At 43.2% G+C, this 130,000-nt stretch overlaps 5 protein-coding genes across 6 annotated transcripts; all 5 read right to left on the reverse strand.

Moving 5' to 3' along the window:
* Positions 1–14,725: 14,725 nt before the first annotated feature.
* napbb (N-ethylmaleimide-sensitive factor attachment protein, beta b) lies at positions 14,726–24,895 on the reverse strand (the record flags this gene model as incomplete). 2 transcript variants are annotated; one of them, XM_080546013.1, is made up of 11 exons in its annotated part: positions 14,726–16,439; positions 17,800–17,850; positions 17,935–18,003; positions 18,117–18,221; positions 18,358–18,442; positions 18,527–18,582; positions 18,809–18,886; positions 20,497–20,543; positions 22,055–22,171; positions 22,622–22,704; positions 24,798–24,895. In XM_080546013.1, the coding sequence occupies 11 exons, from the start codon at positions 24,893–24,895 to the stop codon at positions 16,338–16,340; spliced, it is 891 nt and encodes a 296-aa protein (XP_080402139.1). In that variant the 3' UTR covers positions 14,726–16,337. The 2 variants fall into 2 exon arrangements, with proteins under 2 accessions (XP_080402139.1, XP_080402140.1); XM_080546014.1 differs by lacking the exon at positions 20,497–20,543 and having other exon boundaries at positions 24,798–24,821.
* A 1,319-nt stretch (positions 24,896–26,214) lies between these two features.
* Positions 26,215–47,103, reverse strand: gpcpd1 (glycerophosphocholine phosphodiesterase 1). Its single transcript, XM_080544498.1, has 21 exons — positions 46,943–47,103; positions 46,697–46,837; positions 46,256–46,340; positions 45,960–46,050; positions 45,731–45,815; positions 44,403–44,478; positions 43,396–43,437; positions 42,819–42,942; positions 42,169–42,415; positions 41,779–41,941; positions 40,262–40,391; positions 39,805–39,859; positions 39,101–39,193; positions 38,761–38,838; positions 38,563–38,602; positions 38,191–38,249; positions 37,861–37,926; positions 36,876–37,012; positions 36,617–36,752; positions 36,196–36,356; positions 26,215–28,171 (listed from the first exon to the last, which is right to left on the reverse strand). The coding sequence occupies exons 3-21, from the start codon at positions 46,302–46,304 to the stop codon at positions 27,979–27,981; spliced, it is 2,025 nt and encodes a 674-aa protein (XP_080400624.1). The 5' UTR covers positions 46,305–46,340; positions 46,697–46,837; positions 46,943–47,103; the 3' UTR covers positions 26,215–27,978.
* A 20,356-nt stretch (positions 47,104–67,459) lies between these two features.
* Positions 67,460–74,704, reverse strand: trmt6 (tRNA methyltransferase 6 non-catalytic subunit). The gene is made up of 12 exons (XM_080535355.1): positions 74,444–74,704; positions 73,787–73,917; positions 73,072–73,181; positions 72,765–72,856; positions 72,448–72,531; positions 72,010–72,134; positions 71,609–71,779; positions 71,185–71,378; positions 69,968–70,053; positions 68,552–68,654; positions 68,247–68,333; positions 67,460–68,047 (listed from the first exon to the last, which is right to left on the reverse strand). The coding sequence occupies exons 1-12, from the start codon at positions 74,554–74,556 to the stop codon at positions 67,886–67,888; spliced, it is 1,458 nt and encodes a 485-aa protein (XP_080391481.1). The 5' UTR covers positions 74,557–74,704; the 3' UTR covers positions 67,460–67,885.
* A 962-nt stretch (positions 74,705–75,666) lies between these two features.
* Positions 75,667–85,314, reverse strand: fermt1 (FERM domain containing kindlin 1; the record flags this gene model as incomplete). Its single annotated transcript, XM_080535609.1, has 14 exons — positions 75,667–75,840; positions 76,564–76,705; positions 76,828–76,952; positions 77,178–77,402; positions 77,558–77,664; positions 77,809–77,933; positions 79,405–79,454; positions 79,641–79,772; positions 80,818–80,925; positions 81,199–81,301; positions 81,682–81,868; positions 83,473–83,610; positions 83,843–84,076; positions 85,164–85,314. The coding sequence occupies 14 exons, from the start codon at positions 85,312–85,314 to the stop codon at positions 75,667–75,669; spliced, it is 2,001 nt and encodes a 666-aa protein (XP_080391735.1).
* Positions 85,315–111,680: 26,366 nt separating this feature from the next.
* bmp2b (bone morphogenetic protein 2b) lies at positions 111,681–117,214 on the reverse strand. The gene is made up of 3 exons (XM_080539848.1): positions 117,130–117,214; positions 115,791–116,158; positions 111,681–112,778 (listed from the first exon to the last, which is right to left on the reverse strand). The coding sequence occupies exons 2-3, from the start codon at positions 116,143–116,145 to the stop codon at positions 111,865–111,867; spliced, it is 1,269 nt and encodes a 422-aa protein (XP_080395974.1). The 5' UTR covers positions 116,146–116,158; positions 117,130–117,214; the 3' UTR covers positions 111,681–111,864.
* Between the last annotated feature and the right edge of the window lie 12,786 nt (positions 117,215–130,000).

The following is a 130,000-nucleotide window of genomic DNA, read 5'->3' on the forward strand; positions in this document are numbered from 1 at the left end:
CACACACACGCACGCACACGCACACACATACACACATACACACACACACACACACACACACTCACACACACACACACACACACACACTCACAACCACACATACACACACACACACACACACACAAGCTTGTTTTAACTCTGGTCACGCACAACCCAACAATGAAGTACACGCTCAGTCAGGGGGGAGAGTGGAGGTCACCCAGAAGGGCATCATATGACTTTGATAACTTCATGAAAGAACCAGCTAATTTGTCATGTTTTTGCAGTTGCACAATAACAGAGGCTAGACCTTTGCAGTGAGTGAATCACATGATACACGTGAGGGCAACTGCCATATTTTTCATGACTCACTGAATAGCTATGATAGATAGGCTGCAGGCCTAGCACCGCTGTTTCCATTGGCCCAGGGTTAGCATTGCTGAAGGCCTGAACTGTAATCCCCCAAGCCCAGCGCCGCAACCCCAGGTTTACTGATGTGGGATGATCTCACCTCAGGATGAATGCTGGATCATTCAGTTATGGAGGCACACAATGAAGCTTTATGCTGTTCTCTGGCAAAACTCTACTGTATCACAGCTCAATTGACATGACCAAAAGAGAAAACCCACCATCATCATCATCATTATCATTATCGCCATAATGTGGGCAAGCAGTGACAGTTGTTGCTAAGAAGACAATCCTGGTTGAATACAATCACATTGTAACATACAGTATATCTGTCATATCTCATATAGTCTGGCACGGCTCACTGAGCAGGCTCTGGAGCTTATGGATAATGTTTACTAATCAGGTTTCCCAAAAATCATTCACTTTAACCCCAAACCAAACCCACAGAACCACTATGAATCATCCACATCCTGGGCAATGTTAATTTATATGAAATTAAAATGTCAGGTTTGTAGATTGATGACACTGCGGTGATGTTAATCTGATGTTAAAATGATGGTTGAAAGCTGGTTGTGGATTTAATCATGGATGAGGTTTGATATGTCCTGGTCACAATGTGGTCATCAATTAGATGATCCAATGGCATTTTCTCAAATTGACACACACACACACACATACACACACATGCACGCACGCACGCATGCATGTGCATGGACAAGCACACACGCACACACGCACGCGCACACATGCTATCGTGCGAGCACACACACTTGTTCCAGGACTGACTGACTGACCCTTAGCTCTCACTGTGAGAGATTCTCCATATTTGGTCATTCTGAAGGAAATCAGGGCGAGCAGGCTTTATTTAACAAAAAAGAAAATGGCGGCTTGGAAAACAAATGACTGTTTCTTTAGTTTTAGTAGGATTTATAGTGGAATCTACAGTGGGTCAGCCCTTTGGGCCACTAATAACCTGAAATGCACTTCGCTGGGCATACCAGAGAGTCTCTCTGCCCTTCTTCAACCCCCTTCAGATTTGAAGAGAATGGAAAGGTGTAAACAATAGCTGTAACTACTTTCCCGGTTGGCAGACTATTGCTTTTTCCAGCCTCACTGTCTGATCTTCAAAGAGAAGTGAGAGACAGCAGAGTGGAGAGTTGGAATGAAGGGCTGACCTGGAGCCCCCTGTGAGAGACTACATATTTGAGAACCGGTCGTGCTTTTGAAAACCACTCCATCTGACCTGTTGTGTCAACAAACAGAACCCAGCAGTACAGTATGCTGTGTCCAAGAAGACAATTTGCGGTGTGTTTCTTCTTTTTTACTTCTTTTCAACAACCCACAAAAAACAAGACGAACGGATGACCAGGGAGAGACACTGTTAATTCAGCCCGGCCCAGTTACACAAGCCCTGGACTCCTGCCATATTATGCAACCCACAGGATGGGTGAAGCGAGTAGAGCAGAATAAACCTAGGCCTGATAAAAGAGCCACCCATGGAGGGATCCAGTTGCTCCTAGACACTGATCACATATCAAGCTCGGTTTTATGATGTTCCTTGTTACAGTTAAGAGTGACTTTTGGAGAGAGCTTGTTGGTGTAGCACACTAAAGCGTCAGCCATGTAATCGCAGGGTCCCCGATTCGATTCCGGCTGTCGACATCCTGCATGTCATCCCTCTTCTCTCTCACCCATCCTTCCTGTCAATCTCTACTGTCTCTATCCCAATAAAGCAGAAAGGCCTGGAAAACATGTTTAAAAAGAGTAACTTTTGGGGGGGATAAGTCCTGGTGAATGTGGCTCCCATCATCCACAACTCAAGTGGCCCAGAGAACACAGAGAACACAGAGAACACAGGAAGAAAGGAATGTGTTTCTGGAGGTGTGCTAGACAGGGGCTCCCGCTTCGCTGATCTCGCTGTGTTATGTCAATGCCTGCTGCTGCTTTGTGTGTGTGTGTGTGTGTGTGTGTGTGTGTGTGTGTGCATGTGTGCATGTTCATGTATGTGTGTGAGTATGTGTGTGTGTGTGTGTGTGTGTGTGTGTGTGTGTGTGTGTGTGTATGTGTGTGAAGGCATATCCGGAGGGATCAGTCCTAAACCACAGGATATTTCTGACCTTGAGGGCAGGAGGGGGGGGGGGGGGGGGAAATAGAGGGCGGGAGGAGGCAAGGAGAGAGAGAGGAAGTTAAAAGAAAGAGGGGGAGGGAAGAGGAGTGGGTAGGGAAGGAAGGAAAGAAAGGGCAAGAGGGAGGAGGGTTTGTCTGTGGTGAGCAGCTGGCTAGCTTCCAGAACCCTGTGCTCTAACCAGGCATGAAATTCCCTCTGCCGCCATACCAGTGCAAGGAGTGAGACTTGTGCCCCACAACTGTGTGTTATGTGTGTGTGTGCGTGTGTGCGTGCGTGTGTGTGTGTGTGTGTGTGTGTGTGTGTGTGTGTGTGTGTGAACGCAGGGGCACTGCGGAGGAGGCCAGGAGACAGTCGAGTGATGCAATCTACGAAAAGCAACGAGAAGACATGAGGGCGGGAAGAAGGAACAGAGGGAGAGAGAGAGAGAGGGAGGGAGGGAGGGAGGGAGGGAGGGAGGGAGGGAGAGAGGGAGGGAGGGAGGGACGGAGGGAGGGAGGGAGGGACGGAGGGAGTCGTGCTCTTGGGGTTCTGACTCTCCAGGAATGTGCTGATGGTCGTGTCCCACTCAGTTAGCGAGAGCGGTGCATGCTGGGAAGTGTTAGGAGGAGACACCACCTGCTGCTGTGTTCACATTAAAACTGGAAGGAAACGTCGGTTGTCGGGGAAGGACTGTAGACGGAAGACGACCTCATGTAAAACAAGTAGAACCACTAGGCCTAAATGTCTGGGGTAGGCCTAAGGCATAAACCAGAAGTAACACATAAAAGACCTCTCAACTATATCCTATTACCAACCAACAGTACAGTATACAGTATATGTTTGGAGTTTGCTCAATTCAATATGTCAAGATTATTTTCACACTTTCTTGAAAGTTATCTTTGTCTTCACAATAGTCATTATCACCCACCTACACACACACAACATCATTGAAAAACAAATCTATTTCTGTCGTCTTAACCACACAATGTCCCCAATCCCCCACACAGGCACAATGGTTAAGGTAATTGGCGTGCATTAACAAGTACTCTATTTATGAGAATCACAAGTGTGGGCAATTGTCCTTGAGCTGGCGAGCTTGTCTTTCTCCTGAAGTGGTAAGTGCTGGATACAGTTACACCATAGAACCACCACAAGGACAACTGAAGGAGAGAGAACAGAGCTCCTGGAAACAGACACGATGAGTCAGAGGCCATTTTGAAAGCAATTTCATCTCTGAATGCTGTGTATCTTTTCATCAATGAAATGAAAGTTATTTCTAGCCCTGGTGGAAAAAAGAAAAAGAAATCCTTTCAGAGAGATGATGATCTATTAATGGAGCAAAGGACAGATATTGTGCACAACTTATCTTCATGATCTTTTTCATTTCAAATGGATGAGGTTGTTTGTCACAATGTGGTCCAGGAAATGGGGTGGCATGTATAATAGTCTGTGCATTTGTAGCTAACGTTTATCTCTCTTACTCATACTTTCCAAACAAACTTTATAATTTCTCATAACCTGGAGCCAGGAAGAAGTCACTTTCATATGAAAGAAAATGTCCACTTCATCGAGTTGAATCATCAAGTTTATATTATCTTGATACTACTCTCTGGTTTGCGGAGTTCCAGCCATATTCTGGACTTCAGCCTGAGTGTGGTATGGCACACCGCCACTGAAAAAGAAGAAGGAGTGAGAGTGAGGTGGTAAGAGAAGCTACCAGTGACAGACCTGGAGCGCTTGTGTGTATCCTGGCCGTGCTTGGGCCTGTCAGAGAGGTCGTACCATGACCTTAACAGAGCTATATAAACCTATGACTCATTCCTGTTCACCTTCCATACTGTACTGTGAGATTTATATTTTTATATTCTTTGACAAAAACAACTACAGGCCTCCCCCACAATCTGCACAAAATGTCAACAAAGACTATCCTAAGAAGAGGGAGGATCACATTTAGGACACATTTAGGACATTTTATTCAATTGCACTATTGAATATAGTGTTTGTGTTTATATAAGTGCCCATGTTTTGCCCCTGAAGCGTAACATGAGAAGACTATTTGCGCAGCATGACAGCAGGGTATTCAGAGTGCAATTAGATAAAAACATGTTTCCTTTTTACAGAGTTCACTTCTCAATGAGATGGAAGTGAGGGTGACCACAGAATGCTGAGTTGGACCGGCTTTTGATTGGTCTGGCATTAGCCTTGTGGTTGGGAGAGCAGAGAGAGAATGATGGGGTTGTGTCGCGCCGAAACTTGCCACAGTCCCATGTAATGTTTTTGAGTTTACCATCACTGGTTCAGTTCATCTGCGTGGATTATGAGTCAACCTAACAAGGAACTGTTGAAAGGTCGTCCGAGGACACAGTCTCACCCCCACCACCGCATCTAAATCAATGTGTTTGCATGACTCCAGTGTAACAACCACGCCAGAATTCCCCCTCAGCCACTGAATATTGTAGTGTTTTTGAGAGTATCTTCCAAAACCCAACAGAAAACATGTATTTTCAAGTTTGTTTTCTCTTCACAGGGAAATGTTTTCTCTTCTCACAAAGACAGTGACTGTTTTGTCACATTGTTGTTTGTGCACCATGGATGGCACAGTACGTCAGCTGTGATATTTTTAAGCACAGAGGAATCTTAACATGGACAAGCGTTAGTGAATCATCTGCTGAGATAATTGCCTTTAATTTACTTTTTGCCAACGTAAAGGTCAGTATGTACTTAAGTGACAAGATGTAAGGATATATCACCATTAAATCAAGTATATACATTTGATTTGAAGTCTGCAATGCTGTGCTCACTCGTGGCTAGTTCAACTTACATCCATTACTCTGTCACAAGTTTCGTATCTGATCACGACTACACTGCAGCCATTGACAAGGGATAGAACAAGGCCTTGAATTGTTCCCTGACATATCATCTCAACTTTTGGCAGTACAGCCTGTGACTCTGTTTCAAACCAAGTACTGCCATGACACCTATACTCAACACTCCACCTTCAACCCAACCTCAAACCAAACCACATCCATTGGTTATGTTGCAATCAGCATGCTCAGGCAGTGAGGGTTAGCATCAGTACTCTTCTCTTACTCTCCACCATAATGGTATGCTACTGCTATTTTCTTTCATCTCCCTCTGTCAAGCTAACCTTAATTTACACATATTGATATCCAATAAAACAATAGGTGTGATCTGCATAGCGATGAATAATGACATGCCAGAAAACAGACACTGATGAATTCCTGATGAATTCAGCAAAATAGAAAATGTATTTGCAAACTTAACCTCTCTTGTTACTTTTTCCACTGGCCAATGTAAAGGTATCGTTGAATTACATATGATTAAGTCCAGCGAAATGTCACTTCTGTCTCGCACCATATCATTAATGCAAAACCATCCCTGAACTGGGTCAGAGAGTGCAGGTTGTCTGTGTGTGTGTGTGTGTGTGTGTGTGTGTGTGTGTGTGTGTGTGTGTGTGAGTGCGTGCGTGCGTGCGTGTGTGTGTGTATTAGAGGGGAGGGGGTGGGGGTAGTCAGGCAGACATGGTGGCTGGGCTCCAGACTTGAGCTGAAAACCACAGCCTCCGGTCCACAGGAGAGCTGTATGAGTCACCGGAAGAGCCTGTGCGCTTGCAGAACTCATTAAGGGAAATGTAAGGTATATGGATTTCCTTTGTCAATAAAAAAGCCTTGGCAACTGCACAGGCCCCTAGTGAATCCTCAAGTAGCTTAGCAGCATACAGCCTTGGTATGACAGCAAACATTCAGAAATCTGCGTGCCTGATTTGTGGGTTGCACTGAATTCAAGTGGAATAACCTCTGAAGGTTTCTGACTTTTTGTTGTTGTTCCTCTCAGACGTCAACATTTGACTCCAAAAATGTCATCCTACATTTGTAAGGGATCTAGGGTAGAAATACTAATACTAAATAGATATTGCCTTGTTATGGGTTTTGGGAAGAAGAAGAAAAAATAAGCATTAAACTGAATTAGATATGAAAATGCTATAGTACAAACTGGTTTCATGTCATGAATCTAATGATCTTATTGTATCTCTCTTGGTTTCCATTGCAGGTTTAGTCATACATAGACAAAGGATTAATTTATATGGGCTTAAAACAGTTTGAGATATCACTTGGTCTAGGTTAGTGTGTAACAGTTAATTTGGGTCTTTAGAGATCAGTTAGGTAGGTATCTGTGATAGCCTACCTGAGCAGATTGCAGAGCTCTGAACCAAGACCAGCATCAAACCTATTTCTGCCAGCACTCCATGATGGCACACCTTGAAATACATTGCAATAGCGCCATCATGTGGTCACAAATACAGTTACGATCAATTCAGTTAGATATTTCTGAATTTCAACCATTGCAAAGTCAACTGAAGCTCTCCCTATAACCTTAGGTAACAAACCTTTTTTCAAAATAAAAAATATTAAAGTGAAATAAAATGAAATTAGATGCAAGGCCTAATGGTAAAACACTGATCTATAAATGATGGTAATAATATCCATAATTGCATTAGTTAACTTTGAACCTTTGAAAAGTAAAGATGTATCTGGGCTTTATTTTACAAACACAGTTCATAGCTCCAAATCGGTAGAAATGTTGTGTTTATTTTCTTGCTGTATTTCATTTAGTTGTTTGTTTAGTGTCGTGTCGCCCATCCAATGGTAACATGTAAGGAGAACTGATCACAAGCTGTCGTGGGGCGCCAGATTTCAGGTGCACATTTTACAGGAAATACTTTCGTGTGTTGCATTTGTGAAGGGCTGCCATTTTACCGAGCTTACGGTAAGACAACCAGAGATGCGTACACGCTCATTGCACATATACCGCTGTCACTGAACACTCCAACCAAAAACATGCCTTCAAATAAAGAGCGTATGTTGTGTTCGCTCTACGAATTTTGGTATATATTCATTATTTGCTTATGTTGTCAAGTTAGCTAGCTAGCTTGCTATGCTAACTCGGTTGCTTGCTATATCAAGCTTGGGACTTAATAGCTAGTTAGAAGCCAAGCTGATGAGCTGGTTGCTGATTGTTTGTAGCTGGACTTGTCACCAGGGCTAGCTTAGCTAGAATATGGAGCTGGACAAAATATTTAGCTAGGAAGTCTGTCAACGTAGCCTGTTCAATTCACAACAATACAAGCACCCGTGTCAGTGACAGTGTGTTAGCACCTGAACACCTAAACAACTTGACAGCTAGCCACATACATAGCTAATGTGACAACAACAACACATCTCACTTTTGGCTTTTGGGTTCTCATGATCATCATCATACCCTAGTCATACAGTTTCCTATCGCTACTGGACCTACATAGGACAACTGGAATGCAAGCTATGGAGTTGTCAGTCATATATATCTGGGCCTACTTCAATTTAATTTGAAAAGTAGCTACACAGCAAAGACCTAGGTTCTAGGCCCTGGACAATCTAGACAATTTGATGGCAGCTACTAGATTGTAATCATAAGTGCAATACTGAAACACAACTGTGAACATTTCAAACCTGCAAACTGCGACACTTTAATGAATGTGCAATAATACTATGTGCAATATGACAACCCTCGGGTACATATGGTTCAGAGATAGGAAATGTTAGGATATTTATAGCATATACAGCACAGTGTTTTATTTGTATAGTATAGTATAGTGTATATAGCCTTTATTTATGAAAACCAGCTCTTTTCCCTTCTTGTTTTTAGTATTTTCTTCCTAGCACCAGGGGAGCCCCCCCTCCCAAATGTCGTTGTATGGTACCTGTACTATATCAATGACCATAAAGACCATTCATTCATTCATTCATTCATAGTCAGTGGCAGCTACCCACACGTTTGATTGATTTTGTCAACCTTTCCCATATTGTTTTGTTTACCAAACAGTGTCAAGGAACCATGAGTGATCAAGTTGTTCTGCTGTCTTCTACATCCCACCATGGTGACCTGCTTGAGTCCATGCATCAGCTGAGGCTCCAGGGACACCTGTGTGACGTCACTGTTCAGGTCGACTTCCACGGGGAGCTGGAGGAGTTTGAGGTTCACCAACTGGTGCTGGCTGCATCCAGTGGCTACTTTAAGGGCATTCTACTCCACCAAGATGCACCAAACAAATTATTCCTGACGAATATGCGAACCACTGATTTTGCCATATTTTTGGAATATGTATACACTGGTAAACTGAAAGTGGCTAAAGACAAGATTGGTGACATTCATGAAATGGCAGTACTGTTAGACTGTAAGGAGCTAACAGAGATTTGCAGTTTGGCTTCGACTGCAGGAGGCTCAAGTGTGCATGGCAAAGAAACATTACAAGATATGGAGGCAGGTTTGGATAGTGTTCAGAACGCACAAACTAACCAATTTAGGAAACTGAAGGGGTTTATCTCTCCAACTAGATCAACAAGGGGGGCGGGAATTCTTAAAAGAGTGAAAGTTAAAGCTACAGATGAAGAAGAAACAGGAGTCAAATCCGAAGTCCTAAGCAGAAGGCTGAGCAACAGACTAGCAGGCCGGAAGGTCTTTGTCGACATTCCCAAAAAGAAGTATATGAGGAAAATGAAAGACCAGGGCGAGGAGGAGTCGCTGGAGAATACCAGCCATCAGGATATACCTGACGACTCACAGGGGAACGAGACTCTGCCAGAGCTACTCAGTGCATACAAGGAGATGGATGTGACTTTGAATTCATCAGACGCTGAGGACCAGGAGGACATACCTGAGGATGACCCTGAAGATGCTGATGACCCATTGTTCCAACTCACAGAGGGGGAGGAAGACGGGGAGGATGGGAGGGCAAGTAGTACAACATCCAAGCGGGGTCACACCCAGTACAAGTGTGACAAATGCCAGCGGACTTTCCTCTACGAGAAGAGCTACCTGAAGCACATTAGGTGGGTGGTGGGATCACGCGTTGGTGGATGAGGAGACTTAACTCCTCACAATGTACATTTTGAGCAGTTGGAAAATAGCAATACAAATGTTATCTATTAGGCTATTATTATTATTATTATTATTATTATTATTATTATTATTATTACTATTATTATTATTATGGTTTCTGGTGGCTCAGATGGTTGGAGCATGTGCTGCTTACAGCATTTCTGGATTTAAGTCAACTGTAAATTGTTATGGATGAAAGTATGCAAATTGACCATGTTAAATAACAGTATTGTCAGTACCACATGTGACCTACCACTGTGACACCATGGAGGACAAAGCAACATACCATATTAATGCGATCTGCTCCTATGATCATTATTACCAGCATGAGTCACGGCGTCCAGGAAGAGGTTACGTACAAATGTGACACCTGCCAGCAGACCTTCGCTAACCGTGGCAACTTGAAGATCCACCAGAAACACGTGCACAGCGACGAGAGGCTCTTCCCCTGCGACGTCTGCATCAAGGCCTTCAAACGCAAGAAGGACGTGATACGCCACCGACGGCAGGTAATGACAGATCTGATCGTTCGGACTGCTATTTGAGCCCTAGGTAGTGGGTCTCTTCTTGGATGATTTGTGTGTATTCTGCGTTATAATATATGTATTATTGGAATATGACTATTTGGTGAATACATTATGTATTCCAATGTCTATTTGTAACAGATTGCCCATAAAGATCTATTCTGTTGTACATCTAGGTGCACGAGGGTGGTGGGCAGCGGCACATCTGTACCATGTGTAACAAGGCACTCAGTTCCAGAACAGCCCTCACTCTGCATGAGAGAATACACACAGGGGACAAGCCCTACAAGTGCACCGACTGTGATGCCAAGTTCTCCCAAAGCTCTGCTCTGACCACACACCGCAGGTAATGTTATCCCTCCCTCGTGTCAAATATAATCCTGAACCTGATCACATTGGATTGAAAGTGCCTTTAAAGCATCTCTGTACACAAGCAAAACAGACCGTTGAAAACCATGCAAGGAAATATTCAGTTAAAGAATACAGTTAAAGGAAATATAGTATGTTTTATGCCTCATGAAATACGTCCTGTCTGAAATGAAGGCTACGGTTTCTATCAATATTTCTATTTATGTCAGGACCCACACTGGAGAGAAGCCTTTTGCCTGTGACCAGTGTGATGCTAGGTTCACCCAGAACCACATGCTGTCCTATCATAAGAGGTGCCACACAGGTAAAGCATCTCGCTACCCAAATCCTACCAAAAAAAGAGCTTGCCAAATGCAGCTTGTCGTGAGAAAACGTACAAGTGTACACTGTATCCATAGATTAAACAACACTTTGTTTTTCGTCTCCTAGGAGAGAAGCCTTTTATGTGTGAGAGCTGTGGGAAGAGCTTTGCGTCCAAAGAATACCTGAAACATCACTCCAGAATCCACACTGGGTCTAAGCCCTACAAGTGTGAACAGTGCGGTCGGGCGTTTGCTCAAAGAAACTCCCTCCACCAGCATCTGAAAATACACACAGGTACTGTTACCACCATAACATGACCTTTTACTGAAACAAGACCTTGCACTAGCAGTTTATTTTCACATTAAATATGTTACGTATGAACACAAGTTATATTATGCCATGCAAGCAAACATATGTGTTGACATGGACACAAACAACAACAATATTGCCAATCTTGGAGGGAACAATCACAAACGTGACTGTTTCACTTGTTTTTATATAGCCATATCGTAGTGGCTGGAGAATTAACCGTCCCTTCCCTCCTGTATGAGCCCTCTTCAGCCCTCCAACATATTTTGTGTCTCAACTGTTGTCCCCTGACTCTTATCTGACCCCCAGTATGTGGTTTGTCCCATGCCTCTGACAGGCGAGCGTCCCTACTGCTGCACAAACTGTGATAAGCAGTTCACCCAACTGAACGCCCTCCAGAGGCACCAGCGGATCCACACAGGAGAGAAGCCCTACATGTGTGGCCTCTGCAACCGCACCTTCACAGACAAGTCCACTGTCCGCAGGCACACCATGGTGAGAGGAACACCGTCAGAGCTCCGTTCACTCTTCCTCTCGTTGTTTCCCAAAATAGAGTGATAAACTCCTCAAAAAAAGTTCGGAAACGTTATTCCGGTCGATTATTCCTCCCCTTTAATAATACCAATTGGTATTGTATTTTATATCTTTGGAAAGCCTGATTAGTCACCTTTACAACGAGTTACAACTTAAAGGATCATGCATTCATGGAATGAGCAGCACAGCTAAACGTGTGGGTAGCGGCCCAAAACAAATTGCCAAAATTCTTCTGTTGGTATTCACTCTCGTTTTGAGTTGCTTGGTGGATTGGATGATTGCACTCTCCCACAGTAATAAGAAAAAAACAACACATATTGTTCATTTTTACACTTTATTCATTTTATATTGTCAGGGACCTCAGTAGCGTGTGGAAGATCCATACGCAGTCACAACAGCTTGGCTCCTCCTCCTCATGCTGGTCACCAGCCTGGTCACACACTGCTGTGGGATGGCATCCCATTCCTCAACCAGGATTTGCCGCAAGTCAGCCAACATGGTTGCGTTGGTCACTCTGGCACGTACAGCACGCCCAAGCTGATACCACAAGTGTTCAATTGGGTTGAGGTCTGGACTCACGGCAGGCCATTCCATCCTCTCCACTCCCAAATTCTGGAGGTACTCTGTGATGATCCTGGCTCTGTGGGGGTGAGCGTTGTCATCCTGGAGGATGGAGTTAGGTCCCAGATTCTGGAGATATGGGATCGCCACTGGCTCCAGAATATCATTCCGATATCTCACTGCATTGAGATTGCCTTCAATGATGACAAGTTCTGTTTTGCCTGTGAGAGAGATACCGCCCCACACCATGACACTGCAGGGGATTTTGGCTAAATTTGGGCCTCTACCCACACGGTTAGCTGTGTTGCTCATTCCACGAATGCATGATCCTTACAATTTGTACCTCGTTGTAAAGGTGACAAATCAGGCTTTCCAACGATAAAAAAATACAATACCAGTTGGTATTATTAAAGGGGAGATCTTTGCATAAATTGGTCATAAAATGTGTTCTGATCTTCATCTAAGTCACAACAATAAACAAACACAGGCTGCTTAAACTAATACCACACATACAATTATATGTTTTAATTTTTTTTATTGAACACACCATGTAAATATTCAGGGTGGCGGGTGGAAAAAGTATGTGAACCCCTAGGCTAATGACTTCTAAAAGAGCTCATTGGAGTCAGGAGTCAGACAGCTTGGAGTCCAATCAATGAGACGAGATTGGAGGTGTTGGTTAAAGCTTGCCCTATAAAAAACACACACCAGTTTTGAGTTTACTATTCTCAAGAAGCATTGCCTGAGGTTTATTTTAACAGTGAGAGACAGAACATAAAAAAATAAAAAAACATTATATAAAAGTTATGAATTGATTTGCATTTTAGGGAAATAAGTATTTGATCCCCTAGCTAAACATGACTTAGTACTTGGTGGAGAAACCCTTGTTGGCAAGCACAGAGGTCAGACGTTTCTTGTAGTTGGTCACCAGGTTTGCGCACATTTCAGGAGAGATTTTGGTCCAGTCCTCTTTACAGATCCTCTCCAAATCCTTAAGGTTTCGAGGCTGGCGCTTAGCAACTCAAAGCTTCAGCTCCCTCACAGATTTTCTATAGGATTGAGGTCCGGAGACTGGCTAGGCCACTCCATGACCTTAATGTGATATTAACTGATATTAGTGTTTCTAACTTCACTTGTGTCCTTGTACTTTATGATATTTTCTTCGTGGGGACATTATTAACACGTCTGACTTAGTCACTGGTAGAAAAAAGAAAAGTGTAATTCTGTAAGACCTACTCTTGTCACCCACAGACTCACGACAAAGACACTCCCTGGAAGAACTACCTGGTGGTTCTCAAGGACAACATGGAGGGTGCCAAGAAGCCCAAATCCTCGCCCAAGGTTAAACAACAGAGGACCGGGGCTGGAGAGCAGAGTGGGGGTGGAGGCAAGGCCCAAGACGGGTCTGTGATGATGCCGGCTGAGCACATCACCCTCCATGGAGACTGGGGCGGCCCCGGCACCATTGCCCTGGTCAGCCACACCTCCCTGGAGGGCTTCACAGTCATCCAAACAGAAGTCTCTGCAGGGACCCAGCTGCAGCCCATTGTCACCACTGACAGTACAGGGTTAAGTGTCATCACCCTGGACGGGTCCACCGTCTCTGTCCCCTTCTCCATCCCTGTTTCTATGGCTCACTCCATCCCTGTCTCCTCCTCCTCCTCTATCTCTGGCCCTGTAACTCTATCTGTCCCTGTCACCGTCTCCGGGGCTATATTGACCCCAGTTTTGGACACCTCCGCTGTTTCAACTGCTTCCGTGTTGGAAACTGCGGTCTCGCAAACCATTTTGGCTCCGGTGTCAGTGGCTGGGCCGGCTTCAGAGACGACCATTGTGGATTCTGATGTTGAGGCATTAGCAGAGAGCGCTTGTGTCTCTGAAGAGGAGTGTGTTACAGCACAGGCATCAGAAATGGGGACAGATGAGGAACAGACACCCACTATCCTCACTGGTGGACACCCCAGCACAGCCGAGGATGCTGCAGTCGTGGAAGTAATGGAAGTCTCCACTGAAGATGTTGTAGTGTAGCAAAGCCTTTTTTAATCCATTTTCGTTTGTCATTCTCTGTCTGTCTTTGACCTGGCTGAGGCAGGTTTTTGACGTTGTACATTGGAAATGAACCGCTATTAGTTATCAATTTCTTTATATCATTTTATCTCAGTAATTTAACTTCTCCTTTTTAGTCTTTTCTTGAATACTTTACTCTTCAAATTAAAGCATACATGGCCATCGAAAGCAACCTGTGCAGTGTTAGCCTACAGCCAGAGCTGTGTGTGCGTTATTGTGTGTAATATGTCCTTTTCTTTGGCGATGCAACCACAGTGACTTAACATTCAAACTCATGACCTGTGGGCAATGTGTGTTTACTCGTCTAGTCCTATACTCTCAGTAGATAACAGCTATGTTGCACATCCTTGAGACACAATGCTTTACACAGTATTAATATAAGAAATGTCTGCTGACTTTCAAATTATCATTATTGAAATGATATTGTAAATTGCAGTTATTTCCTGGAATATTTGCTAATATATAATAAAAAGTCAAACTAACTGTCATTAATTAATTGCACCAACATCCCTCACATCTGAGACATGGCAGAATACACCAGAGACATCATGATAGATATGACTTTATTACAGTCCATTTGCAGACAGAAACCAAAGAAAACAACACTATTCTGTCTGAATGAGATAAGTTTGAAATGCACGTTGATTGCCCCCTGTGACTGGAAGGCCTTGTAAAAACCTTGGTGTAGTCGTATACGCACTAGTAAATGTTGCACGACCCTATGAATTACACACAATGACATGCTCTGATAGTAGCCCTACTATAGTGGAAGGTGCGCCACAGTTCACCTTCACAATGATTAAATTCACAACACGACACATAGCACATCAAGATGGAGCTCACTGACAAAACAGGCTGACGGTTGGAAGTAGAACTGCTCTGACAGAAGAGATGAACTTTTCTTTGCATTCAAAAATGCATTTGTACAGGCAGACTTCGAAGCTCACCTCACACTGGCAGAGAAAACCAAACAACGTTTAAAGATGACATCTGTAGACAGTGTTAGCTCAACTATTAGTTTAACTACATTTTTCAGTAGCTCGGTAGTAGTTAAACTAAATTCAAATCTTAGTAGCGTTATCATTAGCTATTTACTTTTTGCCATGTAGCGGTATACTGAGCTATTGTCAGAATAAAACAAAGGAAATATAATAAATAACAAATGTAACTGTTACGGCCTTTGAACTTCAAATGTTCACACTATTACTTCCCTCACGGCTTCCTGTCTCTGCCCAGTATTTGTACCACCTCACCTGTTCTTTGCAGTAGCCTTTGTTTGACAAACTATATTTCCCTGGCTTTAGTATCATTCTCTCCTTGTAAAGTAATAGGTCATTTAGTTTCATACATTTTCAGAGTAGCTTCACCAACACTGTAGATCACCCCTATAAATAACACAGAATAATAAATAATAGTTAAGATAATTAGGAAATCACAATTCCGATATGCCTTTGAACCATGTCTGAATTATGGTAACAGTCTCAATTTAACATCAATTGCCGTCTTAACAAGAATAGCCTTGCTTTTTTACTGTAGTGCGTATCGGATATGAACAGGCAGAGCATCTCATTGTCATTTCCAGGCTGGAATAACTTTGTATAAGACATATTGTTGATATATAAATCATGGTATGATTGTTTCCCTTTCACCTGAAAATATATTTCCCAGTCGTGAATAGAAATCTCATAATCTGAGTTCATAAATAAAAATGTGTGTAATAATAAATAAAATAAATCTTTAAATATATATTCAAATACTAAATTCTAGATAAAAAGAAGTCACATCTGCTCAGCCTATAGAGTAATTACAACTGTACAAATCATGCAGTTCTGGCTCTCAATACTAACATTGTGGTTATGCCTAGTGGAACACATCTACACCTTTCACTTCTCAGAAATCTCCTGGGTTACTCAGAACTAAAAAGGGAAGAAACACATTCCTCCAAAAAGAGGTGTGTAACTGAGGATCAACAACATCCTAACTCAGTTTGGAGATGTCAATACAAGAGCACAGACACAACTTCATAGGATATAATTCAATTGAACATTGGGAATGACAGAGTTTACTCTTCTACAGATGCTCTATGAACATGGCAGCAGTTCTAACTGGGCGTACTGTTTGGAGAACCTGGGATGAGTCATTGCACAAAAACAATACATGACGAGTGAGGGTGGTGGCGGAGAGGGGAGGCATGCCGGGATGAGTTCCTCCGCTGGGGTGTGTCCCTCCCGGGTGTAGCCTCACTTCAGGTCCCCCTCATCACCTTGGATGGTCTTCTTGATGCGCAACAGCATGGTGGTGTGCCACTGGTCCAAGCGGGAGATGGAGTCAAACTCCTTCACCTGAGAGGGAGGAAGGAAGGAAGGAAGGAAGGAAGGAAGGAAGGGGGGGGGAGAGAGAGAGATATGAGTTATTATTTAAGTCTAATAACCTGTTTATTACTATAATTAAAGACATACAATGAGGTAACTATTAGTAAATATATAATATAAAGCCTTATTTGAAACTTTAAAAAAATAATTACATTCAAATTTCAGATCCAGTTTGAGACCCTAGGCTGCAATAGGGGTATCATAGAGACATACAGTTGCAATCAAAATTATTCAACCCCCATTGCATATTAGGCTTATTAGCTAAATGTAACATTTTTCAGCTGTTTGCAATAAACAAAGTAGACAAGAACAGTTTAAATAAAACTAATATTACCATGGTTTTTATCCAAAACACAAACAAGGACACAAAAAGGAAACAAAAAGATAGCAAAGGTACTGAATGTTCCTACAGAGACAGTTGGAAGCATAGTTTGCATGTTCAAAGTTCAAGGAACAGTGACTACACTACCTAGACGTGGCAGAAAGAGGAAGCTATCAGAGGCTGCCATCAGATTCCTGAGGTGCACAAGAAAAATTGGCTCCAATATGCTCAACCATATAAATAAGACACAGAAGTTTGGGAATTCTGTTCTGTGGAGCGATGAAACAAAACCTGGAACTTTTCAGGCCTATGGATCAGCGGTATGTCTGGAGAAGAAGAATGAAGCAAAGAACACCCTGCTGCCTATAGTGAAGCATGGCGGTGGCTCAGGGATGCTCTGGAGCTGCTTTGCTGCCTCTGGCACTGGCACTGGAAACCTGCAGCGTGTGGAGGGCACATTGTGGAGGGGTCCTTCCAACAGGACAATGATCCCAAGCATACCTCAAAGTCCACCAAGGCTTGGTTTCAGAAGAAGAAATGAAAGAATCTAGAGTGGCCGTCACAGTCGCCTGACTTGAACCCCATAGAAAATCTCTGGTGGGATTTGAAGGCAGTTGCAAAACGCAAACCTAAGAATGTTACTGAACTGGAGGCCATTGCCCATGAGGAATGAGCCAAGATTCCTCAGGAACGCTGTCAGAAGCTGGTGTCTGGCTATGCATCACGTTTGCAGCAGGTCATAACAGCAAAAGGGTGCTCTACGAAGTACTGAAGATGCTTGTCATGAAGGGGTTGAATAATTTTTAGACTGCAGTAGTCTCATTAGCATTTTGTGTTGAATTTGGATAAAAACCCTTGTAGTATTAGTTTAATTGAACTACTCAACAGTTGTTGTGTCAATTGTTTATTGCAAACAACTGAGAAATTGTATATTTTGACAAACCTAATGTGCAATGAGGGTTGAATAATTTTGATTGCAACTGTACATAGGTAGACATGGAGACTCACCGCCTCTGTGAAAGCTTCACAGCTCTGTTCCTCATGAGCCTCCAGGAGTTTCTGCGAAACAGAGGCAGTAACGGTCGGTGACGGTAACAAGACATTTAACAAACAGAAGATTCATTCGGCGACCATTAACCGTACCTTCAACAGCTTGCACTCTCTGGAGTCCGAGAAGGCGGGGAACATCTCTTCGTACTTCTCGACCGCCAGCTGCAGACATGGCCGGAGTGAACATCGTTTAACTACACGTCAAAACTACCGCACGGTTGTCATCACAAACAACTGGGACTGCATTGTTTGGTTTAGAGATGTGTGGAACTCACCTTAGCGTTCAGCTCGTCCACGATAAAGTGGCATAGGGAGGCTTTGAAGAAGTACTCTTTGGCGCTGTATTTCAGCAAGGGGTTGTCCATGGTGCTAGCGCCAACCTGGACAACACCCAAACAAGGACACGTTTTAGAGCATTGTCCGTTGACTGTACAACGATGTCAGTGAGATATCTTGGACAAATACAAAACGCAAGATAGCATGCGCACACAGGTGCACGCACACACACACACACACCTGCTCGTAGATCTCGATGGCCTTCTGGTACTGCTCCAGCTGAGCACTGTAGGATCCCACCTTCAGCAGACATTTGTTCGCAGAGCTGTGTCAGAGGACGAGAATGTCAGATATGTGTGTGTGTAGAGTTCAGCACCAAATCACGATGACCATAGTTAATAACACCAACCTGTTAGACTCCTCTCCTTTGTAGTAGTCTGCTGCCTGCTCATAGTGGGCGATCGCCTAATAGAACACAGACACAGGATGTTATAACTGATTAAAAAGTTCAAAATCATAGTATTCTATTTCTGTAACTTTTACCTAAGTCACATTAGTACCGGGTGCATTTACAATAAAAATCGAAATGATAGTATTGCAATAATTTAACCAATGAAGAGATGAAACTTACAAACCCACGCAGGCACACACACGCGAGCGCACACACACACACACACACACACACACACACCTTTTCAATATCCACCATCTCTGACTCGTAGATCTCTGCGATGGTGATGTGGTGTTTGGCTGCGATGGTGAACCTTCCCTGGAGGAGGTCAAAACAGAAGAAGAATCATTACTAATTGGGTTTAAACAAGAGGAGCCAATCCAGTTAATAATGGATTAATCTACGGGCCAGATGGTGGAGTACAGTAGCGGCTACATACACTCTATATCCTGAGTTTCACTGCTGGTGAACACATTATCAGAAGAGATTCAGTTCTCACCCACTGGTAGAATTATCCTGACCATGTAAACAAACTGCCATTTAGGGCTGGGACGACGCGTCGACGTAATCGACTACGTCAATACGTCGACTTGCGTAATGTGCGTCGCAAATAAACAACATGGCTGCGACCAGTTACGAGCGGCGTGTCATTGATTTTCAACAACGCTTAACTCGCGCTTTTATTTTGAAGACGCGAAAACGAAACCGAAAGTCTATAATATCAGAATGTGCCTCTTGTTGTCTTTCAGAGTCAGAGAACAGATACCAAACTGCCGGCATGTTTGCTATAATTATATTACTTGGCAGTAGGTAGTCATCACTCAATGCTCGTCTCATTTACAGAACAGCATGGGTTGCTTGCACTGTTTGATCGCGTCATAAAAAATTATCGTCTCACATTGGCGAACATTCACACGGAACACGGAATGGCCGAACTCCGACTGTGCTTTAAAGTGGGTGGAGTATGGACTCCGCACATGCGATAGTATGTATACTAGTATACTAGATAGTAGTATAATCATGCGAGCTTTTATCGACCGGAGATCTCCGACACAGTCGCACATCAATGGCGCGGTTAAGGCTTATCCCTCTGAACCTGGCCGATCATTCGGTGCATCCCTACTCTCAAGTATTGTGATTTTCTGTCGTTTTTCTTTAGACATGCCATCATTATGAACAGCTAAGATACTGTAACTTGTTGACCTCCTAACTGTCTCTCGCGACGCGCCCGCCCCACACTGACCTATAATAATAATAATAACCAGGAGGCAGGCGGGGGGAGAGAGGAGGGGGGGAGAGAGAGGAGCGTGGGAGGGGGAGAATGTTATATTGTTATTGAGATCGTTATTGTTACTGAGAGGTATAGTATTCCGGTTAGAATTTTACTCGAATTGCACTAATTAGAGGATTTTATGTTGGTATTTATTTTTGTATTCCTCCTGAAAATGACTTGAACTTGCCTACTGCATTACTTGCACTTTTCCTTTTATTTGAAGTTAACTTTTATATTTTATAATATTATATTTTATGTTGGACTGTAAGAAAGAGAGGATATTTTTTGTTGTGGAATATTGCCCTGCAGTGCAGAAGCCTAATTTATATATTTGAATATATAAGAATAATTGAATAAAATACGGAAATGTTAATAAGAGAAGTTTTTGACATTTATTTGGGGAAAATTAAGTGACACATTAATCGAACAGCAAAAAAAAATAATCGGTAGACTAATCGTTTATTTAGTCGTTAGAGTAATCGACTAACCGAAAAAATAATCGCTAGAATTAATCGTTAGAAAAATAGTCGTTAGGGACAGCCCTACTTTGAGATGACATGACAAACACAGAAGATGATGCCCATGGACCGTACAGTTATGACTACTGAAGAACACTGCATAGATGATAGAAGCTGCCGGTCTATGAGCGTCTTACCATGTCTGTGTATATATCGATGGCTGCGTTTAAGCACTTGATAGCCTCTATCGGCAGCAGTAAGGGAAGAGGAGGAAAGCGTTAGACTGACAGGATGATGACGATGATAGACGTGTTAGGTACAGACTTCTCATCTCCAGATACAGTATGGTTAGTTATAGTTATAGTTAATGGTATAGTTATAGTATCAAACCCTGATACATCTTAGTATAATTGTAAAGACAATTTGAGTAAATGTGCTTTAGGGTTAAGACAAAAGTTCCATTATCCTATGTAATTTTCCCTTGTGATCTACAGTATAATCTGAGTATACAGTATAATCTGGGTATACAGTATTACCTATCTAACCCATACTACCCTACAGGTCCCCACTGCTCAAGAGTTGATAACCACAGCAGAGAGGAGAGAGCGCCTGAGAGCAACTCGACACAATTTAATTAATATTGCAGGTCAATTTGTCAACAACAACTTTCATCACCACCAGCATGCTAGCACATAATCGAGGATAGGCCTAAAAGCTAGTTGGCCCACATGTTGTATGCTAAAGATTAGGGCTGGGTTCAAAAAATCGATTTCCCGATTCTGAATCGATCTTCATTAAATTAGCGATTATCGATTCATAAATCCCGAGATCGTTTTTTTTTCTTTCTTTTTTTTTTTTTGCTTGCAGATTCAACCCGCAACGAGATCTCGTGGCCAGATCTCGCGCTACAAGAATGTATCATATCTCACGCAACGTGAGGTCTCAACACTAAAATCTAAAAACATGGCGATGGCAGGGACACTCAAGTCACCACCAGGCTTAAAGTCAGATGTCTGGGATTTAAAAAATGTGACGATAGAGATGAGCTGGACAAAAGCAAAGTCATATGTAAATAAAAAGTACATTCATGTAACTGCTTTGGAGTCAATTCATTGATATGTTTAACAATGCTACATGTTATAGGGTTCCTTGAACCATTTATAGCATTAGTTCGGAGAATCTCTTTCATATTCAAGCAAAAAATGTATATTGTAACTAGATCGAATCGGAATCGAATCGAATCGAATCGTGAATCGGGAGCTGTGAATCGGAATCGAATCGTTTTGGGAAATCAGTGGTCGATACCCAGCCCTGCTAAAGATGTCAGTGTGGCCTGATATCTGCAATACCAGCAGGCAGGAGAGGTGTGGTTCTGAGGGAAATCACTGGAACTGGAACTCATCACAGTGAGCTGAAAAAGTGTCCCTGTAGAGCTACCACCACTTCCAGAGCCTCCGTTCACGACTGGATGTGTGAACCTTACATTTACATTTTAACCATTTATCCAAAGCGACTTACAACTGAGATTCCGGGGACAGTCTCCCTGGAGTCACTTAGGGCTAAGTGCCTTACTCAAGTGCACACTAGTGGTGGTGTTCCCAGGAGGGATTTGAACTCATGACCTTCTGATCACCAGTCCAACTCACTATCCCCCAAGGCCACCACTACCCTATGAATCCTCTGACTACTGACTACTAGAGACTATGAGTCCTGGGAACCAAACAATACAGACTAAACAATACCGGCCCGTCTCACCGTTGGGGTCGGCCTTCTTGAAAGCGTTTCCAGCGTCGATAAAGCTGGTGGCCGAGTCGTGTTTGTTCTGGAGCTGCATATGGAGACGGGCCGCCTGACAGAACGCATTACCAGCAGCTAGAGAGAGAGAGAGAGAGAGAGAGAGAGAGAGAGAGAGAGAGAGAGAGAGAGAGAGAGAGAGAGAGAGAGAGAGAGAGAGAGAGAGAGAGAGAGAGAGAGAGAGAGAGAGAGAGAGAGAGAGAGAGAGAGAGAGAGAGAGAGAGAGAGAGAGAGAGAGAGAGAGAGAGAGAGAGAGAGAGAGAGAGAGAGAGAGAGAGAGAGAGAGACACACACACACACACACACACACACACACACACACCTAAATTCAACCTCAACATATAAAGCATATTCATTGCACTCTCATGGCACACTCTAATAGTTCAATTAGTTCACACAGCTAGAAAAACGCAAACCACAATGACTCCCGCCAGAAGAGGGCAGCACACCCTACTTGCACAGTCTTTCAAGTGGGAAGTAAATGACATGCGTTTATCCTCGACGGTGTGAGAGTAAGCAGGAACGCACCGCCCCAGTTCTTGGCCATCTTAAACATGTTGGCTGCCCTGGCGTACATCTCACAGGCCTCCTCCACTTTACCAGGTCCACCGCTGGAAGACAAAAAAACATGGTTGTCAATAAATGATTAAGTAAACGTCATCGTTCTGTTTTTCACACCAAATGAACAGAGAGCAAAAACACCGGTGTATCATGTTTTTTTTATCGAGGCATCAAGGTATAACGTTCAAAACTTCTAAACGTGGAGTCTAAAAAAAGAACAGTGAGTGCTTTGCATTCATCTAACGAAGCTCACGGAAGTAACATCACTCACATCAACGTATCTGACAGACACTCTGATCTACAACGAGGGGTGACCCCCCCCTCCCATTTTCCAGAGACATTGCCTACCAGGGCTCAATTTGGGACAGGATGCTGCGAAATCACTCACATAAATAGGACACACTGTACACTGCTGTTAATTAGCTATTCAGAAATCTCTCTGACGGTGCTTCTAGGATGAATATACCAGAGCAAAAGCCACATGGCTGCTCTGATAAAGCAGGGTTTTTGTTTTCGCGAAAGCTTACTCCATCATCAATTAACAGTTAACATGAAAGTGTCATAATAGCATACAAGAGATATTAAGCCTCCCGTCTAGAAAGAAAAATCAAGATTCTCTGTCTGTTAAAAGGGCTGCTTCTATTTATCCATCAAAAACATACCTGCCAGCTTTGGCATGAACGCCATGATCACGGTGACTAAAGCTGTAGACCTGAGTGTAGCTTAGAGGTCAAGCAGATCCTTATTAGGCTAGATACTAGGAAATCTGGCTTCCTGCAGCTGCCTGACAGATGTTTCAGTTGACTGTCTTTCTAGGTTTTTATGTGGCCTAGTAGTTGTTGTCAAAGCAGGGAGAGTGTCTCTCTCATACACACACAGGTCTACTGTATCTCAAACCTTCACAATCTATTTCACATACAACACTTTAATGGCTTTGGCACTGGTGCGGCACAGTTGACAGGCTTTGCCCCGAGGCCATATATAAATGAAGGCACACTTACACCTAGACCTACCTCTCCACAGCTTTCCCCTCAGGGGAGTTGTCACTGTGCCTAGAAGACACCCTGAAACCCAGGACTGAATGCGTATGATCAGTGCATCCACCCTATGAAATGTAGCCTACTGTCCATGACATACATGGGGACATTGAAGCTCAAGTGGTCACAGAGTTCATATTTTCAGCAATCTGTGTATGTAGTGTATGGGGGACTCTTCATTCACTGACAGTGGTGTACAGTATATGAGACAAGGCACTGCAGGGAGCCAATTGAGGGTTGCCTTGCCTCCTGGCAGATACGCCAAGGGGCTGTAACCTGACTGACCTGCATTGCAGTGGACTACAATTTGCAGTTACACTAACTCCACTGACATATGTTGGTCATACTTGCATAACCAATTGCTTGGCTTCAATGATGTCACTAACTATAATAATAAAATAAAAAAAATAAAAAAAAGCCTTTTTAGGGTTAGGGTTAGGTGCATACACGCACATGGCTATAATGGAGGTGCATCCCCAGGGCTTTACACAGAAATGTTGACTGGGTTCAATCTTGCTCGTTTTTTGCTATAAAGATGCCTAAAGCTTCCTCTTACAGGTGAAACTAATGCAATACATAGTGCTTCATTGCCCCTAACCCCATTGCAACAATTTCATGAATGAATAAATCTGACTGTCCCGTTGACAAACTGCCTGGGCGTGCATAGAAGATGTATGAGGTCGCTAGCTCGTACCATCTCTATATACGATAAGGCATATGGACCCAGGCCAGGACAAGACAGTCTATCTATATACGATAAGGCATATGGACCTAGGCCAGGACAAGACAGTCGTGACCTACAGTAGCTAGTTGTTTACATCCATGTTCGCTACCAGCCACAATGGAGGAGGCTAGCTAGTAGTATCTGATGCTGCTGTCAATGACAGTGTCATACACTGATCTCAAAGAATAAGCGGGAAAAAAAGATTGTGAGATTCAATACATTGCTCCCCAAATCAAAAATGATTGTCCTGGCTTGTGGATTAGTTGACTTGTTAGCCCTGTGTCCTATGCGTGTGCATGCTGACGACGAGCTACAGCCAGGTAGTGTAGCTAGTCGGCTAGTACTGGACCGTGTGTTCTCGTTCTCGCTGCAGTATTCTTACCCAAACATCCCTCCCAAGAACGAGCCGGAAGACTTCACTTTCTTGTCAGCATCAGCCATGAGCTGGATCGCTTCCTTTTCTTTGCCAGAGTTGTCCATGTTCTTTGTATAATAGTGCAAATGCGGGCTAAGAGTCGGATGAGACTAACCGCATAGGATCTTGGTAATGACGGATTCGCTAGTCGGTGGTTTTCTCCAGTGTAGGCGTGCTCTCTCTCACCCGTCGCTTTGATCATGGGACTTGGAGTGCCTCTGTAGACAAAGTACCTTGTATTAGGAGCCTGTAAACTACAAATCCCAGAAAAACAACAAATAATTTAAAGGCCCTATTACGTAATATTTCATACCTTCACAAATACATGATTTAATTGCCAAATGTCATGTCCTAATGACATCTCCTCATGAAATCGTGAAATGTGACTGCGAGTTAATTGAAGCTATACAATTATGTATTTTAAAATGTATATATTAATATCAGAAATTATAGATGGCTCGATCCATCAACATCCATAAATCCTTCCATCACCACACGAAATAATCAATAAATATTTTTATACTTAATGACTGATCTTTGGCCGCACTATATACATAGAGATTGGTTTAATACAAACCATACAAAATGGATTAATAATTATACAAAAATAATAACAAAATTAGTTACTTGTTATCAAAGCCTCAACATACACGATTCTGTTTTTATATCCTCAGTGTGCTCCATCATTGAGTAGCAGCAGGTGGCACTAACACACAGAGAATAATCAGACCATGAACACACCTCTCTGTGCATAGTCGGTCCTCCTCATTCTCTCGCCTGTATCTTGCTTCTGTACTCAGACCTGCTGTTCCTACATACCGTTAGCCCACTTGTTCAACGTTAGTTCCATTGTTTGGTTTTAAGTTGATTACATGGAACAGAGTTACTATTCCCATATCTAAAGTATAGAAGGCTTTGATAGATACTGTAATTCTCTACCCTGTCTGGAGCCATGCCCATGTTGACCCACTGCACAGTGCACAGGGATCACACATGTACCTTATCTTACTGTACCTGCAGGGGAGGCTGGTGGCGGTAGAAATCGGCGTGTGTGTGTCAAGTTGATATTGACAGTTAATACTAATTACTAACTTAACTTACAGCATAGTATAGTGTGTACATAGTACAACAGCTACTCTATCCATGCAGGCATTTTGTTATCTGCAAGAAACTCGCAGTGCCAACAGAGCATGACAATGTAAAGTAAAATGAGTGATAATGATACTGTACTGTACACTTTAAAATGTAATACAATACTTTGTGAAAGAAAGCTATGATACACACCCATAGAACAACTAAAGGGAGTTTCGGTGACACACCCTGTGCTTGCGCATGAGATAAGGAGCCAAAGACAAACAGAATCAACTTTTTTGTTATACTTGTATTTCAGTTAACTTTAATTTGTCCATATTGAGTAGATGACAGCATTAACCAGTGACAGTGAATGAATAAATCCCAGTCATTCAGTTATTTCTTATCTGTGAGGCATGCATGACTCCAACAGTAGTCCATGCAGTACGAGTCTCAAACTCATGAAACTCTACAGACAGCTGTACATACAGTACATCTCTACAACAAGCTGAGCTGTATTTGCTCCTGTGTCCTGTGTATAATCTTGGTATACCATTTCAAAATAGACCGATAATCTTCAGTGCAAAGAATACTTCATAAACAACAAATGAAAGTGTTCTAATGCTGAAAGAAAACTGGGATGTGCATTTAGAGCAAAGCACCTTTAATTCGGTTGAGGCCATGGCCAAATCTTATTGTCTATTGCATTTAAGTGGTCAGAGTGAGGTATGGTGTGATTCAAACAATCAACAGACAAGTGAGAAAAGAAAAACTTGAATGCTTCTTTAAGGCTTTTAGAGAAAGCACAGCTACAACGACAATCGTCATCATCAAATGAGCTTGATAATAACTCATTATGTATGTAGAAAGGCTTACCCTCTTAATGGTATGGAAAAGACTCACATTCACTCAGAAGTTCGTAGGTGCTGCCTGTAACCATAATAATAATAATAATAATAATAATAATAATAATAATAATAATAATAATTCATTGAATTTATATAGCGCTTTTCCGAGGCTCAAAGACGCTGAAATAATAATAATCCTTTTTAAACAGGTAATTCAATAATAATGACCCATTATTAATGGATCATGACCGACAATAATGGGTCATGAATGAGACATACAAATACATAGATTTAGGCACTGTAGAAGTGCTATAAAATCTGTCAAAAATCTATATGTCATTAATGGCATAGCACAAGGCAGTCCTAATACAAATGAGATTGCATTGAGTAAAATTCACCATCAAATTCAATATTATCACTGTAACAGAGAGTATTGGTCATTGTCCTGAATTAACCCGTCCTTAAAATCACCATTTAAATTGTAGCCACTGCTGTTCTGAAATATAAGTCAAATGAAATAATAACAATGCTATAGTAACATTTTGTTGATATTATACACATAAATAATATGTTTTGCCATCATCTACTTTAACCCTCATTATGTCCCAGTGCTCCAACATTTGCATCAAATGAAATGGAGGACACTCCCAATATGAAAATCTACACCTGGACAAGCTAATACACAGTAAATTGTAGCACTTTGAATTTGAATTGATACAGCAACTGGGCAAGCTAAAGATACACCTGAAAATGAATTCCTTGAGTAGGCATTAGTTTACAAGTAAAAAATAAGTTAACAACTTGTAAACGCATGTCCTTTTTGTTGTTGCAGTGACTAAGGTGCTGACTGTCAGACACCCTCAAGTCATAACACTTAAACAGCACACACTCTTTTGGCAAAATAAACACTCCGATCTCCAGTCAAAACAAACAGGTGAACTGGGTTCCTTGGGTTGCCTTAACTGGGTTCAACTTGTGTATTGCGTCAAGTAGACGGAGAGTCGGAGGTGTAGTGGAGAGTGGAGGCGGTTCAGGAGGGTTAATCATAAAGTAAATATGCTTTAAAAAGATAAAAGAATGGCATTTTCTAATGATTATCATTACTACCCCTAAACAGGTAGCTGAACTACTTCCATATAGTTTATGATGTTGTCACTTCTGTCCTTTCTAGCATGTTGTAGAGACTACTCTTCAGGAGGTGGTGGTGGTAGTCGTGGTGGTGAGGTATTTCAGGAGGAGCTGAGGCCAGAGTCGGACTCAATGCTGCTGATGCGGTCCTTGGAGGAGGCGCAGGGCGCAGAGGTGCACGGAATGGCGTAGCAGCTGCAGCTTTTCAGGGTCTCCTCAGACACCATCTCCTGCAGAGAGTGCAGCTCCTCTACTTTAAAAATGTTGGGCTGCTCCCCTTGGTCCTCGCAGATTCTGGAGCAAAGAAGGAAAATCCAAAGTCAGTCATAGGATCTAGTTTGGTTATGCTGGACATTGGACATGCGGTTATAGCCTAGATAACACAATGTACACCTCTACATCAGTTATAAGTAACACAGTACAAACTAGAGGAGATGGGATTAGCTTCATCATTGAAGATAACACAATCTCAACAGAACTAGTCCAACAAACGCATCATCTTTCAGTAGTAGGGCTATTCGCTATCTTATACAATTCAAGGGGTAAGTTCTATGGCTGCACTACACATTTTCTATGAGTACAGTTAAGATACTGAAATAAATATATTAAAAGTATGCTGGTTCACTCATCTTTTCCAAAGAAAAGAAAGGCCCACATCATCAGAGATGATCTGTAAATCAATGGCCTGAATCCAATGTGCAACTCTGTGTGCCGCAGTGTGTTAATTGTCTTAAAACTAGCTAAACCGCATGCAACCTCACAAAGACACTTGGCTAAGAGAAGCATGCAAATCCATTACTCAATGTTGATACTGCGATCTCTGGTTCATATTATCAAGTTTTTGGTTTTCATTGAGCATTATAAAAGAGGACCGCAAACACCCAAACTTAACACAGAGGTCAGCTCATTTCAAAAGCATGTTATAACAGCCATACATGCTCCCGCCATTCCAGTTAAAAAGCCATTCAACTCAATGTGCTTTCTTTTGCTTTGATAGTGAGATTAAGGATATGCCATGCTTTAACAAATGGCTTCACAGCTCAATGGGAGTTGTAAGCATACCAAACAATAAGCATGAACAGGAGGGGGACCTTTATCAACTGGAGCTAGTCTCTAAATGATAGACAAAGCAGTTGACAACTCAATCATTGCTTCTCTTAACTTTTCAACAGATCTATTGTTTTTAAGGACCAACAAATAACACCCCAACAGTAAGGTGATTTCAGGGAGAATGTTACAGTATGTAGTTCACTGAGCAGTAAAAGCAGCAAACAGAAAAGTCAACCGTCTTGCATCATTGTCATGGAACGCGACATTGTTCCAGTCCAGCTGTACAGTATGTTGACACACGACACAGGCTTTGAGTCAAAGAGGGGGAGGGGATCAAAATTAACAGGCGGGGGTGAGAAAATCAAGTCAACACAACCAGGAACCAGAGAGACATTACAGGCGTCTGGAGAACTTGAGTCAATTGAATTTGGCATCAAGCATTCACATATTCTGAAAGAAAGAGGCACAGTTATCACGACAAAAACCTGGAGACTTGAGAAGCTGCTTGACCACACTAGTGATTGAAGGAGTAGGTTGAACTTTTCCCTAGACACTGATCGAAGATCAGTTTTGTGTTTTTACCCCAAATAGTTAAAGCTTATGACTTGGTGAGGGTGTGTTGACCCTAGATCTGTGCCTGGGTCTGTTCACATTAGTGGGGGCAGGTGAAACATGTACAGTGCATCTAGAAAGTATTCACACCCCTTCACTTTTTCCACATTTAGTTATGTTACAGCCTTATTCCAAAATGGATTAAATAAAATAAAAATCTCAAACTTATACACGCAATACCCCAAATTGACAAATGAATGAATGAATGATGGACTTTATTGTCATTGCTACAGTACAGGTACCAAACAACGAAATTTAGGAGGGGTGGCTCCCCTGGTGTTAGGAAAGAAAAAAAAAAGAAAAAAAAAAACTTAAAAAAAAAAAAATCACAAGAAGGGAAGGAGCTGGTTTACATAAATAAAGGCTATGTACACAATCCACTGTACTATACTGTACAGATAGACAACTAGGGTTGTCATATTGCACAATAGTATTGTTTCACGTTATTTAAAGGTGTCACAGTTTGCAGGCTTGAAATGTACATGTTTGTGCCTCAGCACTACACCTGATTTTTTCAGTCCAGCAGCTGCCATACAATCCGTCCAGACTGTCCAGGGGCCCAGAACTTAGTTCTTTGCTGTGTTCAGGGCCTGGACGGCCCTGTGGTAGAAGCTGTTCTTCAGTCTGTTTGTCTTAGCGGCCAGGGTCCTGAACCGCCTTTTCGAGGGCAGCCTGGTAAAGTGTACGTACCCAGGGTGGGTCGGGTCCCTGGAGATCTTGGAGGCCTTCCTGAGACAGCGTGTGTTGTACAGCTCTTCCAGAGAGGGGAGGGGGGCGCCGGTGATCTTCTGTGCTGTTCTCACGACTCTCTGTAGCGCATTTCTCTCCGCTGTTGTGCAGCTGGAGAACCAGTTGCAGATGCCGTAGGTGAGGATGCTCTCCACTGCGCCGCGGTAAAAGGTCACCAGTATCTCCTGCTTGCTGTGTTCCTTCCTGAGGCATCTCAGGGTGTATAGCCGCTGTTGTGCCCTCTTGATGGTGCCTTTTGTGTTGTCCTTCCAGGTCAGGTCATCCCGCATGTGCGTCCCCAGGAATCGGATGGTTGAGACTCTCTCCACGCTCTCTCCGTCGATGAGCAGGGGCTGGATCTCAGACTTTTTCCTCCTGAAGTCTACGATGTACATAAGTACAAATATAACATGTACATAAGTATTCACACCCTTTGCTCAATACTTTGTTGAAGCACCATTGGCAGCAATTACAGCCTCAAGTATTCTTGAGTATGATGCTACAAGCTTGGCACACATAGTTTTGGGCAGTTTCTCCTATTCTTCCTCTCAAGCTCCATCAGGTTGGATGGGGAGCGTCGGTGCAGAGACATTTTCAGATCTCTCCGGAGATGTTCAATCAGGTTCAAGTCTGGGCTCTGGCTGGGCCACTCAAGGACATTCACAGACTTGTCCTGAAGCCACTCCTTTGTTATCTTGGCTGTGTGCTTAGGGTCGTGGTCCTGTTGGAAGGTGAACCTTCGCCCCAGTGCGCTCTGGAGGAGGTTTTCATCAAGGATCTCTCTGTACATTGTTGCATTCATCTTTCCCTCGATCCTGACTAGTCTCCCAGTTCCTGCCGCTGAAAAACATCCCCACTGCATGATGCTGCCACCACCATGCTTCACTGTAGGGATGGTATTGGCCAGGTGATGAGCAGTGCCTGGTTTCCTCCAGACATGACGCTTGGCATTCAGGCCAGAGTTCAATCTTGGTTTCATCAGACCAGAGAATTTAGTTTCTCATGATCTGAGAGTCCTTTAGGTGCCTTTTGGCAAACTCCAAGGGGGCTGTCATGTGCCTTTTACTGAGGAGTGGCTTCCGTCTGGCCACTCTACTATAAAGGCCTGGTGGAGTGCTGCAGAGATGGTTGTACTTCTGGAAGGTTCTCCCATCTCCACAGAGGAACGCTGGAGCTCTGTCAGAGGCCCTTCTCCCCCGATTGCTCAGTTTGGAGCTCTGTCAAAGGCCCTTCTCCCCCGATTGGTCAGTTTGGCCGGGCGGCCAACTCTAGGAAGAGTCCTGGTGGTTCCAAACTTCTTCCATTTACGAATGATGGAGACCACTGTGCTCATTGGGACCTTCAATGCTGCAGACATTTTTTTGTACCCTTCCCCAGATCTGTGCCTTGATACAATATTGTCTCTGAGGTCTACAGACAATTCCTTTGACTTCATGGCTTGGTTTGTGCTCTGACATGCACTGTCAACTGTGGGACCTTATATAGACAGATGTGTGCCTTTCCAAATCATGTCCAATCAATTGAATTTACCACAGGTGGGCTCCAATCAAGTTGTAGAAACATCTCAAGGATGATCAGTGGAAGCAGGATGCACCTGAGCTCAATTTTGAGTGTCATAGCAAAGGGAGTGAATACTTATATACATGTGATATTTGATTTTTTTTTGATTTTTTGATTTTTATACATTTGCAAACATTAAAATATATATATATATATATATATATATATATATATTTGTATCCATTTTGGAATAAGGCTGTAACATAACAACATGTGGAAAAAGTGAACGGGTGTGAATACTTTCCGGATGCACTGTAAGCCATAGTTCAAGTACAAGTGTCCCCTACTGTATGTTGAAATGGGCAACATAGTGCTGAGCTTGTTGAGAAAACAAGCTCCTGCTGAGGTCAGATATGTCTGTTCCTTTGAGGAAGTGTCTCTGACCGGGCTCCCTCAACTTAACATAACTTATGTATCTTCAGTAACCAATGTAGCTCAAGCCAAGTGTTACAAATATTTATTATTAAATGTAATTATTCAACGGCCATTGCATATTAGGCAAAATGTAAACATGTTCAGCTGTTTGCAATAAACAAAGTAGACAATAACAGTTTAAATACGGTTCAATAAAACTAATATTACCATGGTTTTTATCCAAATTCAACACAAAATGCTACTTTAAACTACTGCAGTCTCAAAGTTATTCATCTCCCTGTCTCAAGCACGCCCAATGCAACTAATCAAGGGCTTCATTAGTTCAGGTGTGCTTGAGATAGAACGCATAAATACCTGGACTGGCTAGGGGTTTGTTGAAAGTGACGTTTGATTGTTTGATTGCATGTCAGAAATATGGCTAAGTCAAAAGAATAGTCCAAAAAGTTCAGAGAAGAGATCATTGCCTTGCACAAACAAGGAAAAGAATACAAAAAGATAGCAAAAGCACTGAATGTTCCTAGAGATACAGTTGGACACATAGTTCGCAAGTGGGACAATGACGAATAAAGCTTCTAAAAAGTTTTTATTTTTTTTACTTTGTTCAAAATACATAACATTTATATTTTTTGAGTATGTGACAATGTGCTTAAACATGCCGCATTTGTTAATTTGTTTAAATATATTTTTTTACTGTATTTTTAACTTAATTGCTCAAAAACTGTCAGGTGGCTCAACCAATTATTTGTAAAAGTATTTATATTTTCCTATTATTTATTTATTAAGTGAAATCTTTGTCATGTATCTATTATCTATATCTATTAGACAAAAAAAATTGTTTTTGGGCTGCTTTTTCCTTCACTGACAGTGGCATCTAAAATGATTAAAATGAAAGACATTATAATCGTGAAATGTTTAAAAGTGTTAATATATATTTAAGTAGACACAAATACACATTTAGAGCATCTTGGAGCTTTAAATAACATTATTTATTCCATATAGTGGCATTAACGGTGCGGCCGTACCACCTTGTCAAGCCTGATCTCGTCAGATCTCAGAAGCTAAGCAGGGCTGGGCCTGGTTAGTAACCTGGATGGGAGTCCAAAAAAGGGTGAAAGCCTGGTTGCCGTGGCACATATATGTGGCTTGGGGTTGGCATGTTCCCCCCATGTCCACTAGGGGTCTCCTTCACCCCACATGGAAAGACATGCCAAAGTGAACACCCGTCCCTGACCACGACGGTGAAGAACGCTACTTGGTCCATGGGGCGCCGGGCGTCGGTTCAAGCCGCGCCAAAAGGGCGACCGCTGCCCCTGGCTGCCAGTGGAGGAATGGCAGCCCGGATGGGTTACAAAGGCAGAGGACAATTTCCACCTGGCGACCCGCCAAAGATAGTGCATGTGCTTGTGTGTGTGTTCACCTAAAAACTTGCATGTGTGTGATCAGAGTGTAAAACTGCCGTGTGTGGCCATTAAAAGACCATCAAGGTCCGATTTCTTTCTTTTCTTCTAATTGTGGTTGCGCCAACTGACATACCGGTTGCACCACCTGACTTTTGCCACTGATTTCAAATTAAACAGGCTTCTACTTGGACACCTGCATTAGCTTTGACCTATGCTCGCAATATCATACAAATCATTTTAAAACAGAATAGTAGTTTTATGATAAAATAACATTTTCCTAGTTTTACATTGGTTGTACCACCTGACATGGAAAATATACCCTCCTACCTCTGAGGTGAAACTATCTATTTTTATCAATATTTGAGAGCACTCTACAAATCTTTTCACTCAGCCACAGATGTCAGACAAGGTCCTCTGGATGATGAAACATTTGGCTGATGCAATAGTCTCTTGATTTCAAAATAAAAGTCCCATGTTTACGGTTGTGCCACCCTGACATTTGAGGGGGGAAAATTAAGGGACAAAAGTTCCTCAATTATCTCAATAGCTTTAAAACTATTGTTATTTGTAAATGTGTGTTTATTTGAAAGGTTTCAAACATAAAATCATGCCACAGTATTTTATATTGAATATATCATTATTAAAATACCACTTTTAACAGTGTTCTTAATCTGTTCCTTTGTTGAGACGGTTGCGCCACCTGACATTTTGGGGGTTTGAGATGCTAAAACACAAAGTAATCCATATTATTAGAATGTACTGACAATACATTCAAACTAACCATGTTGTATAGAATAAAATCATATATGACTTGAATTGATTAATCTGGAAATTAAATGGAAATAATATACATGACCCAAAAATATGCACGTCACGTCATTGACCCAAGTTCAAAGTTAAAGGAACAGTGGCTACACTACCTGGACGTGGCAGAAAGAGGAAGCTATCACCGGCCGCCACCAGATTCCTGAGGAGGCAAGTGGTCAAAAACCCTGGAGTGACTGCAAAACACCTGCAGCAAGACTTGGTGGCAGCAGGCACTGAGGTTTCAGTTTGCACAGTAAGGCGCATACTACACACTAAAGGGCTCCATGCCCAGACTCCAAGACGTACACCACTACTGACCCAAAAGCACAAGAAAAGTCGGCTCCAATATGCTCAAAACCATATAAATATGCCACAGAAGTTTTGGAATTCTGTTCCTTGGAGCGATGAAACAAAACTTTTCGGGCCTATGGATCAGCTGGAGGAAGAAGAATGAAGCTGAAATGTACATCCTGCCTACAGTGAATAGCAGTGGCTCCGTGATGCTCTGCTCTGCTTTGCTGCCTCTAGCACTGGAAACCTGCAGCATGTGGGCACAATGGACTCAGTCAAGTATCAGGAAATCTTCATGCAAAAAAACGTCATGCCGTCTGTGAGGAAGCTGAAGCTTGGGTGTCATTGGACCTTCCAACAGGACAATGATCCCAAGCATACCTGAAAGTCCACCAAGGCTTGGTTTCAGAAGAAGAAATGAAAGATTCTAGAGTGGCCGTCACAGTCACTTGACTTGAACCCCAAAGAAAATCTGGTGGGATTTGAAGAAGGCAGTTGCTAAACACAAACCCAATAATGTTACTGAACTGAGGCCATTGCCCATGAGGAATGGGCTAAGATTCCTCAGGAACGCTGTCAGAAGCTGGTGTCTGGCTATGCATCACGTTTGCAGCAGGTCATAACAGCAGGTCATAACAGCAAAGTACTACTAAGTACTGAAAATGCTTGTCATGAAGGGGTTGAATAATTTTGAGACTGCAGTAGTCATTAAATTAGCATTTTGTGTTGAATTTGGATAAAACTCCTTGTAATATTAGTTTCATTTAACTACTTAAACAGTTCTTGTGTACAGTAATTTGTTTATTGCAAAAAGTTGATAAATTGTATATTTTGCCAATAAACCTAATGTGCAATGGGGGTTGAATAATTTGTATTGCAACTATCATATAATGTGCTTAACTATCAAATGTATGTACTTTACACACACACATATATATATATAGAATATAAAAGGCCTTGTGCATTCACACACAACAGATACTGCTGATGCGAGTACAATTCAAATCATGTTCATGACCAACCAAGCAGCCCTACTCTGATCTGCAGCAGCTGCAAGCCCAATCCTCTATCACAGCTATCTATGTATTAGTGTAGTTCCTATAGTAGCTGAAAGTGAAAGACACTTATTAAGACATGTACATCATTACATAAACAGGGGACAGTAAGCTGTACCTGCCTGCGCGATAAAACTGTTGATCCTAAACAAACGATAACCATTTGACATTCTGTACGGCTTCTATATTTCACAGCTACTGAAGTGCATACACATTCCAGAATTTACGGTCACACCTTTTAACCAACACCCTTGTTGACTATGTCTACCTGACAGTTGAAATCATTCATGTGAAAGACAAGACTGTAGGATAGAAACGGTGAGATTGCGAGCATGGAATGAGAGTTCAAGGCATCAGAATGGAAGGCTGCTACTACCACTGTTTGAACGGTATCCGTACCCCGGCCAAACGGGAGGACACGGGAGGGTAGGGGTCTTACCTGTCGTAGATGAGGCCGTCAATACCCCGCGCTCGTAGCTTTTCCCTGTTCTCGTGGTCGTTGTTGTGGTCTCCCCAGCAGAACATCACCAGGCCTTTAGACTGGGCCTCTCGGATGTGGTCCAGGTTGTTCAGCAGCTCCTCTGTGTTGGCACTGATACCCTGGGAGGAAGAGAGGGCAGGAGGAGGGCAGAGACTTAGGTTACAAGGTGTTACAATATAAGCGGCGCATTGGGATACCTTAGTTTTAATCCTATGATTGGCTTTGTATTTTTAACCAGCGAGGTCAATGTAATTAAAAGTTGGGCTTTCGACAGTTCCAGCATCACTTGAACCGGGACGCACTCGCGCATCGAGTGCAAAACCATGTCGGAAAATAAAACGCGTCTCAAAGCGCAGCGTTCAGTTCCCGCCACACCCACCAGGATGTTCTCGCTCTGGGCAAAGCTCATGGCGAACTGGGTGGTCTGGCAGCGGACGTCTATCATTTCAGGGTAGATCTCCGAGACACCCTGGGTCAGGAACAGGATGGGATACTTGTTCTGCTTCTGACGCACCCTATGGGGGTGAAATACACATGTGCAAAGTTCAGGGAGCTTTCTCTGAAACACGCATTACCAGCCTGACTTGTTCTACCTTATCTTCTGGCAGGCTATAACCACACTGGTAGGTAGTGCTTACATAGAGCAGACGTCTGGGTCGAAGCAGGAGAAGACAATGCGTCTCTTGCCGGCTTGCTGCATTACACAGGACAGGATGATGTCCAAGAACAGGTTCATGTCGAAGTAGGACGACAGGTTTCCATCCCACGAGCCATCCTGTCAACAAAGAATACAATGAATGTCTGACATGTCTGTTTTTGCACATTGTACATACCAGGGTTCCCACACCTTCTGAAACATCAAATTCAAGCACCTTTCATGACTCAATTCCCTCAAATTCAAGGACCCAACACGGCATAGTTTGAGACAGACCTAGATGAGAATTTATATAATAGGAACTATCCGCTCACAGACAACAATTAAAAAGAGAGGCTTGAATGTGTGAACACTAGATGGTCTCTTGCCTTCTCTACCACAGCACAGCAAAACAATATATTGTGAAATATGTGTAAAGTTAAGCAATACAGAGAGGAGGAGCTAAGGAAAACCTTTTTTTTTTTTTTAGATAGGCTTGAATGTGTGAACACTAGATGGTCTCTTGCCTTCTCTACCACAGCACAGCAAAACAATATATTGTGAAATATGTGTACAGTTAAGCAATACAGAGAGGAGAAGCTAAGGAAAAACATTTTTTATATATATATTTTTTTAGAGAGAGAGAGAGAGAGACAGGAATTCAAGCACTTTCAATGACCCATGTCTATTTTCAAAAAAGACATTGATTTTTTTTTCTTCTAATTCACAAACTTTCAAGGATTTCAAGGACCCGTGGGAACCCTGACATACTGTACTGATAACCATTACCCTTGTCTGTACATATATCTGTACACATATCTTTATGGCTTTTACACTATTGCACTGGCATGGAATGCATTTCGTTGTCTCTGTACTTGTACTCTGCCAATGACAATTCAATTAAATCTGAAACTGAATCTGATCTGAATCTGACATGACAAAGAGTCAGACATAGAGGATCATCAGTGGCTGGCTGCCCTTCAACCCACCTTCAGTTGGCAGATCCACTTCAGCTCAATGTTGAAGCCCACATGTTCAGGAACAGCGTGAAAGATCTGGAGAATGGAAACAGAGGAAGTTGATATAGACAAAATGGTACTTGGACTAAGCAACTTATAGGGTTTGCGTTTCAAGGATCTATAGATCTATGGATTTATAATTTGGATTGTTCAACCAAATTATAGATCCATCCCATCTTTAGGAAACTAAAAGTAGTGTATTTTAGTCAGCAACCCAACATTAGTGATTGTTTAACAAAGGGAGAGATTACCAGATGGGTTTCTAACAGTGCAGTAAACATCGACTATCATGTTAGTTACCTGTGTCAGTGAGGGGAAAGGCTGATGCTCGTCAACTTCCTCCTCTTCATCAAGTAAATCTGAGTAACAAAATGTGAATTAAATGTTAAACTCCCTCGTAGATACACTAGCTGCTTTGTTTTTACATTTTGATGTGACAAATCTTTGATCTTTACAACAGGGATTTGCTTTGGACTCTTGCCATTCTTTTGATCAATTTCAGAACTAACACAATAGGTCTGGTTTTGCAAGAAGTGTAGGAGGAAGTGTAAGCTCCCATCCCATCGAAACAAGGATAGAATCGAACCTCTAGCGTATGTGGAAGTCAATGTTTGCAAACTAATTAGACCGTTGACGGATTTGCTAAATACACAAGCAGGTGTGGTACTGTACCTTTGTGGTCATTCACCTTCAGGGCAGTAGCGTGGGCCAACTATGAAACAAACACAAAACAGCCATGTCATCTGTCACATCATCATCTAAGAATAAACACTCAAAGACAAACACTCGCTGTGCATCTGCTTAAAAAAAAAAAAGGTTAAAGAAAGGTTAAAGCTTAAAATAGTAAGGCCACATCATGATCGGTTTTACCTTCAGCAGCTGCAGCTGATCATATGTGAGATCTTTGACTGGCACCTCAAACAGCTCCACAGAGTGCTTATCAATTTTCTGTCAGGAACAAAAGAAAGGACACTAAGAGCCAGGAGGTGATTCAGATGCTAGTACATCAATAGCAACGGATTCTTCGGTGATAAAACTGTCATTTAAATATTAACGTTTGTGTTCATTAATACATTACTCATTATTATACATTACGCATTCAAGGCTAAACCCTAACTTGACCATGTGTATGAATGTATGATTTCATTCAATCAATATATAGACCCAAGAACAGACAATAACTGGCAAGTGTGATGTGTTGTTAACTGACCTTCTTGGTGGAGATACAGCAGGTCAGGTCATGATAAACGATGGGAACTGAGTCCTTGGAGAGATGGACATCAAACTCCACATAGGCAGCACCCTACAAACACAATAACATCAAACTCCACATAGGCAGCACCCTACAAACACAACAACATCAAACTCCACATAGGCAGCACCCTACACACACAATAACAACATCAAACTCCACATAGGCAGCACCCTACAAACACAATAACATCAAACTCCACATAGGCAGCACCCTACAAACACAATAACATCAAACTCCACATAGGCAGCACCCTACAAACACAATAACATCAAACTCCACATAGGCAGCACCCTACAAACACAATAACAACGTCACATAGGCAGCACCCTACAAACACAATAACAACGTCATCAAACTCCACATAGGCAGCACCCTACAAACACAATAACAACGTCATCAAACTCCACATAGGCAGCACCCTACAAACACAATAACAACGTCATCAAACTCCACATAGGCAGCACCCTACAAACACAATAACAACCTCAAATAAAAACTATTGCTGAACTTCAATGACAACAGACAACTGACGCCACAAAAGAAAAAAACATACAGACCATATCTCTCAATAACAAAAGGTCAGTCAAGTCAATAAACACACATCATGTTCTTCTATTTTCTGTTATTTTTTTCCACGCATTGTACTGTGGGTTACTTACATGATTGGCAGCACTTTTGAAAGAAGCAATGGTGTTCTCCCTGACTCTGTGGTGCCTGAAAAACAAAACAAAAATGATTTAAGATTAGCTAAACCAAAGTCATCTAATCCTAATCCATAACACATGACAGCTCTAGTCTCCCTCACACAATAGAGAATCCAAAGATAATCTCTTTGTTCAAAGTTTCACACAATCTTTCAACCCCCCCAGCACCCATACAGGAAAAGGAAAGAGCACAGTGCACGTACAGTAAACAAGATATGAAAGGGACTTTGTGTTCAAATGTACGAGGTCGTTTCTTGATTCCTGCTTCACGACAAAACAATTCCACCTAGGTGGATACATAGAATCACTAAGGAATCAACTATCATCTATGGAATGTTCCATTCAGGCCTTCCAGCTCTGTGTGTGTGTGTGTGTGTGTGTGTGTGTGTGTGTGTGTGTGTGTGAGACTCACTTCGCTGCATGTGTGCTGCCAGCCCCTCTATGGCCCACATCCAGAGCACCCCTCTTCCTCCAGTACTTAGTAAAGGAGGAGCTCATGTCACACTGCAGGCCCTGGACAGGCCTGATCACCATGTAATCCACTACAAGAGAACAGCAAATATGAGTAAGAGACGCACGCACCATGATTTTGGTATTATTTGCCATTACTTGCAGCCTTCATCGTAACGTAACACATTCTAATGCTTCGGTCCTCATATCGGGATCTGATGTAATGATCTGACTTTTCTTTCGAAAAATTTGAATACATTTCCGCGTTGTTGAAAATTAATGACACATCGCTAACCTAACTCTAACCTAATATTCCTTGGAAATGCAATTTTTGTGCCTTCAAATCATCAAATTGATTTCATATTGGTATATAATTAATTATGCTCATACTGTACATCTCTCTTTTTTTATTTTAGTTTTTTAACTAAACACATTTTTATGAACTGCCTGAACCCCCCCACCCCCACTGGGGAACACATCAGAAATCATAGATTCTGTTTTTCATTGAAAATAGAAACTATTTACAGTAGAGATAGAAACATATCCATCAGATGAAGGGAATAATTAAAAATTCCAATGATGCTACATTAGCGTTTCTTGATGTGTTAACTTTACTGCAGTTCGCTAGGGAAACATGGATTACAACTACAACAGTAGTTCCATAACAATAATACATTAACTTTTTTTATTTTGCCTGTTTTTTTTCCCCTACTGAATTACGTTTGGATAGACTGCAAACCAACTGAACCCCACCAACACCACCCCTAAACTAGCTGCTGGGTACTGACCAGTCAGTTTGAATTAGGAAAATGAACTTTATAAAAAGTTCATCAAAACTGTCTTTTAAACATTTTGGCACTGAGCTGTTTTTGTAAGGCTATACCTCACAAATCACTTGTTTCTGTCTGTTTAAATAACCATGAAATATTTAGTAGGGTGCTAGTGGACGCTACATCACAATACCATGAAACCTATGTCTGATACATACAGCATGTTACATGCTTCATTTTGATGTATAGGTTGCGGGAGTTTCAAAGAAAGGCTTTTATCTCGCTTGCTCCCACACGTGACACCTCTTGCTCGATGCGAAACTCTCGCAGCTCTCTTGTGCTGACTCGGTGGAGGCGACTACAGAATATAGCGATCCCTTTTCAATAATGTGTAGTAATTGAAACGACTAGTTTGTGAAAGTAGTCCTAGTAGTCCTAGTCCTATGTTGCAAACAGAATGGGCATTTTTATCTTGTGGCCGTCCACAATATTAATTGTTTTGAAGAAACATAATGGCTGAAGCACAGACATGTCAATCATGGCTTTTTTTCTGAATAATAACAAACAACTTCGGGTAGAATCTGTATCTGTTTCATCGCATTATTTGTGCTTTCCCGAATAACATGTTCTTATTCGGGTACATCACAGTATAAGGTACTAGTATTAAATACACATTGGAAATAGGCCTGTAAGACGGACAGCTGCTCACCACGGACTTTCCCGAGGGTCTGTCTGGAGTTGCGTCCCATGATGGGGAGGGTGACCACTCCTGTGTCCCTGCCATTCTCCTTGAAGAAGGAGGAGAGGAGACATGCCGTGCCCACGTGCCCTGGGTGGGGATCCCCCGGAGCCACATGGTCCCCTAGGTCCTCCTGAGGACAGAGGTGGTGGGATCAAACAAAACTGACCAAGTCAGTGTGCTGAAGTGTTGGTTAATGTGTTAATATGTTATCTTATACAGTATCTGGGAGGATTACAGAGATCAATGAAGAAAGGTATTGCTATGGGACCGTGACCGTTTCCATGACAGCTAAACAGAGTATGATAAGCATCGGGTAATAAATGACACGTCAAAGAGGGAAACTTGAATCTGTTTTACCTCAAAGAAGTCGAAGGTGAGTTCCAGGTTGTCTGGGTCCATGGTGTGGATTATGTACTCAGTCCAAATAGTGGGCTCCAGGGCGTAGCCACACTCTGGCTGGGAGTGACGTGACTTGTAGCCATCCTTGCTAATCATGCTGATCTCTAGGGTGGGGGTCATCTTGTGCAAGGATGATGACGGGCTCTGCCCTTCCTCATCCTCATCCTCCTCATCTTCCTCAAAGCCCTCCAGTGTCAGTTTAAGCCTGGTAGAAAAGGTCACAAACCAGATGTTGGTTTAATAAAAATTTAAAAAGGTAAATGGACTGCACTTATCTAGCGCCTCATTCCAAAGCGCTTTAAAATGACCTCTCATTCACCCGTTCACACAGATTCACACACCAATGGCGGCAAGCTACCATGCAAGGCGCAGGCACGCTCATTGGGAGCAATTTTGGGTTCTGTGGCTTGCCCAAAGACACCTCAACATGTGGCCACCCGGGGATTGAACCGCCGACCTTGCGATCATTAGACGCCGGCTCTACCACCTTTTTTTAAATTTATTTTTTTACTTTTTTAGTTTCTCAGCAGAAAAAAAGGAGTATGCTGACATCGCAGATCCTGTTTGGCTTGAGTGACTTGCTAGACTTGAAGAGAACAGTGCTTTACCTGAAACGAGACTTCTTGTATTTCTTCTTTGTGATGGACACTGGAATCTTCTTGGAATAATGCAGTCGCAGGCGAACCTCTGTCTGGCACGTCAGCCACCCAGAGTCCACACACTCGGAGTCATCTGTAAGTAACAGAGTATGAGACACGAATGTTGAGCAATGTTGGCACAAATGGATGGAATGAGCTCAGCTGCCTCTATACATGTAATGAATGAGCTGCAAATAATCCATTATTCAAACACGCTACATCGCCCTAAGGGAGGAGTAAAGCACCACTTTACATGTAATCTGACATTCACGCCGCCCCAAAGGATTCAGTCATGTTTACGGTGCTTATTCAGTATTTATCATCTTTTGACCTAGGAGTTAATCTGGTAGTGCATAAGTAAGGACCACCTTGAAGTATATGCATCTGTGCATTATTATTGATAACTTAACATCCCACAAATGGTAATAGACATTACCTATACATGTCAGATGCATGTTTCTTATAAAGCAATGATAAGAAATACTACAATAATAATCTCACAGAAGGAAAAGTATTATTTACTCTCTGATATATTCAATGTACTTACTGTGAAACCCAAATTGGCCATCTTCAATGTCAAGGTGTGCCCCTGTAACAGATACCAAATTGTTAAAAACGTGATATATACATACTTGATACAACCACTACAACTGAGGATAGGTCGCAATAGAGCAATACAAACACAACTATGTATTTTCATTTCAATATCAATGGAGGTTTCAGGTGGTTTTAAGAGTATTGTTTGTCGATAAGAGTTATCAAATACTACAAGCATGTAGTGGACAAGTCTTCAGATTTACTATACATGAAACTATTCAGATGACACTGTACACTGGGGGCAAGGTGACCATAAAGATGTATCAATTCATGCATCTCTCTCTCATCTTAAACAGGCATCAACCAGAAAAGTTCTTCTCGTTATTCTGCTATAGTACACCAAATATTTTTTGCTTTTTTAATAAGGGGAAAAAATAACTCCTAAATAAATAAAAAAAGAAAGACAAAGCCATGCAGAAAGAGTTGAACGTTTTAAGTGGAGTTCACTATCAAAAAGGGTCACGGCTGTTGAGAGGACTGAGGGGGCGAGGGCAGCTGCATTGGCTTTTTCCTGTCAGGCTCGTTTTGAACGAGCTTTGTCTGAGGTTCTCTAACACAATGCTGTTGGAGCTAGAGGCATCTATCTAGTGGTCACATCCTCTAGTGTTTCCTCTGCTCTAGAACATTCAAGGCTAAAACAGCAACCCCCTGCCTCAGCAAAATCCTGCATAGAAACATTCCCAGTTACTAAGACCGCCGTATGCTAATAGTAGTCCACTTAGGATCCTTGTTTAGAGAGGAAACACTGTGACGAGGGTGAAGGAGGGCGAGGGTCTAGAAGTTGCCCCTGGCCACAGATCTAGGATCAGATTAGCCTAACCCCTGAATACCTAAACTAAGGGGATGATCACATATCTGACCCTGGACCAGTGGTGAGGGGTAGCAACAGGGGGGGGTCTCTGAAGGTTGTCGGACACTTAACCAAACCAAACGGCGCGCTGTTCTGGAGTTTGATACCTGTGGGGCTCATCACGCGTGGGTGCTGATGGGTCTCCCACTTATTGACTATGACTTGACATGGACCACCTGCACTCTGCAATGTTTAGTACAGTGTTAAGATGTGAAATAAAATACAGTCAGATTTTCACTTTGGTCTCGAATCTGCTTTAGGGATCAAAGTGCTGGAAAGTAATTTGAACTGGTACTATTCACCAATCCCTGGGCCAGCCAGTCATGAATGGTTGACATCTGAAAAGTGGAGGGAAGGACTTGGCATCATTGCATCAACAATTCTTGCATCTTTTTCCACTGTCTCTTAAATTCTGTCTTTAAATTCTTCTTCAGTCAATAACAAATTGTTACAAGGAGGTATGATGTTAGCTTCAATAAACATGCTCCCTGACAAGTCTGCTTCTAGTAATAGTTTACAACTGCCAGACGTTCTCCCTGGCGAGGAGACCCAAAAAGTGTTACTGGAGACATCAACATTCAAACTATGTGTGTGTGTATGTGCATGTGCGTGTGTGTGTGTGTGTGTGTGTGTGTGTGTGTGTATGTGCGTGTGTGTGTGTGTGTGTGTGTGTGTGCGAGTGAGGGCGTGTGTATGTGTGTGTGTGTGTGTGTATGTGCGTGTGTGTGTGTGTGTGTGTGTGTGCGTGTGTGTGTGTTCCAGTGCGCAGGTCACATTGAGCCGTCTAGCACAGCATGAAATGGGAGCAGCCCACATGGTCAGATTAGAGGAAGCCAGCTGGCAGCATTCCGAGGCCGGCCAGTTCCTAGAATCACAGAGGTTATGGTGAACTCTTTTGGGGTCATCTCTAGAAAAAACACATCAGTGAGGAAACCAAGCCACACACTCCATGAGTGAGTTTAAATTTGCTGTATCTAATCTAATAGCCTACACTCCATAACACACAAATCGACTCATTGGTCACACTTCAGTCTCACTAGGATTACAGTGGCCCTATAGAGGATTTACTATGATTAAAAGACCTATGGTTATTATAACCTGTGGCAGGTTAGATCATCTGAAACATTAAAACGGCTCTGATTATGTTACACCAAACAGAACGGTTGTTAGACAAGAACATCAGCAGCCTCCCCCAACTGAAAATAAATATGGGAATGTATCGACATCTCACTCAATTGCTCAATATTATGTCTCACTGTCATTACAAGGGAAGGTTTGACAGTACAATACCACCACCACTTCGAATCAAGCTCTAGCTTATCTGTAAAGTCTCCCAAAATACAATAAAAATGTCTACATCTTCTAAAAGGTCTACATTTATATTCATTTGACTGATTTACATCTATTATGGCTGGAAATAAAAGGTGCAGCTCACCTTTGACTGCAGGAAGAGGCCTTTGAAATATCGATAGTATAATGCAGCTCCGCTGGGCACGCTGATGGTCGTTTTCCACAAAGTGCTGGCCAGGGGCAAACACATTTTATTACATATACATACACTAAACTATGCATGCAATAATTACCAATACTTACACACTGACAAACATATCCAGATCATATTTCAGAGAGCAACGTGACGTTAGTCATGAAAGGTATATATTTACCCATCATTTCCGTCGGGTTGGAGAGTCACAGCTCTCTGATGGCACCAGCTTCCGAGAGCCGTACAGCTACCAACCACTGCTATCAACTCACCTATTCATATAAATATATGATTATGTTATACATTGCATTATTACATTCCGAAACAAAGCCCCACATGATGCATGTTGATTTCACACACATGTCTAAATTACTCCAATGACTACACTAAGGGTTGACACTCGTGAAGCTTTCTTTTAACATCGCATTCTTTTTGTTCTTTGTTTTTGGTCTGGTTAGTCTGTTCAGTTGGGCTTACCTGGGGACGTTGCTCCCCTTATAGCCAAAGTCACTTGAGTTGTCTCCATAGTTGACACAGGCACTGATATAACGGCGCAAACAAGCTAGAAAACCAGGACCTTCACTGTTAAACAGAACATCTCAATGGCATTTAACTGATTAACACATTATCCAACAATTGAGTTGAAGTGAAAGTGAAATTGGAGGTGCAAACAAATTAGCAAAAACAGGAACTTAAGGCTAGAAGAACTGGAACGTCATAGATCAACAGAACATATCAAAGGCATTAATTAAACTAATACATGCATAATATGAAAATATAAAGCAATACTACTAGTCACAGAGATGGAGTTATGAGCTGGCAAGAGCAATCAACAATCAAAAGAGCTACCTTCACAGCATCAACAAATTGTTTTCTGTTTACATAACTCTCTAGCTACCACTTTAAAATGTTTCCTACCTTGCTTTTGGATCAATTTCACACCGACCAGGGCTAGTTAGTTATGTCGATGAGGAATTCAAAAAGCCGTGTTGGTTTTACCACGTTAAGACGCATCGGTCTCGGACGCATCAGGTCCAATGCAGTGGCATTGTGCGGAGTCTGACGACGACAATGACATTCACAAAGCACAACACATTGGTTACTTCATGTGTTAGCGAAGTCTTAGATAAAACAGACACATTACGCGTTACACATGATCGTTACCTAGCGAACATCGTTGAACTTGCCAATCTATACAAAGTAACTACGCATCAGCTCAAACTGCCATGTTCCGGATTGGAAAAAACAACAACTACAGCAAAAACGGGTGGAACCAGCTAGCACGCTACTGTACTAGCTAGCTATGCTAACCAGCGAGGTCGTTCACTGCCAAGCCACTGTACCAGCTAGCTATGTTAGCTATGTTCCCCTGGGCGTGTGTTTACTTCCGTTGCGCCAGAACATGCCAGCTGGTCAACTATGGGCAGCTAGCCAGAAGCATCTAGCTGCGATAGCTATCCACTGTTTTAACATTCTTCTCAAAGCTTGAGTGTCGGTATAGCTAAGTAATAACATGCGCTAAACAAATACGCTAAGAAAACCGTTACCTTCATCGACGTGTACGAAATAAATGATGGCGCATTAATACACACGTTGTCGTTGTGATCTGTTGTGGCTCTGCTGCTGCTGTTTTCACCGCAGTGGGGTGCCCGGAAGGAAGGTACACTATGTACGAGATTCATAAACTCTTTGTCTCAGCCGATAGTTCAACATTTGTCTCACATTTTTTGTCTCAATTTATGTTATACATTGTTTAAATTGAAGAGGATATAATACCAATTTCCTAACCTATTTCCACACTGAGTTTCCTAAGCTATTTCCACACTATTTTCGACACTGAGTTTTTTTTTTAAATGTCTTAAGACGGAAATAGTGTGAAATGTTTTTTTTTTTTTATGCACACGTTGAGATGTATATTTATATATTCTCAAACGTTATACCTGCATGTTTTGTTTAAGGTCATACGCCATTTATAATATTTTTCATCTGTAAAAAAAAAAAAAAAACGAAGAAAAAAGATTCTCACTTTCATGTCTTGAGTGAAAGTGTGCTTGTCTCTAAACGAGGGAGTGTGTTTCATTGTGCTTTAGGTGAGGCTTAAGTATCCTAATAGGCTTACCCCTCCTCTAACCTGACTGAGTTACTGCACACAGCATTAATTATACAGGGGACTTCATTCCTTGACCCGTTTGAATTTCTGGAAAGAATTTGGTCCAGGACTGATTGCACGTTAAGTATTTAGTTACACTACCAACAACACATTTATTATTATTATCATGTATTAACCTATACTGCACATTTATATGTTTATGTTCTCCTATGACAAGTCATTTTAGTAATCAACATACAGTACAGAAAATATGAACAGATCAGATTAGTTTACGGCACCAATCTATATACCTATAGGTATATAATAATAATAATAATAATAATAATAATAATAATAACAACTTTTTGTTTGTATAGCACTTTTCCTGCAAACGTTGCTATATATAGATCATTGGTTTGCTGCAAATTTTATTTTGAACATACATACATGTTTCTTGATTGTGTTTTATAATGTTGTAATTTTGTATTATGTATTATTGTAAACTGTGTGTATGCGGCGAGTTAAATAAGATACACCAGTATGGCTGTAGCTCCCTCCAGGGTACACAAAGTGTATTACAGAGAGGAGGGGACGGAGATGAGAGGAAGGGAAGGAAATGAAAGAAGAGGATAGGAGAGGAGAGGGGAGATGGGGAAGAGACAAGTTATGGAATGAATTCAGTGACTGAAGCACCAGCTACTTCATATTCATAGATTTACATTCCCATTCTCTCTATGTGATGACGTTAGGAAGTCCTGTCTGGAGGGAAATATATTCTGAAAACTGCAGCACACAGGTCAAAGATCCCTCCTATGTGATATTAATCTAATGAGGAGGAATCATTCCGAGCTGCTGTTATTGAGTTCTCCAGCGGGCTCTGTTTATCCTTGCCTGTATAATGAACACCAGTGGGACACCACTGAGCCAGTGTCAGGTCCTGGGGAGAGAGAGGATATTCTTTTTCAGGACAAAGTGAATCTGCTCTGGTATTGTGTCAAATAATGTATGCTGCTATTGTTTATTGTTTCTATTGTTTTTTCTGGTATACTGTAGATATAAGAGTATGGAGGAGAAAGCTCTTGATTCCACTGTGCACGTGTTGTTGTGATGTGAGACGTGGTATTGAGGTCTGGGCAGATTGTAACATTAGATCAATGTCTGGCCGTGGTTGTAACTGCAGGGGGCTGAGAGAGAGAGAGCCATAGAGAGAGAGAGAGAGAGAGAGAGAGAGCCATAGAGAGAGAGAGAGAGAGAGAGACGAGAGCTATAGAGAGCCACAGAGAGAGAGAGAACGAGCGAGAGAGTGAGCTATAGAGAGAGAGAGAGATACATATAGAGCCATAAAGCCACAGAGAGAGAGAGTGATAGAGAGAGAGTTTGAAAGAGAAAGAGAGAGAGACTGCAGCATTATGAATATTTAACACTTTCCCAGTGCAGAGTTCCTCTCCTCCTCACAGCTTTGCTGTTTCTCCTTCAAGGTCTCAGGCAACTCACTGTCACACATGAAAACAATACAATAGAAATATAGTAGAAACCTTCTGTGGAGGATATGATGAAGATTGATTGTATCTAAATGTTTGAAATACACTGTTTCTGTATAATGGTGTCCACTGTAGGGCAGTTTGTAGCCGAGTATCAGTAACATATAGTGGTGTATATCAGATCTCAGTTCAACAAACATGATAACAAACTCAAACGCAAGGAGCATGATGTCAGTTATTTCATTCATAATGGGGTGTCTGCATCTGGGTTTGAAGTCAATATTTACATAGAGAACATCAATCAGCCATTTGCTTTTGTCAATTTAGATTCAGCCTGAATCATTTTCTAATTGTGTTAGAATGTTCTGTTCTGCTGCTTTTCTTGGATGAACAGTTTTATGTAGGGAACATCTTCTAAAAGGGGAGCAACATTTTTGGATTAAAATCTATTTAATAGCATCCGGTTGATTTGAGGCCAAATTCTAATGGTAAATGCCTTATTCCAAAGTGCTTTACAAGGCCGACCTACCTCCTGCGCCACAGCCACCCCTTAAAAACAAGATAAAAACAAGATGAAAGCAGTTGTTGATGAAACAGTTAATGCAGGGGGACAATTTCCACTTGATACTGTCAGAGAGGTTTTGCTGATCAGGTTAGCCAAATCAACGTACCCTTTCAAGCCTATGATCTGGGAGGACTGCTCAAGGCACATACAAGCTGCAACAAAGTGAAATTGCTTCAAAACTTATAGATAGACGGATCAACTTATGTGAAGAGAATTTAAGTGGACATGCATAGACTAGAAGAGGAAATGATATTATGCATGTTAAAGAACTAGCACATTGTAGATGGTAAGCCTTTAGGGTGCTCGTTAAAGTTTCGTCCACCAGAACTAATTCCACTCTATCCTTAAATAAATATGCTGTGCTTTTGGGAGTCTACAGCCACTAATGAATGAAATTCAGCCCTCAAGGCAAAGAAGTGATTATAGTGAGATCTCTATAGTGTTGCTAGTTCATCAGAAAATCTAATATGGGGCAGCTAAACGAATGCATGGTCCACAAAACATAAAAATGGCTTTAAATCGCTTATCATAAAACCTACAGTATACTATGTAATTTCTTTCATTTTTGAACCATTTAAGTGTTCACTACTGGCTCTACGGTACCGGTCTCCTCTGGTGTTATGCCTGCAGTCACACCCCCATCTGGTGGCCTGAGATGCAGGTATGTACACACACGCACACACACATGCACACACACACACACACACACACACACACACACACACACACACTCTTTGAGGCAGAAATAAATGGCTAAGAGCCCCCCATGGTCCTTGACTAATGAAGATATCTACAGCACTAACACATGTGCACACACTCTCTCTCTCTCTCTCTCTCTTCCCTCTCTCTCACACACACACACACACACACACACACACACACACACACACATCTTGCCCTGTGACAGTGTGATGGTAGTTGAAGGGACAATAACAGCTCCCACTGTGATAAGCGTTGCTTCTGTTCTGAAGCTTATGAGGAGTGTTCTTGGATCATTTCAGCGATAGTAGTGTGATGATTAATTCAACCAAGAGCCCTCTTCAATTTCCTTTGAAAGCAGACAGGAGAGAGACACTGTAACTGATTCCCATCCTCCATCTCCACCCAAGCCCTGATGGTTCCACTGGACCACTCGTTTGATCACAAACAAAATGTCTGCCTTTCAAAATCTCACAATCTTTAAAATTGGTCTGAAGGAGGAGGGTTAACAGATAAAGAGATAAGCTTAATCTAAAAAGAAGACATTTTAATCTTTGAGTGGGAACTCACAAAATCTAGCTGAGCAATAGTGTTGTTATTAGCTAATATGTAGTGGAACCAAGGTTCTGGGAAAATGAACCAACATATGAAACCTCAGAAATCAATATACAAAGAATCTAGAATTTGTATAGTTATGTCACATTCAAAAGGTGCAAAACAGTACAAATGTATGTACAATATATTTTACTGAAAGATTAAATGTCGGGTTGATTTGTCTTTTACGTTACAGGCCCTAAAAAACTGGTAAACGGATCACTCACAAAAAGTAATCTGTTTATTGTGCAATAAACAAATGACAGCAGAGCTCTGTCCATTTTCACCCATATCTCTTGAGTCTCAGTGTGTTTGACTGCTGGTCGCTGTGACCCAGACCTATTGAGTATCCGCCAGTCACTCCCCATCTCCACTTCATCGCTAGAAAAAAAACCAGTAACTACAAGGTAAAGTGTGCCGTATCTACCCTGTTATTACTGCCTAATGACACCTTGAGGAAAACCACAACACCTGGTCAGTGTGACTCAGGAAAACCTGTGAAACATCTGCCCCTCTCTCTCTCTGAAGTCTGAGAGAGCAGGAAATCACTGGGAAGGTGGAAAGAAATTATCTTTGATGAACCAAATATACAATTTGTATTCAGACAAGATTTGAATCAAAGATGGTTTCTGTCTTTATGATCATGCTAATTTGTTTGGACCTGTCTGAAAGCACAACCCTGGTATTGCAGGCACTTAGGTGTGATTTTGTATTCTAGAAAGTATGCTCTTTACGAGAACATTATAACAGTAATGTTAGATGTTGAGAACAAGAAAGCCATCAGCTCCCGAAAACATTAGAAACAGATTAGGCAAATGTATTGTTTTGAAGATGCAACAAGACAGTATTGTTATTCTTAGTCTGAGGGAAGAATTAGATGGTGTTATTCTGTTCGAAACCACCCATCTAAATCTATAGTCGGCTTATTGCTCGTCATGATGATGGTGCTTACCTTTGGAGAGTTATGCCGTAAGCAATTACAGTGCCAATTCAAAGTGATGAACAACCACAACATGTGAAACCACCTGTAAAGACGTACCATTATAACCCTTGGTGCAGTGGCTAATCCACCACAACATAAAAAAAATCATGCATCGCTCTGGATATTAGGAGTGTCATGGAGGTTTTAACACACAGCCTCCTTCCAACATACAGCATACTCTATGGCTGTTACAGCTAGCTTTGGAGGATGATTCACCCAAATAATAACTGCACCAAAGGAGTGTACATTATCTCAAATCATGTGGCAATTCAACATTGCAGCAACACAGTAATCACTTTGAGGCAACTCCTGGTTCATTTGCAATACAATGTAGTTTGGTCTGCATGGTTAAGTAACTGGCACGTCAAAGTCTTTCTCTGCAACACGGACTTTTATGATCCATTCTCATTAGCTACTGTAGATGAAGGGAAGCATGCAAGATAACTGTTCAAATCATATCTGCTCACAGGAGGAATAAAGAGCACTGTGGAACAGGATTAACTTTTATACATTTACAACACTAATTTGAAGCATTTTCTCATCATTTAATTTCTAAAACTTCCATCTTTACCTAATGGAGCTAGGAGAAATAACAGATGGGAAATAATAAAATAATGAGCTTTCTAAAAAACCCTCAGTACATATATATTCCCATTCTTAAGATATCACATGACGAAACTAATGCTCCATCAAACATCAGACATCAACCTCCATCCAACCTGAATCCTGCCTCAAGTCCTCAGAGAAAACCAGATTACCTGTGATGAATGTGCCCATTTCTGGGGGAGGAGAGAAGCTGACGTCCCTGAAAAACAAACAGACATCCACTCCAATCCACCTAGAGGTTTAGTGATTTTGTTTTTGAAATTGCCATTTACCCTGGTAATAGTGTTTAACGTCAATCTTTTAGCACCGAGACAATGCTCAAGGCGATGCTATTGAATGAGACATGATTCAACTTTTGAACGATCATATGGAAGCATCATCAATTAGCAATAAATAATTGTGTCTGCTGTCCATTATCATACCAGTTATGGATTAAATATTTATTCTATGAATCATTGTTTATTCTTTGTTAATCAGAATCATATAACCATTCACATTCGTTGATAAGAATTTGCCTCACTGTTGGCAAATTCTTATCAAGAATTGACGGCAAAAATTCACTATACATACTGTAGCTATAGATATACTTAACATACTTCTTTGTGTTCCCCTTATAATATCCTGCTTCATTTTCACATCACATCAACGCCTCAGCTCAACGTCTCACCTGTCATTCAAGCACCTCACCTCACTGCCACTAATATCTGCTGTGATAATGCCTTTGAGGACAATCTGATCAGTCTGGTGAGACCTGTCTAACAACAAATCAAAGGCCATTGGTCCATGGTTTACTAGACAATAAGATCTCCAGTCATGGGATCAAATTCAGCAGTGTTCCAGTGTCCTCATATCCCCTCTGTTTTGGGATATGGGCATCAGAGATAAATCGCCGGACTAGGCTTAATCTAGGTCCAGTAAACCAACTCCTGGAGTCTCAGAGCAGTAATACTCATGACCCATCCAAATTGCCAATTGCAATTTTTAAACAAAACATTTACAATGATATGTACAATTCACATGATTTCCAAGCTGTTACAATACTAACATACTTTGCTACAGCAAAAAAATATTATGTAAGGCATATCAAAACAATCCTGCATTACAGTACATTCACAAGCATAAAAGTGCATGAGCTGTTGAGGTTGTAAATTGGTTCAGGTCAACCGTTGAAACTACAGCTATTCTAATTGCTTGCCATTACATGTATTATCAGTAGTATAGAACAATGACGTTTCCAGTAAGGGCTGGTTTGAGGTCAGTTTTTCCTCTTGATGGTGGAGAGGTCAGCTCTGTGCTTAGTGGCAGCTGCTACCTCCAGAAACATTCATCCTTGGAGCCTGGAGGGGAGATACCAAGCAATACAATCTAATTTCACCCCCTGTCTGTTTCATTACTGTCTCCAGGTCACAGCTCGGTCCACTAGATACTCTATCCCCCCTACTGCGTCTCCTGTCTCACCTCCTCACCAGACAACACTTAAGAATCAGTGTCAATCTAAGCCAATGTGCTGAAAGGTTACTCGGCCCCCTTAAAGGTTTTCCGTAGACGGAGAAAGGACAACAACAGCATCCATATCGATCAACGTGATCAATTCCAATGTGTTGCTTCAGGTGAATGTGTTTTGTGTCCCAACAATGACATGGACGCCAGCAATAATATCTAATCAATCTTCCAACACACAGCTATGTAGTGTCTACATGTATGTAACGTACATGTGATACTCATCTCATATCATACAAACATACACATAAAAAAGCATACTCTTTATGGAAAAACCTGCATGTAATATTTTGACACTTGACACACATTTGTTTTCCTCAAGGTGTCATTTGATACTTACACACTTTTTTTTTCTGAGTGGGGCAGTCCCACTCATATTTTTAATTTGTATTTGACAGATACAGTGAAGATTTAGACAGGAAGGATGGGTGTGAGAGAGAGGAGGGATGACATGCAGGATATGTCCCCGGCCGGAATCAAACCGGGGACCCTGCGGTTACATGGTCAGCGCTTAACCCGCTACGCCACCTAAGTGCCCCTGACACGTACACTCTTAAGAGTACTGTGGTTCTAGCTTCTGTTTTATTATAGGCTAAGAAAACTGTATCTCTCATTCAAGTCCTAATTAAGTAACACGTTTTGCTATGATATTCCCTTGCTCAGGGCCAAACAAAACAAAGACCATTGCAATAATTAATAGTATAAGGTGGGTGTCTTTTTTCCGCTTGCATTTGGTAAAGCAAATTTCCATTAACAGTTCTTATATGAAAATACTGTATGTCTCGCAATTACGATGAGGAATGTTCCTGTCTGAAAATGATTTCTGCCTTTGTTTTATTTGAGATCTCAAACGTTTGTGTTTTGTATGTAAGTACCGGTATAGAAAAACTCTCTGAATCAGATTAACAGGCTCTGACCAACACCAAACACTATTTTATCAAATGTTTTCTCTTCATGTGTTCAAAAGTGAACCATAGAACTAGATTCTTGTACAGGATATCCTCACTTGTCAGTAAAAACACACTGAGGACCCTATCAGGAGCTCTCATTCAATGTCACTTCGACTATGCCGTAACATCATGGTACTATAGAACCACAAAGGCCCATAAAACAAGACTCCAGACAGCCCAAAATAAACTGGTTAGGCTTCTGCTAGGCCTCAACCCTAGGACACATCTAACCGCTGCTCATTTTTTGAGCCTTGATTGGCTACGAGTAGTTGACAGAGTGCAGCAGCTTGCACTGGGCCTGGTCTTCAAGATACGCTACACCACAAAGACACCCAAGTACCTGTCAACATACTTCCAAAAAGTGAACAACGTCCACACATACAACACCAGAGGAAGCTCCACGAACCACGTTCAACCGCGTTGCACCACAAACAAGGGGTTAAACTCGTTTGCAAACTATGCAGTAAAAATGTGGAACGCCCTTCCTATAATCTTAAAGGAGTGCAAAACACTGCCCACCTTCAAAACCACTCTCAAAAAACATTTACAGGAGGCTGCAATCCGTAACTGGACCCTCTAAATCAAAAATCAGATTAAAAGACCCGAACTACCCACTGTACATACTTTGTGTTTTGTCCCCCGCCCCCACCTGTGGTGTATGTCCCCACCTGTCCTACCCGCTGTACATACCTTATGTTTTGTTGTATTGTTCTTCCCATGATGGATGTGTGTTTATCTTGTAGATAGTAATAGTTATTTGTCTGTATTATCTTGTAGATAGTACTAGTTTTTTTGTCTGTCTTACATGTAACGATGAATTGAGAATCAAGGACCCCAATTGAAATAAGCCAGTGGCTTTCTTGGGTTTTTATCCTGTTAGTTGACCTTGTATGTAATATGTACTTTCATGTACCTACTTCTGCAAATCTTCTAATAAAGTTTTCAATCAATCAATCAATCAATCATCATGTGTGTTATAGTAACCCCCACGGAGTACCGGCTATTGACACCAGCACAGCGGCCATTCCACCGGCAGGGCAGAGTGATGGTGGGAAGACACCATAATGACACACGGCTGCCCTGCGTCCTGCATCCTGCAATCAGGCGGATGGCCTCGTTAGCCCGACAGGCCACACCTAGGTCCCCTTACGGGAGGCACATATATGGAGCAGTGGACGACATATCGACTGGGTGAGAGCTGGTCTCCGGCCATAGGCCATAGGAGCCAACGGACCCACAGGTGGATCCGAAGTGATATAAAGAGCTTACCTCGATCAATTCTCTTGATCGATATCACATTTTTTTCACAACTTTGCATGCTATACGATGCCACCATTTTTTTCCCGAGACAGTAAACACGGCCTAAGTCACATCCAGTTTTCTCCAACTGGAGAATGTGTCATGTCCGGTTTCAACGCCGAATTTCCATACCATTTGGCCAACCCAAAAAAATCCCCCAAAAAGAAAAACAAAAGAAATCTGATACATGAGAAAGGTCAAAGGTCAAAGATGGTGCCAAAATATCTCCAAATGGCCTAAACATATAGGTGTCCGCCTAAACATACCTGTACTAAAACAGGTACAAAGTTGCATTTTCTCACATTACTAGCATCGACTTTGGCACAAGTACTAATAAGACCCTGGAGTACTGATTCCTAGATGATTTGGGCTTGGTCATCAGGTTTCCAAGGTGATATTCACTGTAAAAGCTGTTGTTTTTTTAGGCGGAGACTGAACTTGAGATGTTTTATAATGTTCTAGCTCTATTTGCTGACACAGTAACATAGATTTTGATTCTGACACTTCTACAGCCACCCCACAGGTGTTAGCTTTCATTTGATAACAAGATCATTATGAAGGCCCTTGTGATTGTGGAGATATTCTATATTCACTGTGGGCATGTCATTTCGAGCAGAAAACCAGAAAAATGAGGTGGATAAGATCTGGTTAAAGAAACGGAGAGAGAGCCCGGCAGCCACCTTCTACCCACGCCCACAGACCCAACCTGTCGGCTCTCCTACCCTCCAGCCTACAACGAGCCGGAGCCTCGGAATATATATTCCCTGGAAACCTTAGTGAACAGACTAAGAGCCTAAATTGGACTTTAATTCCTTTGTTGAGACATTCTTTTTATTAAATACACCTGGTGAGGCTGGACTGACCCTGTTGTCTGTGTGGTTCTCTACCTTGGGTGTGCTCAGTATACCCGGTCCTACGTAGTGGTCACTACTGTATGTGATGCATGGTTGTTGTTGTTCCAAAAACAAAAAGGACATGAGCAGATAGAATTCAAACATATTAGGCTAATAACGAAGCGAATTGGAGGCTTGCCTCTCAGGCAAATAAACCAATCAAGGGACAGTTAATTGTGCTGCAGATACAGCATGCATTCCTCACAGCCAGCTGTGTTGTCTCCAGGGGCCAGTGTTGTGTTATACGGGGGTGATATTGCGTTAACTGCTTTTGATCAATATTCATGCAAGTGTTATGATAGGAGGAGAGCTGTAACACTGCTACACTGTCCCCTATTAATGTTTAATAGGGTTTCATACCACAGAGGAACAGTGCAGACTAGAAGCCATGTGAATATAAACTACTGGTTAATGAACCCCACTAGTAACCCATGTTGCTCTGGAGGTGCTAACATGGCTACCCTGGGTGCTAAACAATGATTTGATGCTGCTACAGTATTTTGATTGAAACTACAATAGCTAAACTCTCCGCACAGCTCTGAAAACCATGACTATATACAGTAATTCTGTTTCTCAGCTGTAGTATCAACAGATCAACACAGACCATAAGAAGAACACTTTGTTGTACTGAGTCAAATGATATAAGGCAGCTGTGGCTCAGGAGGTTGTGCCGCCATGCCGGCGTCTAATGATCGCAAGGTCGGCGGTTCGATTGCGGACTGGCCACATGTCGAGGTGTCCTTGGGCAAGACACTGAACCCCAAATTGCTCCCAATGAGCAGGCATGGTAGTTTGCCGCCGTTGGTGCGTGAATGTGTGTGTGAATGGGTGAATGAGAGGTGATTGTAAAGCACTTTGGAATAAGGTGCTTTATAAGTGCAGTCCATTTACCATTCACCTTTTATTGGAACACATTCCCATAATGATAAAGAACCCAGTATAGTAGAGAGCACACACCTTTCAATTAACAAGAGTAGGATAACTGACTAGACTTTAGGCTCCTTAGGCTTCTTTATTTGATGCCATTATGAAGAATAACAAAGTCCCACACACTAATAGAATAATAACAGAACAATACAGACTTGGAATGCATCAGCTCTTCCTTTCATCTTTGTCCTGGTTATGTCACTGTGTTGCCATTAATGTGTGTTCTGTTTCAACTAGATATCAATAATTAGAAACCACTTCTACCAAGTCCCAAATCGAATGTGTACACTAATCAAATGTGTATGACTGTACGTACATGGTACAATGTTTTCTGAATTGTAATTCAATGTTCACCCATAAAAGGATTTAGTGAGCTCTTTTCTGTTCTGTGCTTTTGATATTCTGATTTTTCTTCCCTATGTTTTACCCTTGATCCTCAGTTCCCCAAAGAACTTGTTAGGAGCTTTTCATATTTTGCCTCTCGTGGTTTCTGCCCTGAATGCAGCTTTTTCACTAAGCTGTTGAGTATTCGTCTCAACATCTGTCTTCACATTATGATTCAGCGCAAAACATCAGCAATCACCATAGGTTTTTTTGCTGTACAGTGCCCTTGTTCATCAGCAATCACCATAGGTTTTTTTGCTGTACAGTGCCCTTGTTTTTTGAAAGACACTTTTAAATCCAATGTATTATTATTATTATTACTATTATTACTATTATTACTATTATTATTATTATTAGTAGTAGTAGTAGTAGTATAGTAGTAGTAGTAGTAGTAGTAGTAGTAGTAGTAGTAGTAGTAGTATAGTAGTAGTAGTAGTAGTAGTAGTAGTAGTAGTAGTAGTAGTAGTAGTAGTAGTAGTAGTAGTAGTAGTAGTAGTAGTAGTAGTAGTAGTAGTAGTAGTAGTAGTAGTAGTAGTAGTAGTAGTAGTAGTAGTAGTAGTAGTAGTAGTAGTAGTAGTAGTAGTAGTAGTAGTAGTAGTAGTAGTAGTAGTAGTAGTAGTAGTAGTAGTAGTAGTAGTAGTAGTAGTAGTAGTAGTAGTAGTAGTAGTAGTAGTAGTAGTAGTAGTAGTAGTAGTAGTAGTAGTAGTAGTAGTAGTAGTAGTAGTAGTAGTAGTAGTAGTAGTAGTAGTAGTAGTAGTAGTAGTAGTAGTAGTTCTCTGATTAACACCAGTCTAGGACTGTGTGACACAGCACACTGGTTATTCAAAAACAAAAGAAAGCACCATTTTCTGCTGTTTCATTTCTATGAGTCTTTGAAATCTGTATCTGTAATATATTCAATTGAAATTAGAGTGATGCAAATTCCCCATGAAGAGAACTGAACAGTGGAGAGGGCCTTGTAATTAAAAGACAATATTCTATTCAAGCATCACTAAGTCTATCCATACCTGTACCAACCTGTCTGAGGTAACTGTAGACCATTCCATAGTCCTATACAGTATAGTGTATCTGTCACTATGGGCCTTTGGATGAAGGACAACCTGGTGAGGTTTGCATTGACAGGGCATCCTGCTACAATGGTAGCTTTGTAGGCGTAGGGATTCGAGCCAACCAGTGTGGCAGCAGAGAGACAAGACAATAGCATAGAACATTACTAAGACACAGCTACAAAGGAGGCTGCTCTGATCGCTTGTTTCCTGCATGTATAAGTAAGCAGAGAGCTTTGAAATCACACCTGCGCAAGCTGCATGCTTCAATTAGTCAGTGCTCAAGTGGTCACCTCTCTCACAGGCAAAATGGTGTGCACCTACCGCACAGTCTGCTTGTTTTGATCAGGTGTCTATGGGTGATATGTTTGTTTAGGAGGCTGACAGGCCTGCAGGAGTTTGACAACGTTTGACAAAGATTGAAAAAAAAGGTCAAGTAACTCAGTTAACTTCAATCAAGGTTGAAGGAGAAGGACCAAAGTCCAGAACATCATCTCCCATTATGAGAAGCTCCCACAGGCAACAAACAGATGAATTAATCTTTGACCCCAGACAACTCGACACACAGACCCCTGTATTGTTGTCAGAGCATCATGAAAGTCTGTCCCCCTTGAGATGGAGCTAAAAGCGTAATGTGTCGTCCTCACTGAGATCAAAGCTCCAAAAGCTTTCATGCTCTGTGTTGATACTGTGTTTGTCGTGTGCCTTTTGCTTTTTGTTCCTGCATGTAAATGCTTGTGATGAAAGGCCAGTGTACCTGTATACGAGGACAGTTCTGAGGCTTGTGCACAGAGCTTTTCTGAATGTATTGGGCTCCCCTTTTAATCCTCCTCCACTGGCTTTAAAAACCTTAGCTCAATTAAATATTAATGTAGAGTGTTGGGATTATATATGCATGTACACACGCACGCACGCACGCACGCACACACGCACACACACAATCTCTCACACACACAAACACACACACACACATATACACACACACATATATACACACGCACGCACGCACGCACACACGCACACACGCACACACACAATCTCTCACACACAAACATACACACACACATATACACACGCACGCACACACACAATCTCTCACACACAAACATACACACACACACATTATACACACACACACACAGAGCAACAATCCCTGTATAATTCATTGCCTGGGAAACTCCAGGGGTAGAACATTAGCTCAGTCACAAAGATACTGGTCTATTTCTCTGTCTGTCTCTTTCTGTCTGTCTGTCTGCAAGCAGTACAGTTCAGTATTCAACACCATAGTCCTCTCCAAGCACATCAGCTCGACATGGCAAAGACGTTTTTAGCCAGGGCTGCAGTATGTTTACATCAGGAGATGTGAACAACCAACAAGCCTGAGAGACAACCACACAGATCAGAATCAGAATCAGAATCAGAATCAGAATCAGATCAGATATTCTTCCCAGCCTTCCTCTTGCACCTCTCAGAGTAAATGTCCTGAATATCCATCTGGCATGAAAATCTTTGGCTTGCATTGCATAACTATATTTCAAATAACCAAGATATCTTGTGAAGACTCGTGACCTCAACTCAATGACCCACTGAGTGCAAAACTGCCTGATGTTATTTGATGAGACAAAATTATGTAGAGCATGAGTAAAAACAGTAGCTGCTAGGCATTTACATTAATGCCATTTCAATTTGAACCATGATTATATGTGTGTGCAACAGTGCCATGCCTATACGCATAGATACTGTAGGTTTAAATGCCATATTCTTGCCATCAATTATTCAAGCAAGTGGAATACATCCTTTTAATGAGCAGAACAAAAATGGTACAGTAGCCTACATACATTTCTGCGAGCTGAACACACATGGGCTTAACTTGTTATGTTGAAATATTGAAACAAATTCCAATAAAAGCACCGTTTCATATCATACAAGCAAGCTAATGCAAACAGCGCAGAGCTTGATGGAAAATATTGTAACGGACTCAATGGAGAAAAAATATCATATATGATATATATATTGCACTCAATACTTTAAACACATTGGCATAAGCCTCAACCTAGTCTCCAAATGCTCTCGGGGATCGTTTCTGCAGACAAAGTAATACGATCTGTGTGGTTCTCTCTAGCTGTTGTAGGTAAATACGAAAGGTAGAACGTGGTATAGCAGGTGGCGGAGGCAGAAACCACCCGAACGTACCTAATGCCTTCCCCCGACAACTTGCCCTAACCTTAACCAGTCGAAGTTAATGCATAACCAGTCAAAGTTAATAAACAAACAATTAATACTAAAATAAAATAGTTTTCTCCACATTCGTTGGATTCAACCTATAGCCTACATAGGCTACCACTTTCCAAAACCTTTATTGACTGAAAGTTGTCTATCTCGATTATGTAACTTTCTTAGGTTCTAATGACGCACGTGTAATCGAGTGTGCAGCCCATATTCCACCTCCGCCTCTTCTAGCCAGCTCTTTATCTGGTGTGCCACTGCCTCCCCCCTCCAGTTCAGAGCTGAAGCGTCCAAGAAGCGCAGCTCGCCCAAGACGCGAGCTCCTCTACCCACAGAGCAACTACAGTTGGTTTAGCGGTGTTTTCAGTTAGGATGTGAAGTTGCTTTCTCTTTTTGATAACATTTTTAAGGAGGTAATCTCATTCTGCCACGATGAAACTTGTGTTTGTTATTGCCCTGGTTGCATCCTTCTTTGCAGGTAAGCTATTAGTATTCTGTTTGTTTCAAGGTGCTCGGACTCAGCATATTTCAGCACCATGGATAGCGGCTCTGTGTATCCTGCGCTGCATGCAGTAAAATGTGCATGCATTAGGAATTGTGTTGTTTTCTTTTCTTTTTAAAAAAAAAAAAAAAGAAGAAAGAAAGAAGAAAGATACATCTCCATAGTTACTTCTCTAGGCTAGATGAAACACTTATTATTTATTTTTTACAAAACAATTTTAAGAAAATTAATCATGAGGCTTAAAAAGACATATTTTCCCACGGTAGAACGCTTTCCTATATTTTTCTGATTAGAAGCTGACGCATTTTAGACCAAATTCCTACACGTTCAACAGCAAAACATGCTCTTTATCTACAGAACATCTAGCGCTTCCAATCGGGAAAGATCGACAGAGAGAAGATGTGGTATGAAAAATGTCTCTTCATTTGGACTAGAATAAATTCCAGTTATCCGAAAACTAACTATCATCGTTTATGGCTCATGCAAGGTTATGTCTTTTCAGGTAACACGGTGTTTGGTTGAAGTCCTGTCCAAGGCTCTCACCAAACCAGACTCTCACCCATTAGATCAGGAATGCAAAGACATTCTCAAAGCAGGCAAGTCGTACCCTAGTTATTTGTTGCAACAGTGTGGATTGTCCTCAGTTGCAATGTTGATGATAAAGAATGCCCATTCTATAATACTAATTAGTTATTTGTTGTAAACACAATTAAAGTCAAAGGATCAACGTGCATTCAAGTCAAACTGGCATTCCGTAATAATAATTCTTGGTGGTATAATATTGTTAAACCAATACCTGCCAATAGAGTTCTTGTTTATGAGTAGAAACTATGGTAAAGTCAAAACTGTTTATTATTTATGGGAATTCTGAGGTTGAAGCCAACATCACATGAATGGTATGGAATGGTCTATATCAATGCACTATTGAATGCCAATTGAGTAGCCGTCACCAGCCTTTGAGTACCAAAGATCTGGATAAGTATCTACCGTAATTAGTCGATTCAAAAGATGATTGTTTAAATACAGGGCTGCCTGGAGTTCTCTGAGTCATTGAGTGTTCCTTCTTATCCTCTCTTCTTCCTCAGGCTCCAAACATGCTCTTCTGGAGAAGAGAAGTGATGAGGAGGTTATGACACACCAAGAGGAGGTCAAAGGTCATGAGGAAGAGCCTGAGGTCCGGCGGGCAGACGTGAAAGACATTGAGGCACTCCTGAAGTCTGTGGAGGAGAAACGAGAGAATCCCGAGGATGAACGCAGTCAGGAGTCATGGGACCTGGGTGAGGAGAAGGAGAAAAGACATGAGAATGAGGAGGAGGAGGAGAAAGAGGAAGACAGAGAGAAACGATGGAAGCCCACCCATCGTTATCACCATAAGAAGAAACACCAGAAACGAGATGAGCAGCCCTCGGAGGAGGAGGCAGACAACGAACGCAGCCAGGAGTCCTGGGATCTAGGTGAAGAGAAGGAAAAGAGATCAGAGGATGAGGAGGAGAGCGAGGCGAGAGAGAAGAGAATCTGGAAGCCCACCCACCGATATCACCACAAGTTAAGACACCAGAAACGGGACGAAGAGCCATCGGAGGAACAGAGAGAAGAGGCCGACAACTATCGCAGCCAAGAGTCCTGGGGCCTGGACGAGGAGAAGGAGAAGAGACATGAGAAAGAGGAAGAAGAGGAGGAGGAAGATGAGAAAGAGAAGAGAATCTGGAAGCCCACCCACCGATATCACCACAAGCGAAAACACCAGAAACGAGATGGTGAATCATCAGAGGAGGGATCTGAGGAGGCAACGTCCCATGAAAAGAGATCAGAAGAGTCAGAAGAAGAGGAGGAGGAGGAGGAGAGAGAGAAAAGAATCTGGAAGCCGACACATAGATATCACCACAAGAAAAAATACCAAGCACACAAACGCAGTGAAGGAGAATCAGAAGAACGCAGCCAGGAGTCCTGGGATCTAGGTGAAGAGAAGGAAAAGAGATCAGAGGATGAGAAGGAGAGCGAGGAGAGAGAGAAGAGAATCTGGAAGCCCACCCACCGATACCATCACAAGTTAAGACACCAGAAACGGGACGAAGAGCCATCGGAGGAACAGAGAGAAGAGGCCGACAACGATCGCAGCCAAGAGTCCTGGGGCCTGGACGAGGAGAAGGAGAAGAGACATGAGAAAGAGGAAGAAGAGGAGGAGGAAGATGAGAGAGAGAAGAGAATCTGGAAGCCCACCCACCGATATCACCACAAGAAAAAACACCAGAAACGCACTGGAGGTTATTCAGAGGAGGATGAGGAAGAACGAAGCAGTGAGCCAAATGAGTATGAGGAAGAAAAGAGACATCTGGAAGACCACATGGAGAGGGAGCAGGAGAAGAGGTACAGAGATGAAGAAGAGGAGAGAGAGAGGCAGGAGGCTCTGAGGTATCCAACTAATTCTATCTGCCCCCCCGGATAACCGTCAGAATCTATTGTCGCTATTTTTCAGGGAGTTAAATGATCTGTCAAATATACACTGACAATGATTCCCATGGGTTATTGTAGCACTGAAAAAAAGGAGATAGAATAGACATTTTAACAGGTTCTGTTTGACAGGTACCTAGAGGAGAAGAGGAGTGAGGTGGAGAGGCACCTCCTTGGCAAGGAGGAGGCGTATGACAAGCGTTCACCCTGGGCGTACAGAGGCTACTACCACCCTGCCTGGTGGAAGAGAAGCCTAGAGGGGCAACACACAGCCACCGCACACAAGGTTTATGAATTATGTTTATTTTTCACTTTTAGGCATTACAGCCTTCATTATGACACAGTGTATCATCTGTAACAATATTGTAAGCTTAGCCTATGGTTTATTTCGATTCTAAAGTGTATATATATACAGTATATATATTTTAATGTACTGTGAAAATTGACATAATTTATCATGTTAATCGAGCTGGAGGAACTGGCCAAGCTTCTGAGCTATAAGAGGAACCACCTGGCCAGCCAGGTAGAGCCGGAGGGGGTGCAGAAGAGGAGTCCACATCAGCGACCACTGACCCCAGAGGAGGTAACATTTACACAATAACCTTTAGGAAACATGTAGCCTCTTCTCCCAGGTGATGAGCTGAGCTGAGTCTGTCGTGAAGAGACTAGGAAACATGGTACTTTCACCAACAGTGTAGAATATCCACTGTATTATGCCCACATTATGCTCATACAAATGATGCTAAAGTAGAGAGATAAACAGTAAAAGCCCACATACGTAATAGGGTAATCAAGCGTCATTTCACTATGACTAGTTAAGTGATTAACCTAGTAAATATCAAAAAGCCATGAAAATAACAAATGGTTCCAATATCGGCCATTTAATTGCTTGTCGTGACACATATAACCAATCCATATATATATATATATATATATATATATATATACTGTATATATATATATATATATATATATAATATTCTAGGAGCTCTGGCTCAGACAGAGACAGTGGGACTCAATATGAGCCTGCGGAATCAACGAGACCATCTGTACAAATGCACACAGAAAAATGCCCCCGAGAGCATGTTCTAGTTCGAGGTGGTGCGCGGTAAGCAAATAAATAATGCAAAGTATACATTCAGATGTAACACAGACGTTGTTCATCAGAACATGTCAGTTTGAAAGGGATAAGCAGATGTAAACAAGAGAAAGACGGTCGACCCTGTTCAAAAATGGTCCGTGCTCTGCTGTGTGGTATTCATCTGAGCAATAAAAGCATGATGTGCTATGATGTACAGTATAGATCTATCCGCATAGTGTGATTCCCTATTGCTCTATAAATCTCTCTATTACTCTTTTTCTCCTCTTGCCTCTCCCTCGTTTTATTTCTTTGCCTGCTGCAGTGATTGCACCAAAACCCTTGTAATTATATCCTCCCTGAGCGACCCAAGGTGTCAAAATACCCCTATTATAGAGAACGGTGCTGTTGCCCGTGAAGAACTCTCCCATCATGCAATATGCTTCGGAGCAGTGTAGAACAATGGGGAGAGGGGGGGGGGGGGGGGGGGGGTGGTGGTGGTGCAGAGTTGTTTTTCTTCATCTTGTCTACACTACACTATACTGCTGCATCCTCCTTCCACTGAGAGCACCGCAGTGAGAACAGAGCCATTCATGCAGAGACATGTACAGTATTAATGACTTTGAGTGTGAATATTGATCCTCTTGTACCCGGAACTCATTTCCAGACAAAGTTTTGGCTAACAAGCAAGAATCCAGGGATGTCACATTTTACAATACTGGAGAGAAACTGAAAACATTGCAGGCATCGGGAGGCAGATATTGAATGAACTGTACTTGGTTCACAAGTTGTGTAACTGAACTTAACCCAATAGTCTACTGTGTGTGTGTCTGTGTGTGTGTTTCAGGAGAAAGAGCTGGAGAACCTTGCAACGATGGACATTGAGCTTCAGCAGATCGCTGAGAAGATGCATGTGAAAAAGGGTGAATGAGACAGAGGTACACAGACAGACAGACAGACGGACACACTAGTGGTGGACATCGACTCATCTCCAGCTACCAGCTCAGTGTGCTTGCCTTGTTTACTAAGACAAAAAAAAATATCCAAGCCTACTGATTCTGTTGTGTTAACCTTTGTACCTGTGACATTTTGATGTTATCAAAACAATCAGCATGGAAAATGTCTAGATGTTTATAGATATGACTAAATCAATGCTTTGCTGATTTGTTCAAAAGATTTCTATGAATTTCAAGTATGCTTCGCCAATCAGTTCCAACTTTAGAATGGTTGTTTGTGTTCTTCTTTACCGTTTTTTTTCATTAGTCTGCATTTAATAAAATGACGTTTTCTGGGACCAAACCGAAACATCTCTCAGGCTGTTTTACTGTTCAAAAGCATGAAGAGAGAGCACCATCAAATGGAAACTCAAATAAATAAATAAATGAACAGTATTGCAGCACTGTGTTTTATTTAAATATGTATACACAGTTGCAATCCTTTGTGTGAGGCTGCAATCACACATGGCTTGTTTACTACATGGCACTTGGTGCTAAAAACAATGCTAAAATAAAAAACGTTGCTCCGCTGCATATTAGCAGCTTGAAGCCTCTGAGAGCAGCAGGGCAGAGAAATAGCCTTGTTTCTTTTTAACACGTCTCAAGAGGACAGACATATTTTTTTATTACTTCTTCTTCTGTATCACCCACAGAAGAGCTGTTAAGTCATAATCACAATGACAAACAGCTTACTCTGCTCCTCTCCCCTCCTCCAACTAAACTCAGCTGAAAACGTGGGACAGGTGAAAGCAACAGAGGAGGAATTTAGTCTCGCTTCGATGCCGAAGGAAAGGAGACCAGAGAAAGAGGCAACATTAAACTTGAGGGTCGTTAAGTGCATTATCCTTCAGTCTCTGACATTTTTTGTCTCTTTGGCACGGGCTCCTCTGCTTTTTGTGAGTCTTTTGCTCTCGTGGTGTCCATGGCAACGGTTATCCCACTGAGAAGGTAGCCGCCACCCCCGCTCATCAGCAGTAGAGGGTGTGTCCTGTTAGGCAACACCTACAGAAACCAAACACAGAGAGAAGAAGAGGGTTTGGAAGAGGAAGAATTCTCTGCTATACATGAGGATATTTTGGCCTCTTTTGGATTTTTTTATTTTAGAGCATGACACTTGGAACATGGTAGGGTCATTTCGCTGTCGTTAGACACTGATCGGGGAAGATAACTGGATACCATCCATGTTGAGTGCATGGCTCACCTGGTAACTTCTGATCCAGGAATCAGTGAGTCTGAGGTTGATTGCACCACCTTGTTCTCTGAGCTTTGAGAAGCATTCAATCAGAGGCTGAGAGAGAGAAAGAGAAACAGAGAGAGAAAGAGAAACAGAGAGAGAGAGGGGGAGAGTTTTAATATCAACAAGAGCACAAAAAAAGGCGACACCAGCATGAACATGATAGCTCCTTGACAGTGACAGATGTATCAACTACTGTAATGTGAATTGTTGAAACGGGGTGGGGGTGGGGGGGGGTTCTGCAATGGAGTACAGCAATATGCTGAGCTTACCTCTTTATATTGGCTGTACACGACAAAAGGTCTAGAGGGGGCCAGGAACTTGATCAGGCCCATTAGAACTGGCAATGGGTGGAACCGACTGGCTATGACCAACCTGGGGAGGGCAAGCAGAGAGATGACCAACACTTGTCTGAAACACAACTACAGCCTCCACCCACTGCAAAGCAAGCAATATGAAACTAACGCCATGCACTGTGTAGCCTGTTAGACAGCTGTCACCATATTGCTCGCTGCTTACACCGACGCCATCCTCAGACATCTCGTAGAGGCAGGGGTGCAAACTGGTGATGGCCCAAAAAGGTTAAAAACATTTTGCGCAGGGGGAGAGGGGTTAACGCTAGCCCTAGTGGTGCTAAATAGCACTAACTGTAGTCTAACGATGATGGACGTGTAAGTTGCGGCAGCCCTGACCTTAACCTGAAACAGTTTACCGTGACTGTTCTCCACGCTGTCTGGAATTGTTGCTAGCTGCCTGAAGCTAAAGGTTATTTCAACAGCAGCGAAGTTTAGCAGACAGGAAGTATAGTTAACTTGCGCAATCTGTGACTTGGATGAGACTTAGACCCCCCCGTCGTCACTGCCGCCCCCCTCCGCAAAAAAAAAGATCTACACATTTCATATGATGACCTATTTTGAGGTAAAAACGGCTACTTTCACAGAAAGGTGACAAGTTTGCACCCCTATAGCGATGTGGATGGTTTGGGGCTAGGGGTTGATTTATCAGGGGGGTATGATTGAGTGTGACACACTGAGGGTGTAGTTCGGACAGAAATGGAGGGGGGGAGGGGGGTGGAGGGTGTCGTTGTTGTGAGGTGACCTGAGGAGAGCTTCATAAACAAACACATCAATGCACACACGGGAGGAGATGTCAACAAAATCGGTCAAAATAACAACCGTCTCGCTTGGTACGAAAAGCAAGAGCGATGTTTTAAAGTTCACCGTGAGACGCTGACATGGATGTGACCGAGTACGTTTAGACTTCTTTTGGACAAGAGACCTGCAAACCCGGCTGCAGGGAGAATATAAACGATGGGTGTTTTTTTTACGTGGTCGTGTATAAGCATTACAAGGGACTGTTTACTTAAGGCATATTAGTGTTTATTGGTCGCTTATGAACCAGATGTATTCTGCATCATCACAGAGAGTGGTGAGGGAGAAAAGAGCGATGATAAGTAGAGAGAGGAGAGGACGAAAGGAGGAGGTAAGGGATGAAGGGGAGCGTGATGATGAAAGAAGACATACAAAAACAAGAGAGTGATGAGGGAAAGAAGAGTGATAGTAGAGGAGAAAAGGGAGAGACGGTTGGTGGAGGACAGACTGTGTGTGGTGAAGAGGAGAGAGCAATGAAGGAGAGAGTAAAGAGAGAATGATGAAAAAGAGAAAAGAGAGGCACAATTAGAGACTAACCCGTCTGCGTTCTTCCCGTTGAGCACTGCCGCTGCAGCTGCTAGTTTCTTCCTCTTCTCCTCCATCTTTACCTTCTTCTCCTGGGCCTGTCAATCAATAACAAACCATACCCTTCTTATTTAATTCATGCACCTTGCTGAGAGTGTAAAGGCCAATGCACACGGCGTGCGATTTTGTTGCACGACAACATTCGATTCTCAATTCACACCACCGAAGTGTGTGGGTGTGAATTGAGAATCAAATGTTGTCGTGCGACAATATCGTGAATATTGATAAGTGATCACAGAACTTTTTTAAAACAATGTCATTTGTCAAATAAATAACCTGTCAAAACAGTCTTCCCTCTTCCCATTTCCTCTTCCATTTATACGTGACTTCCACTCAGACTATATCGTGCAGGTTTCCAACTGTCAAAAAACATTTTAAACTTAACGTTCTAGTTACCTTAACGTTCTGTACGCTGTAATTCTCGCCGATCTACAAGTGACATTGGATTACTATTTTGTCCTATTGTTTGAACTATACCAAACTTGAAGCAATGAGGACGGAAACGAGGACTATGTGACATAATATATGTGTGCTATATGATATAACACGTGTGTGAGCTGTTAGAACAACAGGAGTGCAGCTAAGAACTTTCTAATGATAATGACCGAGGCAACCAACAAGAGACATTACCGTGCGTGCCCAGACCATTGTCAGAATGTGCCCTGCTGAAGTAAATGCTTGTTTGTCTGGCGAAAAACCCAGAATAGGCTTGAAGAATAGCCTAACCTTGTAGGATACACTTTTATGCCCATATTCGTTAGTGCCATTTTTGTTATTGTTTGATAAGCCTACTGGATTAAATAGGCTGTGCTTTTTAAATGTATTTGTACTGGATTATAGCCCATAGATTTGTTGTTAATTTCATTCCCTTTGTTTGACAGACAAAGGAGAGAATTAGTGTCATGTCTTTGCACTATTTGTTTTTACCCTCTGTATCTGCACTGAAGCTTTATTTGTAGCTTTATAGATGTTGTTAATGTTGCTAACGTTTGCTATTCTGTTTCTGATGTTGTTCAGAGAACAAAACTGGAACATTTTCATCGTTGTGTGAAAATAATAATGAGTCATGATACCGTAAACCTCCGTTAAACCGTAAACAGCGGTTTAATTTAGGTGACGGTTTAATGGTTTCAAAAACTCAATACTGCCCAACCCTAGTGTTGACGTACTTTGATCTCTTTTGCTTCTCTTAGTTTCTCTTTCTCCTCCTCAGCGGGGTCTGCTGTGGTACTGGTCTCCATGCTCTGGGCCTCAGGACCGGTCTCCATGCTCTGGGCCTCAGGACCGCCCTCCTGCTCGGGGCACGCCTGGGCCGGTTTGGCCTGCTCCTGCTGCTGCTTGCTCTCATCGCCCTGCCCGGCATCTAGGTGTGGCGTGAGAAACGTGACGCCTATAGAGTTTTTCCATTTCGCTTAAGTGTTTCCATCCACATTATTAGCAGCTAGCTGCCCTAACAGACACTTTGCAAGGTGATGCTGTCGGACTAAAACGGAAAGGTTGACTGCCTGATAAGTCATAATAAAACACCCCAAAAATAATAATAACAGTTCTAGTGATTCTATTATCATATATTCCCCCCCCCCCCTACCCTACCAGTGTCGGGGACCCTGGGCTCCGTATTCAGGTTCCCCGCCAGCAGAGCGTTTACATGACAGATAGGGAACTCGTGGAGGGTGTCATGGAAATGGGCAGGGAAGCCGAAGTTATCCACTCCTGCCCTGGTAGGACCCCCTCCTGGGTACATTTGGACCACTGAACCATAGCCTGGGATAGAACAAGAGGAAGAAACACACCGCAATCATACTGAGAAGGTGAAAAAAAGTAAACGCTGGGCTTCATTCAGACAGGCACGATGTTCAAGTATATGCAGACTGCTTCAGCGACTCTGAATATGGACAGTGGACACAAGGAGAGAATGCTAACGGACGGTAAAAACCGACAGGTCGGGTGCTGACAGAAATAAACGTGACACACGAGTAGTAAACATTCAGTACCTCCCATCCTCTCCATGACAGCACCCAGCACCAGGCCAGCGCAGGTCTCAAACACCAGCACCTTACTACCAGCATGAATGTTCCCCAGAGTCAACATCTGGGCCAGGGTGTCGTACCGCAGGTGACTGGGACATAGGACAGAGGTTAGAACAGGCTTCACGTGCACCCACCCACACACGCGTGCGTGCGTACGTACACACACACACACCCACCCACCCCCACCCCCACCCCACACACACACACACACACACACACACACAAACACACACACGTTTTAAAATCTGTGTAGCGGAGTGCACAAGTGAGTGGACACTTCAGGGAAAAGTTATGGACAATTGGGACATCACAGACAATGGGACTGGCCTGAAATGTTATCATTTCGCTGTCATGGCAACGTTACAGTGTTGAAGTTAGGAGATGTCCGTCTGGTTTGCTCACCATATTTTCCCCGGTTCTCTGCCATGGTACATCAAAGCCAGGTTACGACAGGAAGGTCTCAGAACCGCCATGCTGCTGTCATACCTGTGGGCACACAAGCCATTAGAGACACACAACGCCTTCTCCTCATCATATTCTGACCTCCGTATGGATTCTATACATGCAAAGGGGCAGTTTAACAGACCCAGATTGAGCCTGAACTAAAAAAGCCATGAAGACTCTGTCCTGCACATAGCTGCTTTGTAGTCCAGGATGAATACGATTTAATCAGGGTCCATGTAACCAAACTGAAATCGGCTTCTTTCTTTCTGACTCACTTTTTCTTCTTCTTCTTGATGTACTTCGCCTGTGCAAACTCCGTCTTATCCCTGAACGTAGTGCTGTTATCTATCAGATGCTGAACGATTTCCTGTGGAGAGGAAAGGACGTGAATGAGTAGTCTGTAATGCGTCTTCAACATAGTGTGACGAGATGTTGACAACACATTCTATAACCTAGCTTTATTCCTATTATGGTTTTACAGTGGTGTGGTATTTAATTTCAGTCAAATAAAGCAATACTGCCATAATCATTCCTTTATCATTCTGTGCAGCCCTTTCAGTGTGCTGTGTTCATGTACGGTACCTGTCCCTTCAGGCCCTTCTCTTTGAGCGTCTCAATGTCGTCTCTGGTGAGTTTCTGTGATTTCCCGTCGTCCAAAATATTCCTGTTGTCTGTCCCTGCCTGTTTGGCATCTGGAGAGAGGTACAGGAAAAGACATACTACTAGACACGGGACCCTTCCACGTCTGAGACACTTTATCATCAACAAATGTACTGTAATGAGTCCCATTCTCAACTTTGGTTACTGTGCCTCTAAAAGGCAAGGCAAGTTTATTTGTATAGCACATGATGAAATTATTAGCTGATTAGTCTCAGCTGACCTTAGGGGCCTTGCGGGAATATAGGGTGGGAGGAGATCTGATATGTATTTTGGTCCAAGGCCATTTTGTGATTTGTATGGAATTAGGAGTAGGCTACTTTGAATCCAATTCTCTGTCAGACTGGTAGCCAGTGTAGGGATCTCAGGATTGGTGTAATGTGTTCAAACATCTTAGTTTTTGTTAGAACCCTAGCAGTGGCGTTTTGGATGAGCTGCAGCTTACGAACAGCCCCTTAAGATAGATAACACACCAGGAACATAAACCATCAGATCACATTTCAACCTCCTGGATGATTTGATGCAACATAAGTAGGTACACTACACTGGAAGGGATTAAAAGGGCTTGTAGATGTCACCGAGCCGTCTCATTCATACCGTTATGATTAGGATGAGATGTGGCAAGGAAAGTGTACTGTACCTGCAGAGCTCTCAACCAACTTAGGTTTTCGTGGCTGTAGAATCCCACCCGGGGCAACCTCAAACGAGGTTCCGTACAACTCCCCCACAGCATTGTCCAAGAAGAACCACTGCTTCTCAAAGACCATCTTCCTGGAGTTGGAGTGATGAATTCGTTACTAGATCACATCCACAAACATGTACAATGATATATTGGGACAAGTCCAATAGGCAATAACCAAGGCACATTATTGAACGTGGCCACAGACAAACACTTCTTCTACAGTCAACCAGATAGGCTTTTGATATAAGGACAAGAGGACTCCTGTTCAGGAGACCCTCCTCAATCAGGATTGGTTCGCTAGCTACCTTTATGAATGAATGAATGGTCTTTATTGTCATTAATATGGTACCATACAACGACATTTGGGAGGGGGGGCTCCCCTGGGAGGTCATTGAGGTCCCAGTGACATAGCAAGCAGCTTTGTGTTTGCATCATGCCATTCTGCTGGCTAACCATGGCATGGGTCACATGTGTAGGTAAAGCACTGACTGCGCATCGACACCACAAGCTAGAGCAGCATGCTAGATAGACCTTACCAGCTGCTAACGTCACTTCAGGAAAAACAAACTATGTTGCCGGTGGAATGCTCGATTAACGGTTGTGAAAAGTACTCACTTTTTCTTACGGATTTGCACAGCTTTGTAGATATCTCCTCGTTTCAATACGATGGAGTCTCCCTCTTTGATTCTGTACGAGGAGTCATCATCTCCCTTCGCATTGTCCGCCATAGCTAAATGAAGGTGGTTTGTTGGTTTGAAAACCAGCTGACAATGTAACGCTACTCTTAACCTACTAGAATTTAGTTTTTTTAATAATGAAAAGGCGCGATGCAATAGAAATAGAAAGAGAATCAGCTATTTGAACTCCCACGTGCTAACTTGCGTGCAGATGTAGTAGCTATTTCCTTAGCAGGGCTACTAGTCGATCACAGATGGCGCAGAAAGTAGATGATATCTGTGTGCGTGTGCGTGTGCGTGTTCTACAAGGAACATAATACTATAGTTTATTGAACAGTGAACACCTATCCTATTGCCAATATTTTCGTGAGTTTTTCACATCTTTAAAAGTGGACACACTTTTGTGTGTGTGTGTGTTACAACACAGCCTGCAGTCATCTGTAGCCAAATCACTATTTCTCTTTGATCTGTTATCAATGACAACAATACACGAAAACATGTATTTATCAGATTTATTTGTGGTTCAATGGAGCCATTTCCTGGAAATGCTAGTGTTTTCTGTGTAAACAAATGTCTCTGTATAATAATTAACCCACCACCAGTAGTTTTTTTTACAATTCTATTGGACTTGTAAAAACATTGTAACACTAAATAAAAACGCTATAAATGTATCAAAAATACGAAACCGAACAACCCTTTCACATGATTGTAAGGATACAAAATGTAATTCAACGTCTCAAGAAAACTTATCACTTTAGTCTTTCAGGAACATAATTTATGGTCCTGATGAAGCTGTCCAAATCTCTGTCAACTGCAGTGACAGTCTGCTGGTTTTCATCATCACAAACCAGGAGAAGCTGGTGACGTTTCACTTCAGTTCAGAGTCCAGTTCATGAAGCAATCATTATCAGACAAAGGCTTTCAAGGGCAGAGGTTGCCCACCCTTGGTCAAGGGGTAATATTGTGAGACACAGTGACTGTCAGACATAGGCTACAGTATGTTTTTTTTTTGACATTTACATTACAATGTGACATTGATAATGAATTTGCTGCTCTCTTATGGAAATTCAGTGTCATCATTTTAGACTGGATGAATAGTCTCATATTGTAAGATCCCATGGTATGAGGAGGGCACTAAATGGAGCTGATGCCCCAGACAGTTCATTCCTGCCCCCCTGTTAGTTTGTGGAACAGTTCCTCGTCCAGAGTCTCATTCTGGTCTTTGGATCGTGTGGAGAGGAAAATGTAGCCTCCAATGTACTCATGGACCACCTTACAGTCACAGCTCACACAAGAGAAGGCTATCGACACATTCTGGTCAAACTCTATGGCCACCTAGAAATATGAAAACAAGTGAATGATTACTTTCTGTATCCAGCAAATAGACAACTTATCAACACTATATGGGGCAAAATATCAGAATCAGAATTATTTTATTTGGCCCAGTATATAGTATATTTGCACATACAGGAAATTTACTTGGTGAGGTTGGTGCATAGGACTAAAAAACTACAATATATAAGCAAAAATAAAAATCAACAAAACATAAGAACAAGAAATTAAGAAGGCTATGTCCCTAAATATGTTCTCAACTTAGACAACATATGTGACACTGTCTGGTCATTTGGGCCGCAAGTTGTCAACCAATCAAAATGTTCAGACTTTTATTTTGAAACACAGAAATACATTTCAACGTTGTTGAAAATCACAACACAAACTCACTAGTCAAGCCAAAATACTGCAATGCAATGGATTTGGTGAGTAATCCCCACTACTAAAACCCTACCTAATTAACTATAACCCTACTTTACATTGTTAGCAGGCTCACAAAACAAGCTGTGTTAGCTGACTAGCGATGTGTCATTGATTTTCAACAACGCTGAAATATTTTTACATTTTTCTAAAGAAAAGTCCAAACATTAAATCAGCTGCCGACTTGCGGACCAATTGACCAGACCGTGTCACACATGACTTTATCTAAGGATTACATGGTGTGCTATGACTGTCAAACCCTCAACCCTGGCAGGAGCAAAACAGTGGAATAAGAGGTGTCTTCACCTGTCTGATCTCCCAGTTGACGTTCCACTGTTTCATGTTGGCGAACCTCCATGTGGTGACTGGCAGTCCCGTCGACATGTCAATACGGATCAGACGGTTGTAGGAGATGCCCAGGAGCTCATCCTTCTTGCTCCCTCTGAATCTGTACACATATATGCACAAGGAAACGTTATCACTGTCTCACATACCAGCTTATGTGCCTTAAGTTGAAATTCAGTTAATACTGTCTCTAAATTTAAGTATGTACTATATGTAGCTGAATACCTGACAATGTAGTACTTGATGCCAAACTCAGGCAGTGATTGCCAGGCCTGGAAGAAGCGCATCTTAGCCTCAGTGAGGGAGAGCCGGCTGATGTTCTGATGGGCCTCCAGGATACGAGCTGTCAACTGGACACAACCAGTAGGGAATGGTTTAGCCATTGTGTAGCTTCAATATAAAGTAAGTAGCCTTGAGAACCGATGGTTCTCCCGAGCCTAATGGTCCATAGGGCAGGATCTCCTGTTTCCATAGCGTGAGGCGGCTTTATGTACAAGTACACCCCTGGACATGACGCTGGTAGCTTCAATATAGTGTACCATTAAGTCCAGTTATTACAGCATACACACACACACCTGTTTGTTCTTGTACTTCTTGACGTATCGAGGGGACACAAAGCACTCTGCATTCATCTCCATGGAGTCGAGGTCTGGCGCCGCCTGGCCAGGAGGGGGCGCCAGACTCTTCATCTGCAGGAAGGACTGGATGTTCCTGACCTCTGACCTGTAGGAACTATACGCCATCGTCTTCCCCTTCGAGGCCAGGATACAAGCAGCCTTCCACTTGGCGTATTGTGTCTCCTTTATTCCCAGGAGCATCAGAAGGGAAAGGACAAATATTATAGAGCGATTACATGGGGAAAGTGGTACCACAAACAAACTAGCCAAGATGCTAGACTGATCATTAATCACAGCAATGACTGATATGGAAACGAGACAGGGGAGGTATAACTCACGTTGTCACAGCGGATGTACACCTCGTTCATCCCATCAGCCACTGGGAGCAGGAGCTTGATGCCGAACTTCTTATCCGTCACGTTGACGTCAGGGACGACCTCACATCCTGTTGTGTGAACAGGAAACAGCAAATCCACAGCGGTATTAGGAAAGACTGCGAGACACTTGCTTTCTACAAGTCCTGTTACTGTAATGTTTTCTCATGTAAAGAAATTAGGAGTTAGGAGAGGGTTATGTGTGTAGAGTTCACCTCTGAGATGGAACTGTTCTATGGGCTCTCCAGCAGCAGCTTCCTGGTTCTTGTAGTAGGAAATGGTGGTGTCCTTAAACACGAACCAGTACTCCTTATACGGCCGCAGCGTCAGCCGTTTAGGCCTGATGTGGGAAACAAAACAAAAACAGCTCTGTGAAGACAAAATGTTGTGTCCTCCCCACAATTGTCACACTGTCTGTCGGTCTGTGTGATCGACATAACAGACTTTTGAGGCAGAATATAGAGTTCCACCTTTTATTTGAAATGGCATTATGCTTCTAGTACTCATCTTGGAAGGTCTCTGTCTACTATGCTTCCATGTGGTACCGGTAGCAAACTGTAGGAGTGTCAAATCAGAAATCTTTCCCCAATCAGTGATTGCAGCAGTGTTTAGAGAGCAACAGACAGAGGGCGCTGTGTGACCCTTAGCGACATGGATTTTGTACTTCTCTGGTCGGCTATATCTCAATAGTTTGGAAGTGGCATCCTCTACAAGTCTTCTCCCACCAGTTCCACCCATACAGATGGGACGGTTGATAGCAAACACCTGGTGAGCGCCCCTCACTGTTGGTTTAATCTACACAGTCTTTTTTAGATCAGTGCAGACCAGTGATGCCGGTTACTCTAATCTGAATACTTTTTTCAGTAACGAGTATTCTAACGCGATACTATTTCCAAATCAGTAATCGGATTAAAGTTACTTATTCAAGTGACTGTGCGTTACTATTGCGTTACTACCTCATAACTTAGGCTAAATGCAGTATTTCTTTGTAATGTTCGATAGTAAACAAACATTTGTTTGCTTTTCTCGCGTCTTGGGGAGTGACGTCAGTGCTCACGTTTTCAACACGAGGTTGCAGCAGAATCGCTCACGTGTATCACCACGCTGATTGCACAGTGTAAACAGAAGCGTAGCCTACACAATGGAGCGAGAACAGAGATATGCGTTAAATAGCTGGAAATATAAGGATTATTTTGAGTTTGTGTCAGCAAAGGATGACAAGAACATAAATGTTCGTTGTACACTCTGTGCTGGCAAGAAAATATTGTCCTGTGGTAAAAGCCTGAATGGTCAGGGTAGGTTTTAGGTTTTGTGAAACCACTCCTTGCTAGTTACTGTTAAATAAAGATTATATTTATTTTATTGTTTAAAAACAAGTATTTATGTTGGGTGAGGCAAAGAAAGACTCTTTATTTTGTTGTTTTAAGTTATTGTTTAAAGTTTAATTATGTAATTTAAGTTACTGTTAAAATAAAGTGAGTTTTGGCAAAACCAGTTTTCATTTTTATGTTGCGGGGGGGGGGGGGGGGGTCGGGTGCCTAGGCAGCTGCCAATAGTAACTAAAAAAGTAACTAGTAATCTAACTTAGTTACTTTTAAAATCAAGTAATCAGTAAAGTAACTAGATTACTTTTTAAAGGAGTAATCAGTAATCAGAATACTTTTTCAAAGTAACTGTGGCAACACTGGTGCAGACACGACAGAAGAGACCAGCAGAGGGAGCCATGCTAGACTATTGAGACACATCCTGGTTGTGCAGCAGAGACAGTATGAGGGCTGTATGTGCTGTATGTGGTGGTCGTCAGGAGTTACCTGAACAGCTTCAGGGAGTCCGCCAGCTTAGGAATGTCTGTGATGTCTTCCTGGGGGAGGGAACAAGAGAAGGGTGAATTATCCTGGGACTTTCAGTGACATCATCATGCTAAGACATGCAATTGGAGAAACCAACAAGACACACATCAACCCCTGCTTAAAACAAACAGGTGTTGTCCCATGGCTCTGAAACTGTGGTAAACAAAGGGGTTAGGGTTCTTTAAAACTAAACTCACCAGAATTCTGTCTGTGTTGGCTCCTTCAAGTGTCACCTCCAGGTTGGATAGTGCAGCTTCTACTTCATCGATCTCCGGTTCATTGGAGAAGTCCAGCGGTTCAGTCGACATGGTCAATTTGCATATGTGATACTGAAACAACAGTAACACATAATTAATCACCACTGTCTGATGGGGAGTGAATCATACTGAAAATATTACGCCACCTCTCACACCCCAAAAATTGGATATGAAGTTTACATGACTAAAAGGCAACGCAGGTATGAACCAGACTTTACACTTGATATGAGGCCAAATGATGGTGCAACAGTTGCAGAGCAGAGACGCTTTCATACCATCCTCTGATAGCCCAGCAGTAAGAGTGTAGCGGAGTACAATACTTTCAGTGATTTCACAATCATTGTGAAATATCACAACAGTTTTCAGAAATCTGCTCAGGGCTAGTCTAAGTTGGAAGAGCAAACAGCTGAAAAATAGATCATTTTGAGATGTTTTCCTGAAATGTTGTTTTGGCGTTTTATCTTGCACCAGAAAAGCTCAGGCTGGTAACCAGACTGCCTCTTTCGCCCTATTTCCCTCCCTCCTACTCCCTCTCTCTGTCTCCCTCCCTCCTCCTCTCCTGTGGGATTCTCCTGTACCAACACGCCTTCCCTGGGAATGGGATAAACCGGTTCTCCCAGCAGGATAATAGTCTTAGCCCCCAGCCACACACACACACACGCACACGCACACGCACACGCACACACACACACACACACACACACACACACACACACACACACACACACACACACACACACACACACTATAATACCAAGTTACCCATGAGAAAATACATAGCTCAGAGCTATTTATTACAGCTGGTTTATTTAAATCAAGTTTCTGCAATCTGTATTGGCACATGTTAATACATGAGTTTATTACCACCAGTTTGTTCATATCAGGCAGATAGCTACAGTATGATTGATCATCAATCATACACATGCAATGCAGCAGCTCTTGCTGTGTCAACCTACAAACAAATACAATCTACAAACCAATTCAATTCCAAGTATCCAATATGAAGTGGGGGGGGGGGGGGGTTGAGGTATTGGGTTGAGGGTTGTATTCAGCATGTGTCAAGGGGAAAGGTGTACAATAGAGAGATGAGGTTGGGTAAGGTGTACAGAAACGTTACCTGTAAGGAGGCGAACATCAGCATTTCCTCCTCTGTACAGTCAATCTCCTCCAGCAAGATAGCCCAGCGAGCCTGCTCATACAGCTGAGTTATCCTCACAGCGTCGTACTGCCACACACACCCACACACACACACACACACACACACACACACCCGCACGCACACACGCACGCACACACGCACGCACACACACACACACACACACACACACACACACACACACACACACACACACACACACAACCTCACTTTAATCCATCATACTTGACAATAATGAGCTCTCCCAATTCAGCACAGGGATGTCAATCAATGCCACCAACATCGAAAACCTTCCATGTTGTAGGATCCCTAACAACAGTAACATACAGGCAGGCTTCTCACCTTTGGATTAAGATCAAAGAAGCAGTGGTATTTGAATCGTAGCTGCAGCCTGTCATCATCCTGGATACCCTGCTCCATCAGAGAACGTGACGAGTCCAGCCACCTGTCAATCACCGCAACCACCAATCACAGTCACACTTGACTTTTGAAAACTGACCCTGACCAAACTTTGTATATTTATACAGTAGGTCTGTATATTTGTATATCTATACTGTAGATCTGTATATTTGTATATTATTATAGTAGGTCTGTATATTTGTATATCTATACTGTAGGTCCAGGTCAATGTTAGTGGAGATGTGCAGGAAACAGTCACTGCCTTCTAAAACACCAATGTTAACAACCAAAACCTCAGAGCGTAATGTTGATGATTATGTAACATAATCGATCATGTAAAAGAACAGGACTGCCTTGAGGCAGCAGAGAATTACACAGCAGATGTTCTCTGAGGACCACTAAGACAGGGTTGATGACGGCTCTCACCCTGCGTTGATGATGGCCTTGTCCACCATGGTGAGCTGCTGGTACATCTTGGCCAGCTCTGCAGCGGGCAGGTTGGGCTGGCTCGAGGACAGGGGGTTTTCCCCGAACCACAGGCTGGTGGCAGAGGCTGGCGTCCCGTTCTCTGGGTCGTAGGTCGCGGTCATGGTTCTACTGTATAGGGGGCTGCCTGGAGGGATGGGGTGGATCAGATGGTAGATTTAAAGGGCTATTCCGCACCAAAAATATCCACAACTCACTTCAAGTGAAGAGATTATAACATTAGTCCTCTTACTCTAAAGGGTGGGAGGTCAAATTAAAAGAATAACATAAAAGAAACCGCACTCAATACAGTCCGTTGAAAAGCATGGGGAAGAATTGGAAAATACTAAGAAACTGAAAACCTTATAGTTTACACAGCATGCAAAGTAGAAAGGCCTCATACAATAGACAGTGAAAGGTTCCTTACCTTTCACTGAAAGTACCTAAGAAAGAACTATTTTGAGCAGTTTGAAGCTACCATAGTCTTATGAGGGGTGGTTTTAATGAGTTGGTATGGAGAGAGAGAGAGAGAGAGAGAGAGATTGACTGACAGACCATGAAAGAGAGAGCGAGAGAGAGACAGAAAGAGAGAGAGGAGAGAGAGAGAGATATGAAAGACTGGCAAATATGGCAGCGTACTGTGCTATTCTTTCAGATCAATATTTCATGATAACAGTATTCTTTCAGATCTTCAGCAGGACATTCATGTAGAGTTACGTAGCACTTCTTTGATAGTTTCAGAAGTCCACAGTGCCATGTAAGCTGCTTCTGGGAGGTTGACTCATAAAAGTCACAAGTGTTCCACTTTCAACTAGCCAGAGGTTTTAAAACGTCATACGTTGCCATAGAGATGAACAAAAACCTTCATAACCTGGATTGCAACTTAACATATACCGTATTTTCCGGACTCGAAAAAGTCACGCTTTTTTTCATAGTTTGGCTGGTCCTGCTACTTATAGTCAGGTGCGACTTATATATCAATATATATATACTGACTGACATGAACCAAGGAGTAAACATTACCGTCTACAGCCGACAGAGGGCGCTCTGGGCCGCTCTGGGCTTGTGACAACTATATGCTGCTCCTATACCCCTGAAGAAATGATCTAAAACATTAGCTTGTTGAAGCTAAGCAAACGGTAGCTTGGTGAACTTGCTTACTGGTAACTTGCTTGTTGGACTCGCTGGCTTGTTATGTTCATTTAGCCTATTCAGCCTCCCAGGTATGTTCTTTATGCTATTGTGTTGCTGAATAACTGTTAATGTGTTATGTTAACATACCGGACTTCTATTCAGCCTGTTGTTCTGTGTGCTATTGTGTAGTTGAATAAACTTGCCTTTCCAGATTAAATGTCTGTTCTTGGTCTTGGATTTTGTGAAATATATTTCTAAATAAATGCGACTTATAGTCCAGTGCGACTTATATATGGTTTTTTCCTCTTAGTGTCGCATTTTTTGACTGATGCGACTTATACTCCGGAGCGACTTATAGTCCGGAAAATACGGTACTGTACATTAGATATGACTGGGGTTCACTTTGAGGCTAACGGCTAACTTTGTGAAATATGTATAAAACATGTTCCTTTGCCAGAAAGAGATGAATTTAAGGTCATAAAACAAGATTAAAGTGAATACTAACATGATCAAATTTGAATAATCCATTAGTAACATGCGTATAATGCCCGATTAACATCCTTATATAATATGACTGTACTTATAACATGCTTATGGTTACAGAGTGGTGTTTCTTACCTGTGCCTCCTGAACTTCCACCAAGGGTGTCCATGTCTAAAATGTCATCCAGCGCTGGGTTCTTCTCTTTCTTCTTCTTCTTCTTGGACCCGTCGTCTGGTGGCTTTATCAGAGACAGCTCCTCCGGTCTCCTGATGTCTACAATGAGAAGAGCATCAGGCGAGCGTGAAGAAACACGAGGACCACACATGGAACAGGAGAAAAGAAAAATAAATATTCTCTTTACACTGAAGTCTGTTTTGTAACGTGTATTGTAATAAAGATTGATTGATTGAATTACAACAACAACAACAATAACAACAACAAAAAGAACAACATTGAAAGGAGCCCCCACCCCCCATCTCAAAGCAGAACAGGTCGGCGTACTCACTGAGTACTCTGCAGATCTCGGCGACCGCCTTGAAGACCACAGAAGAGTAGCTGACGGTCAGTTTGATGGTCTTCCTGCTGGGCAGCTGTATACACAGGGGCTTGTGCTGGGGCGTGTAGCGCAGGTCGGCGTCGGCCTGGACCCCGTACTTGTCCAACGTCCAGTGGGTCTTCAGCAGCCAGCAACCCCTCTGCTCCCACCACAGGGCATGGTCTGACCAGTCCTGGGGGGCCTCTGGAAAAGAGATGGGGTGCATTTGTAAATACGCTCTGGAAATCTGCTCTGTTTCAGAGTGCTCTGGTTTAAAGTGAAATAAGTTAATTTCGGAATGGTCAGAGAGCACCCCGGGTGCACTCCGGCGCTCTCAGAGCGTATTTACAAACGCACCCAAGGAGAGAGTGAGAATGGGGGGGTAACACCTAATTGAACTATTATTCAATTTAAAGGGATAATTCACAGCGCAGGATCATTGTTTGATCATTGTTGATCATTGTTCATCATCAATGTTTGTGGGTTGACTGTCCATTCAACACTGTCTTAATAATCTACCATGATCTTTCCATGTTTCTGCGAAACATATACACCACTTTATGTCTGTGCTGTTAAACCCTACACACAGGTCACTGTCATACACACAGGTGTAGAATGAAGCAACCTTTATCTGAGAATGTATCCTAAGTATTTGAAGTGTTCCATTCGGCGACTCCAGCCTGCGAAATGTTCAGGCCTTACCGCCCTGGAGCTACTGTACTGCCCACCCATTCACTCCCAACCAACCACTTGGGCCAGACTTGCCTACAGACCCACCCACCGGGAGCAGCGGGGTGTGGCTTGATGTCTGGGTGTGACGTGTGACATCCTGTTATGGTGCTTGGCTAAACCCAGACCAATGCTAGTCCAGCCTAGATGACAGGTCGGTTAGTCATATTGTACAGTCATGTATCCTAACTCGATGGGTAACTCACAAACACAGCACACCTAGTTTAGTCTGGGAAAGACAAGAGGCCAAAGACCTCATTTCCATGTGGTCTTCCTCTGGGGAATTCCCTCCGTAGTGGCTGAGTATCAGATAAGTGCTGAACTTCAGCCCCTGTGGAGATGGTGCCAAAGCATTGTGGGAAAACAACAATGCCACTGCAATGTAGAAGAATGCATGGCAAACAAGGGTGTGCCACTCTCAGCACCATGGTTGACAGAGGGAGAGAGAGGGAGAGAGAGAGAGAGAGAGAGGGAGAAAGAGATGGAGGAGGAGGAGAGAAAGGGAGGAAGAGAGGGAGATAGAGACAGTATCTGTAACACACACACACACACACACACTCACTGATCTTCTCCACCAGTTTGAGCATGAGTCCTCCGATGTGCAGGTCTCCCTTCACTCTCAGTTTGAACTTCATGGACTCGTCTCCATCTCGTTGGTCCACCTGAACAGACAGTTCCCACGATGTGTTCCCATACTCCGCTGCTGTGATCATGGCCCTGCCTGGAGAGAGAGAGAGGGGGCGGGGGGGTTAGTTAGGGCAGTATACTTCTACCATAGGCCCTATTGCATTCGTCTGTCCTGTGCTTGTTGATCTGTGAGAATAGGCCATCCAGCTCTGACCACTGGCTGAGAATAGCACCTCCCTCTCCTGTGGCCAATCTCTGAGCTGCTACATTCATGAATAACATATCAATCATCACCTATGGGTGCATGAGCTGTAACAGTTGGGCTTATGCCAGAGGTGAGGCTGCAAACAGTACACACAAACACAGCTGGTCTGAGACAGGAAATCACCTCACTAATTAGAGTTTTGAACAGAGAGAGAGGGGGGGGGCAGAGAGTGTGAAATACAGTTTCTGGACAATTAGAGAGAGAGAGAGAGAGAGAGAGAGAGAGAGAGAGAGAGAGAGAGAGAGAGAGAGAGAGAGAGAGAGAGAGAGAGAGAGGGGGGAAGGAAAACAGCAAAATGCGGGTGAGAGAAAGAGAGAGAGAACGATGACATGCAAGACATAGAGAGAATGTATTACACATAGAGGGGGAGGAGAGGAGAGAGAGAGAGGAGTGGAATGTGTTACGAGCAGGGACACGCTCCTACTAGTGCAGGAGAGACCATGCAGCAAAACAACTGCAGGACCCAAATCTCCCTTCATCACAGCTCTACAACAGTCAACAATGGCACACACACACACACACACACACACACACACACACACACACACACAAGGAGAACAATAGCACCCTGAGACGCTCTATTCAGAGAGTCAGATTCTGTGGCCTGAGGCTATAGAAATACCTGTCCCATGGTATCTCTAAATACTGGGAATACCTGAAGCGGGGTTGGCATAGCAACAGCATGTGGTCTAAAATATGTTATTTAATGAACCAGTTTTGAGAAGGTGCAAAACTTTTACTATAGGGTATTAGAATATTGATCAGATCAATCTTTGGATATGAAGATTGCACAGTCTGCACAGTCTACAGACCTATTGTCCTTGCTCAAGCCATAGATGCAGGGTTCCGTTGAAGTTTGAGCTTGTCAAATACTATCTGCAGAGTTCACACCCTCACCGAATACTGTGCAGAAGGCATTAATAAGCAACACATAACCAAAATGAAACATGGAACCAAAATAAAAGAACAAGACGTGATGATAACATTGTTTGTATTTAGAGGCCTTGGAATATTCTGGCGCTTTTCCATTGACCGGCTCGGCTCGGCTCGGCTCGGCTCGGCATATGGATGTTACGTGCCTGTTACCTGCCGCTTTCAGTTCTAGTAGTTTAGATCTCGCAACCAGGGAAACGCCGACATGTGTTAAAGGGAGCAAGACGCGAATCTACCGGCATTTGACTCATGAGTGAACGGCGAAAATGGCTGGACGGCACAGCTTGGGATTCCATTGAAGTTACAGGGAACTATGTGTGAAAGAGGCTTAAATGTTGAAATAACAGTAATGCAATGTTCATTGATAAAATGACATACGGGATGGAAAGGGGTTTTAGAAGGGGGATGATGAAGCGCGCTGGACTGAGGAACAGCATAGGCACCGGACATCGCCATAATAGCGATTTTTTTGTTATGCTTGTTGTAAATAAAAGTTCTATGATGCATTGAAATGACATTAAACTAAGATAATACGATGGTTATCATAATTTTTCTAATCTTTATTAATAAGTTATTACAGAAACAGTAAGTGACATTTTCCGAGAGCGAAATCTGTTGTGGTATTTAAAAATGGCGGTTAGCGAAGAAATCTATGAACATGGGATGACGATTTCCATTGACCAATCAACGGTGTGCAGCGTCACACGTCACATGCAGCCTGGCAAAAAAGTACCTTTGGTACCTTTCGCTACCCATCCCGAACAAGAACTAAAACCGGCACGGGTACCAGAAATGGCACGGGTACTTTTGGCAGTGGAGAAAGGCTTAAGACCAGGGGGCCCTGTAGTGGAAAAGCGCCATTAGAGTTTCTATAAGGGAAAATTACAATAGAAACCATAGCCAATGGAGTATGCTAAATGTAGTACATGAGTGGTAGGAGTCAGTTGAAAGTGTGTACAGTTGTGAATACATTTTTAAACATTTGCAGAGGAAAATATATAATTAGACTGTATGGTGGTGTGTATCTATCAAGCCCAGAGAATGAATGCAGATCATGATGTTTTCTTTACATAGCCTCTGTTGTATATGGTGAATAATTTCTATACAAAATGTTGGTCCTTTCTACTATGACTAAGAAAATTATGGAAATACAAATAGGACAATAGCATTTCAAACCTGAAGGCCTAGCGCAGCCTAAAGTGGTTCAAAGTACTAACAGCGATTGAACGGACACAATCACACAAGGACACAATCACTAATCCAACATATCTCTCCACTGGACAGTCGCCCTCTAATCTCAGGTTAAAAGACATGGAAAAGACTGAAACACAAATACAAATCTCTAGACAAATCGAATGTGTTCAATGCCTATCAAACAGGTAAACGGTTGATTCAACTAAATTCATTTTGGAACCGGTTAAAAGGCCTGGCGAAATGTATCTTTAGAAAGCTGTAACCAAATGTAAAACATGTTGACAGTTATTATTTGAAACTCACCTTGATTATAGTCTTATCGATATTCGGTCTCTGATTTTCTTTTCCCAGTGGAAAGATCCCAGTTGCTGATCGAATAGAACCCGCCCTGTTCACTCAGGTAAGGAAGTAGTCCACGTTGTAAATACACAGTAACTAACTAGTGCATAGTCATTCAATTACCATGTTAGTATCGGAATTGTATGATTTTGTTTACTTCTACCGCTTCCTTCACCATACAGTTTGGAATAGGTGTGAGCGGAGCAGGTAGGCCCACACCGTATTTAACTTCTCTGTTATCATTGATGAATCAGCGCACGATCCCTCCACCGTCATACATGGGCTACATCCTAAGACATTAGTAGACTACACTGGGATGAATCATAAAAGGGTTGTAAATGTGTCATCTGTATCTCGTTCTTTTCAAGGCTTATGAGAGAATTAACCCACTGACTAATAACAATAATACATAAAACAGGAAGTCTGTTCCCTGAGTTACAACATGTGAAACTATTCTGTCTCTTGGGAATCGTTCCCGTGAGAATGCAGCACACGGCAGAAAGGTGTTGGTCAAGCCTGCCATCCTCAGGATGCTGCATGGTGGTGGAACTACTAACTGTATTATTATCCAATACTGATGGTATGAGTTCAGGTCTGTTTTGAATGAATCCATTGCTTTGGGTCAATGTCAGCTCATACAAATTGAATGATGAGTTGGGATGATGCTTCAATGTCTTGAACTATTCCTGTCGATGATTAGTAGATACGTTTAGCTTTAAATGTAATGCTTTTACCGTGTGTGTGTGTGTGTGTGTGTGTGTGTGTGTGTGTGTGTGTGTGTGTGTGTGTGTGTGTGTGTGTGTGTGTGTGCGTGCGTGCGTGCGTGTGTGTGTGTGTGCATTTTGTCGCGTCTTTCACAAGCACTGCACCCTTCCAACAGTAGTCGAGGAGCTTGTCAGTTCTCTCTGTTGGCCACATGGTGGCAGCATTAGACCACAGTCATCAGTAAGAAGCTGAGGGCACACGAACAGACTATCGTTGCTCTTGAAGCCGCATGCAGACCATTTCAGACCAGTGTGGTTGCCAACACAACTGAGAAGCAGCTACATTTTGTATCACTGTCAGATGTGTACTGTATGTACTGAATGTACTGTACCTCTGCTTTTCACACCCTAACACCTGTGTGCACATGGAAATGAGTTGAGGTGGTAGGAAAACTCACTCCTCAAATTGAAATACCCACACCGCACGCACGCTGTCAAATTGCATAGAGTCAGTGTACATCAGGTATTTGAGGAGACAGACAGGTGTGTTGGCAGGTCAGAGGCAAGTTTGAGACTCGATCAGAGCAACTTGAATTGCGGGGCTACTGTTTGAAACTATTTTGACGTCTGCTTCATTGGTGCCGTGACCCAGATACGCAGTTGGGCACAGCTTGACAGCTGGGCTGCCTGTGGTGTCGTGAGTTTAGATGGGTGAGTGTAACCAAGTTGAGATGGTAAAAAACTTAAAATACCCCCACCCTTGTTGTCAAATTGCTAACTTTTCGATAGCGTAGCCGCTTTATGTTGACGTGGAAAGGATGAGACATAAGAGTGTGTGAACTGAACACATTTTGCAGTGAGAGAATATGTCTCTCTGCTCCTCCAGCTGAGACTTTAATGCTGGCATATGAACTAGTCCTGAGTCGCTGTTCAGTCCCTGAGCAGGAGAGGGGATGTAATTCCATGACAAACACAAACAAACCAACCCACAGTCTCATAAATTGTGTCATCGGTGGATAATAACATGGAAAATAACATCATCTCAACCTGCCAGACCTGGACATGAGGGAGTGCACTCAAAGTAAGGCCGAGTACATGTCTTCTTGACACCTGTGGCTTAAAAGGCAACATCGCCATAGCCATCATAGGCTTACAGACAAGACAACTGTATCAGCTCAGTTCTATAACAGAGAATGACTGAAGAAAGATAGAATGTGCTGGAGCTGGAGGGGAAGAGGAGAAAAAATTTGGACGGCAGTCTTAGACACAATAAATTACATATACTGCCTAAAGCTCGTCTGAACCTACTTGGAAGCTGGTGGGAAACAACATCTGTAGAAGCCCTCTCTGTATTTATGGAAGGAGAAACCTCTTGGTGACCTGGGAACACGCTTACCCAATTAGCAGGCTCGCCGACGGATCAAATGGAAGTGAAAACATTCACCGGCGTGACGGAGACGCATCACAATGCCCCATTCATGGCCGCCGAGCCCCACGCTTTGGGGTTTTTCGTTTTAGGGGAGGGGGAGTAATGAATGCAACAAGAAACTGACTTACCTCACCGGCTTTGACGTGTCAGTGTAGGCCTCAGATTCATGACTTAATACAGGCCCAGAGGTAAACACTGTTCAAAGGCCATGTTTTTATAACGTTACAAACCACTGCTCACCTCAACCCCCACTTCCCCCTCACCTCAGCCCCCACATCCCCTCCGACTCTCCCACCTTTCACAGCCCAACACAACCACCCGTCTTATCCAGTGGCCAGGCTCTGGGGATGGGGCTGAGGAGCTGTGGGGGCTGGGAGCCTGAGGAACTGCACAGGGGGAAGAGGTCCCTGACAGCTCTGGGCTCAGGGGGACACCTGAGCAAATCTGAACTGCCCTCTGGCCTACTGAGGCACTCAGGCTTTCCTCCCTCCCTCCCTCCCTCTTTCTCTCTCTCTCTCTCTCTCTCTCTCTCTCTCTCTCTCCCTCCCTCCCTCCCTTCCTCCCTCCCTCCCTCCCACCCTCCCTCTCTCTCTCTCTCTCTCTCTCTCTCTCGCTCTCTCTCTCTCTCTCTCTCTCTCTCGCTCACTCTCTTTCATGGTATGTCAGTCAATCTGGTCTGTCTGTCCGTCTGTCTCCCCCCCCCTCTCTCTCTTTCATTGATAAAATGACCTCATCCAGACCAAATTTAAATCCAAATTGAACTCCAAGGTCAAATTAGACAGTGATACGCATACATTTTTTCAAAGTAGAATAGCAGAATATGTGAAAATACAGTCTCGGAAAGTCTTAAACAAACCCAGCTGTGATGGTCAAGAGAGGATCTCTGTCTTATAGCAGAATGATTGACTAAATATATGCTCTATATGTTGATAAAAGTCCCTGTATTTACATCAGTGTGACAGACAGTCCTTCAAATAGACGGTTCAGTCCATGCACTGCAGTATAGGCCCTGCATAAAGACTCCTCTATTTCTAAAATTAATTGTTTATTTATATGGGTGGAACCATAGGTGCTTCGTTAAAAAGGCGGCCCACGTCTTTGCTTGTGGATGTTTCCATCTAAGCTTATAAAAATGTTACCGTGCTGAGGTCTGTGCTATAAAAATGTTGAAAATGAACACAAAAAAAAGTGTTTTGAAAAAAAAAAGTGTGAAAGAAATAGACAGCGAGGGGCATGCATTTTCAATTATCTCTCTGTTCACCCGTAGATCTTAACTTTCCGACTGAAACGGCCAAGTCCGATATCCCTTCCTTTACTCCTTCTCCTCGCATGGAAACATCTGATAGAAATAAAACTTTTCATGGTGTCAGGTCAGATAGCCATAAATACACCCTGTCAGACCGGCGAGGCCCGGACAACTCTCAAATCCAGTCTGGAGGCCGAGGAGCGGCGGTTTGGAACGGGATATCACATGTTTAAATATTGCACGTCTTTTTGAAAAGTGGCTACTGTAAAACAACTTCCATTACAGAGTATCGCTTTACCTGTCACCGGCAGTATTTCATCCTCTTACGGCCCAGAGGCATAAAAGATATGGATGAACAGAGCCATATGGTTAGATGGTGATCATTCACCCTGGCTTTTCTCCTGGAAGGAAATGCACATTCTCTGCACACTAAAAATAGAGAGAGAGAGAGAGAGAGAGAGAGAGAGAGAGAGAGAGAGAGAGAGAGAGAGAGAGAGAGAGAGAGAGAAAGAAAGAGAAAGAGAGACAGGGATAAATTGTATTTGTTCACAGGTTAGACAAGATGTGTTCTGGGTCGTTGCTGGGCGGATGTCAATACATCTCTGTAACAACTTCGACTAACTTCATCGGTGCCAGCAGGTGTGGAAGCCTCTAACCTTGCCTTGGGAATATCAAAACCAACTACTGTATGTTGTTGGAACAGAATGTGGAAGTGTGCATGACTGTTTGGAAGAAAAACACACAGCAGTGACTTTTATTGAGTGTGTCAGAGCACACAGACATCACAGACACACATCTACCATGTCTGCAGGTAGCATTGAGTGATGATCTGACCTGCAGGTAAGGTTGAATGGTGATATAACCTCCAGGTAGGGTTGAGGTTTGAGTAGTGATCTGTGAATGGTGATCTGTCCTGTAGGTACAGTAGGGTTGAGTGGTGATCTAACCCTCAGGTACAGTAGGGTTGAGTGGTGATCTAAAGGGCTCTGCACACAGCGTGCGATTCTGTTGCGCGTCAACATTCCATTTTGAAGTTTGAATGGAAGTCTATGAAACATCGCATTTACCCACACACGGCCCCGATTTTCATCGCACGGCGAACATTCGATTCCATTCATTTTGAATGGGACAAAGCACACGGCGTGCGAGTTTTGTCGCACTGCTTTGTCCCATTCAAAATGAATGGAATCGAATGTTCGCCGTGCGATGAAAATCGGGGCCGTGTGTGGGTAAATGCGATGTTCTCATAGACTTCCATTCAAACTTCAAAATGGAATGTTGACGCGCAACAGAAATCGCACGCTGTGTGCAGAGCCCTTAACTCTCAGGTGCAGTAGGGTTGAGTGGTGATCTAACACGCAAGTAGGGTTGAGTAGCGATCTGAGATGTAGTGCGACTTGGAGGGGAACACCTCTGACACAGAGGCTGAATTTAGTGCGACTGAGTTACAGGTAGAAGGAGGAAGGAGGTGTTGTGTTATAGTTTCCTCCTCACATCAATTTGCCAACAGACTGTGAATGGGAGCCATTTTGAAACATGCAAATGTGCACGGCTTCTGCCTGTATCAGCTGATGCAGGTCAGTGTTGTTGTTGGCCAGGCCTTAAAGGCTCGAGGGGAGAAAGACGTACTGAAAGTTTGAAAAGGTCGCGTAAACTCTTGTGGGATTACTTTACCAACACTTTCCATGGCTGAGATCCTGTGAATAGATCCATTGTGGGGTTGGTCTCAACTCGGGGAAAGCAAACTCTGTCAGGATCCAGTTCATTAGCACCTAGTTTAGTGTTTGAAGCTTGTTATTTATCCGGTGCCTAAAGGGGAACCCCGTTCAGACGTATGCGCGCGCGTGTCTGTGTGTGTGTGTGTGTGTGTGTGTGTGTGTGTGTGTGTGTGTGTGTGTGTGTGTGTACAGTACTCTCAGTAGCCACAGGGGGTTTCCAGAGCAAATTGCTCAAGAGCAAATAAAACTTTCCATGGTGCAATAAATGTATAGGGAAAGAACAGGGGAGACATTGGTTGGGGTTTTTAAGGTAGGAAACTACCTTGAGAATTTATGCTGAAAAAATATAGACATAAAACATATACATATGGGTCTGAAATAAAAGTTCTGACAGCCAGTGACGTTGGAGTCTGTCCTGAAGTATAATAACGTTAACAGGTGGGGATATTAATTCATGAAAACGTTTGAGAAATAGACAACTGATTCCATACATTTGTTGGAGTCTACTGGGTTTTATAGAGTTATGTTGTCTTATAAACAGTTCATTACACTCACATGAAGTACATTTATTGTACTTCTTCAACTGCTTACTTACAAAATACAAGAGATAGACTGTTCCTGTCCATGTTCTACTAAACTACTCAACATTACTGATGAAAATATCTGACACCAAAAAAAGTGCACCAAAGGACCAACATCTAATGGTTATGTACAGTATATTCACAACACTGCTTTTAGATATTGTATTGCCATATCCTACTGTACTTGGCTCCAAGTAATATTTTTTCCTTTGGAAAGTTCTACTGTGCAGTCTAAAGAGATTATGTGTGTGTCTGTGTTTAGGTGTGTGTTTTCTTCCTCTTCTTATTGTGATCTGTTTGTTCTTTGGAAGACATCCCTCTCTCTCTGGTCAGACAAAAGTGCCGCGTTGAGCAAAACCTCCACTCACTTTTATGGCCCGTGTGGGTCGTCCTATTTGTACATGCTTAGAACAAATTAGACCAGCAGCTGTGCGAGGCAGGCCATTCCATGTTGGCTTTTCGCGATAAAAATACGTTTCGGTAAACCTCTCAGCTTGACTCCAGAAATACACAGCCCGTTTTTTCTGGCACTGGGGCTTCTCCATATTTACAATCAGCATAGACAGAGAGAGGGAGAGAGGAGAGAGAGAGAGAGAGAGAGAGAGAGAGAGAGAGAGAGAGAGAGAGAGAGAGAGAGAGAGAGAGAGAGAGAGAGAGAGAGAGAGAGAGAGAGAGAGAGAGAGAGAGAGAGAGAGAGAGAGGGAATGAGAGAGATGGAAAGAGGAGAGAGAGAGATGGATAGAGAGGGGGAAGGAGCGAGAGAAAGAAAAAGATCGAGACCACCTATGCTGATGTTTTCCACATGCAGAGTAGAAAACAAGCTGGGCCGTGCCAGAGAGGAGAGGAACGGAACCACTCGCACCTGCCGTGTGGTGGGATGGATCCTCATTATGGCTGACATCCATTTTGATGTGTCAGAACGGCTGATTCATTAACCTGTTAACAGCCAGGGAAGACTGCTTCTGCCATTGGTTCTCAGTTAGATTTGGTCTGAGGAACTGCAGAAACAAAATACACAGTGACGCATACTTCATTTCTGCCAATGACAGTTGCTGTTGTAGATGTTGCAGATTTCTCACAGACAGATTGAAGAGAAGACTTCTGAATTTATTTGGTTATTATGGGCTCTCAAAAGACGTATGGAATTGCTTTACAATTTCATCATTTCAATATCACGCTTGCCTCCGCTCAGTCTGGAGAACGACAAACGGTGTTTTGCTATTGAAATCAGCATGACGAACATTTGCTGATTTACATCCATCAATCCACCCTAATTTCATGTCTCTGGACAGAGTGAGAAAGTGGTAGGTAAATATAATGTCTAACAGTGTGACAGGAATATGGAATATGTTCAGAAATGAGTTCTTAGGCTAATCTTCCATGATTATACCCCTCTCAGCCAAAACACGCTCCATGTGAAAGAGGCTGTTTTCATCTCAGTGCTCCAGCACGGCTGCTTGGCAGCGTACACTATTCTCCAGAGGGCTCCCGCTCTCCCTCTTCCCCCCGACAGGTACTTTAGCAGCAGGCCTTGGGCCCCTAGGGGACAGTCCTGGAAGACTCCAACAGCATTGGCCGCAGCAAGCTTGGTGGTGTTAATTTTGCGTCGTGTTAAGCTATGGACAAAAGCATCTCTTGTTTTATAGCTGTTTGCACCGCTGGTTTCCCAACACTGTGGAAAGGAAAGGAAAGGAAAGGAAAGGACAGCCAGTGAGCAATGCCAAACAAATCCCGCTCCAACTCACCTGTGCAATTGACGGAGAACTGAGTGACCTAGATTATCACAAATATTTCCCAGCAATGGAATTATTTTGTATTTAACATACCACTCACAAGGGGAGTTAATTTACTGTAAATGACCACCAGTCCTTACAGTTTATATCATCGATGCATAGGCAGTTAGTTCTTGTTTTAACCAAACAAAGCCAACTGCAGTTCCGACATGATAAAATAACATTTTGTCTTATAATTATGAGACTCAAGACACTAATATAGATCTTTGGACTAGTGTAGCTTTCTCCTGACTGTAACATAATGCACAATATGAGACTCATGGTGAACATCCAGTAAAAATGAATGTGGTTGGGGCATCACCTACTGTATGATGAGTGCTGTTGGTGAGCAGTGCATGAGTGTGTTTGCTGTCTAGTCTGTAGTAGAGCAACAGTGGTGGCACTGGGACCTCTTCAGCCCAACAGCAGCTCAGTTTAGAAGTGTAGGCCACGCTGCAAATATTTGGCTTGGCCACAGAAATTGAATTATATTGGCGCAGAAAGTCTGGAAATAAAAAACAACAACCTTGGGAACAATTATGCAAAGTGAAAGGCGGTTAAACCAAGTGCTACTGGTTTTCATTTCCACAAAAAAAAAAAAAAATCTTACAGTAGCAAAACCAATCTGCCTAAATAAATATGTTCTAAGCATTTATGCTTGCCTTGGCAGCTAGCTCTCTTTCCCAAAAACATTTTTGCAGTGTGTTTTACGGCTTATTGGCATTTTACGCTCCTGAGAAATTTAATTTTAGTTGCTGTAGAGTCCATATACATTGCATTGTTTGGTGTCAGCAGCCCATGTCTCATGCTGCTTTGGGACCCAAGCAAGCGTCAGTCTGTGGTGACTTGATGGTCCATTACTGCTGAAGATAAACCCTCAGAACGAATAATTTTATAATTGGCATTTTTGTGTTCCGGATATATATGCTCCCACTGCACAATAAATATATTTTAGATTGTCAGCCTCTGTTGTGAAATCAATAAAGGAGAATTTATTCATCTGCTAGAGTAATCATTCCTTTCCCTGTACTTAAAATTATTGTGGGGCAATAAACACAATTTTATTTTACTTTCATTTCGCTTTCGAATTCCAGGAAATCTAAACTGTGGTTGAGAGCACTATTATTTCTGGTAGCCCTACTCCCTGCTTTGAACGTGTAAACTAATAATCATAAAGAACATTTAGGCTAAGCCTTGCTGTTTGACTTATAACACACAAAGACTTATGGATCCTTAAATTAGCTCTTTCCCTCCCAGCCATGTAAACTGGGGATTGTTGGTTTTACGAGACCCTTATCAGTGGGGCATTGACAGTGACTTCTCTCATTAGCCTATTGAGGCCCCACCTGCAGAACGCAGGAAACACAAACTCCATTGCTCTCATTGACATCGGCGCTAATGTGGCTAGCCAGCTAGCTAGCTAACGCGCCATGCAAAACTTCAAGCCAGCTTTGTTTGCTCACAGCTGAGGCTCAAAAGAAAGGGAGGACCCGTGGAGAAAAGGGCCAGCTTTGACAATTTCACACAAAGGGAGCACTGTTGGCTAACAGTGAGCGGCCTGTTTCAGGGAGGTTCGCACTGTTCCTGGGGCTCATTTCATGGAACAGTTAGCAAAGCCAAAAGCAGCCTGTGGACTGGAGTGATGGTAAGGCCTGTGGGGCCAAACCTGGGTCTGGCCCCTTGTCCTCATCCCCCTTTCTATCCCAGTTCAGAGTCTTTTCTTGTTAGAGCGGGGCCTTTGTGTTCTGCAGGTGTCCCCACACACAGAGTCCCTCATCACATGGACTGAGAGTGACTGAAGGAGGGGCAGGAAGGTGTTAGAGAATTTGATTGCCTGTGATTTGTTTTGCACTACAGATGTTGCTGATTGGTCTATAGGCTACTCTGGATCTATACAATACTTGACACAATGTTGTACTGATACTTATGTAGTAGGCTAACATTGTTATTACTTAAGTAACACAATTGTATTAACATAGTAGTCCTTATTTGAGACATCTTCTGCCCCTCAGCACTACGTCTCCTAAAGACGTCCGCTTTCCCCTCTACTGTGTCCCTAAGAACTTCTATCGCCCCCTTTGTACGGCTTCTCTGTTCCTCCAGTATTAAAAATAAAATAAAAAATAAAATAAAAGGTTTTAGAAAAAGGTGGTAGAAGAAGGTTTCTCCTTCTATCAGTGGCCCCAAGCCTGAGCTAGATTACTCTTCCTGCCCCGAATGGTGGACTGATGATTCACATGCTTAGCATTCAAATGTATTGATTGTAAGTCGCTTTGGAATAAGGCGTCTGCTAAATGCCAAAAATGTAAATGTAAATGTTATTTCACTAAAACGCTAAACTCCATTACAATACAATTCTAAAGCAACATTTTACTGTGTTATTGCAAAGATATAAGACCACCATGATGTAAAGTGTTTAACTTTCACTCCTCAGTTGCTTATGACTAAGGAGTCATGTCTCCTTGCTTGCAGTGTTTAATTTTGAATCAAATGCCTTTAATGTGTAGAGAATGTAGCCATATATTTCTTCAATCAATCTGAGAAGATTGAACTTGATTTCACAGGGCTTGACAGAATAATTGTCAAGGTGAGGCTGACTTAATACAGGTTTAGCAAAACATTACAGACCATCATTAATGGAAAGAATTAACATTAAAAACAACGTGGACCTCAGCTTGAACCGCAGGTACTATCCATCACCCTAAACCGGGCTTGGACCGGATAATTCATTTCCTTTAACCTCCTGTCCAAAAAGCCAGTGTGAGAACATATTTCCTCCAATGGCGTGGCTACCAAAGAGAACAGTCTCTGCCTGCATTTGATTTAACTGTTTTAGGAAAGAGAACCCAGAAATATGGCCTCTATAAGAGAGAGAGACAGAGAGAGAGAGAGAGAGAGAGAGAGATTAATATCCAGCCCTCTGCTCCTCCCGACCACAGAGTGGGCATAAAGAGGCTGAGCGGGTCGGTGATGTCAACCCCAGCCCGGCCCGTCCTGTAGTTTGGAGTTTGGTTTGGAGCAAGCAGCCAGGTTCTGCCAGGGTTGGGAGGACAGGGCCCCGGGTTTCCCACATCACTCACAGGCCTCTGATAGGGCGGTCGCAGTGCCCCGGTAATGACAGGGGGAGAGATTTAGTATTAAAGTCTCCTCTGATGCCTCCTCTGCTCCTGGCTGACGTCAGACTGTTAAATATGGGGATGAGAGCATGGCATGGGTGATGGGGGAGAACAAGCCCTGTCTTAAATATATGGCTCTCCTAGAGCTGGTTGGCTTCCTTTAGGGGTTGCTATGGGGACCAGATGCATACAACAGGAATAACCAGGGATTAATTTCAATCGTTAAAGGGATCATATCTGTCGTGTTTGTAAATGGAGCCTGGGTAAACTATGATAAGATTGATGGTGCTGTAGGAGGATACATACTGACTCATCGGCCAAAGTTTGTAGTTCAGTGGGCAGACTAGGAATCTTAGCCATTTAATAATGATCGTTGGCTTCATGGCATGGTCTTCCATGCTATTTGATAGAGGTCGTGTAGATCCTGTGGTTTTCCCCTTGAGACTCTGTGGTCACTGGAGCTGTTCTCTAACCACTGCTCCAGTCAGTCTAGTATTAATGGGGGGATCCCCCTGGTTATTTTGAGCCAAATGTCGTAGCGTGTAATATAAGCTCATTATTTCGAGTGTCTTTCGAGGGCACAGAGACACGGACAGGTAGCTAGATAGACGAGGACGGGAACATCCGTTTCAAAATGTCACGCTGTCATGACAATAAGAGCCCCTTGTCTCTCCCGGTTTGCAACTCCACTGCACAGCCGAATCCTGACACGGTCTAGCAAGTCCAAACCAGCCGGGTCCCGCACCTGCATCCGCAGATCATCACACCATCCTGGCGTTTAAAGCGAAGGCCTCAGCATTGCGCGCCCCCCTGACCTTCTCCAGCTAACGTAAACTAATTACGCCGGCTCTGAAAGGAGAGGCCCGCCAATGGCTTAATCAGCCTCCACAGATCTGGAGCATGTAATTCTGCTCTGCATGGCCCACCCCAATAGAAACTCATTATCTCACGTTTTCAAAGGAGTGCTGTGGCAAAGAGGAGAAGGCGGGGGGGGTGAAGGGAGGGGCGGAGAGAGAGGGCGGGGGTGGCAGTACAGGAAGAGGGGAAGTGAGCCTGTTCCTCAGTTATACGGTTCCACAGTTCCTCTCCTGTCACACCAGACTGTGTAGGGGAAACGTCAGCCGTGAAGCTCGGAGAGAGAGCGGTCAGTACCGCCCGGTCCGGCGGGCCGCACAGAGGGGGCCTTTGTCCGTCGTCACTTAGCGCCAATTACAGGCCGTCAAAATAGTTTTTCTGCCGCGGGGCGACGTGTTAATGGGCCCAGGGTTGGGTGTGAGGAGCGACCCTGTCCACACACACCGACCAGGGGTCAGGGGTTAATAGGGCCCCTCTGATGTGGCGGATGAGATTTCGGCAGCCTTTCGCTGGCGAGGGAAAGCCAGGACAAAGCCCAGAGAATGTGATACAATTAGGCGGACAGCTAGCGGCTCTGAAGCGAGTTTTCCCAGAAGCGAGGCCGACGCATCAGCCCGAACCAGGCAGCCGGACACTGGCCAAACAGGTGCTCGGAAGGTCAAAGCCCCTCCTACCGAGAGAGAGAGAGAGAGAGAGAGAGAGAGAGAGAGAGAGAGAGAGAGAGAGAGAGAGAGAGAAGAAAGAGAGAGGGGGGGGGGAGCCAGGTGAGGACACGCCAGCCAAACTCAATCTGGGTTTTATTTGGAGTGAGCAGCAATTAAAAATCCTGTTGAACAAACGACTGTTCCTTTTGCTCACAAAGAAGGTCCTTTTGTAGACGTGAAAATGTCAGTGGCCAATCAGAGTCCTTGTGGCATTCCCCATCTCCTCTCTCTCGGACCGGGAGAGAGCAGCTCGTAAAGACCACTGGCCTAGCGGGGTTGCAGAGCCTCTTCACGCAGCCAAACCTGGAAGCCCTCTCACACATAAAGAAGGGGGAACTTGGCAAGGCCGGCGTCTGACCTATACCTCATATTTCCTGCGTTTAAATAATCAGCGATTATCTGATGCGGGATGAAGAAACACCCTAAAGATTATATGTTCATTAGATTGAATCATGCTACAGTATGTGTGCCTGGTTGGAGCTTGTGAGCAGGAAGCCAGTGCTCTGTTTGCACCGTAAGTGTGGGAAAAGAACCAGCCAAAAAACTACCCATGAGCCCTTAGAAGACCCAGAATGCTCTGCCTGGGAGCACTGGAGATGTTTAAAAAAAAAACACGCCACCACCGCGAGTAAATCCAACCACATGCAAGCCTGTGGGACAGAGCGGATGACTTCTATCCACATATAAATGCTCTAAAAATAATTCGGGGAGTTATTGGTGTACAGATCCCTCCCATTCCCCCTACACCCCTAACCCAGGTCTTTGGGGGGGAACGGGTGGGGGGAACTCATCTTACTTGGAAAAGGGCAGCCAAAATCTGGCCCCCAGATTCATGTTGAAATAAGGGGAGGTGATTGAACTCAGCATTCAGATTGGATTTGTTTAATCTGCCCCGAGTTTGAACATCCTGAGTAAACACCAGCGTGTGCAGATGCCGGAAACACGGCGGCTGGGAACGTAAAATGCCCGCGGTTGACTTTGGCAGAGAATCAGAAGAGCAGACGGTCAGAACGCGGTCTAACAGGGGGCTGGAGGACTTCCATTGTTACTGAGAGGTTAAAGGTCACTTCCTACTCCACAGACGAGTTGATCAAGTGGAAGGGGGCGGGGTGGAGGGTGACACAGAGGGTCAAAAGAGGAGAGGAATGTCAGCCTTTTAGATCAAGGATGGATAAGATGAGGTATTACAACGTTAATCACTATGATATAAAAGCTCAACGTGACTAGTCATAATTACCTCGATATATGATACACACCCAGGCCATGAGGGATAGTTTGGCGTTCATCCGGTAACACTCAAACGTCTGGTGTGAAAGAAAACAGAACCTCTGATAACCTACAGCTCCATCTCGCCCTTTACGACCACACATTCTTTAACAAACATTGTGGAGGAGAAATAAAGTCAACAAAAAACATCATTAAAAGTTCACATCTGTAAGTGATCCGACTAAGGAACATCCCCTCGGTTAGACTTTGATTTACACGCTGGCTCTCCGGCAGCACAGTAGTTCAATTCAATGTCAAGTCGCAAATCAATTGCATCACACAACAACCGCACGTTGTTGTGTTCTGTTTTTTTTCTCTACGAGAGATGTAAGTGAGAATATGACTTTGTGTCCTGATGAGTTTTATTCCCCTCTGTCTCAGCAGCAGGGAAGGGCACCCTGCGCCCCCTCACAGCCCACCTCATTAGGGAGTGTGTTTTGGGGAGGGGGTGGAGGAGCATTGGGGGTCACTGGGGGTTAATTCCAATCCTCCCGCCTCCGTCGAGCGGCATGACAACCTGTCTCCCCTCGTTGGAGATTGGATGAGTCTTCAGTGATCAAGCAGACCGGATGACAATGTGTGGCAGATTGATTCTTACACACACACACGCACGCGCATGTACGCACACACACACACACACACACAAACATACACATTGTGTGACTGATTGATTTTGCTCCCTGTAAGACCATTAGAGGTTCACCCCTCACACAGAGATGAAATCCCTGCTCTCCTTAGAAGTGAGGAAGTGAGTGGGTATCTCAAAGTGTGTGTGTGTGTGTGTGTTTGGGTGTGTGTGTGTGTTTATGTGTGTGTGTGTGTGTGTGTGTGTGTGTGTGTGTGTGTGTGTTTGGGTGTGTGTGTGTGTTTATGTGTGTGTGTGTGTGTGTGTGTGTGTGTGTGTGTGTGTGTGTGTGTGTGTGAATTAAGTTTACTGCCTCATTTCTGAACTCTTAACTGTGAGGTGAATAGAGATTATGTACAAGGAGACGTTTTATTATTGTCTACAAAGGCAATTTCAGCCTAATTCTGGTGACTTGACAGTTCTGCCATTGGTGTTGATTTATCGTCTGATGTCTGGCATTATTGACTTGCGGTCGTGTTGCCCTTGTTCTTGTTGCTATGTTTTATTGTTTTCATTGAAGTCTGCAACTGGTTTTACAGATTACTTATCAATGTTGTACATTTTTGAACTTGAGAGAGGGAAAAGAGCGCAAATATTACAGACAGAAAAGAAAATATCAAAGACAGAATGAGATGAAGGAGAAACACTAAGATGAAGACATAACAGCAAAGAAAGGACCACAAAAGAATGTGAAAAATAAAGAGAGAGAATGGAGGAAAGAAGGAATGGGGGGGGGGGGGGGGAGCAAGCAGAAGGGAAGGGAAAAGAAAACAAAGAAAGAAAGAAAGAAAGACAAAGACACAGAGAGAGAGAGAGAGAGAGAGAGAGAGAGAGAGAGAGAGAGAGAGAGAGATGTGGGCCATTCATAAGCAGCCTTCTCCTAGGGACCGTGGGCCAGCACACCTGCTACTATTCACTTCAGAGGAAATAGACACTCTGTGGAAGAGAGAGGCGCTTGGCCCCGGGACAAACCAGCCGCAGCGCCAAATTAGAAACAGGAAAGGCTGTGGGTAAGGCTCCGATTAAAAACGCACTCCCCACATGGACTCAATATACTGCAGCCCTGATCCCACTCTGGAAACCGAAAACCCAAGAGCACTATTTTATGTCCCAGTCAACAGAACGCCCGCTGTATGCACAGTGACAGCTCACAGAGTTACTCCAGTCCAAAGTCAACCCCCCGATTGTTGGTAAACTCTGTCTCTTGAATGCTTCTCTTCTTAATGAGGAAGGGGTTAAGAGAATATTGTGTTTATTTGTACTGCGGTCTGGGCTGGGGAACGATTCGTCGTTTCAAAAAAAGATCAGAAATATCGCTGACATGCGCTGTATTCAGTTGGGACTGTGAATGATGGAAGAGATGCTCTAGCATCTGTGGTTTCAAAGGCTGTGTACTGTATGTGTATTGTGCACAATAATATTTGGGTGTGCGTGCGTGTTTGTATGTGGGTGTGTTTGTGTGTGAGTGTGTGTGTGTATGTATTTGTGTGTGTGTGTATGCATGCACTTGGTTATCTGTCCTGTTGTTTATCTGTCCAGTGTCTGTCTGTGATCAGTGGACAATCCCTCATTAGCAGAGTAGACATGCTGGGGTCAACAAACTCAGTTGATATGAAACCCCCATGCTGATGTACTCAACAGACGTGAGTATAACCAAGCTTGAGCTAACTGTACATTCATTGGATATACACTATGTATTGTATATTTCTGCTTTAAGAGGAAGAAAACACATCTCTCCTCTCCTCTCCTCTCCTCTACTTTCCTCTCCTCTCCTCTTCTCTCCTCCCGCCTCCTCTCCTCTCCTCTCCGATTCTCTCTCTCAGGCCTGTCACTGGACTATTCCATCTCTCAGCACCAATGGCGGATGGATGGGGAGAGCACTGCTCTTTGACGCAGTGTATGACACACACACACACACACACATGCGGCGCTAACTTTCCCACAGAAGACCGTTAACGCTGTCAACAGGCGGCTAGCAAGAAACTAATGATCCGGAACCAAGTAAAGGAGGAGGACTGAACCAGTGAAACTACCAAGAGGTCGGTGAACGTACCAGAAAAGGAAATTAGCATTGATATATGCCCGCTGCCTTCCTCCGTTGACCTTTCACCTCTAACGGTTTTCTCTTCTGCTGACGGGAGCGGTCAGGCATTTCCTGCCAGCTTATGAACATACTCGCTCAATTTGGAGAAGAGAGAGGAGGAGGAGGAGGAGGAGAAAAAAAAGGCTGGTTGTGAGGAAAAACAACATTACCTCTCACAGTCCAGGATCAGGGGAAAAAGTATGCACTCATTCTCATACGATATTTCCATTGCTCATGGGTCCGTCCAAGTAGTGCGTTTCCCTCAATCTATCATTTTCACTGCGGTCACAAGTTGTAGAAAGCCTACAGTAATTATTCCTACAGATATTGAGGACATCTAGTGAGGTCTTATCCTGTATGCCTGAACCTGAAAGCAGAAGACCTGCTCCCTATGGTCAAGTTGTGGACAGGTGAATCAACAGAGTGATTACCTTCCTTTCTCTCTCATAATTGAAAACACAGACATGGCATACATCTACATCAGGTTATATCCTATTTGCATGGTATATTTGAGAGAGAGAGAGAGAGAGAGAGAGAGAGAGAGAGAGAGAGAGAGAGAGAGAGAGAGAGAGAGAGAGAGAGAAAGACAGAGAAAGATAGAGAGTAAGAAACACAGAGAGAGGTAGAGAGAGGTAACTGACCCTGGAACAGCCCTCATGTTCCTCCCACACTGCACTCCACCTTTCTATCCTTCTGTCCTGTTTGATCTGCCTCTTTCTCTTCCTCAGCCTTGCCTCATGGAAGAGGTCATCACTGTAGCCATGAAGGGCTGCATTCACCCTGGGCCTACCGACTGATCTCTGGGCCAGACACACTGATGCGCGCACACACACGCACGCACACACACACTCACACAAAAAACACACACACACACACACACAATTACACTTGCCAGATGGGGGAGTGTGCTCAGTGCGACTCCAGGAGGAAAACCTGCCATGACATCACCCAGGGGACCGCAGGTGCAGGGCCGGGACAGGAAGTGAGTCACAGGAAGTGCAGTGAGGCAGACTTTGCCGCGCCACTGACAGACAGGCTTTGGGAGAGCGGGGTGAAGAAGTGTGTGTTACACCTCAAAGCAGAGTAGCCAGGGGCCCCCAGGTCTGGAACCTGCTCCTTATATAAACAAGGCTCTCTCATCTCGTTCCACGGGCAGGTTTACGACTTAGAACCTGCTTTGAGAAAGAGGTGTTAAAGCTACTTCTTATGTGTTTTTTAGAAACACAAAGTAGAATTTGTCAGATGATGTACTTGTCTTATGCTGTGCTAGTCACCTCAACGCATGGTCGTATTTGAACTCATTCCGGATAGGCATCTGCTAAGTGTATAAGCCAAGCTACTTGCAGACTGTTTGTGTTTTTTGACCGGTGAAATTAATTCATGATACAGTAGGTGCCATAGGCGTACGTGCCGGATGAACAAAACACACGTTAAACATTTGAATCCCGTGGCATCTCTCCAGCCCCCTGCGCGAGGTGTGACAAAATCCCCCCACCCCCCCGTAATGAATCCCAGAGACTCACACAGACCTGGATGGATGGAACGGCGTGTCCTTGACCGCGGCGGCCTGGTGGTTTATACAAAGCTTATTACGCTAATGAGAAAAGTGTGGGGAGTGGATTTCACCAATACCACCCAGGGAAACAGAACCCGTTCGCCCTTGTTCCCCCTGCGCTCAGCATCTGGATGGAGCCTCCTGGTAATCTGCTCTAAGCACTGAGGTTCAGGACCAGATTTTTCTCGTAGACCACCGGCTGCGGGGCCCAGCAAACCTCCACAACAGGTCCCTTTCAAGTTAGTCAAACTCTGTTTGAGAGGTTTGGAATTTCAACGGGTGGGCATGACCGTTTGGCTGCGTTCTGGTTCGATTGGAAGTTCGAATGTTGTTTAATATTGAACATATGATGCCCACTGGGCGGATGGTTCAGGGGGTGAGATTGGGGTGAGTTACGAAGAGAAGTTGAGAAGTAGCTATTTGAATGCAGACTACTGCATCTGTTCCTGTCTGTGGATGAGGGCTCACACATGACGAGATCAGAGATCAGCTTTGTTGTAGGAGACGGGTTGTTGCCATCTACTGGCTGAACCCAGATGATAAAGGCCACATACTCATCAAAAGATATAACCAGCTCACACACCTCTATGGGAAATAAATGAGGACTCCAAGTAATGTGTTTGTGCTAAAAGTTGGTTATGGTTTTGCAATGGCATGTACAGTAACGAAAGTACAATCATGATCAGAGCAATCATCTCTGGTGATGAGCCTTAGACAACTACAGGCCATCAAATCCCTCAGCCAAGTTCTCTCAGAGTGGTTTTTGACCTGTGCTACCGAATAAGAACATCAGTGATATATGGGGTTGATGTGTGGAGTATATGTGTGGTACGGTGAGATTTACAGTGCTTCGGATTGACATTTATCAACCTGGCATGCTGGGGGATGTCATGTACTCTCTCTAAGTGATCTCTCCACTTCCTGTTACAAAGATGGAGGACGCACCCATAACCACATTCCCCTTTCAAGCTCTGGGTAGGATTTTCCCAATAGGCACAGATCTAGGATCAGCTTATCTTCCACACATCCTAACCTAAACCAATCAGACGGGGAAACACACAACTGACCTTAGATCAGTGTGTAGGGGCAACTTTGTCCTACTCTCTGCTAAAGAAGCCCATATGTGGTCCATATGGATCTCCTTCCTGCCAACCCCCCCTTCTCTCTATCTCTCTCTCTCTCTCTCTCTGGAAAAAAGGCTGGTCAAAGAGAGATCCTCAAATCCATACCAGTCCTTGACAATGTTTATTTGTGACAGTCTTTTGTACATGTATTTCCTTTAGTGTACCTACCTCAAGGGAATCTTCTTGAACACACTTGTCAACAGCAAGAGACAAAGCCTGAATGCACAGTTCATTAAGCCTGAATTAACATGTAATAATATGTCACTTGTTAATAAGTTACTTACCATAAATATGTTGTATTTCATTATGTGTTACTGTCCATGTCTTTGGTCACATTGCAAAGGATTTACACACTAGAAAGAAACGCACAAATAGTGCATAAACGTGTCAGTGTCAGAGCTGTTTGTGTAACAACGTTCTGCTTTCAGACATCAAATCCATGAGGAGCCTGGAGCAGGACGTCTAGGTTCACACCATGAGCCACTTCACAAGTGAGCAGATTGATGACCAATGATGCAATAAACCCCTTTTTAAGTTGTGTGTGGATGTGAATATCCCGAAAATGTGTCACAAACCCACATCCCCCCCCCCCCATTAAACAGTCACAGAGCAATTATCATGAGACACTTCTCTTATTCATCATTTCCTGGTCCATCGTGGCCTCACGTCCATCCTCCTGGATACAGTACTTAACCAGTATCGTTATAATGAAGGCCATTTTATTTATTACTATGAACTGAGGCACACAGGACCATATATCATATTGTATTGTCTCTACTGTGTCTACTTGATTGTCCCTTGTGTAACGTCTGTATTGTCTGTGCTGTACCTTGGGAGGGGTAATGGTTTTCTTTCTGTGTGTATACGGGAGACTGTGGAAAAGAATTGTCTTTGTGGACAAAATAAGCTCTTCTATTCTATTGTCCCCCTTGTTCTCAGCAGTAACATACTGTAAGAGAGAGGGCCCATATAACAGTGTGGTGGAGCTTCACTGCTGCCCTACCATGAGAAGGCCACAACGCCCTTCTCTCCCTCCCCTCCACCCTAAGCCAGAGGTAATGACTCCAGCATGTCACTCCAGGCTAGCTCCACTGTGATTGCATGGATGATTAGCTCTTACAGTAATGGCAGTAGCAGAGGATATTTCAGGAACAAGTTAGCGATAGCTGTTAATAACACAACTCAGAGTAATTTCCTACAAACCCCATAATACACACAGACACATTCATGACTGTGGATACTAGCACCCACACAAACACACGCACACCCACACACATATACACACACACACACACACACACACACATATACACTCAGATATACACACACACACATACACGCACGCACGCACGCACACACACATACACGCACGCACACACACAAACACACCCACACACACAAACATACACATACACGCACAGACAAACACACACCCACTCGAGCAAGCGCACTCGTGCAGACAGACACAAATAATGGAATAAGAGACTGTATAAGATTGAGTACTATCATCTCTCTGTCATTCTGGAAAAGTAATTTCCATAGTTTTCTGCTCCTGAAACTGTGGACAGGGGTCTGTTTGATGTGTTTAGAGCTGCAGCACAGATGCTACAGTTTCAGCTATGCTGAACGTCATCTCACTGACGGTTCTCGGAAAACAGAAAAAACACGATGTGCACCACCTCTAAAATTAGTGTGTGCGGCACATGAGAAAAAAAAAAGAATGAAAAAAAAGGACTCACAAGTCACCGCTGTTCCTTCCCGCATCTCTGCGTTTTTGCGTCCCGCCCTGGCACGGGGCCGGCCTAGATCTCCCATAGCGACGGGGCTCTTCGCTTCGATCAAAGGTGCACGGCACGCCGCATACTTTCCAAATACGGACTGCCAGAAATCTGGAAATCTGATTTTATAACCCTTATGATTTTGGTTGTTGGAGCTCCAGATACTTCTGGTGTGGTTTGCACAGAGCAAAACGAATGGGGCCTGCCACGCTAGTGAGGGCCGCCTCGAACCCTCTCGATGTTATGCTCATCAGTACTGCGGCTGCTCTGTTGTGTGTTTGTGTGTAAACAAAGAGAGTGGAGCACACCTTTAACTTGTTTACCAGATGCTCGGCGAAGGAAGGGGAAAAAGTCGGCTAGGAACTTGGAAAATGATTTTGTTGTTGTAGTCTGTTTGGCAGGTGGAAATGTAAAGGAACACTGTAAACCAAGCATATCTCACACTTGTTTCGCTGTTTTAACAAAACCACATGGAAAAGGGGGGCAACATCTCAGCTCACATTGTAGGACATTGTAGACCGGACATTGGCTCATCATGTCATATCCTGACAGCTTATCTTGACGGGATGTGCCTGATAGTCAGTCCGCAGTGGTACTGTGATAATAGGTCCTTATGACTTTAACCCCTGACCTTGGCCTCTGAGTGAAATGTTTACAATTGGTCCCTGAGGAGCTGTCTGATACTAACCTGCCCCTAAAGTGAGACCCCCTGAGGGGTGAGAAACACTGGCTAACTCAGAGTACCGGAACCAAGTTCAGTTGGATAACGGGGGCAGGGGGGGGGGGGGGGGCAACATTCAGGAGCACTACCCACGTGTAACCCACCCTGGGAGCAGTATTTCCACACAACCCAATGAAAGGTTTATGGACTTTAGCTATAAAGGCAAACCACTAAATCTAACACTTTTTTAACACATGCATTCTCCCCCCCCCCCCCCTCTCTTTCCCCAACCTAATACTCTTGGCAGAGACTTTTTTTGGTAAAGTTTTTACGGTTCGACATTTAGTTGATTTTTATCAAATGTTCATTAACTTCTGCCAGGGAAGTGACTTCCTCCTGAAGTCCATTAAACTGGGGTTGGGTGTGTAGACAGACGGTGCTACTGGCACTGCAATAGGAGACCATGTGCTGGGCTGTGGTATGGTAGGGACTACGCTGAGGGAATGGACACCAGATGGGAACTGCGGGGGGAGCGGATGCAAGGTAAAATAAAATAACACGTGCATGGGGGTTGAATCTGATGTGGTGGGGGATTGTTCTGGCACAAAATGGCGGCTCGCATTGCATCACCCAGGTGGGTGCTACGTGGTTGGTGGATGAGATTAGCTATTAGGTCTCCTGCCATTACGCAACCAGGTCTATCTCAACACACAACAATGGTAACACAGTGCCAAATGAATGAGGCGCATTATCTTTTAGAGACATATTGATTCGTTTCAATGTTTCTACTGTCAGTGATTGGATATATACGCTTTCAGCTGCTGCTCAATAATTGATTTACTGTACATGAGTAAAAAGCATATCTTTGCTCAATGAATCCTGATTTTCTGAGAGAGAGAGAAAGAGAGGGAGAGAGAGAGACAAAAGCCCACCAGACAATCTTTGTATAGCTGATTGAAAAAACAACTATGTTGGTTTTCTCTGCAAGCGTATGCATGTGTCGGAGATTGAAACCAACATTCCATGGTTCAAATGTGCACTCGTATAAAAAAAAATAAAAAAAACACATTCTATTTAGGGCATTCTGAGCTGCCTCGTGTTCCCTCCAAACCCTTTCTAATGCTAACACAGCAGAAAACCAGTCAGTCAAACTCTCCCTCTTTTTCTCTCCCCCTCTCATTATCTTATCCGCCATTGTGGCTACAGTATATATTTCATCTGTCTCTTTTTGGACTTTTCTGAGTCACTGCATTTAATGATGATGATTGTGTTATTTCCCCCGAGAACAATACCGTAATAAGGTGTTCATTCAGAAGTACATGCCTGGACTGTATCAGCAGACATACAATATGTTCTGTTTTTGACAGTCATCTAGTGCCTCTGCCACTTTGAATAAAACATGAGCAATAATCTCGGCTGCTTGTCAGTGTGTGGTATTGTTTGTGTCATTTGTTCGTTCTCTCCTCACACATATCTTCTCTGACCCCCCCCCCCCCCCCCCCCTATAACGATTACCATGAGGGTTTTCCCTCGGGGGCCAGAGACACAACAGAAGATCATGACTCAGAGATGACAAAGGAAGGCAGCCAAACACAGACGCGAGATCAGGATATGTCTGAGCATGTGCAGTATAGGGCAGGTACAGGTGTTTTTGTTTGTCTTTATTAATTAAAGCGGCTCGTAGACCTCATCTCACGCTGAGGGCCTGTTGGTGTGTCTGACTGCTCGCAGCCTGTCCCGTCTCAGATCGCACAGTAAACAAACTCGGAGCACTCGGAGTACCTTCAGTTCCCCGCGACGCTGAAGCAACTCACAGGTTTTTTGTGTGTTTTTTTCTCTTTTTTCTCTCTCTCTCTATATACCTTGAGAAAGAAGCGACATTCCCATGGGGTTAACTTTTAAAGGAGACTTCCCAGGGATCCTTGCAACGACATGCCATGGAGGAAAACATCATGGTGTTTTCCTAAATGTCCCAGGGGACGCTGTAACATCTATACTCATGTAGCTGGCCAGTACCCTCCAGTGACCTAACACCCTACTCAATCCATTACACCACTCGTACACTGCCCCAGTGGTGTGGGGTTCTTTTACAAACACAGCCATCTCAAGGTCTCAAGTTATGTTTATCGTAGGTATAAATTGTTTCTATTTGCAATCAATGTTAGACCGTTAGTTTCAAGCAATGTGGTTTTTTTCTCAAGCTGATATATGCTGGAGTCTGTGTATGCAAACTAAGAATCAGTTGTACTTTTTGACCAGCTTAGCCTGCATAAACACTCACTGCTCAATCGGCTATAGGTGATTTTGGACAATTGGAGGAACCATGTGTTTTCTCACGATAAATACACATTATTTATTTACAAATAAAGTGGTTATAATAGAAATAAATACAAAATAAAAATCTGAGCATTATACTTCATGTGGTATTGCACCCATTTCGAAATGTACATCAGGAATACATTTTCAAAACCAGTAAAGGAATATTCCTCTGATTAAAATATTTATTTTTCCCAACTTTACGTAGACATAAATATATTCATATATAGTTTTTTTTTCTTCTTTCAAAATAGCTCTGTGTGTGTGTCTTTCTTTCATATAAATAAACGTCTTCATTGGGAAACCGGGTGTCCATAACCTCTTTCTCTCAGTCTCTCTTTCCCCCCCCCTCTCTCTCTCCCCATCTCTCTCTCACCGGCAGCCACAGCCCTCCACCACCATGTCCTGGTAGTTTTTCAGGATGACCTTTTCGTATTCGTCCAGGTATAGCAGAGAGATGGGGCTGAGCTCTGTGGGTACGCAGCAGGCCCGGGGGATGTTGGAGTTGACCGAGTTGACCAGCGTCTGGACGATGGCGTGATTGGTGGAGTTGAGGTGGTCAGCCAGGGGGAAGGGACACTCCCCGTGGCAGTAGAAGGCGTTGTAGCCAGGGGGCGCCACTATCCACTCGTTCCAACCCACGTCGCTAAAGTCCACGTAAAGGTGGTGTCTCTTACAGCTGGCCTTGTGCTGGTGCTTCCTGCGCTGTTTGCGGGGGGCGGCCTGGCGTTTCTCCCGCGTGTGTAAGACTGCGTCCCCCCGCCCGTCGTGACCGTACGTCACCAGCAGGGGGCGAGCCTGGGGCCATGAGTCCTGGTCCTCGTGCAAGGACCGGCTCACCCTAACGTGCCGGCTATTTCTCCGGGCCTCACCCCTCTCACCCTGCTCCACCTCCTCTGGGTGGAGCACCTCCACCTGGAAACCGTGGTTGTGGCGCCCCCCCGAGGCCCACTGGGACACTGCGGGGCTGACATCGAAGCTCTCCCAGCGACTAAGGGAGTCCTGCACCAGCCGTGTGTCCAGGAGGCGAGTCAGGGGTTCCTCGTGGGGCAACGCAGGGGATCCAAACACCTCGTAAACGTTGATGCGATGGACACCACCACTACCACCACTGTTACTGGTGCTGCTGGAGTTATTGGGGGGGGGCGCGGCAGCCCCCATGACCTGGTCCCTGAAGATCCTGAGCTCTGCAGAGGTGATGAGCTCTTCTCCAGGGATGGAGGTGAGGTTGAAGAAGAACTGCTGTGTGGTTTTACCCTTCAGACTGGCCAGGGCCTCCATGGATTCTACAGGAGACAGCATACAGAAGAGACATGGTAAGTGGGTGATGTGGTTATAAAACGACTAAAGCTAAGAGCGGAATATTTGGACATATGGGGGGAAAGGCAGAAACATATGATCATTGACTGGCGAGATTTATTGGTGATGTTGTCGCTAACGAGGATGTTCTTTCGGCAGCTCACTACAAGTTACTGCTCACTACAAGTTATCCCCCCCCCACACACACACCCCACCCACTAGAGCCAGTCATAAACCATGGCTACTGTGAGTGAATGTTAGTCATTGCCACACATATGCTAATGATCAATGGCTTCATTAGTGGTGCCACATTTATAAATTCCACCCGATGAAATGTCATGGGATCAAAGCAGTGTGTTTCCATATATCGATAAGATCAAGCAGACAAACACTGATAGCGTCACCCCATGGTGCATGCCATAGTCCACTAAATGCCATGGAGAGTATTTGCCCTTTACGGTTCGGCTTTACCAGCCAGTTCCACTGTTATTTTATGTGTGGAAAAAGACATCGATCAAAGCTTAGCTGTGTGACACGCAGCCAATGGGGAAGTAGCTTTTGTAGCTGTCTTAAAGCAAACCAGTTTATACCTCTTTGCATAACTGGCATGTACAACTCTATTAGCGTGGAAAACAAATGTCAATCATATCTATCAAAACTGCTTCTTTTTTTTTTTTCGTAGTCAAACTTTGAACTTTTACCTTTATGTATTTCATAGATTATACAAACACATGATTTTTATCTGTTGGTGTGGTAAAATAAACACCCAACTTTGAACTCAGAAGCTTTTTCAAAGGAGCCATTTAGGAAATTCCATCCTCTCATCCTAAATCTCCCTCTAGAAGCACAAAGACCTCAATTAGGCCTATCACTCCTTATTTGATGTGGGAAAACCCCTTCTCTCTCGTTCCCTATCCTCAGTCCTGAATCTCTCTCTCTACTCAGTCCCAAATCCCCTCCCTGTCTCTTTCTCTCTCTCCTCTGTCCCAAATCCCTTTCTCATCTCCCCTTCTCCGTCTTTCTTTCCTCAGCTCCAAATCCCTTCCCTCTCTCTCTCTCCCCCTCTCTCTGTCCCAGTCTCTCTCTCTCTCTGTCCCAGTCTCTCTGTCCCAGTCTCTCTCTCTCTAGATCCAAATCCCTTTGCGAGGGAACTGCTGTGTGAACATGTCGAGGCTTGTCTAAAACTTGTGAACCACAGATATGAGTGTATCAACATTCCTAATTTCTTTTCGTGCCGTGTGCCAAAACAAAAGATAACGGCTAATGTTAGGTCATTCATCTTAGCCCCCGTCTCTGGTAGCCTGTCCCTCTGTTATGGTGGAAATGTTCTGTTTGGCAATGGAAATTTGTTATTTTTGAAAAGCGATATCAGAGAGACTAATTATCCCACTGAAATTAATGTCTGCCAACAGATGTGACGAAAGGATTGGGGCTTCAGGCTTTGGCATGCAGGTTAACATGTGTAGTTACATGCTTAGAACATGTCCATGTACATGTACCCCATACCCATGTCCCCTCTGTCCTAGGAGGTATCATAGCCATGCTACTTTGGACCAGAGGAGATAGGGTAAACACAAACAGAAACACAGAAATCTGAACAAATCCCTAAAAAATAGCTGAGTGTGTGTGTGTGTGTGTGTGTGTGTTTTTATACCGGTGTTTTACAGAAATGGACTCCAGAGTAGTCACCCTGCCTGTGTTGTTTGTAATGTGTCAGTGTATCCACTGGGTGTCATCCACTCTAAGCCCTCTGGAGAACACCCAACCACCCCAGTGAGTCACTCTGTGGAAACTTCCCCAGTGAAACACTTAAGGGTCTGTGTGTAAAAGCCAATGGACCCAGCGGGCCTATATAGTAAGCTACAGGAGCTAGCACAAACTAATATGCGGGCTGTAGAAGTTCCAAAGACACGAACAATCAAATACATATGAGTGTAGGAACTGTATGAAGGGTTATTGGTTTCCATATTAGTTCTAAATTGCATATTGGTTTTGTGAAATGTAGGTTGTGTTCCTCGTCACACATTAGAGGATTCAACATAATTGGGCCACTGTGCACCTCCCTGTCCTTTACACTCACTACAACACAATCAATCATATTGCCATTTGACATTAGATTAAGCATAATGTAGGCTTCATGTTATTTTGGATAATCCTCTGACAATACCCAGTATATGAGTGTCATATAATCTCATCAGCTCATTCTATTTAGTGCTGTAGGCTTTTACTGAAACCATCATCTGGACTACATGTGTTTGTTGGATATGAAAGGCTGGGGGACATTTCACAGCCAGCGCATATGTAAGTATAAATGAAGTATGCGATTATAGCGTTCTATTATTGGAAGGGCGATTGGGCCGCATAACGCGCACCACAACATGAATTCAGAACCGCTGTAAATGATTCAGAACTCAATCAGACACGTGGACTCTGTCATAACGTGTGTGTTAGAATAATGTCATGTCGTGTGTTATTAAAGTTGCAAGGCGATGACTACCACCTGCGCGCACGCACGCTTCCCTTTATCCTGCTCTTGTGGTGCGTGTCTGGAAAAACTGTTTTCAGAGGCCACGTAAACACCATAAATTATTAAGAAACAAATTACCCATGGGATAACATCGCCCATGATGTTCTGATGCTGGTTATAGCTCACCCAATGGAATGTAACGGTTGCATCACAAGTTACCACAACGTTTCAGGATCAGTCTAGTAGCCCACTGAACTATACGTTGCGCATCAATTATTTCTCAGCCACCGGACCCTGACAATTAGTTGTCTATAAATTGCTTTACACGTGAAATTCCCGTATGAAGGGGGTGTAGTCTATACGGTGTCACGTATACTCAGAAATGAGTAGGCCTGTCATAAAACTGTAATGGCTCTGAAATTCGTATTCACGCTGACTCATGTTTAAATATAGGCTTGGGTTGTCTGAGAGAGAGAGCTGATGTGCTCTCCTCTTCCCCACCTGACAGCTAAAGTATGTCACTAATACATACCTTCATGGTGAAAACTTCTAATCGTGTTGGCCTTGCTGGCGGCTCTCTCTGCGTGTTTCCCCATGTTCCTGGGCCGTTTAGTGCTGTGGTCTCCGTTCACTGAATGCATATGGTACAGATCCACCATGTACTGCGGCACCACGGCCAGCTTGCTCGGGTTCGGCCTCCGCTTCAGTCCGAACATGTTGAGGAGCCGAAGCTCAAATTCGTTTAGAAAGTTCTCCGACTGCTCCGGGGTCTGTTTCCCAGATTCACTGTACTTCCTCCGGCCGACCTCGGGGATAAGTCCCGCAGTTCTCCCCAGCAACACCTGAGCGAGCAGCAGTACCATGAGAGAGCGGACCACGGCGACCATGATCAGTCAGACCCTGTGAGGAGAGGAATGTCTGTCAATATACAGGCGCCGACACAGCCGCTGAGGTCTGGACGGGGAAGACATCGGGGTTCACTACAACATTTCCCCCAGCTGCGTCTTTCTTCCATACAATAGAAATTATTAAAGACAAGCAGGTTAAAAGGGAGCCACCTCACTTTGAAGTAAAGAACAAAAGGGTTGGGAATAACATCCCCGCCGGCTATAGGCTACTAACTGAAAGAGGAGATTGATCTTAACACATTACACAGGCAAAACTAAAACACGAAACATATCAAGGTGAGGAAGTTATGAAAGAGACTTGTCAAACAAAAAAAGGGGATGGGACAGGAAAGAAGAAAATCAAAGAAACTGGAGGCAGAAGAGAGAGGGAGAGAGAAGACGGCAGATAAATAGTCTGCAATTAAGAGATAAGAAAGCTGTTTGGTGAGGGTATATGAAAGAAATACGTGTCCGTATAGCCTTAAGATCACACAAAGCATGAAAGAATGCAGTCATCAAAAAGGTTAGGAGAGACAGTCAAAAGAGCAGTCAGACAGTGCTACAAGCGTCTATTTTGCCGAGGCTTTGACGTCCATGTATGACTATAATCATATGGGATAGAGTTACTTCAAGAGAGTCGCAGGTGTTAGATCTAACGTGACACTGGCCAGATGTACCCTGCTCTGCGCAGAGAAGACATTAAAAACACCAACATCAAAAAGTAACCCCCCCAAGAAACTGTTTTAGTAGCCTGGGCTATGTTTTGGAATTTATGTTAACTTTTTTCAAAATCCAAAATGGAAACGCAACTTATAGGCTAATTAGATATAACAGAAAACCCTAAAACGTGACATCCGTTGTTTTCTTAAGTAGGATAAGATTTATTCTAGGCTACAATAATATTCAACATATATCTATAGTAAAAGTAGTCGCATTTATCAACTTTCCCCTGAATATGAACGTTTTCTTTTAACTTGTTTTTACCTGATGAGGAAGCGCGTCCGGTCGTCGTTCCAGCTTTGGGATCCAATAAATTCCACATTAATTCGTGTTTATTCCACGCTTTTCCTCCGCGGACGAAAGAGAGCCCTTGCACTGCACCGATCGCCTCCTCTTGCACATATTCTTAGCAGCTGCGAATCGGGCGACTTGGTCAATAAGAAAAAAATGCGTTTGTCTATGAGGAGGAAGCGGACTCGCGTAGGCAGGACCGATCTAAGTATAAAGCACCTTCGTTGGTCATCTTCAAATTCGAATTGTAGGCTACGATAAAGTTGAGTGTAGTTGGTCTTGGAGATATGGTATGTCGCTCCTTGGACCCTGTGGCTGCGAGTTGGGGAACGTCACCTCTCTCCTGTGTGCGGCACAGTGTAGCAGTTCAATTGATCGGTGCCTTCTTTTCCCCCAACGACTCCTTTTGTCGTCTAGTGATGTCACCAACGCAGGGCTGTCAATCATGTGTCCATTAAGCACCTCCTGTGCCTTCCCTAGTCCTAAACTTACAGTTGGCCACTAAACAAATGTTTTTGTTAATGCGTTTTTACATGGTTTTCGTGGTTTCTACAGGGATGTTATAGTCCTAGTAATCGAATTTTAATACATTATATTCTTAATTGTTACTTCATAATAAATGTTTGCAGGAAATGTTCTGTGATTTTTATTGAGAGCACTTTCGATATAACGCAGAAGAAGTCTGTATTATAAAGAATTTCGGTCTTTATTCCCAGTTTTAATATGATGACATTCTAGTACCAGAGCGAGTGCGCCAACGTGTGGATAGAGATAATACACAAGGCGCGCACGCAAAAACACGCACACACACACACACACACACACACACACACACACACACACGCGCACACACACACACACACACACACACACACACACACACACACACACACACACACACACACACACACACACACACACACGCACACAAATGTGTTACACATTGTATCTTTAATGTATCTTTTTTTTTTTTTGCTTTCCCATCCCTATTGCTGTGTAGATCACCACAGATCATTGATCAAGAGGTATTAATAGCTGGATTAAGGGTGTTGTACTATTGGATTAAAACTAATTGACAATGAGCTGTCAAACATGTTGCCTTTTGTAGTCAGGGGGGGATTAGGGGATAGTGACCGTCCTCCAACAGGGACCTGTGAAGTGCAACATGGCTTCATTGTAGTGTACTGAGAATCACTTTTATTGATGTTCTCCATGGGGTTCTCAACTGGTCAGAGTATTTGGTTTCATTTTCATTTTCATTGTATTATCACATTTCAAAGAAGCGGCCACATTTCTGAGAGTAAATATTGGCAGTTGGTACTAACCTCCCCGCCTGTGGCACAAGCACGTCAGGATAGGACAGGGGGAAGAGAGTCTGAGGTCTATTGTTATTGGGTATATACAGTACAACCCTGTAGGGTTTAGTCAACAGCTCTGATGTAGGAGGGATCTCCATATGAAAAGCCCTCATTGATTCCAGGTAGTTATCACCATTAAGTGATGATAGCAGGGCATGAGGCTGTGTTTTGGCCAAAGCAACAGACCTGTTTTGTTGGGAGAGACGGCAATAGATTAAATCCCATTGAGATCAGAAGATATCTTTGTCTGGTTCCAGGACAATAACATTTTATGAGGGATAATCCCGGATCATCTACTTAGCAATTAAAATACAGAAGAGCTGTGGGTGCATACCTTCACCTGAGAGACACGGTTACCTCTCTCTCTCTGTCTTCACCTCTACCTGACCACCTCCGCTCCGGCTCCCTACCTCTCCTACTCTTTCCTTACCTCTACATATGACCCTGCTTTATCTATCTATCTTTCTTCACCTCTACCTCTGACCCTGTCCTCTCTCTCTCCCTCTTTTTTTTTTTTTTTTACCTCTATCTCTAACCCTGCCCCCTCTCTCTCTCCCTTATTCTTTACCTCTATCTCTGACCCTGTCCTCTCTCTCTCTCTTTTTCTTTACCTCTATCTCTGACCCTGCTCTCTCCATCTCCCTCTTTCTTTACCTCTATTTATGACCCTGCCCTCTTCCTCCCTGCCCTCTCCCTCTCCCTCCCTTTTTCTTTACCTCTATCTCTGACCCTGTTCTCTCCCTCTCCCTCTTTCTTTACCCCTCCCTTTGACCCTGCTCTCTACCTGACACCCTTTCCCCAATACATTAGCTCATGTTTAGTTAGCGCTGGGAAATCGAACAACGAGGCCACACCAAGTGAGCCTGCACTTGTGGCAAATCCAACTGCAACCATTGCAACTATATTAATTAATTAATTAATTCATACTTGTTGCTTGGTATGTGATAACACACGCTAATGACATAATTGTTCCATACAACATATTCTCCATTGTTCTTTCTGAGTGCCACTGTTGGGTCCCTACTGTTGCCAAAACACCACTCCAGGTGAACCTAGTGCTCTAAACTCAACCCAGTAAAAGCTCTCGGCATTTAGATGCTTTAGATTGTTGGATAAAGGCCTCACACAGTAAGCTGTGAGTATCTTTAATTACCTGAGTGAGAGGATTATAGAGAGAAAGAGAGGGTTTATCTCATTCCGTGTGTGTGTGTGTGTGTGTGTGTGTGTGTGTGTGTGTTCTGGCACAGCTTGTGTCAGCCAGGCAGAGAGGAATGTGTCCACCCCCAGGCACTGCTGAGGGACTTGATCAGTGATGCCCACACTGTACTGTCGCTTCAGGAGACCACTGCACTCGCTGGGTGTTGTAGTGACTCCTAGCTTAATTAACCAGTTGATATCATTATCGTGGGAGAAAGTCATCTTCCCTGACTATCTTGAATTGTTAGGTGATCCAATTATACACTGATTGAAAAGACAACAATGTAGAGCCAACCCTGGCAGCGAAACAAGGCAGGTAGAGATAATGTGTCAGACACACGAATGAGCAACCATGGGTGATGGGCCTCCGAATTTTCACAGTTACTCACCAAGCTCCTGTTACTAGAATTCCCCCAGCGTGTGTGTGTGTGTGTGTTACATTCAAAGTCACATTTCCAAGTGGTCACATAGCTGTAGAAGGGATGTGTTGAGGACAGTAATATATCATTATGGAAACCCTGTCATTATTAGGCTACCTTTCAGTCAGGCCTTGTATGAATGTCCTAACAGTTAGGGTTAAATATTGCACAAATGTACTTGCAGGGTGAAGTAGCCCGAGGGTGCTCCAGGAGGACATTGCAGGTCTCTCTCTCTCTGCTCTGATTCCATTCCCAGAGGCCCAAGCGAACAGGCTGCTGTCAGGGTTGAGAATGGCACACATCACATTTTTCAGACGAACGGACATGTAGCCCACACCGTGAATCAACGGTTCTGGTCTGTCTGTCTGTCTGTCTGTCTGTCTGTCTGTCATGCCATTTCAATTCATTCTACCTCTGTGAACACGAAAAAGACGACACAGGGGTTAAAGTTCAGCTCTATCTGTCGCAGGCCAACTCCAGGCTTGGGGCCATGTCATCAAACAAACCAGGTTTGACCTGAGTTCATGTCAGTCTTGACATTTGGTGTGGATTGACGTGAACGTAGGTCAATTTGTCAACCTTTAAGCCAGTGGTACATGTCACATCCTTTTATAGTTTAGTGTAGATGTATTTCGCACAGATGTACCTCACAATACACATTCTTCATGAAGTTGCGTTGGACAAGTAATGTATGTAGTTACAATATAAAAGAAAAACCCTCAAAATATATGGATCAATGTTCTTATTCCATGAGAGCACAATAAGATACACATGGAAATGGTCCTTTTTTTCAAACTGAAGTAATAGTTAAACATTTCACCCTCCAGCTCTGGGGGCGAGATGAGCAAGAGATGAGTGAGTTGGCTGAGTTTCCCCCAGATGCTGAAGGAGAGAGACGAGACAAGGTTGTCCTGACTACACCAGAGAGTGCTGCCTGCTGCATGCCGCAGTGTGTACAGTGCTCGATGCTAGGGGTTGACATTGCGGTCCTCTCTCTTGTCATCATGTACATTCCAGAAGTCAGAGGGGAAACAAAGCTCTAAGATGACACTGCAGATCCTGCCATTAGCCTTTCACCTGCTGTTAACAGCTACTTGGCTGGCCAGTGGGTGCACATTCCTCCTTGCGGAGAGAGATGTATCCTTAAAACACACCAACATGGGTACATGAGATAAGACACAGGGCTAGGATTGATGGAATCCATGAGGGGATTGGTTACATGGTTCCAGTTCAGAGTTGAACGATATGAGTTGCTTTGCAACAGAAGTTTGAATGAAGTGAACTTTATCGATCAACACGTGCCTGACAGGAAAAGGGCTGCCTGGTTGCACAGAGAGTGTGCACATGGTGCATGAAAGGGGTTGTGGGGGAATGGGACACATTTCATATAGGTTTGTCCCAAAATGGAAACCCACCAAGGTCAGGGACGGCCAGCTAGAAAGCCAGAGTCAATATTTATGGATAGTGAACATGTGGCATGCTCCTCTACCCACTAATTTGGGCAACAAGTCCACCTCCAGATTATATGGCCTCTCAAAGATCACAGGAGTGGATCCAGAATGTGCCTCGGAGTTTCAAATAAAGAGATGCAGATAGGTTCCAGCGTGACATGGATTTATCTGTAATATGGTGCTTGCCTCCTTGGTACTCTAAGGTCATACGCATTTCCAACGTAGCTTAGTGTCATTGCAGTCAGTTCAGGAAAAAGTCAGTAAACTTAAGTCCTTATGCTGCATGTTCTTATTGTAACTGAATGCATGCTTGACGACATCAAGGATCAATTGAATAGTCGGTTGAAGTCAGTTACCCCTGATAAAACACAGGAGTCAAATTGTAAATTGTCAAGTTGCAGGTATAAAACATTTAACTATTGCTATTACAAACCTAGCAACAACAATGTCAATTGTATAAACACGCTCCATTTAGCAGAGTACAGATGAGAGACAGTCACTTCTTCCATTTTAGAGAGAGAGAGAGACAGACAGAGAAAGGGAGAGAGAAAGGGAGAGAGAGAGGGAGAGAGACAGAGTAAGCGAGAGAGAGAGAAAGAGAGAGAAAGAGAGAGAGAGAGAGACGTAAATACAGGGATCTGCCCTTTGAATCCAACTCCACTCATAAAGACACCACGCGTCACTCAATTATACGTCTGCATGATTAGAAGCTTGGGCTACATAAACAGCCAGCGTCAAGATTTACATTTTACCGCTTAAGCACAAGCAGCTGTTTACAGACAGGCCTGGAGGAAGAAAAACACTTAGCTAGTATCTATACATGGAGAGGCAGAGCTTTCAAAGCTTCACCCCAGCCAGGGCAGAGTGTTTTAGATTAATGGTATTTAATGTAGAGTTAAATGCCATGTGCATACAAAAACACTGCTACTGATCAACTGTATTTGAATGGAGTGTTATACTATATGTTACCGTAGCCCTATTGTTAGTTATGAATTCAGTTTATGACTGTAAGCTTATGAGGATATTAGTGTTCCTGTATTGTGTATAAAGATGTAATAAAGATTTAGATAAAGGAGCCAAAGATATGTGATGCTTTTTAATGGAAATCTCAGATGGCTTTTCAAAGTGTTCTGACCTTCACACAGAGACCATTTCCAATCTCCCTCAGTCAGAACAAGATGAGGGGGAATTTCATATATTTAATCTTCCTTGACATTAGCAACAAAAAGTAATAACTGCATCAAATGTTTTTGACTTTGACAAAACCATTTCAACTCCACAAAATTGGATTGCGTCCTTACTGAAGGGTATGTGTGACACAATTGATGTGGCTAGTGCTCTTTATGTAGGCGTACTCACAAAGGTTGATCTCAAGTGCAATGCACTGGGGATACACAAGGCTAAACATTGCATGCCAAACAGACTGCGGCTAATTCGTGCTGTGGGTCAACGTTGTTTAAAGGTAAAGGTACACAATTTATGGCATAAGCTCAGCAAACTATTCACTGTGGACCAAATAAGGAAAAGATGCGTAATTACATGTTAGCTCTTTGCCTGCACTCATAAAGACATCAAGAGTGTCCACTGGAAAAATTGTAAAATGGTTCTTCTTGGGGCCATACCCATTCTGAACACAGTAATGTTCCTTTCATTCAGTTTCTTCATCTCCCCAGCATTTAATAGATATAGTTGGTGGATATAAGTAAGTAGTTGGCACTGTCTAAATAACTGTCTAAGTAAGACAAACATTTTTTAAATAATTAGCATACAATCATTGATGAATATAATTTTACACCTTATATTGACCAAATCCATAGCCATTTGATTGAACACGCAAGATAAATAGACTGTTAGTCAACATTTAGTCAGCACTGCTCTTGGTTAGATATAGACATATGATTATACAGGCCAGTCAAAGTCAGGAATGAGGAACCACATTCATTATCACATTGACAAGTTGGGTGTCAGTCCACCCCATGAAACAGAGAAGCAGTAGCGTGGTAGGGTTACGGAGGGAGAGGTAGGCTATAGGGAGGACGTGATTGTGTTTTGGCATCCACACAGTGACATTAAAGCTGTGTGGTTTCATGATAATAATAATCTTCAGAGCAGCTGTCTAAACATTTAACTGACATCCACTCCTTGGGCATGCCATATGTATCTTTAACTTCAAGTATGTACTATCTGAGTCAAAAAATTTGCACACATTTACAGTATATTTCCATCCATGTTTCAGTCACTCTGACTTTAACCTTTATATCAAAATGTGCTCCAACAAACTTGCTGTACAGCACTGACATTGCATTTAGTTCAGCATTTCAATACATATATTTTAAATGAGTAAGTTGAGGATATTGGCCGGGTGGGTAAAGTGAAGTCAAGTACTGTAAAGTACAGTAAAGTGAAGTATTATAGTTCCACAGATGTCATGTTTTTGTTCTTGTTTCAATAAAAATAAGAGTAAAATAAATCTATAATATTTTTCAGCACTTAAGAACTTACAACAGCCAATAAAGTTAAAGAGACCCTGTTATGGTCCCTCACAATATAGGCCGTTTCCTTTACCCGTTTGTCTTAATTCATGGCAGTTTGAGTAAATATTTATGTCACTAAACTAACTCTTCTGTATACAGTAAGCCCCCCAATCTTCCCTGGAATGCAATTTAATTGGCAGTTTCCTTTGTTTATCCTATTTCACATGGTTATGGGTGCGCTTAGCGTAATGAATAATCAGGTAGATAAAACGTGGCCTTAAATTAAACCACTGTCTTTAAGGAAATCAAATGAAGATTAATACCCATGTTATGCCCATGTCTGTAATTCGTGTTCTCTCATCACATGCCAGATTACCATTATGTGCCATTTGTAATACAATAAACAAACTCCAGATGGCTTGGTTTCTCCTGGATATGTAAAGTGGAACAGCGGCTATGGGGAAAGCTAGAGAGTACAGCCATGACGTTTAAGACCGTCAGTCTAACGTAGGAACAACATGTTCCTAATGCTGTGGTAGGCGATAACCATGGCCTGAAGAGTAGTGGATATTTTTCTTTCTTGGCAGACACAAAACACTTAATTCTTATAATGTGAACCAGGGAGGGAAACAGAATTGGTTAATTAAAGACCATGATTACATTAAAGGTTTTTATATTGAAGTGAAATATGTGTTTTATCAATTACATTCAACATTCAGTAGACAGTCTCAGTTTAAACAAATACAACCATATTAAAACGTTTTGTTGTTTCTGCATTACTTTGCTCCACGCTGTTTGAATTGGACAGACTGGCAATAGAGTGTATCGTAGTAACGTAGTTTCCTTGTTCTTCACACATCTTTGACAGTGTGCAGCGAAGCAGGCAATGTAAACTACAGGCAAGAAATGAAAAGCTCAGATCTCTGGATACATCTTACTACACGCCTTGTCATTCGAAACTGTACTTTTGATCTTTTCAAATCAAACCACCCAATGCATATCGTGGCGTTTTGCCACAGCACTACTAGTTGTATCTGTAAGCTGGTCCTTTTCCAAAACACACAAAAACATACACCAGACACATAAGACGTCAACTGCTATAACTAAATACCTCTCTTTGGATGGTTATCTCACATCCGACCATGATTTATCTGTGATTATTTGGCCTCTCTGTCTTTGGTGTAGGAGACGAGGAAAAGACCACTCGCTCAGTTTATACATGGATCATTGAGGAACACTGGGCCCCTTGTCAGTGTGTCAAATTTTTACCCAAGAATGAAACATTTTATTTTCCTAACCTGGTTAAATAATCACATTACCTAAGACTTCATAAAGGGGAACAAACAGTAGCATAGAATCTTGGCTTCTTTTTATGTGCCTTGAGTGACAGATTGGCTTTCATCAAAGAGGCCAACGATGAACTTATATAGTCATTTTGCTATGCAAAGAATACTAAATTGATCCTCATATGCGGAACATCTGGTGAAAAGCAATTTCCACCCAAGTGTTTTAGTATTTCCTCCTAATTAATTTCACATGTACATGACAAGAGCGAGCGGCCTCCCAGAACCAAGGCACAAAAGCCAGCTTTGTTCCCCAGTTAGAAAAGTAATCTGTGGTTCCTCGTTAAAACACGCTCTTGCTTTGACGCTCGAATCGATGTTGAAAGCTTCATTTTGGGGGAAGAAAGTCACATCTCGCGCCTCAGTGGCACTGAGGGCCAAGGGTTTACGTTTACATTTGCTCGATCGGCGACTCGCGTAGCCAGCGGGCCATGACAGACCGGGGTGTATGGCCAAGGTGAAGGAGAACAGACCCAGAGCACACACAGGAACCGGGAGAAAAGAGAGTGCTAAGCCGTCAAGCAAAGCCACAATGCAAGAGTGTGTGTTACACACACAGTGTCAACTTCAACCACTTCTGGAGCTTCTGGATTAAAAGTAAGAAATGCTCTTCAACTATGCTCTTTAACGCTAAAGATAGCTATAGGGGTCACAGACATCTGGGCATGATGTAGTTTCAAACCTTAAAAAAACGTGTAGTCATTCCCTTTAAATCCCTCCCTTTAAATCAAACCAGATTGGTCGACATTGAAGGCAGTGTTGGCTCACCCATTATTCTGATTGAAGGTGTCAAGCCTACTGTACTGCCTGAATGGCAGGCGGGACTTTAATTCAGAGAAGAGTGATAGTAAGACTGCTGGGAGACACAACAGCCCCTGTTATTACTTGCCTAAAGTTGACAACTCACAGTTGTTCCCTGAATCCCCGGCGTCTTCGGATGAAAGTATGGCTCAATCAGATTAATCATTAAAGAACGATACGCTCACAGTCACACCACCGCCCTTGTTTTTACACAATCACACTGGGTGCCGTCAAATCGTAAGGCCTTTGTTTGGATAGGGTGTCTGGGACCACCTGGATGAATGTCACTTTTGTTTGCCAAAACCGCACATTGCTCACCTTTCTTTTACTATGGGCTTTCCCCCTCACCAGAGTCAGAGAGTCTGCTATTCATCTCCCCTGGCTCTTCATCTTCAGTGGAGAAGATGTGACGCGTCTCTACAGAAGAAACGACTGGGCAGAGGTAGTGGAGGTCTTGTCTGTACACAAATGAACAAGAATGGGAAATATTTCCCTCCACAGATGGTGAGATAAAAGCAGGTGTTTGAAGGTACAGGGAGATGGTGTGTTTAGATTGGAAGCGGTGGAAGACAGATGCTGCACGCTGTTGTTGTTACTGTAGAATAGCATGAAAACGTTCTCATCCTACCTTATCTTCGTCTCTGTGTCTGCTTGCTGTTTTCATAGATAAACTTGACTTTCAACTCAATTTGGCACCAGTGAAGTATGAAATATTGCCATTCCAATCATATTCCCTTGACTACTAGCAAAATAACATCTTTTTACAACGTTTTGCTTCCTAACATTATTTTCCTCCTAGGCCTCAGCAGTCCAAAAACAAATTATAGGTCAAACATGTTTTCTTGGGAAAGAGTCTACCTCTCTTTTCAAAGGGCCCCTAATGTCATCTCTATGTCCACTGTCATAGAATTCGGATGCACAGAAAGCTCCACGGGACTCCATAGGTATTACAGTACATAGGTTGGCCACCCTGTGTCATTGTGAGCCAAAGTCCTTTAGGAACGTCCCCCCTACTGAAGAATCCCTCTTTTCTGCTGCAGCTTCAAAGCATTTTTCCCTCAGCGGCAGAGTTACAGGCTCTTTGTGGCGTGGGTTATTTGTCAGAGGGTTTGGAGGGTGACTTGTTTCACTCTGTTCCCTGAAAAGCCCTGTGCGTGTGTGCCTGAGCAGTCTAAAGTTACAGCCAGAGCCTGAGTATTACAACCCGACGACTGACAGGAAAAATGGGGTGAGCTCCTTCGGTTCAGCTCTAACAAAAACACCAATAAGAAGGAGCAGGGAAACAACAGATTAGACTACTGATCTCAATCTGGTCTCCTTTGGTTATTGGGAAATAATAGTTCTGAAAAGGAAGTCATTTAAAAGGGCCTTTAATCAATTCTCCTTTGACGAGCGAGCGGCATGAAAGGCCAGGGAGAGAGAGAGGGGGCTCCTCGAGGTCTAAACATTATAGGCTGGTGGGTGTAGGGGAGAGATGGGCTCTAATTTGTCTTCTCGGGGTGTCCGGGCGTCTCTGGGGTACTTGATCATCACCGCAGCGGGCCTTGACGCCATGTGTGAGTGTAAATGGTTCCAAGGCTCCCTGGTGGTAAAATCACGCTGCCAGAATGACCACTAACTCCAAATGAAACACTACCCCCTTTTTAAAAGGTCCCATTCAAAACCCAGCGGTTTTTTAAAGGAGCATAAGGTAGCAATTTCCCCCAAATATGGCAAAGCCCAATAACTGTTGGGGAAACTGACACTGTGTCAGAGCAAATGAAAAGACATTTCTCCAATAAGTATGATACACCCAGGATATGACAAGAAATAGTAGTAGAAAGAATTTTAGAGAACTCTATTGACCCTACGATATGGCACATTCTATGATCTAGAATAAGGCATATTCTATGATCTACAATCATTGTAATTTGTTTTATAGCTACAGTATGAAATGTAGCCAACTCATACATAATGTATGTGTTCTGTGTGCGACTGTGCAGATTCATTTGAAAGGCAGCGCAAATCTGTCTGTTTTAAGTTAAAGAGAGGAGGAACCCTTTAATTTAAGCCCCAAAAATGAAGTCATTCATTCCCTGCTAAACTGCGCTGTGACCTGCGAGGTTAGATAAACAAGTGTCCCTTGCATTACTGTCAAAACACCATTCCCCTCGCTCTGCCGTGATGTAAACTCCCGCTCTCCAGTTACAGTTGCATTAGTGAAACACACTGAAAGAAAAGAACAAGACTACGTATTAATCACCTCCTTTTTTTGGAGGAGACAGAGGAGTGGTAAGCCTGTTTACCTGGGGCTGTTGACAAGGAGGTGTTCTGTAAGCCGAGAGATGTCCCAGAGCAGAGAAGAGGACGGGCTACAATGCTCCAGCACAGCCCAGAAGGCCTCATAAGATCCGTTACCCAGATCCCTCTCTGGGAGGAATGTGTGGAATTAGCTGGGACCAACACAGGGTTCCAACCTCACATTGGTACTTCTCCTCATCTTCATTTCTTCACCTCTTTTTTCTTTTTTAGAATAGAATATGGAGGGGACTATAATAACCTTCAGCGGCTTCAGGAGATAATGAGTGGTTCTGGATTGAGTAGAGTATAAGATAAATATAGAATATACAGTATATATACAATATATATATATATATATATAATAAACATTACATATGGATAGAGCAACAGTCAACATCGAGGGGATTGCTATATGGATTGTTTGAAAAGGTAACTATTTGGTGATGGAAGTAAAAAAGAAAAACAGCCGAAGAAAGATGAGCTGCCGTTTGGAGTGGTTGAGAATCATGCTCTGCTTATCAGTAATGTGACAGTAATTGCTCCTTGGTGCTTTGGCTGCCTGAGAGAGAGAGAGAGAGAGAGAGAGAGAGAGAGAGAGAGAGAGAGAGAGAGAGAGAGAATGAGAGAGAGAGTCCTCCGTGATGACTGAGGGCTGTAATGACTGCCAATGGAATGCCTGCACCCATAATCCCCTCTGTCACCGTCGACAGATCCTCTTGACCTCTGAACCCTTGATTTTAGGAGGGAATGACAGGAAGTGACAACTTAATAAAATTACCAGGGGGTTAGCACCTGTCTCTCCATGGTATTCGTTTGACTGCTAACATTTACTGAGCTAATAATCAGATATTCAGATTCTTCTTCATGGCTCAATCAATCGTTGTTAGCATTGTCCTACATAGGCAGACAATCAACAAGTTAGCATTGGAGCTAAATCACAGACAGTTAGCCTCACCCTACAGCTTTTGGCATTAGCATTGGAATTAACAACTAAAAGCTAAACAAAGGCAGTTGTAAACCAAAGCAACCTACAACATAACAAGTTAGCATATACTTTCCCAAGAAGCTTGTCTCAATCTCCAAGTAAACATGCTTTAACTCTTAAAGTCTCAGACACTCTCTTCTCACGAAAAATAATCTCTCTTGGCTATTTACATGGGTATTTCTGCTTTGACATGGGCAAAACAAAATGGTCTGGCACTGGCCGCTAGCGTTATCTCTCCCACATTTCAGAGATATCTGCGGAGCTGAGAGAGGGGCTGTTTGGGCGATCTACATTTCAGCAGGCAGACCAGGCCTGAAGACGTGAGCCAAACAGTGTCAGGAGTTTGTCATCGATCCCTCTGCCTTGTCATCATCCTTATCTGATCCTGTTGCATTTCTCCCTCCATGTCTTCTTGTTGCAAATGGAAACATGGAATATGTAATGTATGTAAGATGTGTCTTAAAAACTACAGATTATACAAAATTGTAGAGTTTTTCTCTATATGGATTCTCATTGTACATGCCATTGGATAAAAG

This window comes from Nansenia antarctica, assembly GCF_963989245.1.
Source record: "Nansenia antarctica genome assembly, chromosome: 1".
Classification (NCBI taxonomy): Eukaryota; Metazoa; Chordata; class Actinopteri; order Argentiniformes; family Microstomatidae; genus Nansenia; species Nansenia antarctica.

Bases quoted from the DNA above. Each gene is read 5' to 3' on its own strand.
- gpcpd1 (XM_080544498.1), bottom strand. From the start codon at position 46,304: ATGGAGACAACTCAAGTGACTTTGGCTATAAGGGGAGCAACGTCCCCA. The intron at 40,392-41,778 runs GTGAGCAGCTGT...GTTCTCTTGTAG, and splicing joins GACCCTCGGGAAAGTCCGTG to TGGATTACATGGTGATCAGG. The intron at 36,753-36,875 runs GTAAGCACTACC...TCACCCCCATAG, and splicing joins GACCCAGACGTCTGCTCTAT to GGTGCGTCAGAAGCAGAACA.
- bmp2b (XM_080539848.1), bottom strand. From the start codon at position 116,145: ATGGTCGCCGTGGTCCGCTCTCTCATGGTACTGCTGCTCGCTCAGGTG. The intron at 112,779-115,790 runs GTATGTATTAGT...TGTCTCCTGTAG, and splicing joins TAGAAGTTTTCACCATGAAG to AATCCATGGAGGCCCTGGCC.
- trmt6 (XM_080535355.1), bottom strand. From the start codon at position 74,556: ATGGCGGACAATGCGAAGGGAGATGATGACTCCTCGTACAGAATCAAA. The intron at 73,182-73,786 runs GTACAGTACACT...ACCTCTCTCCAG, and splicing joins GTTGGTTGAGAGCTCTGCAG to ATGCCAAACAGGCAGGGACA. The intron at 68,048-68,246 runs GTGAGCCATGCA...TGGTTTCTGTAG, and splicing joins CCTGGATCAGAAGTTACCAG to GTGTTGCCTAACAGGACACA.